This window comes from Daphnia magna, unplaced genomic scaffold (assembly GCF_020631705.1).
Source record: "Daphnia magna isolate NIES unplaced genomic scaffold, ASM2063170v1.1 Dm_contigs066, whole genome shotgun sequence".
Taxonomy (NCBI): domain Eukaryota; kingdom Metazoa; phylum Arthropoda; class Branchiopoda; order Diplostraca; family Daphniidae; genus Daphnia; species Daphnia magna.
Window position 1 is genome coordinate 475,939 of NW_025533119.1, and position 144,179 is coordinate 620,117.

General features: G+C 39.9%; 7 protein-coding genes, 4 long non-coding RNA genes and 1 pseudogene across 28 annotated transcripts; 6 read left to right on the forward strand and 6 right to left on the reverse strand.

Moving 5' to 3' along the window:
* Positions 1-3,843: 3,843 nt before the first annotated feature.
* LOC116930790 lies at positions 3,844-6,012 on the reverse strand. Its single transcript, XM_045180811.1, has 3 exons — positions 5,858-6,012; positions 5,374-5,757; positions 3,844-5,249 (listed from the first exon to the last, which is right to left on the reverse strand). The coding sequence occupies exons 2-3, from the start codon at positions 5,397-5,399 to the stop codon at positions 4,013-4,015; spliced, it is 1,263 nt and encodes a 420-aa protein (XP_045036746.1). The 5' UTR covers positions 5,400-5,757; positions 5,858-6,012; the 3' UTR covers positions 3,844-4,012.
* Positions 6,013-7,823: 1,811 nt separating this feature from the next.
* On the forward strand, positions 7,824-10,058 carry LOC116928519 (protein ARV1). Of its 7 annotated transcripts, XM_045180821.1 has the most exons (8): positions 7,824-7,974; positions 8,044-8,163; positions 8,219-8,369; positions 8,453-8,573; positions 9,449-9,515; positions 9,585-9,685; positions 9,752-9,846; positions 9,918-10,058. In XM_045180821.1, exons 1-8 carry the CDS (start codon positions 7,879-7,881, stop codon positions 9,920-9,922), a joined length of 756 nt encoding a protein of 251 aa, XP_045036756.1. In that variant the 5' UTR covers positions 7,824-7,878; the 3' UTR covers positions 9,923-10,058. The 7 variants fall into 7 exon arrangements, with proteins under 7 accessions (XP_045036756.1, XP_045036753.1, XP_045036757.1 ...); XM_045180818.1 differs by having other exon boundaries at positions 9,752-10,058; XM_045180822.1 differs by lacking the exon at positions 9,449-9,515.
* A 9,838-nt stretch (positions 10,059-19,896) lies between these two features.
* Positions 19,897-20,613, forward strand: LOC123477481. The gene has a single exon (XM_045180845.1). The coding sequence runs from the start codon at positions 19,897-19,899 to the stop codon at positions 20,611-20,613; it is 717 nt and encodes a 238-aa protein (XP_045036780.1).
* Positions 20,614-23,082: 2,469 nt separating this feature from the next.
* LOC123477492 (hemicentin-1-like) lies at positions 23,083-59,726 on the reverse strand. Of its 11 annotated transcripts, none has more exons than XM_045180870.1 (24): positions 58,967-59,726; positions 37,445-37,652; positions 36,703-36,857; positions 35,369-35,545; positions 35,054-35,215; positions 34,719-34,885; positions 34,312-34,341; positions 33,843-33,993; positions 33,451-33,744; positions 32,996-33,078; positions 32,594-32,852; positions 32,196-32,462; positions 31,938-32,128; positions 31,316-31,478; positions 30,998-31,252; positions 30,609-30,860; positions 30,196-30,327; positions 29,740-29,773; positions 27,228-27,712; positions 26,908-26,985; positions 26,514-26,626; positions 25,721-26,224; positions 24,994-25,329; positions 24,696-24,838 (listed from the first exon to the last, which is right to left on the reverse strand). In XM_045180870.1, the coding sequence occupies exons 1-23, from the start codon at positions 59,031-59,033 to the stop codon at positions 25,006-25,008; spliced, it is 4,551 nt and encodes a 1,516-aa protein (XP_045036805.1). In that variant the 5' UTR covers positions 59,034-59,726; the 3' UTR covers positions 24,696-24,838; positions 24,994-25,005. The 11 variants fall into 11 exon arrangements, with proteins under 11 accessions (XP_045036813.1, XP_045036805.1, XP_045036804.1 ...); XM_045180869.1 differs by having other exon boundaries at positions 35,054-35,218; positions 58,967-59,725; XM_045180874.1 differs by lacking the exon at positions 24,696-24,838 and adding an exon at positions 25,550-25,598 and having other exon boundaries at positions 25,145-25,329; positions 35,054-35,218; positions 58,967-59,725.
* Positions 59,727-63,255: 3,529 nt separating this feature from the next.
* Positions 63,256-80,356, forward strand: LOC123477456. Its single transcript, XM_045180810.1, has 7 exons — positions 63,256-63,691; positions 74,891-75,204; positions 75,297-75,348; positions 77,686-77,818; positions 78,354-78,526; positions 78,658-78,897; positions 80,072-80,356. The coding sequence occupies exons 1-7, from the start codon at positions 63,634-63,636 to the stop codon at positions 80,146-80,148; spliced, it is 1,047 nt and encodes a 348-aa protein (XP_045036745.1). The 5' UTR covers positions 63,256-63,633; the 3' UTR covers positions 80,149-80,356.
* A 2,377-nt stretch (positions 80,357-82,733) lies between these two features.
* Positions 82,734-85,307, reverse strand: LOC116918181. Of its 2 annotated transcripts, none has more exons than XR_006652620.1 (7): positions 84,980-85,307; positions 84,814-84,915; positions 84,570-84,698; positions 83,821-84,503; positions 83,507-83,730; positions 83,273-83,432; positions 82,734-83,214 (listed from the first exon to the last, which is right to left on the reverse strand). It is a non-coding gene; the product is annotated as an uncharacterized LOC116918181 (long non-coding RNA). The 2 variants fall into 2 exon arrangements; XR_006652619.1 differs by having other exon boundaries at positions 83,277-83,432; positions 84,980-85,306.
* Positions 85,308-98,392: 13,085 nt separating this feature from the next.
* LOC123477455 lies at positions 98,393-99,899 on the forward strand. Its single transcript, XR_006652610.1, has 5 exons — positions 98,393-98,526; positions 98,588-98,884; positions 98,956-99,264; positions 99,345-99,723; positions 99,787-99,899. It is a non-coding gene; the product is annotated as an uncharacterized LOC123477455 (long non-coding RNA).
* Positions 99,900-107,059: 7,160 nt separating this feature from the next.
* On the forward strand, positions 107,060-108,136 carry LOC123477482. The gene is made up of 2 exons (XM_045180846.1): positions 107,060-107,230; positions 107,390-108,136. Exons 1-2 carry the CDS (start codon positions 107,060-107,062, stop codon positions 108,134-108,136), a joined length of 918 nt encoding a protein of 305 aa, XP_045036781.1.
* Positions 108,137-125,241: 17,105 nt separating this feature from the next.
* LOC123477458 lies at positions 125,242-126,434 on the reverse strand. Its single transcript, XR_006652613.1, has 2 exons — positions 125,823-126,434; positions 125,242-125,767 (listed from the first exon to the last, which is right to left on the reverse strand). It is a non-coding gene; the product is annotated as an uncharacterized LOC123477458 (long non-coding RNA).
* Positions 126,435-136,802: 10,368 nt separating this feature from the next.
* On the reverse strand, positions 136,803-140,229 carry LOC123477468. The gene is made up of 3 exons (XM_045180832.1): positions 139,988-140,229; positions 138,653-139,921; positions 136,803-138,597 (listed from the first exon to the last, which is right to left on the reverse strand). The coding sequence occupies exons 2-3, from the start codon at positions 138,671-138,673 to the stop codon at positions 137,395-137,397; spliced, it is 1,224 nt and encodes a 407-aa protein (XP_045036767.1). The 5' UTR covers positions 138,674-139,921; positions 139,988-140,229; the 3' UTR covers positions 136,803-137,394.
* Positions 140,230-140,711: 482 nt separating this feature from the next.
* LOC123477466 lies at positions 140,712-141,471 on the forward strand. The gene is made up of 3 exons (XR_006652621.1): positions 140,712-141,005; positions 141,073-141,170; positions 141,242-141,471. It is a non-coding gene; the product is annotated as an uncharacterized LOC123477466 (long non-coding RNA).
* Positions 141,472-142,063: 592 nt separating this feature from the next.
* LOC116935963 lies at positions 142,064-143,077 on the reverse strand (annotated as a pseudogene).
* Positions 143,078-144,179: the final 1,102 nt, after the last annotated feature.

Here is a 144,179-nt window from a genome sequence, read left to right on the forward strand (position 1 = left end):
GTCTATCCACTCTCTTTTCGCCAAAACGCCCGCTGGCACTACTGGCCCATTGACCTTTTTGTTCCCTCTGCCCGTCTTCCACCTCACACTCTTTGCCCGTCGACCCACTTACTTACCGCCAAAATGTCCATAATCGTTGGCCGTCGACCCACTTGTTTCCTCCGCCCGTCGACTCACATGTTGTCATCCACCCATCTCAATAAATGCCCGTGGACTGAAAAGTTGCAAATATCCACGATTCCATCCAACCTCTATGCCTCTAGTATTCAGCAGTCCCATCCCGCCAATACTCAACAGACAGTGGCAGATTGAAGCTAATCAGAGCATGCTCTCAGCCATTAAGCTCCTCCTTTTTTCCTTGTTCGATTTTTTACACAGTACTGCTCTGAAATAGTACTGAAAAAGCGAGGGTTTTGGGACGGGGCGTATGGGTGATAAGCCCCCCCCCCCTGTTGGGACTGCCATCTAGCGACAAATGAGTTTCTGTGTGGAGGAAGACAACAGAGCCGCAAGAGCCGCTCCCACCGGGCGGAAAATCACTCTTTTGCCCCGAACGCCACGACCCAAAACCATCGATTTTTTCAATAGTAAACCTCGTAATAGAGTACCCCTTTTCTGAGAGGAAAGATAGCCACAGTGGAGGAACCAGGGGTCTATGATCATGGCTCTATAGAGCAGTAAAACATCCAGTGTTGCGAGATACCGCAAATACGAAAAAATTCATTTGTGTCGAAGTTGGTCTGCTGTGCCTGCAGCGTCTTAGGAAGAAACCAACTTCTTCGCGTTAAAAAATAAGTTTTCAAAAATATAATTTAGATTTCCCCGCTTTTTTCCTAGCTGTGGGTACCCTGTTTATTTCTTCATTTCCAATTTTTTTTCTAGCCCCAATTCTATCTAGTTTATTTTTATTTATTTATTGTTTGTAAGTGGCTCGTCTCTGTTGGCAGAAGAATTTCGTTTGCTGCAATAAATTCGTCTGCTACAAGAAATGAGCAAAAAAGCCACTCACAAATAATAATTTAAAAAATAAAATAGATAGAATTGGAGGTAAAAAAAATTGAGAAATGAAGAAATGAATAGGGTGTCCACTGTTAGGAAGCAATGGGGGGGGGGTCTAGATAATAGTTACGAAAACTTATTGTTTAACGTGAAGAAGTTGGTTTCGCCGTAAGACCCTGGCTTTATCGACAGTTACCCTGCGGCCAACAAGAACAAAGTGTGACCCTAGTCACGTGATTCTTTAGCCCTATGGCTGAAGCGGTGTTATCGGTGCAGCACCGATTATAGCACCATTCCGCACCGAACTTCCCCGATTTATTTTAAATAGGTGAAGGTTAGCGGTGTCCCCGATTACCTGAACCCCAAAAATCGCACTGACCTACCCGATAAATGGCCGATCGGTTGCGACCCGGGTAGGTAGTTTTCAAGCGGTTCGGTTCGGTTCAAAATACCCGGTGAAACTGAAAGACCCCGTGCCATCTTGAAAAAATGGCGGATACGGGGCGCCAAATTACAAAACGATGACAAATACGATGAATTAACCGAATTTTAAGCTTAAATAAAATTTCTAGGTAAAAATCGGGGCAAACGTCAGATAATCGTGTCTGAAAGCAGTGTAATCGTGGTAATAAACTGGGTTTTGGAACCAATTAGCTTCTTCCCGGGAAATAAGGCCCGCCCCCCCAGAAAACCGATAGAACCACACCGAAAACCGAAATGACCTAACCAATCAGCCAAAAAGCTACCTGATAGATAGCACCGCTCAGCCATAAAGGGCCGAGCGCTTCCTACAGACCAACTTCGTAGCGCTCGGCACCGCGCCAACGGGGTAGCTTTTTAGTCGATCCGGTGCTGGGATAATCTTAATCGGGGAAGGGATTTCGGTGATCGGTGTGGTGATATCGGTTATCGTTGCCTTCCCCGATTAATAATGAATAGTGATCTAAATTGGCAGTTGCCCTGTGGCCAACAAGAACAAGATGTGACCCTAGTCACGTAAATCTCGTTGGCCTATCAGAACGCAAGGTCACTGGTAAGACTAACCCCTTATGGCGGGGGTAAGGGTGGCCACCCCACCCCCCCATAATCGGGCCGGGGTGGGGTGGTTAACCCGATTATGGCTAATCAGGGCCGATCCCTAATTGCACCTAGGGCTCGGCCCCGATTTCAAATTAATCGGGGACACCGAAAACCCTCACCGAAAAATGAGGTTCGGGGACGGTGCGGTGCGGTGATTTTTTTTCCGGTGCGGTGCGGTGCAAGCACCGGTAAGCACCGAAAGCACCGAATAGAAATTTGCCTGAGGTGGTGCGAAAAACAATAAATGACGCTATGGTTGACTTAACACCGGATCTGTCTCCTGATAGGTCATCTATAATAAAATTGCTCCTCATAGGTCAATCAGGACCACGTGACTAGTGTGACATTTGTGTTTGTTGTCAGTCAATGATGAGTGGTGTGTTTAAGTTGTTTAGTTTATTGTTACTTATAGTTTGAATCAAATTGGATTCGTGTTTGTTGTTTTTTAAGTGTTTTTTTATCAACCATTTAGTGAATTTCAACAGAAATGCCACCAAAGAATTCACAAGGGCAGAAAAGATCTGTGTCGGCTTTGTCGAATGTTTCAAACGTTAGCTCACCAAGTACAATCAGCATTGAACTCTACGATAGTGGTGAAGAAGGAGCTGAAATGCAATCAACAAATGAAGCATGCATTCTTACAGGTAAGTTTATACCAATTAATGAACAGAAATAAAGTTATTTAACACAAGCTTGTCAATACGCACCAATCCGCCAAGACCGCCTGGGGTAGTCAAGGTCAAAAAGGGGAGACAGGGTAAAAGGATGAGTGAAAATGACCGCCGAAGCCAATATTTTACATCAAAATAGGGAGATTTCAAACAATTAAATCAGCACTATGGAGAATTTAACCCTAGCGAAAAAAATAGAGCATATACTATGATATGTCCTCTTTTTTTTCGTGCAAAAATTACAAATAAATCTCAGAAGCGAATCTGTTCAGGTCTACTTTTGTAAGACACACTCTGAACATTTAAAAGTTAAATAACGTAATTAAATTTAAAAATTTTGAAACAAAAAAATACCATTAAAAAGAGCGTCAAAAACTGAATAAGACGTACTTATTCAAAAATCAATAGAGAAATAGAAACTAGTCTTAAATAAATATAAATGAAAACGCGGAAAAAATCCTAAGTTACGGCAAAATGAAAAAATCTGATTTTCATTTTGCTGTAACTTTTTCCCTAATTGCGCAAAAAAAATCCTTTGGCCAATAAATTTTAAACATATTTATTGATTCACTTACCAAATTTCAACGAAATCCGAGTTTTGGTCGCGCATCGGATTTGTCAAATCCGTGTGGATTGACCCATGGCCGAGTTGGACGATAGCCTAGACCAAGTTCCTTTTAAGTTTTCTGCTTATTCATTAGACCAAACTGCTGATCAAAAGAAAAGTTACGCCTCAAAGCTTCAACGCAATGGCGTGAATGACTGTCCATTAGTCTGTTTCATTCCCGCACTTTTTTTGATTTTCATATGGGCCTTTTTTTATTGAGGTTACTTATAGTTTGAATAACTAACCTATTTTTTTTTTTTTTCTTAAAAAAAAATAAAATCTAGACCCCCCGCCAACTCATAAAGTGTCAAAATGGGTGTTTTTGGACGGTTTTTCGGCACTCTTGGACTGCGTGTTAGTTTTAAAAATCGGGCCTTAACATATTATTATTTAACTAGTGAAACTACATATTTTTACCAATTTTGAAGAAAATCTAATGAAATTTAGACCCCCCGCGATAAGTTTTGATTAAATAAATTAGTAGTATTGATGAGATAAATTTATTTTTCCCTGAGTTAATTTTTGACAAAAAGACTATTCAGTTCATGAATATTCAAATAACACCGCTCGATAATCAATAACATAAAAAACAGAATAAATTCATAAGCGATCAAGATCAGACTTCTTCAGGGACGCCATTGATACTCTATGATTTTCAACAACTTGAAATAAAAAAAGCCTGCTGTTCCTCGGATTGGCAAATGTCTTTAAAATCAGAAATCAATTTTATTCCGCGTTCTGCGCAGTCATTTACGACTTCTAACTGTCGAACGAAATCCCTAATTTCACGATAATCAGTCATCCGCTCCCAATACTTTAATGGAAGCTGCAACCAATCTGTTTGACTAGCATGAAGTCTCATAACATGAAAAAGTAGCCATAAGTTCGGGCCTATGAGTGAATGTAAAAGAGGCATGTCGTCAATGGATTTAATCGGAAATTTTGGTTTTCCCACAATGAACTCCTTTGGTCTGGGTGTTTCCCACAACTTTCGAGCTAGTATTGACCGAGTAAACTCCGATAAATGCTCGTTGAAAATTGCAAACACAACTAAGGCTTCTGTAAAATACCATTGATGGCGGAGACAAGATTCAATCGCTGCATTTGCTATTACTTCGTCATCGTCTCTGAACCATATCATTGACCCCAGGAACAACAAATCGTCCGTTGGGGCAATAAGGGCCAATCTAGATCGAAGGAAAGATTTAGCATAAAAAAGTGCGATGAAATTTTCCATCCGGGTTATTTGATCTAGCTCTTTGTCTGTAAGTTCAAGACGAGTTGACAGCAAACACATTTTTAGGAAATAAATGGCCTTACTCATAAACCGGGCATGATGGAGCGCTCCCGGTTTCCTTAATATAATCGTCACGTCACCGCCAAGAAAAAGAATCGTTAACTCTAGCAGTTCTTCATAATCGGCCCTAGGAAACACACTAGTCGAATAACAATCCTTCGCCCATTTAAGAACTTCTGTTGCAGTTGATGCTATCATTGATGTAATTGGTTTCCCGTTGTCATCCATGGTCCCAGGCCATTGAAATAGAGTTACGTCGTTAAGATAGTGATCGATATTCTCCCAGTCACTCTGAAACCGCTTAAAAAGCAACTCCTCTGGGCCAACTGTGTTACCGGAGACGGCTTTCCAAATATTTTTTATGTGAACCTCGTACATGTGATGACGACAGGCCAGCCAAAGAAGAGGGCGATTCAGATCCTTTTCAATTAAACTGGCGCAACCATTTCGAATGCCAGTATTACTAGAAGTGGTATCAAAAACTAAAGCGGCGACGTCTTGTTTTAGTTGCCAATCATCTAGCATTTCAATTACTGCGTTCTTTTGCGAAATACCGGTTGAATCTGCAACGGATGGAATGCCAATGATTTTCGGTCTATGAAAAAAAATGAAAAAATTAAGATTAAGATAAAAAAAGAAAAGATTACAAAAAGATGCACATATATATCAATAAGCAGATGTAAAAATAATGTAGAGAATAAGGATATAGCAGACCATACTTTGCCCAAAACGATTTCCTTGCCATCCTTCAGTTTATGCAAGGCCTTGTACAGAACATATCCATCTTGAAACTTCTTGTAGCTTAGCATACTCTTCAAATTCTCAGTTCTGTTGCCATCATGTCGACTTTTTGTTACATAAAGGTAATCAATTAGGTCGTATTTGGCTATGTTGGGTAAACTTCTCTGTAGTTGGCGAAGATCTTGATCACCAACAATAAAGTATTTCTCGTCAATGCCCCATGGACAGTCATTCACGCCATTGCGTTGAAGCTTTGAGGCGTAACTTTTCTTTTGATCAGCAGTTTGGTCTAATGAATAAGCAGAAAACTTAAAAGGAACTTGGTCTAGGCTATCGTCCAACTCGGCCATGCCGAGAATCGCCTGCAGAAAACCAAAACAAAGTTTTGTATTTAAATTTTCAGCCCTTAATAATTTTTTAGTCCGAGTAAACTATACATGAAATTAACGACCGATATCTTACCTAGAGCACTGTGGAATTTTTGTGAAGAAATATTGCGAATTGAACGAGTTACGTATATTTTGTTAAAGACACTTAAATTTCTTATGGCCTTTGCCATGTAAACGGAAAACGACTACAAAACGCATGCGTTGCCAGATTTCTGAAAGTCGGATTTTCGCTTTCTAAAAATGCCCTACACAGGCTATTAGCGTTGTCTTATGTATTGAATTTTGTAATTGCTTTCCTTGAAATCGGGTATTGCACCGAGCACCGCAATCACCGCACCGAGCACCGCAATCACCGCACCGAAAAAAAGTTCACCGCACCGAATCGACTAAAAAACTCCCCGATTAGTGCGGGGCCGAGCCCTAATTGCACCGAAACATTTCGTTGCAATAGGGAATAACGCCACTTATTGCAACGACATATTTCGTTCCAATAGTGAAATAGTGCGTTATTGCACCGAAAGATTTCGTTGCAATATCCCCCTAGTGTCGTCGGAGCGAACCCTACCACCTTTCTGTGTACCCATCTACCCATGAAAGACGGTAGGGTTCGCCCCGGCGACCGAGATCAAGTTGTTTTTGTCCCATTCCCAGTGTTGCCAACTAGCCGGGATTTATCCCGGTTTCCGGGATTTTGGAGTGGCACCCGGGAGAAACGCCGGGATTTGACCAAAACCGGGTTTTTCCCGGGAATTTTGCCTAATAAAATATTTTTTGTGTGTGATACTATATAAATCGTAAAATCGATGTTTTTTTACACTTTAAATCCCATTTTTCGTATAGTTTTTTGAAGACCTTATCAATACTCGATAGGTGTCGTTGGTTGCATACCTATGTTATTAACATATCCCTTATCCTAGTCATATCCCTCTCACAATCATTGTGACACAATGTCAATTGAATAATTTTCAATTCCCACATTCTAATCAAAATGCTTTTTAATTTTGTCCTTGTCATTTCAGTAATTAATTGCAAAAATTGTTTTGCGATTCATTTAATGTGATATAATCCAGAGAGATCTCGTTCGTTCAATGCAGTATTTGTCTTCCAATAAACAAGCAAGTGTTTCCGTCGTTCAAAAAACAGCAAAAACAGCATTTAAATTCATTTAAACTGAAAACCGGGATTTTTTCCATCAATTTCCGGGATTTTTTCAAAAAATCAGAAACCGGGATCGTTCCGGGATTTTTTTAACGACAAAACCGGGAAAACGGCCAAAAGTAGTTGGCAACGCTGCACATTCCCATTTTCGCAGTCGACGGCTCTGGGAAGTACGTGTACCGTGTTCCTATAACATGGCTCTATAGACCAAGATCGGATGCTGAGTTGCCAAGGCTGAATTCCGACCTGCGGTATTTGTCCTCTCGGGCCCTATAGGAGGGAAATGAAAAATAATATATTTAATTAAGTTGTAGTTAGTTTTATTACAAAATCTTTTGGAATCGTGTACTATACCTCTGTGCTGATATAATACAAAAAATTTGATCTCCAAAAAAGCTGTTATTTTTCCAGGAAACTTTTTGAAAGGTACTTGTTTACCTTTCCACAACACCCCCTCCCCGTATTACAACTGTAGAACAAGAAGCAGACGTTTTTCTAAGTAAATTTCTGTTTACTTATGAATAAGTCCTTTAGCATAATCAGATAACTTAAAAAGACTAATTGTGTCAAATAACTCATTACCGACATCACAAACTACACTACTCATGACATAAAAAACGAAAACAGTTTGACACTACAGTCACTAGTCACAGTCAATCACTTAACGTCTGCTACGGTACATTGTAAAAATGTAAACAAGTACCTTTCAAAAAGTTTCCTGGAAAAATAACAGCTTTTTTGGAGATAAAAATTTTTGTATTATATCAGCACAGAGGTATAGTACACGATTCCAAAAGATTTTGTAATAAAACTAACTACAACTTAATTAAATATATTATTTTTCATTTCCCTCCTATAGGGCCCGAGAGGACAAATACCGCAGGTCGGAATTCAGCCTTGGCAACTCAGCATCCGATCTTGGTCTATTGTGAAAAAATGAATACAAAATTTTATTCGTGTATTGAATGTGGAGCCAAAAACGTAGCCTTATTTCAAGTATTTAGTGAAAATGCATTAACTTTGCAGACATGTGTAGGTTACTGTTAGTTTAATTTTTATTTAAACTGCAACTATTTTGCTTAACTAATTTGCTTAACACAGGCTAACTGTAGTAAGGTCATTGACAAGTATGTTGAATATGACTTTACGGTTATATTAATTGACATATTATTGCTAAAATTCTCTGCCTACCGGCATGTGTTGTACAACTCAAATACCAAGGTAATCAATATAGTTATAATAATTCAATTAAATATAAAGAATAAAGTGTATTCAGACACACCTGTCCCGTCTTCTGGCACTTACTCTGCTTTCGTCTAGCTATGTTGAGTGGGTATATCAAAAAGGCCAAATTCAACAAAGATCTGAATTCATTCTTTATGAACTAGAATGGAGCTTTTATATCATGATTGGGCAAGAATTAATTAGTAAGTATGTCATTCCTATCTGTAAGTTAGAGTAAATTTAAATGCTTTAAAGCTGTTCAACTTGTTTCTTGTTATGTTATCAGAAGCTGCTTTGTTTTCTTTTACATTCATGTTACTTGGATTCATGTCTTCAATGATGAGTGTCTACCGGGAAACATTTTCTTGGACACACATGCTTTGTGGGATGGCAATGAGCTACTGCTGGTATGGAGAACTAGATTTTAAAGATATCTCAGTAATGGTTTAAAATAGTGCAGTGTATTTATTAACTCCAAATAGGAGTACTGTACATTTGGTGGAACCACACAATTCTGTAATAAGAAGGATAGGTAGAATAGAGTTAGAAGGGAAATGCACGATTACGATTATAAATGAATATCAAGCCCTGTCGCATTGCTGAATGTGTTGAATCAAGCTTGCTACTTGGCCAGTAGGGTCAAGTATATAGCAAGTGTAAACTCAAGATTTTAAAAATTAGAAAATACTATCATAACATTTTGAGTTTCGAAAGAAAACAGTCAGTTTTTGCAACGACAAGTTATTCCGTTAATTGGATGGCCACCGCACGCCGGTATGGATGGAAGATCGTTAAGTGACCTTTTGTTGCACACTTGAGTTGTCTTATAGCCGGTACAGAGCAGCATAGTCATGTAATCCATAACTTTTTACATTTCAATTTTGATTGTACTTTTTACCTACCGTACTGTAATATCCGAAAATACGAGACGAAATACTTAAGCCCATAAGGCATCGAAGAAAAACTAACTTTCTATCACTACTGTATGAGATTCCGTTTTTTAGTAAATCTCGAGCTTGTTGCCTGGAATCGTTATGTTGCTAAATGACAGAGTTAGAACTCCATGTTTTATAGGTAACACATCGTTGCATCTTCATGCTTCTATTTGAAGCCCATTTGAGGGTTTTGGGTTTTTAGCGTTGCCAATATCTTGCTGTTATCAGTTTTAAGCACAAATTAGTGATATGTCGAAATTGCTACTTTTAACACTCTTGTTGCTTATCCAAATACGTTTCAAGTAATAACTGAATTCACCAGCGTATTGTACAGCTTCTCTTTGTAGTGGTAGACAACACCATGGTAGACAATGTTCTAAATGGCAATGTGTAGTGAAAATGGATTTTCACCTGGTAATGCAGTACATGTAGTATGAAAAGCATTTAGAAGTTATGTAGGGTAACAGATTTTTTGTACCGCAGGCACCTTGTTACGGTCCCTTCTTTGGTGTGGAACCATTATTCAACTTATCGTCTCTTAAGCCAAATAGCACTACTGATCAGTTGCAACCACACATTTCATGGTAGTATGCAATGTACTGTGAAGTGATGCATCTCATAGAAACTTAGCATTTTAATTTCTTTTTCAGTCTGTGTTTGTCGAAGCTATGTATTGTCTGCGATCACGGTTTTGGGCGCTTGGGGAGTTCAACAGAGTGTCGCCCAATGGCTTCAACATTTAAACGTGTGATAATTTTAAAAAATCGCCTTTTATTTTCTATTCCAATTGAAATGTCCCCTTTTTTCTTCACCCAGAGTGAATAAACAGCGTAAAGGGTAGCTTACCTCCTGATAAACAACGTTTCAGGAAGTCGGAATTGTCTATATGAACATCTGTGATTGCGACAAAACATTCTACACACTCATTTGACACATAAATACAGAACATTTAAAGGACACAGATGTATAAAAGATCTTTAACATCGACAGCTTCTATTATAACTGGCATGGACAGGAAAACATTTCCCAGTGCTTTTTCAGAAAGCATGATAATCGTTTTCATTTCTCGAAAACATCCGTCAGCGTTTTTTGTTCGCTTGAGTCCTAGCATGAACTACTATAAAGACGGGATTCTCGCCGTGTTAAAGCTTGTCGGGTGGCTCTTTCCACGAAAAAAATATATGATTAAATACAGATTTAAAAGGCGATTCTAACTACATAAGTTTTTCGTGATGAAACTATAACTTAAGAAGATATTTTGATTTAAATCTTAGAATGAGGGGGGAAAGGGCGCTCCGCCGGTGTCATCTATCACCAAAAAATCGCAATTTCTGGCTGATTGACCATTGAACTCGGAAATAGTACGTACAGTATCCTGCACAAAAATCCGAACACCGATTTAATTTTTTAAAGCCACCTATTGGCGGGGTAAAGGGTTTTTGTTTGTTTTTCTTTAAGAGGGAGGGTAGACGGGGTGATGGACACATAGGGCAGGGTTGGATTAGTCTAGAAATTTTGTTTTTATGCCGTAAGGTATTACGCTTTAAGGCAAGTAACAGGTCGGGACATTTTTGCAACCCCCAGGGTGATGTGTTTTTTAAAAACGACAGTTGGAAATGTTGGATTTTGGCTGTGTAATATTCCTTACCCAAAATAATTTAGAGAGCTGCCTGTGCACAATTATATCGATACCGATGGCATATGCGTAGAGCATCTGATTGCGACGCCATAGATCAGTGTTTGATTCCCGATAAGGAATTGCGAAACATTTCGTATCTTGATAATATTTTCATTCGAATATGCTGGGAATATTAATTTTTTTAGAACGAAGTGAATTATTATTTTTTTAATTATTTAATAAACAAAAAAAGCACATATTGCTCGATGAAAACTTGTTTTATATATGAACGTGTTGGTCATCGCGCTAGCTAACTGCCATATGATTAGTAAAGACATTTCTATATACATGGAAGTCGGAATCGCAAGCAAGAACTCCCTCCGTTTTATTGATGTTAGTTCCCTGTACGGAAAACTTGGACCTCGATTTGCAAGATCTCTCGCTGGATTTCATTCTTTCACCGGTTGTGATCAAAATCCTGCATTCTCACGTAAAGGAAAAGTCAGGCCACTTGCGATTCTCGAAAAATCATTACTATATCAAGATGCTTTCTCATCCCTTGGTGCATCAGAAACAATTGACGAGAACACAATCTCTACAATTGGGTTGTACGTGTGCGAAATGTATGGTTTCAAGAAACATACTGGAAATGCAGATAAACTTGATGTCGATGACGCCAGGCTTCAAATTTTTTCAAAAGTCTACCAGTCTGGTTCAAGCAATCCAATGTCGAAAGTTAAAGGGTTGGATGGAAGCTCACTTCCAATACAGTTCTTTTTCAGCAAATTCTCAGGGCAAATTCGATTTGCTCGGGATGGAATTTTGCTACGGATCCTAAGCCTCATATTTTCCCACCAGACAAAAACGGTTGGAGGAAAGAAAAAAACAACTCCGGTGTCGAATCATATAATCTACATTGGTTCGATGGAGAAATGGTTCCAAAAAATCTGGATGGCGTTTTGGATACTGATCCGCAAGAGGAAGACAAAGGAGAAGACGAAGAAGAAGAGGAAGAAGAAGAAGAAGAAAAAGAAGGTCACGAAGAAGGAAACGATGATTCGGAATCAGCTGACAGCGATGCAGATTAGTCAAAACAATAAGTTTAAAATAAAATTATTGTTTTTACTTTGTAATAATTTACAGTTTATTGATCCAGTTTAATAATCCAGAATAAACTACCTGTTTTTATCATTTGAAAGAGTTATTTAATCAATTATTAATGAAACTGGCGAATTGTTATTAGACTGGTATACGAATTAGGCGGGTGAGATGCGGTGTTGCCATTGTTAAATAAATACGTCTGACAGGACAAATCTAGCAGTTTAACTGATTCTGTTTCCTATAAAACGGCCAATAATTACGTCTGTTCTTATACCATAATTATCAGGAGGAACTGGGCTATTTTATGGTGTTTTTGGTTTATTTGCCGCCAAGTTTGACAAAAACAGTCAAATTGGCCCAATTTCAAAACCTCTGTTTGTCCCTAAAACGGCCCAAAAAAACGTCTGTTCGTACAACCTAAGAATCAGCGTAATTTCCCCAATCTAATGGTATAAGTTTTATCCTTGCCGCTTGGTTTGACAAAAACCGTTATTCACGCCGACTTTGACGACGTGTCACGGGTGAACGCGGCCGATGTCAGCCGACAGAGATTGGTTTTATTATTGGTGAGAACCCCATCTATCGATAAGAATCGTCAAACCTTTTGCCCTTAGGTTTGACATCGCTTGATAGCTGTCTCTTAGTCTATAAGCTAAATTGTTTCGGTAAGCAACATTACCAAGCCCAAGCCCTAAATTTCCAACTGTCGTAAAAAAAAAACACACCACCCTGGGGGTTGCAAAAATGTCCTGACCTGTAACTTGCCTTAAAGCGTAATAACTTAAGGCATTTTTTTAGGTCTAGACTTACCCAACCCTGCCCTGTCGTGTCCATCACCCCCGTCTACCCTTCCTCTTTACAAAAAAACAAAAAACCCGCTACCCCGCCAATAGGTGGCTTTAAAAAATTAAATCGGTGTTCGGATTTTTGTGCAGGATACTGTACAACATGGTCAGCCCCTGTGATTGGCTCTCTCTCCCTACCCTCAACCCTCCATCCCTCTCTCCTTCCCGCTCCCATATTTTTCAAGTGGTCAGCTGATCGTCTGCTTGACGATTAGGGATCCGCTCCAACCCTAATCGGGGCATTTTTTGCCCATCGGGTTTCGCATTTCAGGGCTCAGGGAAGGGTGTTTGGGGCTCATGGTGAAAATTTTGCGCCCCGAACCAAATCGGGGTTAAATCGGGGTGCGTAATCGGGGATGCAACCTCGATTGCAGTCAATCGATTTACGTAAAAACATAATCGATCAAGTCAAAACTGATTATTATGATGAAAATCTGTGAGTTCGCCCCGGTTGCCCCGATCACAAACCTGACCCAACTTCGAAGTTTGAACTCAGAAGAGAACTACACTGGTACTGTTAGGCCAACCATGTCGCTTTTTTAATGTTGCACCTTACTCCGCCATTTTTGCAAAGGGCAATCGGGGTAACCTCATTCTTTGCCCCACCCTGCCCCGGCTGACGAAATGGCACCCCGATTCCGGGAAATTCCCTTTTCCGTGCAGGGCGGGGTGGTTCCCGATTTGAGCTAATCGGGGCCGATCGCTATTGACGATGTTGATGCTGTTTGATGCCGTGAAATCTATAGGGCTTTTCGACGTCTTTTTGTTACCCTTTCCAGATCGTGCAACGCAGCAAATCGATGGAACATTTCGTCTGCTACTACCGGTTATTTTCCATTCGAACTTGTGTTGCCAGGCAACACAACACAGTCTTCATCAGAGAACGGCTACAGATCCGATTGCGTGTTGGTCGAAAACGGATCCCCAAGTGGTGAAAAACGGATTCATTTCCTTTTCTGATGAATGATGGCAATAACGACAGACGGTCATTTTTCATCTTTTGAAGCGAACTATCAAAAACTTCTCATAAAAAGTTCCGATAGTTTTGCTCGCCGGCTCTTGAACTATTACTGTGTTTCATTTCTAAAGAACTACGACATCAATTTGACAGTAGAAGTAATGATATTTTGTTAGTTTTTAGGTAATTTAAGGAAATTTTTTATCTTTTGACAAATTAAATTTAGATTTAACTAATGACATTAGCGTCTTACAGTGCTAATTCCGGAAGAAATATTGGGTAGGTCGATGCGGTTTAGCGGTTCTTAGGTAATCCTTATCTCCCCAGTAATACGTAAAATTTAAGTAATTTTTCATGAAAAAAGCCGTGTTCTGTCGAATAAGGAAAAACTTGATTCGTTTTGTAAACGAATACGAATAAGCAGTACAAACGAATACGAATAACGAATAACAGATAAAAAGGACATATTATTCGCGAATACGAATAATATTCGAATAACGAATAACGAATAAATTTTCAATTAAAATATCCAGAGTCATAGACCCCTGGTTGCTCCACTATGGCTATTTTCCCTGTCAGAAAAGGGGTATCCTCTTGCGGGAACACTATACGAAAAAACAAGGATTTTAGGGCGGAGCGTAAGAGTAATTTTCCGCCTGGTGCGAGCGCCACCTGGCTATTAATGAGCCTGTGCGTGGAGTGAACACCAACACACCCGCAAGAGGCGCTCTCCTCTGGTGGAAAACGTCTAGTGTTCCCCACAAAAGGGTACCCCTTTTTCTGAGAGGGAAAATAGCCATAATGGAGCAACCAGGGGTCTATGGCTCTGGAATATCGAATAAAAATGGAATTTAGGCCATTAAAAAGAGAAAATTCTTTGTACTAAACAGCAATAAAAATTAGATTTTTTGCCGAAAAAAATAAAATTACTTATTGGAAATTGTATTCGAAATGATAAAATTCGGAGTTACAACGAATAAGAATAACGAATACGAATAAGTAAAATTTTTATTCGACGAATAACGAATAAATATTTGAATTTTTGTGTTATTCCATTCGAAATTTTATTCGAATGTTTTATTCGACAGAACACTGAAAAAAAGGAACAGGACATCGAAGAACGTGCAAAGTGTCAAACTGCATCTGCAGGAATAGAAAATTTTTAATATAAAATTATTCTGTTTACCAAAGGAGGGTAGGAGCCGTATGGTTGCAGAAAATGGAAATAACTTTTAATAATTTTACTAGACATTTTTCAGCTTGAAACATCGACTAGTCCACTAAACAAACTAAAGAGAAGTGATGATTATTATTTTGTTTTAGGTGCCTCCCGTGTGGCGTTGCCATAACAAAACAAGTTCTAATAAAAAAAAACGGTTATAGCAAACGAAATTTTCCTTCGAAAGCTATGTTGCATGGTCTGGAAAGGGTAAAAAAAAATATGTCGAAAAGCTCTATAATATAGCCGGTATAAGTCAATAATTATATTTTAATGGTTAATGTAATATGGATAGGACAAAAATTACATGGCCGACATAGGAATTGTCCATGAATCCCGTACTTAAGTTAGATGAGTAGTCCATGGCCCTAGCAGCCTTCTGCCGCCACAAGGATATCCCAGCCAGGTCTTTCATTTAGGGTGAGCGGGATATCCCGTGCCATGTCTTTTGTAGATCGCTAGGACAAACTGATATCTGGTAATTTGAACGTCGTTTATAATCATCCATTAGACGTCCTAAAATGGATGTTCATATTAAAGGCCATACCATATCAAGGCCTACTTAATAGTTAAAGCCTGTAAACATAAATACCTCCTATGGCGGGTAGGCGTTACCTAGCGAGAACCAATTAGAATTAAAAACATGAGTTACTTAATGTTTAACTTGTTGTACAAAATATCTGACCTCTAATACGCGTACTCAGACCTGTTGGTCCGGTAGGCATGTTGTTTTCGCCACACATTTTGTCGTTAATCATCCGCCAGCACTCCAGAAGGGTGATGAGTTTTATTTCTTGAGAATACACGGTACCGAATGATACTGTTTGGTTATTTTCTTTGTTTTTGTCAATTGCCTGCACGTCCAACCTTTCCACGTTGGTGGTTTTTGCTTGGTTATCAAAGTGTAGGCGATTGGTATTCTTGGTAAGTGTTGTGTTTATATTTTTAATTGTTGCAGTAGTAGAGTGATTGTATGTCTAGGATTCCTCTCATTTTTAAGTTGCTACAGTCCCAGACGGATGTGTAAGTGAGGTATGTAGATGTAAGAATGTTTAGTAGACAAATAAAAAGAAGCAATAGCTCCATCTCTTTAAAAAAATAGTAAAGGTTTAGAATCTTGTTACTCTGTGACGTTTTCGTAAATCATATCGTTTGTTTGTCATTCTATTGTTTTGGGTTTCTAGAATTTTGTCATAGTGTGTTCTTGCGTTGGGAAATGATTTCATTGATTCTCTCTCTACCTCATTTTTCTTTGCAGTTTCAATTTTCCTGCTCGGTATCCTGCGTTAAATTTTCTCGAGTTGATATCAGAATGTTTCCTTAGTCTTCCTGGTCATCGTCGCACTGGAGTATTTTACTATTTTTAGTTTTCTTGACTTGATTAGCCATGATTATTAATGGAAAATATACGCGTTTTACTTTATTACCATTTAGTGTTGTTTTGAATTTTCTTGTTTACATTTGGATAGCCCTATACACGACATAAAAAGGTCACCATTTATTTTCAGTTTGCGACAATATAATTAAGCTTAATCTTTTACCCAGATGATGGTGCTAGTTATCCAATGCACTGAAACACAAAAATTTGCAGAATTTCTTAATATAGTGATTAGTGTGGAGTAGCGTAAAACGTCAACATGAAAAATTTGTAACAATAAAATGCAGATGACACAATTTCTTCAATGTCTATTCAGTAGTTATTTACTTATCTCTAATCTCAAATTTCTGGAATGGTAATAAATGTCAATGTAGGAATTAATTCAAAGCTTAATATATTTTTATTTAAGATTTTTTTATTTTATATATTTAGATTTTTTTATTTAATATTTTACCTCAGTATTTATATTCAACCACAGTCTGGACTGTGGTTGAACTTTTGTGGTTGAGCTCGCAAAATTTGGTCAAGCACAACCTTGGTTGAACTTTGTTAACCATAAAACGGAAATCGAGCTCAACTGTGACGAATTGGTTAACGAAAAATACTGATTGAGCTCAATCTAAGTTCGGGTTGAGCTAAACCGTTGACGATAAAACGCACCCTAAGTTGATTGGACCATCTGTTGTTGATATAACTTTAGAGCAACCCAAGAAAGGAAAGAGATCAAGTGGAAATGTTTCAGAAAACTCAGGTAATTAGTTTGTTCGAATTTTTTATATTTAATCATTAAAAATTACTTTTTTAAATCTTAGAGCAAGTTCGTTTGCATAAAAATAAAAAGAGATCTCAGACTACCGCTAGGACTGAAAAGGGTGCTACCTCAAATGCAGGTGATAACAATATTTATTTATAATGTAATCTTATTATTAATAGCTTTTTCCATTATAAGATCCGATAGTGATGCCTGTTTCATCCTTAAGCTCCGATGATAGCAACAACGACAGGAATCAACATGAGAACAACCTAAGAGACAACAAAGGGCATCCAGTCAGTTTCAGCAACGACGAGTCAACAGTTGTGAACTTACTAGTTGAAGGATTTGCCCAGGAAGAAGAGACGGGTGAGAAGACGAGCTATGAGAAGTACAATGAAATAAAAAGCAGTCATTCTTTGAAGCGTTACTCAGTGAAGGGAAATAAAACTCTCAAACAGTGCTCGTCTTCTGTCGCACCTAATTTAAAAGCTATCATGAAGACAACCTCAATTAAACGAAATAAAACAAGATCCGAGAAGCAACGATCTGCCATGACACGAGCCAGTGCTTACGACCTTTATCAATCTCTAATCTCAAATCTTAAGGAAATTTGAAACTGCTGACGTGGGCGTCAACTGTACTTGGTACCGCTTTGACGGTCAAGCAAAAAAATCGAAGACTATTTGTGAATCGGGATCCAAACTTGCCGTTTTTCTCATGGGTTCCACCCATGTGATACCTATATTTTCAGCCTTCCTCCTCCTGACATCCCCTCTGGGGTAAATGTGCTCGTTTCTTCACAAGATTTTCAAAAATGTAAAACCGTTTCTGTCGAAAGTTTAAAATAAATGTTGCTTGACATCATAAATAAAATAAAATGAAATAATTATCTTTAATTTGATTCCGTTTTCTCGGGGTTTATCCGGTGGGTAAAGGTAGGAAAAGCTAAAAATACCGTAGGAAAATTGAAAAATCGCAGAAAAATAGGGAAATCCCGGAAAAATAGGGAAATCTCGGAAATTTACGGAATTTTGAGAAATACTAGAAATTACAGAAATTTACGGAAATCACGGAAATAAATAATAGGCAATGACGGAAAAATTTACCGAGGTTCACCCTGGAAAAGAGTCGGCGACCCCTAGATCACGAGAAATCGATTGAGGAAGCCTGTCAGAAAATCGAATAATTTAGCCTGATAGAGGATTTAGTTTCTCTAGCCATATCTCTCCTAAAATAAATGTTTCACGTATTGTTAAACTTTTCGAAATTTCTCAAGTCGACCCATTTCACACTTCGTAATATTGCAAAACTATTGGGGAATTTTGCCTGCGCAATTCAAACCGGTCTTCCACACCCCCTACTGTCGAACGGTGGTCTACTTCTAATCGTTTGGCCGTTTTAGGAGTAGGTACCAGGCAAGATGCACCCGCAATTTATTTCCGTGTTGCGCTTCAGCGTAACAGATTAGCATGACTTTCTTCCGTCTTATAAGTTTTTTACAAATTGCTGTCGCCTCGCACAAATGCTAATCCAATAAAAATTATGGCAACAGGTGAAACACGTACCGTTCATCGAATCTGGTGCAAGGCGTCCAAAATCCTGCGGATCTCGCCTCGCGGGGAGCGCCAAAAGTAACGCTGGTAAACTCCGAGCTATGGTGGAACGGACCATCATGGCTGAAAGAAGACGAAACCAAATGGCCGGATTCAACGCTCGTCACCATGTCGGTAGCTTCCGTGGAACCAGCCACTCCAGTGGAATGGCATCTGGATCGAATTCCGTCTTGGAATCGACTACTCAGAAGAACTGCTTGGATACTGAGATTCGCCTCCAAAAACCGTCCCACAAACGCCACACAAGTGAAGACTCCAATCAAGACAGGAGACGGAAAACAGTAGAACATCTAAAAGTAAAGGAACTGACGATGGCGGAGCTACTTATTTATAGGCAGCTCCAAAAAGAAGCCTTTACCAAGACGTTTCAGGATCTGCAAGAAGAGCGGCAACCGCACCATAAGGAGAAAATTGCCGCACTCCGACCCGTGTGGGACGCAAGAGACAAGTTGATTAGAATAACAGGAAGAGTAGAGCTAGCGCTAAGAGACAGGGACATTGAACCCGACATCTTGCTTCCCGCTCAACATCCAGTGGTCAAAATAGTCATCCAAGATCAACACGTCTCGCTAAAACACGCTGGAGTTAAAACCACCCTATTGGATCTAAGAGAACGTTTTTGGATCATCAAAGGACGTCAACAGACCAAATCAGTCTGGCACGCCTGTGTCAAGTGCCAACGGTTATCTTCACCACCATTCAGAGAAATAGCTGCACCTCTACCGATTAACAGACTGACACAAGCGAAAGCCTTCGAAATCACGGGTGTTGATTTCGCAGGGCCGCTGTATTACAAACACCCAATATTGCGTAAGAAACGCAAGCAAACGGATCCTAAATCCTCCACGGATCCCTTGTCAATGGATGGTTCGGCTTTGGAGCCAACGGTAGAGCCTCCAGCGATGGAGCCCATTGAAGAACCTCCAACCACAGAACCAACGGAGGAAAACGAAGAAAACCTCCAATTGGGCGAATCCTCAGCCAAAAAGAAAGGCACAATTAAACAGCCGAAGAGCTATGCCTGCCTATTTACTTGCGCTGTAACGAGGGCCGTCCATCTGGAGTTAACAAAAACGATGTCCGCGCGTGACTTCCTCCTCGCATTTCGAAGATTTTCCGCCAGGAGGGGTAGCGTCTCCACATGTATTCGGACAATGCCCAAACATTTAGATGCGTCTCCAATCATTTGAAAGTCCTAAGATCCGATCCATCGATCCACGACCTTCTGGCAATGCGAAAAACCGAATGTATTTTTTCGGCCAGCCTAGCCCCTTGGTGAGGAGGGTTTTGGGAGCGCATGGTGCGGAAAATGAAGGACTTATTAAGGCGCTCCAATGGTCGTGCATGTTTGGAATACGACGAGCTAGAGGTTAGCCTTATTGAGACCAAGAGAGTGGTGAACGCACGGCCACTTACCTACGTGGCGGAGGGGAGCGACGACCCGCTCCCCATCACCCCGAACCAGTTTCTCAATAATAGGCGTTCGAACTGCACTCCGCCGGAGCCAGTCGTAAACCTCATGGCTCCCGATGCAACCAATTTGAAACTGCTGGAAATGGATCGTCAACGTAGGGAGTATGTCAGTGACATCTGCGAGCGTTTCGTCACGGACTACCTACTCCAAATCGACAAATTCCACTGCAAGGGTGCACCCGGCCGCAAGATCCGGGTTGGAGAAGTTGTCATCATTCACGATGACAACACCAAGCGCCTTATGCGGACGGTAAGAGTAGTGAAGGAGTTAATCACTAGCAAGGACGGATTAATCCGCTCGGTTATGGTCAAGACGCCGAACGGAAACCTTATAAACCGCGCCATCCAATCGCTACACCCCTTGGAGCTACGTGAGGACCAGCCAGAAGACGTCGAGGTTCCACCTGCACCGGAGCCGGAACCAGAAAGGGCACCTCCATCCGTGTCCGCCGCGGATCCCGTCGAGCAAGAAGAGCCGTGGACCACGGGGTCTGGTGGGGAGTGTGTTAGGAATACGGTGTATTCCCAACAGCCGACGACGCGAGCTGGGTGAAGGACGAGACTCCCTCAACGTTTTTTTTCCTTTGATTTGGGTGGCCCTCGCTAGGGGGCCACCATCTTGTAATTTTATTTGTGTAGCCCCGCCCCTCGGCCTACCGGCCGGCAAATGTAGAGGGCAAGGGGCAGTCAGTTACTGAATACACCTCACAGTCGACAGGTCTAACCAGTGTTCCCGTGTGTCAACTTTATATTTTCATCTTTACTAAGGTAAGTTCAGTCACGGGCTGAACTAATCTTACATACAGTGCCGGTCCAGTTATAGAACCGACCTGTGCGCGGTTCTATAACTGAATGGTTCTATAGCCAAGCACTCGATCTTAATGCCACCTATCGTCGATTCTTTCATCCCTCAAACTTTGGCGTTCCTTGAATGTAAGGGTATATAGCGCAGTGGTAATAATGTTCGCTATGGATCTAGAGTCCCGTGTTCGAATCGGTGCGATGATTATCTGAAAAACATTTTAAATCTATGTTTAAGATAGTCTATGGATATAAATGGTGAGATACAAGTGTATCTTCACTGCTGTGGGACCATCCACAGTCAAAGCTTTCCCATTTCATAACAGACACAGAGAAAAGTAACACAGTAACTAATTTATTTTCTATTGTTTCCGGTATGAATTACTTTGCCGCCTATTATAATTAGTTGGGTCATTGAACTTACTTACAACATTGCCTAAAAAGATAAAACCCATTGCAATAATATTTTGTGCATGTTTTAAAAGGCAAAACCCGTTGATTCGCGCCATGGAAAAATAGGTCTAGTTCATAATACGGCCAACGGTGGCGCTGAAACACGGCAAAGAAAAATCGGTTCGATAACCGAGCCGGTTCCACAGCTAGGCGGTTCTATAAGTGGACCGGTACTGTATTGTTTTGTTTTTCCGACGAACAGTTGCCAGCCGGCAACTGAAAATCCTCGTTCCGACGCGCCTGATGATGCTGGAATAGCCAATAAACTTAGAGCAAGTCTTTGTAAAAACGGGAATCTATGTTTCTGCTCTGCTTTTGTCCAAAAGAAAATTGAGTCAATCTGAAGATGATCACTGTCACTCGTTGATGCGATTTCACGATGTTAGGAAAGTTTATGAAATCAATTTTCAAAAAATTGCTTAAAGAAGCAGAACTCCAGAACACGAAATAAGACTTCAGAGAACTCTAGCAGAAGACTAAATAACGTATTGTCTTATGCGGCCTTGCCAAGTTTTTTTGTAGTCGTCTGATCGAATGAAGATTTCTGGCAATTTCTAATTTTCCTTTTTGCTCAGTATTTATTTTGTAAATAACGTAAACAATTAACGGTAATTTTCATTTTGCATCGTTACGTTATTCGTTAGTTAACGGGACCAAAAAAGGCTTCGTTAACGGAGGTTTTCGTTAATCGTTAAAGTTTACGGCCCATCACTAACAAACAGGTTATTATTAAGTGACTTTGACAAATCACAAAAGGGATATTTTAAAAATAAAAATCTTACCTGGAGTTTCCAACATTGGTATTCTGAGATGGATCAAAATTCTCGTCGGTAAAAGAATCGTCTTCTGACATTTTAGATGAGATCAGTTTTTACTAGACTTAGACTAGAATGACAGAACTATTTATTGGGAAAATAAAAAAGTATTTGTATTGATAATTGTTACTGTTTTTATTGCTAGATGTCTTCTGAATAGCACTAATGATCGGAAAAATGATCGCGATCGTGATTACGATCCCAATCATCTTCAATGATCGCGATCGCCGATCAAAAAATTGATCGGGATCGCGATCGCGATCACGGCAAGTCTGTCTGCCCTCCAGAAAGAGATATATACAGTACCGGTCCACTTATAGAACCGCCTAGCTGTGGAACCGGCTCGGTTATCGAACCGATTTTTCTTTGCCGTGTTTCAGCGCCACCGTTGGCCGTATTATGAACTAGACCTATTTTTCCATGGCGCGAATCAACGGGTTTTGCCTTTTAAAACATGCACAAAATATTATTGCAATGGGTTTTATCTTTTTAGGCAATGTTGTAAGTAGGTTCAATGACCCAACTAATTATAATAGGCGGCAAAGTAATTCATACCGGAAACAATAGAAAATAAATTAGTTACTGTGTTACTTTTCTCTGTGTCTGTTATGAAATGGGAAAGCTTTGACTGTGGATGGTCCCACAGCAGTGAAGATACACTTGTATCTCACCATTTATATCCATAGACTATCTTAAACATAGATTTAAAATGTTTTTCAGATAATCATCGCACCGATTCGAACACGGGACTCTAGATCCATAGCGAACATTATTACCACTGCGCTATATACCCTTACATTCAAGGAACGCCAAAGTTTGAGGGATGAAAGAATCGACGATAGGTGGCATTAAGATCGAGTGCTTGGCTATAGAACCATTCAGTTATAGAACCGCGCACAGGTCGGTTCTATAACTGGACCGGCACTGTATTTAATATGTATACAATTGACCGAAATGTTTGACCCTTTGTATTTTTTTTTACTGCTTACAATGAACGATGGCAAAAAAGAAATATTGTGAACATTTTAACGAAATTGCACTATCGTATATTAACATGCACACAGAAGTCGGGTGAGCTCAAATATTCAAACCAAAATCGTTTTGAAAGCTATGGCTCAAAAGATTCACTTAAAAGCTCAATCGTCAGGGACAAAATAGCAGCGGTGCAACAGTAGTTCCTGGTATACCAAAGGATGGTACGAACGGAAAAGAGGGCCATTTTCAGCTGTAAAACTAAATACCTGGACAATTGGCGTGTCGCGGACCATGTCAGCGACGAAGGAAAATCGTCTTAGACATTACTGAGCCTTCCCATACAAAAATTAATGTTGGCCATCCGCTGGTCACGACAAGCCGGATATTTTATATTAGCCCATATTTTACTTTTGCCTATGTTATGGCAATTGCACAAGAAAATCTGGTGGTTCAATCAACCTGGGTAGAAGATTCTTCTGATTTTTTTAAACAGCTAATTTACAGAACTTGAGGATAGGTCATACGAACTTGTAAGATAAAATTGCCATACAATGCTTTTTTTAGTGTTAGAATTGGAAGCAGTATTTGAGATTTTATTTACGTCCGTTTTATGTAGAACAGATTCTGCCACACCAATGCCCTGTTATTATGGGTCAATTTTTTCTCGATTTCCGCTCGTGTGGTACTTTGCCTTCCAGCACAGATATTGAGAGAGCTCTAGAAAGTTAGTATGCCATCCCTAAGTATGCCTGGCGATTGCCCCAACTTAAAAATAAACACTGCGTCTGAATGAATTGCAAAACTCCCAAAATGAAAGTGAACGTTTAAATTTACTACTGTACTATAAACTCAAGTATTACAGTAAGGTATACGAATAAGACGATGCTGAAAGTCAGCTTGCGGATCTTCATAGTATCGCACTCCAGACCTATACTGGAATTTCTTTGGCAAAAAAGACGACCTACGCTGTACAGTAACATCTCGTCAAGCTGCTCCCGGAAACGAGCAGTTTGCGTTAAATGTTTTTCATGACAGAAAACATATAACTATTTGCAGGATATCTTTCATATTATCAGGTTAGCGGTACCTAGATGCCTAAAAGCTGAAACAGAGTGTGCTATTGTGCACAGAACAACAACTGCTGTACAAGAAAGGAGGAGCATTTCCATTTCCGAGCAAACCCACGACAAACATCACAGCAAATATTGTTGCTTGAAAACACTTGAGTATACACTTATGCGACGATTTCAAGATCTTAATAGCAACGGTGGTTGCTACCTTATCATTAGCAACCACTGCAATCCTCGACCAAAGCCAAAGACGAGCGGAAAGGACTTCAAACTGATTTTGTTTTAACGTTTAGCGGATTAGTTCAGAGGGGAAAACAGATTGCAATCGATTTTTAAATTATATAGTACGCATTTCTATCAAACATGCTTCTCAGGTAAAACATATTACTTTGAATATTTTGAACCAGAATTTCGTAGTAGTTAGAAAACTTTCATGTTTTACAGCCAATTATTAGTTTTATGACTAAGGAGACATCCAAGTTGATTCGATTCGGTCGTCATAACTCTAGAGCCTTGTCTCACGAGTTGGTCGAACTGGCAGTCCTTGCGCCTGAGCTTTTTTTTCCGACGCTTGGAGGATACTAGCCTTTTTATAGTAGGTTGGTCCATAATCTTTGTCATCGATGTCGGCATAGACTAGATCGGACAGGATCGGCTTGAAGGGCTGCATAATATTAGAAGAAATTCAGATGTCAACATAATTTCGTTTCGTTTCTTTACATCTAGCCAAGGATTGACTCTTTCATATAAAACAATTTCAAATCATTGCATAGTCTGGGTGGAATCAAGAAATGAATGAAGGCAGTTACAGCACGGTACCTCACATCTTGTTTAAACCTGGACTTCTTGGCCTCCATTCATAAACTGCAGTACTGCGTATTCCGTTGGAGATATTTCATTCTGGTGGGGTTTCAATTCGGCAGTACAAGAAATAGACAAGTCGGCGTAAACAGTGCTACCGGCTTGCTTGTAGGATGCGTGGTTAGTGTTAGCGGGAAAACGGGACGATGGAGCATGATGTGACTGAGCTTGCTGTTTAGGAGGATCGTATGCCGAGGTATGAACGGGAGCCAGCGACCGAGGTGTCCAGGCTCGTTGTTGCAGCTGTGGATCATTCATGCTTGTGCTCTTGGTTGAGCTCATCAACGGGTTCATCTATGACGTCACATTATTATCAAACACACAATACAAAAAAACCAGTTTTAAAAACTTGGCATGCAATTTTCGGGTTTCAAATTTCAATAAACCTTGAGAAGCATAGCACAGTGGAAAAGGGTGAAGGAAAAAAAACTATACTACTGCAAGCTGCCATGCAACAATCCCGTTGGGAGCGGCAGAAATGTTTCAAAGACTGCTGACATATCGAACCACTCACTTTTAAAAAAGACTACTGCATCGGCAAAATAAATGACACCTGGCTCCAGCTGAATCCGCACACGATGCATGTATAAGACCGTTGACAAGTGTCAGACGAAAGATGTATCATTTTACATGCCCATAACCAGAAGAGCAACAACCAAAAAGAACAAGAAATAAATTATTTTACCTGCATGAACTGATCTGAATTATCATGGTGCTCTTGATTTTGTATCTGCACATTCTTCAACGGAATGGGAATGTTCTGGTATGGGTGACGTTTAAGCGTGTGAAAGCGGGGGGCAGGCACGGGAATGGATAGTTGCTGATCATGCTCCGGTTGCCAATTTTGTTCGTGGGTCGCGACCATTTCGAGTGGTTGGGAAACAGTTCCCACAGGCTTGGGTGTTTGGCATGCAAAATCAGCCGAGTCATATCCAACAGACGTAGGGGGCGGACCGGCACGCGGCACCCGGAGAGAACGAAAACGGGAGCTAACATCAGCTACTTTAGGTTTCCGAAGCGAGTTTAGATGACAGTTACGACTACGTCCCAGCTGATCAGGGACAGTAGCCGCCGTTTGGTTGTCTTTGGTGTTTATGGCTTCGGACATGGTTCGATTAGTGCTCCGTGCCGATCCATAACCGGAAGAAGGAGTATGACTCATTTGACTGGAAGGGCGGCTGACAAAGTCCTGGATGCGTTGTCATATTGACACAAACAATAACACAAACAGAAAAAGAGACAATCCAATAAATTCAGGCAGTCATGCAAAACGATTAACAACACCGTGCATCCAACATTGTCAGTGCCAATGCATCCATGTTCAATGGGAAAACAAAGACAAACAAATGTTTGAAGTTTGTCACGACGAACTTCAACTTACAGTCTGACATTAGTAGTCTCCTTTCAAGTACTTAACACAATAGACATGCAAGTTCTGGATAGGAAGATAATTACACAAATCTAATTCACGCATCTACCTTATTTGGGGCGGTTTGAAGCCCGTGGAAGGGGAGGTTCTCGTAGAAAGCTTTACTATTTTCTGAGAGATTGTCATTGCCGTTTTTGGTAGAGGGTCCCGTTGCTGAAACAGCTGAAAACAGAAATCCGTTTAATATAATCACAGATAATAGCAATCGAAATAAGACGCTAGTTCTTTTGATCTATATGACATTTAAATTGAAATCGTTTGGTAAATAAAGAGACCCGAGGCGATTTTCTGTATGAAGTGCATGAATATCAGGATGCAAATAAATCGTGCATACAGTATGCAGTAGGTCACCACAATTACACAGAAATAAAGAGTAGCATCCGGAGACGAATACGAAACCTATCGGGTTGTCATGCTTTTGTACGGACTGCTATGAAACATACCTGTAATGGACGAAGATAGTGAATTGGCTTCCGGCTTTTTCCTCTTTCTAGTAGAGGTCCCGCTCTCTGACTTGGAGACTGCATGGCGAGCGAAACGAGATAGCAGGTGCGAACCCAAAGCAAAAGGCAAAACATGTGCGTCGCAACAAATACAGGGACGAAACAAAAACGGATGCCAGGATTAGGAATAGGCCAGACCAAACAGTAAGGGCATAGGGTAAAAAATGCAGTGTCAATGCAATGTCAATCATTTTTTGTTTTTCTTTAATTACGAGATGTAACCAGTTGGGACGTCGGCATAAGCGAAGGAGGTAACCTACCTGCTGAATTCTCCCGACATGCTTCAGTGTTACTCAGATGATGAGATGTGACGGGGATTAGAGTTTTAGGACGACAAGGTCCTTTGATACAGATGACAGAACGAGTACTCTCACTGCCGGAATCCGTTGCCTGGGACTCGCCTACTGAATCGCGGTTTCCACCCAAAGGTGGTTTTTGATCCCGCAGCGTCTCGTAATATGGAATGTTGGACTCTACCACTTGGCGATCAACTGCTTTGTCCGCTTCAAATTGGTCTGCTTGCGAACCAGAGGAATCGGAACGCGGTCGTTTCGAATTGGAATTTGGCGCTTCGTCTTGTGTTTGGTCAACAGGCGAAAGAAGGACAGAGCCGGAAGCGGCCAATGTAAGGCTGTTTGTATCATTGACGTGCACCTGGACACCGGGTCGTAGTGGCCATTTATGTTGATGAACTTGTTGGATTGTTGTTCCTGATTGTAGAGTCATAAGGGATCCTCCCTCCGGACTGGTTGATTTCGTTGATCCATTTCGTTTTATATTATTTTATTTTATTTCATCATTTCATTAAGTTTTTGTTTTGTTTTTGGTGTTGTTTAGGTGCAGGTTTCATGCAGGTTCATAAGATGAGCATCAGCGAGGAAAGGTGGTGAATCCATGCGAAAATATACGAGAAAAAAAGAAACAAATGGCAGAAATGAACAAAAGACTATAACTTCGTGCATTTAGGATAATGAGGTGATAACAATTAAGAATGGCAAAGGATTGTTGGCTCTAGATGTCTGAAGAAGTAAAATTCATGAAAACGTAAAAGGGTCATCAACATCAGAGTGGCATCCTTGATCTTGGAACAAGGTGGCGAAGCGCGTAGTGGCATAATTTAAAGGCAAAAGAAAAAAAAACTGTTTTTTTGTTGTTGTTTTTTTTTTCTGTTTTGTTTTTGTTTTTGTTTTTTTTTTTTTGCTTTTTTTTTTAGTTTGTGCAAACGATAAACTTGGAAAAATAATACATATTTTTTTTTTAGTTCAGGCTCACTCGTTTTACGCGCCGCAAATTGAATTTGAAATCGGTTTGCAGCGACGGGTTGGCAACTGATTTGAATCTGATAAACCTATGTCAAGAATCATTTTGAATCTAAGCCTCAACCTGTGTGAATCCTAAATCAAATTAAGAATCTTAGTCCAGAATCTAATGTGAATCTAAGCCAAAATTGAGAATCCCGTACACTTTTCCTGAAAGTTGCCAACCCCTCGGATTGCAGGGCAAATATCAAGTCAAGACGAATTTACGTTGTTCAGCTAAGAAATCATTTGTATCATAAACGTAAACATAGTTGGAAAGGGAAAATAAAGATGGCGCTACTTGTGACGAATGGAATTCAAACAATCGTATCTATTGCTCTTTTCTTCAACATAATCTTTTAAAAGTGTTCTAGAATTTTTCAAACATTATCATTACTATCATACTATGAATAAATGCCAAGAAACGAGAAACAAGCTCCTGCGCGAATAGGAAATTCATGTGAAAAAAGAAGATAATTTTAACGCGATTTATAAATATAAACAAGATTAGTAAACGGTTATCTTGATGTGCGGTAGGGACACACTTTCAAGTTAAAGGTGCCAAATCCTAAAATGCAATAATGATCCTCCATCGGTGAACCAATTCAATCGTGAGAGGCACATAACTACAAACGAAGAACCTATTCTTAGCCGAGCAGGGGCTATTTGCCTGCTAGGAGCGGATGAACTGAATCACTTTATGAATAGGAAAAAATAAAAGAAAAAAATAAATAAATGAATAAAAAGAAAAGAAAAGAAAAGAAAAGTAATAGGCGGCATTTGTTTCGCTTCGCTTGTTTCTAAAACTTCAACGTTTTCGAATTTTTCTTTGTAGTATTAAAATATTTCATTGAAAAAGTTGCTGTTGATACGCAGATTGCTCACGGTCCCGGTTTGGCGTACACATTGATTACAAAACGGGCAGAGTGACTGGAAATACAAAGAGACAGGGTGCCAATACATTAATATTATCAAAATACGTATTTTACAAATAGAACTGAGTTATATCCTCAATCTTATTTGGCTTAATAGACCATCGTTCGTGACTAAAGTGTTCACTAACTGAGCTGCGTTTGCATCTATCACGCAAATCAGTACTCGACCTTAAGTTTCAGAAAAGGAAATGAAAACAACGGAAAACGAAAAGAGGTCATGAAAGACAGTGCGTCGCAACCATTCACCATTAGCAAAAGAATATTTTACTGTCGGAACACTAATTGCTGTGTACCTTTTCTTGCAATCAATTTTAGAAATTCTTCAAAACTTTTGTCTGATATTTGATTGCTTTTTAATGTTTAAAAATACTATAAGATCCCGCGAAATGAAAAAGAAAAAATCATTTTATGTCCTCGAAAGTGGGTGATAGATTGCACTGGAATGAAAGCGATAAATAGGAAAAGCGAATAGCCTCGTCATGGTCGTACGTAGACAGGGTATGAAAAAAATGCGTAAAGGAAAAAAAGTGGTAACTTACTTTTCACGTTGTTCCATGGTAGCGGCAGGGTTATCTGAACAATGATAAGTGTGCGACGTTCGTGAAATGTTGGGCATTTTGGTATTGTTTGTTTAATAATGGGGAAAAATGCAACAACAAAAAAAAAAAAAACGAAACAAGAAAATACAAACTGTTAGTGACAAATCGACGCAAGCAAACGAATCGACAAAAAGCTGGAAATGCATTCCGTACGTAAATCAAAACATAAATACCAAAACGCATTGATCTATTACATGGCAAACACTGGTTTATAGTTTCGTATTCTGTCTTTACGATTACGTCCAGATTACGTCATTCGAAATGACTGACATTGAAAAGTGCCCCACCATCTTTGCAATACCACATTGTCTTTTTAAGATACCAATTACTTACCATGATCGATATTCGAACTAGTCATGAAACGCCAAAATAAAACAAGTTAAAAGAAGGACTTACATTTATCATCAGTTCGCTGCCTTCGGCAAATGACGAGTAACACAATACAGACGACGAGGATGACGACTATGGCGGCAGCTATAATGGCGATTATAATGATGTTCTCGTCACCCAGCTTCGCCAACAACCCACCTGAATTTAAAAAAAAAAGAGATACTACATGACTAACGGAAACGTACTGTAAATCTTTATCGAGCATGGTGCGTTAAACCCGTTTTTCTACACAAGGTTTCCGCCGGCCAACACGCAATGGTGTTTTCTAATGGTCTGGCAGGTCATGCCGTTCATCGTTAAGAAAAAATATTCTTGTACATCACTTTCCTATCATGGAACTTCCCGTGTTCCTCTTATTTGTTGAAACGCAGGTATACTTGAACAAACATGAAAAAAAAATGCAATAAAACAATCTATACCTTCAACGCTAATCTCGCAGGGCGTCCCGAATCCGACCGAGTTGTTGGCATGGCAATAGTAAATTCCGCTGGTGGGAGCCGGTCCGTCGATTGTCAGAACACTTTGCAAACCCATGTGCACAATGTCAGTAGTCAACGTGGCATTGTTCAGCATCCACATGAAGTCGACCAGCTTAGGATTGGCGTGGACTTCGCAAATTAACCGCGTTTTCCCTTCCATCTCACGCAGAGTGATGGAACACTCGGGTTTAACTGTACGTGAGTGACACAATGTACCCAAAAATTAACTCGATACTTATTGGAAAGCTGATATTTGACCAATTATTTTACATAAACTAAAATAATGTCACGAATTTGGATATCCGAAACCAAATGCACGCAAAACTTACAAACGACATTGATGAAGGCCTTAGCGCTGGTATTGCCGTGCTGATTATGAGCTATGCAAGAGTATTCGCCCGTCTTGTCACGGCTAAGTCCGTAGTCGAGTGTAAGACGTGGTCCGTTGCCTATGATCTGATGGTTGTGTTGCCAGTAGTAATTGGCTAACGGATAGGAAGAAGCTGAACACTCCAACTGGCCCACGATCGAACCTTCCTCCACTTCGATTGTAGGGTTATCAATAATCGCAGTGGTGGGTGCATCTGTCATAACAAATGAATAACTCAACCTGCTAAACATTGTGAAATTGCAATAGTTTTGCTTACATTCAACCGTGAAGAAGGTCGTGCTCGAGACACCATCACCGACCACGTTGTCTGTCGTAATGCAAGTATAATTCGCCGTGTCGGCAATCGGATCTAACTTTGCCTGGCTCCACATACGCATGTTGAAAGACAAACTTGATTTGACCGATTGGTGTTGATTAAACTAGCAACAGAAACAAGAAAAAGGAATATGTGTTAATCATTGAGGACCTGCTGAAAAGAAAACAGGTCAATGCACAGATAGAAGACCATTTGTAGAAATAGTTGTTTATATGTGTGCTTTTGTTTGTTTTTTTTTCGTCCAGACTATGCGGAACATTTTGTAGTTCTGTAATAAAGTCGTTTCAATAAATAAGAAAAAAACTAATACAAAAAACAAATCGCATGACGAACAGAATCATGCCAGCTAGTTACCATAAATATTTAAGCCGTTATTATATTCAATTATTGAAAATTATATTATTCGTATTTCTATACTATAACGTTCTCTTTGAAGATAACCACACAGGAATTAGCATAACTACTTATTATACCTTTCATGTCTAACATTATACAGCGGATACATATATACTGTATATATATAAATACATATATCATTTCTTTCTTTCTTTTTTCTTTTTACCTTGATGTTTTCTGGCACAAAACTATCAACAACCGTATACATGGGTGATTCTCTGATGGGTATTCCATTGCGGAACCAATCGATCTGACAGAGCGGATAACACTCAGCACGACATGATAATTTGGTGGCGTCGGCGGCGTCAGAGAGAGCACCGGAAGTCAGCGGCAGTCGTTCAATGAAAGTAGGTTCAGCTGAGATACAAAGAATAAAACAAGGTTCACGAAGTAAAAATGTGAAACTACTAGATGCAACACTCACCGAAGACCTCAATTTCAATGGTAGCCGTTTCGCCTTCACCGGCCTCATTGACTGGCGTGCACGAGTAGTTAGCTTGATAGTTAAGCGTCACTTGGCTGACATTCCATTGAGCATCACTAATCTCTGGAATGACGTGGCCATTGCGTGTCCATCTGTATTGTGTAACAGCAGGCTGGCCGACATCCGAAACCCCACAAGTCAAAGTCAGAGGACCATCTTTCACTACCACTTCCGGCTCGTAGGTCAGTGTGGTATTGCCCGGTGGATCTATAAAAAAATAAAATTAAAGATTTTCAAAAGGGTTTAATTCTGCAACACGGTTGGTTTTCTTTTTCCACCACCAAAATGTGTAAGCCGTCAATCAAAATGGTGGTTGTAATTTGTTCTATTTTCCTTACAGTAAATGACAAGAGTTTCGACTTCGGAAGGTGGTCCCCATCCGGCGGCGTTCATGCCTTCGCAAGAGTAATTCCCTTGGAATGAGCGACCAACGTATTCGAGAAGTAATTTGCTGGGGTCTACGTCACACAAATCTTCGTCGTACATCGAAAATGAGGTAATGGTTTCATTGAGCGGACAATCAGGCAACTCTTTGAGGAGCTCGCCATCTAAATACCAGCGGACTCCCAAGAGCACGGGTGGGTAACCGCTGCTCATCTGGTTAACGACATTTAATTAGTCATTATTCCAATATTCCCATTACGTATTTGACGACATATTAGACGGTAAAAGCGAAAAATCCATTCATACAGTATTGCGTTTAATAGTAAAGAATTGCAAGCTCTAAACGAACAAATTACCTGGCAATTGAGGGTGATATTGGGACGTTCCAGTTCGTTGACTGGCAGCTCGGGTTCCATGACCAAACGCACTTCCGCTGGATCTAAAACGAATTTCAAGTTGCGTGTTAAGAAGTTTTGTTCAAAAGTCTACCGGAAAATAAGAGTTTTTTTGTAGATGGTTTTAGCTAAAAGACAAGACGCAAATTAAAAAAAAAAACGTCTGTTTAAGGTCAAAAGCTAATGGCTTGAGTGAGATAGTGCCAAATTCTGACAATGATCGATCAAGTTTCCAAATAAAAATATCAGTAGATTACCTACGCAAATAGAATAAAACTGATTCTGCAATACATGGAGAGACAGGTATAAATCAATCGTATAACAGCCAAAGAGAATAGCAAATGGGAGCTTTTAGGACACACAGAATACGCGTGAGTTGCAGTAGACTATAGATGTATGTAACTTGATGTACGTACATTGAACGGAAATGAAGGCAACATTTTCGGAGTGGCCAGTGCCAACGGCATTGGTAAGGCGACAGGAATAAGCCCCAGCGTCATCTCTTGTTGCCTTTTTGAGGAGAAGAGCCGGTTGGTCGATGGTGGCACCTTCGTATTTGTGGGGACCGTTGATAATGATCTCGACATCATCTTTAAACCACTGGACAGACGTCAAGGTGACCGGATTGGCGTCGTAAGTGCAAAAAATGAGCACGTCCATCGTTTCGTTGACGGTGACGTTTTCCGGAGAAACGGCTACCGTAGGGGCATCTAAAAACGTATTTTACATCGCGCGGGGATGCGAGAAGAAACAAATCAAACAGTGACGTGTGTTCACATTGCAAAAAAAGAAATCAAAGTGTATTTACATTCAACTCTGAGGAGCTGTGACGCTTGGACTGGTTTATGCTGTAAATCGTCAGTGACCGTGTTACCGGCACGACACGTGATATAACGTCGATGGTCGTGTCGATTAAGCGTGAAAATGAGTCGGCTCCGCGTGCTGAAAGTGCCGTCCGACTGTAATTGAATAATTGGTTGGAATTAAAGCACTTTTCTGATCAAAAGCGTTATACGTGCTGTCCTGGAACACAAGCCATTTTTTAAAGCAGGCGGCAAGCACAAATTGGACACTAGTTTTTACTAGGAAGCAGTCATCAGAAAACGTTGACGCTTTAGGAAAATGTAACAGAGTTCAGTATCACCTGACACGCTAGTGACGGAAGTGCTAATCACAAGAGTATTTGGTTAGAAAAAACAAATAACTGTCGTTAACATGCTATCATCACTCTTTGTTCACTTTGTTTTCCCTCTAAAAGGACATTCATTATAACATACTTGCTCTTCGACTTCCGCTTCGTCTTCCGGCTGACGGTGATCGCCCAGACGAGATCAACCACACCAAAGATAGGAATTAAAATAAAGAAATCAAAAGAGGGAAGCGTCAACAATAGAAACGATGGATGAGTGCCTCGCTGTCATCTCTGGCACGTTTGGCAGTCCCCATACTTAATGAAGCAGAATCTATTACACATTCCATCTTTCGTGACACATTTCACGAGCATATTTGCTACCACTTCGACTCACGGCTCTGGCCATTCCCTCCTACGAAATTTCCCTTTTTCCCTGAAATATCTTTCTCCACCTTTTCAGAGCAAACTATTTTCAAAGATTTGACTCGTTTTTAGGCAATCAAAATATGGCGTAAATTATTAGAGTGAATTGCGAAGGATGTTGGCACTGACCTGTAGTTGCGTTGTCTCAACGGCGCTCTTCTGCAGTGGCGATGAATCGTTGTACCAGGTGATGGCAGCAGCTGGCCGTGCGCCATCGGCCACGCAATAAACGACAACGGCAGTTCCTTCCGTCACTGCCGTATCCAGTCCGGTGAGTGTCACGTTGGTGGGTTTCACTGAATCACAAATCCAATTATAAAAGTGCCGTCATGTTCCTTCCAATTTGTTTACTCTTATTTCGAGATTACGATTCCTCGTCACCAATGCTACTATCATCCGGAAATCTCCCACTGTCAGAGTGTCACGCAAAACAAACAACAACAAAAAATGCAAAGGCAACTTACCATGTACATCGATGCGCAAATTGGCCACCAACGGTGAACTTAGGGCTGGACTACGGACACGACACTGCCACTGTGCATCCAGGTCTTGACGCGATAGGGCTACCTGAAGCCGATTGATACCAGTCACTGCGCCATTGTCTTCCTGCGTGGCCACCACTTCATCTGCTACACACACACACACAAAAAGATTGTTAAACGCCAACTGTTGTGTCAACACCAATAGATTTCATATGGGGTCCATTTAAATGGCTTTGAAGATAAAACGAGGAATGCGTGAAGAGCAAAACATTGAAAGAACGACTAGAAAGACTTTACCTTCCATGATGTGTGATCCGTTCCACCATTCTATGCGAGGTACGGGTCTGCCGCCTCCAGATCGGCATAATAAGGTGACGATTGTACCTTCGTTGAACGGGCCGATGCGTGATACATTTCTAATTGCTGCTGACGTTTTCCCGTCCTCCAGCAAAATCTCGACGTAATCAGGGGCCGCTATGACAAACATGAATTTTTACAACAGAATGTTCCAGCCAAAGATAGGGCCCATATCACTATTAAAATCAAAAAATTTTAAATGCTTCCAACGATACTCGAAGCCATCAGCATCTGTTCGGCTATCATTTGAATCATCCCAAATCTAAATTCTACATTTCCGGTTTTCTCTGCATGCATCCTGATGTACAGGAGTCAAACAGAATGTAGAAAAATCAGACAGCATCCCAGTGCCTAGAAAACGGACGACCGCAAATAACACTTAAGTTCTCCAGGGATCAATTTGTTCTGTATGTTCCGAATATTTAGTACAAAAAGAAATGCTGGCACCGGTGACAAACAAAGTTTTGCATTCGACTCTTTTGGGGAAGCGACTTCTCCTCAAAGTTGTCTGACCGTTTTACGTCTATTCACCATTTGGCGACTTCCCCCCAGCCGGCCAAAGAATGACATACTATCGACCATCAATGCAATTCACCTTTCAATCATAGTTGCTTTCCAGCATTTGCCTAAACGGACTTATCTCAACAGTCGAGAGATTGCGCTTGACGCGCCGTGCCTGTTTTCCAATCATTTTTAAAATATAGATCTCTCGTGAGGACGTTCGTAGAATCGATTGCTTCATCGCTATTTTAAATTCTGCGTCTTCTTCTTAAGGTTGTGATGCGCGGCTGAACTCATATGAAAACGGCTGACTGCTAGGCAGAACTGTAACTTGCTCCCTCTAAAACCCGATGAGAAATATAACTAGCCTTAGGACACATTAAGCGAGGCGATATGACGAGCCTGCGTTTTCGATCGATTATTGATGAATTGTTGGAGGACTACGGCTTTTCATAGGTACTCTGACATTTCTCTATCATTCTTTTTCTTATAAGACGATCGATGATACTGGTGCTGACTAATGCAGCTGCTTCGCTAGAAGAGCGATGCTAGAAGCACGACGAACCATATAGAATACACACAAAAAAATATGAAACGTGAAAACTCCTAAAGGAGATAAGTGGAAACATACAGAATATAATCGATAGATGGCGACGTCGGTATGATGTTGAAACAAATGACCAAAATCGAATTTTAAAAATTCCGATTGGGTTGCTTTGAACACGGCAAGAGATGTAACAACACAGGTTCGTACAAGACTATAGAATACGTACCGAGAACGGTGAGGTTAACATATTGAACGACAGGACAGCCTTCGTTGATCTCCAAATAGGTGATCTCGCATCGATAAAGACCTTCGTCGGACAACTGCAAGCTGCTGATCTTCAACCCGGCTTGGGTTTCATTCGACGACAGGACGAACCGAGCTCTTCAGACGCGTTAGAGGACAAGCCAGCAAAGATCATTAAAAAAAAAAAAAAAGAGCAGAAACAAAAAACCAACATCAATAATCATCAGGTGACAGGCAAGTACGGAGAACGACAACGTTGTTTCTCAACATAATGTATCAATTTTATAAATATGTATGTCGAAGAAATATAAACACGTCTGTGACGATATCCAAAACATTGATCACAAACACCGATCCGTCTCACAACAGGTGGTGGTGATTCCATGCAGTGACTCACCCTCTAACAACTAGCAGGTTGGAGACGGCTGACAAAAAAATAACTGATGAATTACGCTCCCAACCAATGTGACTTCTTTCCATTGTTGTAGCGCTCTGTGTACGATGCATGTCTATAGTTACTTACTGCAACAAAATCAAAGCTCTAAAAATTCTTTCGAGTGTTCGTTCGTCTCGTTTTATTCCTTTTGAGGTCGTTCATGTTTGATAGACTAAACCACCGCTGAAGGGTCAAGAGCGCATATACTCTGCAGACAGTACTGATGCACGCTTACATGTTGAACGCAATGCGCTCCACCGGTTAAACCATAGGAGAAGAATGGACATACCTGTTGGTCAATGATCCTTCCGACCGTTCTAGATTAGCCAGTTCACTGTAGACAAAGACTCGTTGCGATTCGCGGTACCATTTGACGCTGTGGAAATCTCCGCAGGTGGCCACGTCCACACTGCACGGTACCGAGACTTCCTGGCCGGCAAGACCTGATAGATCTTCTAATACAGTCGGTACGTTGCCTGCCAATGCCAGCTCAGCACCTGTTTAACATATGAACATTTAAAAGAGGAAACAAGATTAAGTTGAGGTAAATCCAATTTGTGTTTGCTAAGAAAAAATTGCAAAGCTATACTGTAATTGCGCTTTGAATTCTTTTATCACGTTGTGGACAAAAAGTCGTGCCATTTGGCGCCATGTTAAACGTTTTTTGTTTTGTTTTTCGTATTTGTACTGTGTGAAATTCATAAACATTCTAACGTTTTTCACCAAAGGGAGAGAAGAGGTAGACCTGGAATAGAGTAGGTGTTGGGAAAATCCGGGGGACATGGTATTTGTTAATTGTCTGTCTGCAATGCGGGGCAGTTTTTATAGTTTGCGTGGGTATTCGGTCATTGTCACTTGAATTGTTTTCCATTTGCTTTTGAAACTCTGCTTATTCATTATGACACTCGGAGCTTTTTCGCATCAACGATATTGCTGTTACAATTTCCAGGGAAGAACAACCGCAAATTCCAAGTCGATGGAAAAAAGTGGGATGTTGTTACATCTTGGGTAATAATATCTTGCTAATTCCTTTATTTCTTGGCGTAAAAGCACAGGGCACTGCGAACGTTGTCCGCATAATCATCAATTGAATGAAGACTGGCTTCCGCGAAACCTACTGTTGCCTAAGGATTTGCCTCGAAAGTCGTAATCTACATTTGCTGCGGCCAATGAAATTCGACGTCACACCCGTTTGTTTGAGGGCTCTTTGTTTGTTTTGTTTTAGCTTTATGCAAATATTGAATTTTAAATCCTTTCGAATTAAAAAGCCAAGACACTACTCTGACGCTATCTTACTAGCAAATAAACATATTTGAACCCCAACAGTCTCATCAAAAGTATAGTTCTCGTGAGACGACGAAACATTTCTTTTTGTTTCACTCGACGATTAGACGAGCCTCAACAGTTTGCTCGTATATATTTTATAACATCACTATATTTCACATTTCGTGACTATTCAAAAAATGGTGTCTATCCAATAATAAATCACAACATCTCTCATCTAGGAGTTTAACTGTTCATGACATATGCACTGTTCAGTCCTTGAAGTTATTGATTTTGAACTCAAACTTATCGGACGAAAGCTTAAAGGAAACGTCATAGCCCGTTATTAGACTCGTTCTTGCCCCTCACAGGGCAGCAGCTGGATGCTATTTTCACTGCGAGACATTTGAATTGAAGCCAACTTTCTTTTTCCTGTCGAACTAAACTGTAGGTTCTCCATCCATCCATCGCCTTTCTCCCCCGAAATATCGATGCGGTATATACGGTACGGTGAAACATTGGTATGTTGGTGGAGTGAGAACTTATTCCTTCATGTGTTTTTTTATCGGTTTGTTTAAATCATGTGTTGTTTTCTATGATTTTCTTTATTGTTACCATTCAAGTTTTAACCTTTCCCCTCTTCTGATTACGTCATGTGTAATTTTATACTGATTTATGTTTTACAGGTTTATTGTGCGTGAAAACAGAAGCCGCCATTGAATGACAAGATTCACGCCAGGGGTAGAGGGAGAAGCTTCGAGAGTGGGTCTAGAAGCCGAGTTTTATGGCCATGTGAATCATCAGCCTCCCAACTTATCCTAGCAGCTGCTTCATGTTGTAGATCAAATGGTTTGGGTTGCTTGTGCATCCCTTAAAAATAGCGTGGGCCAACCCACCCCCAAGTTTGATTAACTAAAAATAAACTTAAAAACTTGTTCTGCATAGCTCCAGTTCTCGAAAGACGTAGCCGTGTCGCGTGTGGTCTGGAGAGGCAATTCGCCAGTCGTACACCTCTGACGTCAAACGCCCCAATACGCTTCCGCTTGTCACTGTGTCACGAATGGGTTGCGAATTGATCAGTTCAGTAAAACAATGTTTGGCTAGTCTTTCAAGAGAATCGGGAGCCCAAATTGGCTTAGAATGTTGTAAAAATTTTTTCTCCCCTTGACACCATTTACTGTCGAGACACAGTATATCCTCTGACACGATCATTTGTATATGTGCATGATAAAAATTGATGACAGCACGTCCAATTCGAAACGCTTTTGAAAGTTTGCCAAACTTTAGTGAATCGATGTAACTAAAAGATGTCTATGCAAATCCGATTAATGCCGAAAAGTTCTCCACAACAAGAAAATATTTCAATCGTCCAAGACAAAAACATTGAAAACGAACGCAAAAAAAGAATCAAATACTTCAAAATTCAACATATTCACATAAGACATAACGGTAATTCCCAACTCTGTACAACTATTGCATTTTTCAGCTGCTATGGTAGATAGGCTATATCCGTGTATGGTAGATCATCGTGCTTTATGGGCGGTGACGTAACCTATTTGCCCTCTTTTCCTAGTGTTAGGAGAGTGAGTTGATTTTGTATAGAGCGGGCTAAATATAGCGTCCACTCAACCTTTGTCATCCTTACGTAACCTACTGCAGTGGGTATATCGACAGCGCAATTAGTTTACGAGTTCTGAGTGCGCCATTTTGGCTTTAGTCAAAACCCGAAAACAAGGGAAACAATTTATTATTAACAATAAATACTGGACAATATACGAACATTGGGTAGCGACCATGTAGGTTTAATCGAGATGATAAATGTGTTACTGTCATCGAACTGACTCCAGTTATTTGAGTCTTTTATATTCTAAAATGTGGGATGGGTAATACCACAAAACCCCATCCATACATCTCACGATGACATATTCATTCATGTTCAAATTACGCCTTACACAAATATTTTCTTATTTCATTTTATTGATTTATTTTTATTATTATTATTTTTTATTTTACACATTTGATTTAGTATCAGTTAGATCCATTGCTTTTACATGGCTTTAACAATGATAGTCAGTACTTCACAATGCCGGAAAGACATCGACTGGTTAGCACCAATACAAAAAACTTGAAGACACGATGACAATCTTCTATTTTTGCCCTTTTCACCTCACAAGGGTTTCAATCTTCTTTGGACAATCAATTACCTACGGTACGTGACCTATGGCGTTTTCGATTCATTCCCTTCTTTTAGGGTGTTACGATTCGACATTGAGGCCGCGCAGTACCATAGTAAAACGCACGTGAAAATGGGCCTATGAGAACGACAAGGTCGCTATCTAGCATCAAAAAACTTTTTCAGTTGTGAAGCGATTCGATAGGGCCCAGCCATTTACGCGTTTCTCTTGATTGCTGTCTACTACGGCCAACTCTACAATACTTTGTTACAGGAAGGCTGTGCGAGCGGTTTCGCTCTGGTTGACCAGCCATTTTACCTCTTCCTGCACCAAAAGATGCTTTCATCGTTCCGTCCCAGTGCACAAGACACAACCAAATTCAAAGCGAAGTGTCAAACTTTTACCCTTGAAATTCACGTATTACATAGCAGCAGTGTGATGTATTACTGAATGTCCCAGATTTTGAAATGTGACTGGTTCTGACCGGCTGCTAGTTTCGTTTTCCGGTCAGACCTCGACCAGTAATTCCGTTTTGTAACTCGAAACTCGGCCGCCTTTACACACGACATTGGCCTTTTAAAATTTTACGTCGGGCTATTGCTGATGAGAGTACGTACGGCTTTGGCTGGCTCCGGCTAGTGGAAAACAATGAAAGTGATATAGGCTACGCCGGTTAGTGTCATGGCCAACGCTGTCTTAATTGCTTTTGAGAAATTGCATGACGTCACATGGGGGATTCCACGGCAAGCTAGAAAAGTTGCAATCATCAAGCAAGGAGGAAAAGCGGGGAGATACTAAGCAAATCAAGATAATGAAAAAAATAATAATAATATTAAATAGATGTGGACCCAGCTGCTTACAGCAGAGCACTTCTCGGCCATATAGTGCCAGTCGAGAACGGCCATTGTATGTGGCGTCCTACGAATGGCATGTCGTAAAGGCAAACTGAAACGAAGCAATAGAGAGAAAATAAGAAATATCGAGAGCAAAAGGCGGGACAAAAAAAGGAAGCCAGCATCACTGGGTGGTGAAGCAGAGTGATAAGCCTCAACGAATGGGCCAGTCATTCCTCTTTTTGACATCAGCTTTCTCGCGATATCTCGTTCATTTATCATACGAAGCCCTCAACTCAAGTTAAGACGTCAAGTCAAATCTGCTACGCGCACATTGCTGTTCCTACTATTACTTTGATATTACACGCCGGGTGGGGACCTCTCTGCTCGGCCGCGTGTCAATGGGCTCTCTCATGACGCGATATAATATGATGGCGTCGAGCAAAAAAAGACACAAGCACAAACAAAAAATAATAATAATAACAAATAATAAAATAAACTCGACAAGAAGACAGAGAGCGAGCTGCACTGCATCGCTCAAGTCCAGCCGAAATTGCCCAGCCAGATTCCCCCACATCACCATTTCAATGCCAAGGAAGAGATGTGAAAACAATTCGAGAACAATACTACTGAGCCAGCCGTCGATAGCTCTTGACAGATCAATTGCATTACATGTAAGAGCGATTGAGAATGCGCCGTTCTGTCGATGCGAACTAGGATTTCGATTTATCCGGTGGCCGCGGTACATTTCGGACATCATCTGATCGCTACTACATAGCCAATTTACTTACTTTCTGTCGTTCTCAATTTTCTAAATAGAACTAATATGGAAGGATGGATTTCAGCTTACGAATCGAGATCGTAGTTTTGAAGACGAACAATCATACGCGGTTATAAACTAGAAAAGATGCGGTTGAGCCCAGCATTTTCGCAGCAGTATTCGAACTTACAGATAAATGAACGTTATCTTTTCATATACTATTTGGCGCAAACCAAACTGTTATACTCCATATATTAGGAATGCACTAGCCGTTTTTCAATGACACCGTTAAGTTAACTGATGACACTCGCATTTCAATCTTTATTACTTCAATAACCGTGTTTTTTTTCCGATTAGCTCTTGAAACGTTTTTATTTGATTGATTCGACTAACTGAGTTTGTCTCGGTATAATTCCGAATAAGGTGCAAACTCTTTTGAGGGCACTTTGTGTCGTGAAACTCTGTCAGCATACCGCACCATCCGATGATGTTTTAGGACAGTTGAGGTGAATCAATATCACCCCTTGATTATGCACGCAATAGAGGTTCGCTCGTTTGACAGCGCTCGTTTCTAATAGGTAGCGTTTCAATCAGTTTGTGAGTATGAAGCGCCTTAGAACAGATCAACAATAAGGCGGCGGCAGAGCTGATACTTCCATTCCACCACTAACGTATGCGCCCTAAAATAATGGGAACGTCATAGATGATGAGATGACGTCGTGCCGTGTAACGACAATCTATTTCCTTCTCTCAAAGCGCCTACCAATAAATAAAGCCGCCATTGCTCTGGTGACTGTCGCGAATCCATCCGGTGACGATGTGACTTTGAATCGAAATGAAGCTTTGGCTAAATAAAGGCATGCTCGATGATTCGTTATGATGCGCTAGAAGATTCGTGAGACGAAAGGGGTCAACATTAATGACGGCCAACTAATGAAAAGCTCTGGGCGTGCGCGTTTCTAGTTAACGCCTTAGCTTAAGTACCTACCGGCCTACATCTGAATTGCGGTTAAAATGGTGGCAACAGTAGGGTGGATTAATGTTCACGAACACTATCTTGCAAGAGGTCATCCACCATTACCGCTTACCAGTCGTGCTGCCTCACAAAAGAGTATCGTTCCAGAAACAGAACGCGGACTGGGAAGACTATTGTCGTATTACGCTTAAAGCGGTCGGGTGTAACGATGTGATCCTATCATTTCCCTTGACGAGTATCATATTAAATCGGTACGCGGGTTTTCCGCTGGGATGGTAGAACACCACCCAGAGTTACCGAAAGCAATTTTGTGTGATATGTAATCAGGCGTCAACTCTGCCTGTTATAAGTAAACCTGTCTCTAATTAAAAACCTGCAAATAAAGATGGCGAGTTTTTTTTTTTTTTTCTCTCTTTTATTATTATTTTTATTATTATTATTATTATTATTTATTTTTTCCTATTTTTCTTTTCGCTCTTGACTGAATGCAGAGCATGCAATCATATACTATTGCTTTTCATAAAAGGTTGGATCGAGGCCATCAAGATGTGGGCGGCCACATGCCATCACAGGCGGTTACTGGGACTCATTAAGTCGCCAAGGGAAAGACTTTAATATAAAAAAAAAAGCTGGAGAGGTAAACTGTATTAATGAGCTGTTGTAATAAACACGCAACAATATATTAACAGTGGCGGCTACGTCGAAGATATAGAGGTCATTTAGGCAGCATTTTGCAGCTGCCTAAAGAAGGAAATCAATTTCGTGAAAAACTTCGATGCCAATATATTAAATGAAAGCGAAAAAATGTGAGCTAGAACATTTCATTGGCAACGCTGTCATACATAAATAATTTGCGGCAGTGAGATGGAAAACTGAAATACGCAATCTTGTGCCACAACTACAGACGGAAGATAGTATAAAATGAATAAAATAGCAGACAAAAGCTTATATGTACGTCACACAAAGTAAAAAATAAATAAAATAAAAATAATTTTTTTTTTTTATCTTATTTTTTTTTTCATTAGTTTTATAACATATCTGATGTCTACTCGAGGCAGAGGAAATCCTTTGATATAAGAAATCTTCTATTAGATTAAAGTATTCGTGTAGCGCTGTGTTATGTGTAAACAACATCGTATAACTGAAACTTCTAAAAATTCGCCTCCGACAGAAATCCCCTCATAAAAAAAATTAATAATAATCGAGTTTTTAATTTTCTATTAGAGAAATTTTCCTGGTATTCAATATAAAGCAGTGCTTCTTTTACGTGACATTTTATGACGTTGTGTTCAGAAATAGAGAAGCTATCACACGAACGAGCATTGTAGCATTGTAAAAAAGCCTGAGCTGTGAGGGCTGCATTGTGTATTGTATCAGCTAAATAAAGGGCTGTATATATATATGTATACATATGAAGTCATGGAAACAGAAAGCAGCAACAAGAAGATCTTCAATGCCTTCTATCCGACTATCAAGAATATTGCATGGTGACACACATAGTGAGGCTCATTAAACATGATCCACTGTCACACTTCGTACGTCTTCTTTTCTAATTTCTCTTCGACTGCCTTATGGGGATCACAAAGAAACGGATCATATGGGATCAGGCGGACCTAAGAAACCCTGCCTCATCCTCGAAAATAGTCTTGCTGTTATTACTTCGCAAATTATGTAAGTTATAGTTGCCTTCAATGAAAGGACGAATAGAAAAGAGAATGGAAAACAACGCAAGCTTACTCTCTCTATAGTTTTATGTGCCAGAAATGCCATCGGCAGAAGCTTCTTCTAACTATGTTTTCATGTTTGATATGTAACGTTCTCGACGTGCTGCTGCCTTTGCGTTCTATATGGTTATTGCAAACACTATAAGGAGATCATAATTTTGCTGTTCGTTTAATGCCTTCGCTCCGCCGAATCGGGTCAGACTTAGGGACATACCCCAATAAGAAAAATCCCAGCCGAAGTAAGAGCCCACTAGGGAGGCTCTTGCCGTTTAGCAGCAGACGGTGGAGACGAAGAAACGAAACAACCCAGATATAATGGAGTGATTTAAATGTCATGTGTCACTACATGAAATCCAGGCTAGACCTACTGGAGGAGGCACTGGAGAGAGCTGTGATGGTGTTACACCAACTCAAAACTATTCAATCAAAATTTTGACAAATCCGAATAGTCTGACAAAGTAGAACGTGAGATTCTTTCTGATATCATGTAGAGTCCATTTTCGTATAGGACTTTGATTTGCATAAATGGTTTGACATGACTGGCGTCTACCGGAAGTTGCACTTCCTTGCTTTATCTGACTGACGCATCTCGATGCCTATTATTCTACTGACAAGAGACCCTTATCTTTTCCACACCTACCTCAAAATTGACTCCCGCTTATATCTGATTTCGTTTTGTTTGAAGTACCGGACCGATGTAGTTATGTTCCAACTGTCATTCTCCTACATCAACTAAAATTGTACGGCAAATCGTACGTTGCGTTTTTCTTACGTGCTTGCTAGTTTGTGGGTTTTTGTGTTTCATCGGTTTAGTGAAATACGTTTGAAGTCATACTCAGATTAAATTGCCGAAAATGATATTTCGCAACGGTTCAAGCCACACAATGGCAAAGGAAACAGATGACAATCATTTTTCTTTATTAAAAAAAAAAAAAAAAAACAAGTTTCACAAAGTATAAAAGGAAAACCTAAAAAAAGGGGAAAAATAAGAAGTTGATGTAGTTTCCGGCTCAACAACTGTTGAAGCCCTTTTATTTTTGTTTGCCTTTTCGAACGTCATATTTTTTTTTATTCTTATTTTTTTCGATCCATCTCCCTCTTCCTCCCTTTGCCGTGATGCAGGTTTGGCGTTATTATTTTTCTTTTTTGTTCCACCTATTTTCTCATTGAAACTAACAAGTCGGTAGAGGGGCGGGGGAGCTGGACGAAGAAAAAGGGGGTGAGGGAGCAAGCAGTTAGAGGAAGGGAAAGACCTGTCGGTTTCTCTTTTTTCCCACACTGCGCTCTCCACCTGCTCGCTTCCTGACCTCGCTGTTTTGTATGTATATAGTACAATACGTCTATTGCCGGGGCGCCCTCGACCTTCCATGTACTATTTTTTTATTTATTTATTTTTTTTGTCTCTTCCCAGCGACTGTGGTTTACACAGCTATATCAAGTTTATCATGCATGCTATTTGTAGCCACAGTATTTGACAAGGACAGCAGGTAGAGTATAAAACAGTTTCCCTCTCTGTATTGTTGGGTGTGCAAGCGTACACACAGGCGTTCGGATACTTGAAGTCTTGAACGTCAAACAAGTACCAAAAGCAAAAATTTGACAACGTTTCGCGGAAAACAGCAGGTGATAGACTTTCACCGTCAGATGTAGAACGAAATAAATGGGGAAAAATCCCTGTCTAATCCAGGTGTCTTTGAAAAGGGAAAAAATAAAATACAATAAAAGCTCGACGAAGACGTTTGGGCTGCTCCCCCAGCGCTTGGCTGATGGGGACCACCTGTATGATACTAGATACTAGCTATAGTTGCGACATATACGCAGAGCCGTTCGAGAGAAGATTGACTTGCTTATCATTTTCATGCTATTCGCATGGGATGATGAAACAATGTAGAAACAAAAAATTGCTTTTCCCGTAACAAAAGAAATAATTAATAACGCCATTCTGGCTGATTGCTGATGAAATTTGTGCGTTAGTATGAAAGAAGGCAATCACGACCATTGCACATTGTTTTCGGTTTCATCAGTCACGGTCGCTGATGATGCGTGGCAGTTGAACCAATCCCTAGCTACCAAGAAAAGTAACCTTGGTTTCATGGGCCAACAAGCACTATTGACGTTAGTCACGCTGAGCTGCAACGCCGATGGGACCTCATACCGGATGAGAGGGATCACACTAATCTTTTCTCATCGAAACATTTACGTCTGAACAATGGCCGTTATGAGAAATTGTTAATGAAGACGACTAAAAACTGAAGTTTCAAAAAAGCGAAAAATAAAAAAGGAAATTCATTCATCAAAAACAAAAAACCAAGGAAAGAGCGTAGGCTACTCCTCTTATTACACGAAGAAAAGATGGTGAAAACATGGCAGGGTTATACCTTTTCAAACACGGGACAAATTAAGAATGAGAAAAAATGTCCGTATTCCGCTGCGCTAGCTACGCAAAGGGTCTATAGTTTGCTTCTTTTTTTCTTTTTAATGGTTTTTCCCTTTCGTCATAATGTTTTGGCCTCCATTTCACAAAAGGTAATAGACGAGGAAAAATCCGTGCGACAGAAAGCATATTTACGGGGCTTCTAGCCCCGTGAAAGTTTCCCATCTCAAGTTTTTCGGCAGAATAACAACGTGGGGAACTGGGAATCTCGAATTGGATCTGAACCCCGTAGCCGTCTCCAGTCAGGCATAATCTTTTACATCAACGAAACACGCTGCGTGGCTGATGAACGATCGGCTGACTAAGCGCTAAAATACGTACGCACGACTAGAAATCTCGTGTGATGAGTTCAGGCTTCACCATTTCCGTTTAACGCCAAGTGGTCGGATATTCATTTTTATCTCCCCCTTTCCCCATTAGTAGATATGCCTAAATGCCAAGACGTTCCAAACGCTTTGCTAAACAGACTTGTTACGTGATTTTCATGCACTTCCAGGTCGCTGAAACAGCGGCTCAGTATTTCTTTTTTTTTTCATGTAATGATAAAACATGAAAGGAGACACGGACAGCATCTGAAAAAGTAAAGGGAAAGGAGAAAAAGTTTATCAATGCATGCATGCGGGTGGAACCCGCAGCAGGGAGCTGATGGTTGTACGTCGTTTGTCAATAACTCCGTATTTTGAAAATGACGTGGGTTCCTCTGAATTTCGAAGTCCCTTATAAAAGGCAATCGGGGTAAATAAATAGCAGATGATGTAAGCTCTTCAGAAAGGGGGCCAAAATATCACAATACTTCAAAATTCAGTTATCGAATACAGGTATGCTACTTATTTCGAAAAGAAAAAAAAAAACTCCAGAAAAAAAGTTGATCCAGCGATTTTGAAATTCATGGTGGCGCAACAAACAAAAAATTATTGTTCTTGGCTGAACATTAACTATTATGCCACGTAATATAATCTTGAAAAAAAAATCTGCTAAATTTCTTTTACTCTTAATCAGCGGACATCACGTGCTGTTCATTCTCTGATAGTAAATATCATAGGGCAACATCATCCAGCCTTAACACAGTCTCGCTCAAAAGGAGTGAATAAAATAAAAACGCAATGAGGATTTGCATACTTGCTCAACAGTATGCGAAGAAACAAAAACTCATTCCAGCATGTTTAGAAACTTTTTGTAACCACGTACTACACCCATTTCAATAAATGAGGCGAGCAAAAATTGATATTTTCTGGTAACTGCCAACCAAGCTTTTCGTGATTGAGTAGTTTTCTAGAGGCCTTATTCGTTGGTGGACGAGAGTGCTCAGGAGACTGGCTGAGACAATGAGAAGAGTCGGAAGAAAGAAATGTGAATCTAAATGAGACGAAAAGTGATCAAAAAGGAAAAGTAGAAACTTGAGAAACACTGGCCTCAGCTAGAAAACTGCCGACTTGAAATCCACACCGCACGCATTCACAGTCCACGCACGGGGCACGGAGACAGCCGTATAGAGAAACAGAACAGACACAGACGCCGAGGTTACCGAAAACATGATCTATTTGGATGGATTTACTAATGCACAAACACACAGCGCAAATATACACTGTAATAGAGAGAAAGGAGCCAAACTGACGGAAAGCGAACGTTCTTTTACGTTAGGCCCGACGTAGAAGAACGTCATCATCTGTGTGTCTACCTCCGTCTACCAGTCTGCCTCCCCTCATATAAACAGCAAGTCAACACACCTAATGCAAACAAAGCTGTGGAAGCTAAAGTACGTGTCGGTTGAAGACGCGGGGTAATCAAGACAATTAAACAAAGAAATACTTCTAGTTCTGTCGCTCAGTTTCCTTCACTGGCAATACTTGGACATAATACACTGGCACTACCTTTTACTTTGTTGCCCGTATCGACACAATACACAGGATGAAAAGTTTACATGGGTCCCCAAAGCTTCAATCTTCCAGGAAAATCACAAAAATCGCGTGATTCACGTAGCTTTTGCTGTATTCAATTTTGTAGTAGGGCTTCAAGCAAGGCCAAGGATTTCGTTCGCGCTCTTTCTAAACAAATGTTTAGTATTTTTTTTTTTTTTTTTAACTATAACAAGGTAGAAAACGTATTTATTATGTTGGCTGTATTGCCGTGGGCCATAAGCATCGACCCGTCCAACTCTGACCCATGCTGAAAAAAGAATATGTGCCTTTTAATAACCAAAGTCAAGTTTTCCCTTTTAATCATTTTTTTTTTTCTTTTTTGTTTTCTTCATTTTTGTGTGTGTTAAAAGACGGGGAAATAAATGGGACGACGTCGACGTCAATAAATCACCTGAGGATTATTTGTGAAACAAGTGGTCAAATATTCAAGAAGGCACAGCATAAAATTAGCATGCCGAGCCTTGACTCTGGTCACAGTATAGTATTGTCTATTGTGGTACCCCATTCCGTAGCTAGCTGCACGATTGACACACGTCACGCTAGGGATAATGAAAACAGGCTAGGTGCAACAAAGTCACCAGCTTACCAAAGATGGTAAGTTGGTAACCACCAAAACATAGAACTTCGCCTCTTGTTTGGGTGCTCTACGACAAAAAGACTCGGTAGATCATAGGGGAGGCGCGCACACACACACACACACACATACAAAAAAGGCTAAAGAACCAGCAAATAGCCTCTGCTGTCTACGGTTATTACCATGGCTCTAACTTCTAGTACTGCCGAGTGCTATCCGATGCAAGCTTGCACAAAAGAATAACATGTTGGAAGTATGGGCTGAAGGGAAAGGCCCCGTCTGTCTGTGCGTGATGCCTTGCTCCCCTGCTAAGGTTTTTCCTTCACGATCAAGTTTTGGACGCCTGCTGAGTGTAGGTGTAGACGCCAAAGACTATGGAGGGGAGAAAAAAAGAGGCAAGGAGCGAAGAGAGAAACAGAGAGCAAAAAGAGACGGGAGAGCAAATCGGTATACTGAGCCTCCGTCCTCCGACAATTGCGTGTATCGGCACTCCAACAACTGGGTTCCACTGACCATTTAAAATCGATTGCATCGACGATCAATAACTCGCCATTTTCGGGCTTCATCTATGACTATAACAGGAGGAGAACTTCTCTAAAACAGCACTTTTTCTTCTTCTTCTTTCAAGCAACGGCACGTTCCTTCCTTTTCCTCAGAGGCCGAACCTTGAATTCCCAATACGCATTTATTGTTTTTATAGAGCAGTTATACCAGCTTTCTTTTTCTCTTTTTCTCATTTTTTCTTTTCTTTATTTCTTTTTGTTTTTCCTCTGTTCGTCATTTTCGATGTGGAGAGCAGAGAGCTATCTACTCAACGATGCCCGAAACACACCCTTTTTGTTTGGGATTTCAGTCACGCCGGTCGAAGAACCACAAAAGTTTCGTTAGCATACATCTCCTTCGGCATGGTAGGTGGGCGCTCTAGTTTTCATACCGACCGTTATAGGCTATCGAGCATTTGCGACAGTTCGCCTTTTTCTTTCCGTGAACACTATGTCACCGCAATCACATGAATGCCAACCCTCCGTTGAAATAACACGGACAAACGGAAGTGAATAGCCCAACGTTGTTGATGTGAAAGTTTATAGCTCGCATTCTCATTCATAGCTCCCGCGCGTGCTGGTCAATGAGGTCAATCGTGCCACCGTCACCGCCAAATACTGATATAGCGCGTTATCATAATCAAACTGCATATAGCCTTCCATTTAAAAGAATAAAGAAAAAAAAAAAAAAAAAAGCTCAGGCTCAACACATTTGGCTGACCAATGATAATACCTATAATCATTGGTCGTTTTCCCCTAGGGGAAAAACGAAACGATATATGCAGTCAAAAGCAGTGCGGGTCAATCCCCGTTTAATTTGCATCTGGGCAAAGAAGTCTAGCTCGCGCAACTTGCTTGCGATTTTTATCCTCTACCGCAAAGGTTGTGGACGTGGATAACATTTATACAGCGCACAGTCGGCTGAACTGGCGGATATCCTGAACCTCCACGGAAATCTGCTGCTGCATCATTTACATATTGCTGCATTCAAAAAAGAAAATGCTTTTGCGAATGTATTTAGGCCGGAGGAAGACGCAGAGTAGCTAATAGAAGAAATGCGATGGAATGAGACGACAAAAGGTGAATGTGAAATGAAAACTGGCATTTAATGCAAAATATTATGTAAATACACAGGGAGAAAACTTCCTACGGCTCCTACGGTTTCGTCTAAAATAGCAAAACGGTTGAATAAAACTCTGCGAGGTTGCGTAATTTCAACGATCCAAGTAAAAATCGAACACAAAACTGTAGATGCTAATTCAACGTCATCGCACTCATCAATGATTTACTAGATCATTACCATCTGGGTTGTAACTGCACTGAATACAGACAGACAGACCCAGTGCCAAATGCAAAACCAATTGTCCAACCAAAGTCCTTGGCCTTACGTTTTCATGCACAAATGCGGATGTGGCCAGTGGAAGACTACCACCAACGCCCTAGTGAAATCGGGATTTTCTGATAAAATATTTGTTGGAAACTGTATACAATACTTTCTATTGGAGTTAAAAAGAAAAAAAAAAAAGAGTTGGGGAAAAGAAAGTACGGCAGCGAATCGCGAAGAAAATCTCGATCAAATGTAGCCCACACAAATAATCAAATAACTGCTTGTAAAGCACTGCAACCGAAATCGATTCGCAATGAAACGATGGTGAAAAATCTTTCCTTTGTTCTTCCTTTCCTTTTTCTACAGTGACTGTGTCGGAGCCCAAGCAACTTTTAAACCTCCACCTCTCAATGATCTTCAAAGATGCCAGTGTAGGGAATTTATTTATTTTTTTTATTTTATTTTTTTTTCATTCCTGTTTCTTTTGTTGGATGATGAAAACTAAGTAAACGCAAGCGAAAATTGGGGGAAACTCTGTATTTATATATGCAAGAAAAAAGGCGAAATAAAAATAAAAAATAAAAAAAGGTTCAATTTGACCGGTTGAGCAATTATTGAAAACTTTCCGTCTTTCTTCTGTGCGTGAGCATTCTGTTAGCTGCCATCTCGAAATCTTATCTGTGAAGTCATTTTACGTCCTTTTTTTTCTCGAGTATCATAAACAAATCGAAATTGACGCAACCACTTCCACTGTTGTAAAAAAAAAAAAAAAAGAGAGAGTAGGGGAAAAAAAAACTAAAAGTGCTGCGTATAGACTGTCAAAGAGGGAAAACTTGGATGTAGCGTAGAAGCGCGTGCTCGCTCGCTTGTCTCACTTCCACAGGCTTTCAACTGAATGGGGTAAGAATTATAAAAAAAGAAAAAGGCGAATGACCAAAAAGGAGGCATATGTTAGTGGAGATGGCGTCAGTACTTCATTCTCGGCGGGTGTCGCGGTTGCGACACTGATACCATCCGCTCGGTTCAAGATCATTTCGATAGGATAGCAGCATTTTCTTTTTGTATGCCCCTTCCAAACCAATATTCCTCTCCATTTCTTTACTGCCCTTATGGGGTTATCGTCTTCTACCAGCAACTTGTCCAACAATGTAGTAAAGACAACATTACGTCTTCGTTACTTTTCGCCCTCCCCATACCCGTTCCATCCTTTAGCTCCGGAATGGATGGACAACTTTGATGTCCCTATTCGTGTCGCTTCCATCACCCCCGGCCCATTTTCCGTCTCATCTCACCTGCGATGCTATTCGGTCAGAGTAAGAATCTAAGCATTCTGGACAGGTAAAAACGGCCCATCGCTTCAGCGGCAACAGCACATTTTTAACTCTTTTCCAAAATGTTTTATTTTATTTTGTTTTGTTTTGTTTTTTGTTGTCTTTCTTTTCGTTTTCTAATTTATTGGTAGGCTGAGTCTTTTCAAGATAGGGGAACCTTTTATTTTAAGCTTTCGGAAAAATACATAGAGATCGTAAGATGCTATTCTCAGATGGCACCCCCATCTGTCGTGTTAGAAAAATTGCTGCTTGAAAAGCAGGATGGACAAGAAAGTTTCTCCCCTCCAGGATGTGACGATGATGTAGTTGTTTTGCCGCAAGTAGCTAGTATTACTTCCTCTTCTTATTGGCGTCTACGCCTCTAATCTGCGCGGGAAGATTCACGCTTCAGGTGACTCAATCGTCGCACATACGTACTTAAAAAAAAACGATTGCTATGATTGCTACACTATGGCGGTGCCAGTGCTTCAAATTTGGAGGCTGTTTCTCATTCTCGTGTCGCAATTTAACTTCCGGTGGGAACGTGCACTTACGACTGCATGGCCTACTGGTTTTTTCTTCTCCTTCTCATTCCCATGTGTTATACATGTTGATGGCTTACATACAAGTACAAGATAAACAATTGTAATTACCGCTCCGATAGGTAGAGACCGTGGGAATTGTCGACTCTCTGGGAACAAATTCTCTTCCAGTGACTTCGACAACAAGAAAGAGCAAAACGACGAGGTGGCCGTGAGCGGATGTAACATTTTGATCTATTCCGAAATATTTTACGGATGCCTTGAATCGAACTGCTACTGAGCTAACCCATCTTTCCTGCGTTTCGTAGCTTCAATGCTGGCAATCTTCTTTGATGTCTCCAGGATTCTTATTCCACCCCATTTCTCGTCGACTTTCCTGTTGATGAGCTTGTCTTTCTTTTTATGCTTCACGAATATACATTTTTCGCATTTCTGCTAATAACGATAAAACTCACTTCTTCACTGCCGATTCAACTCTCTCTTACTTAATTAATTAGCGGTTATGCCGTGCGAACGTTGATATGTGCTTAGTAATGCACTTTGTTCCCACAAACATTAAAAACTTTGCTCTACGTGTGACCTGATGTAACCTTCATTGCTGTAACTGGAAACGAGGGCGTATACTCCTTCCAGGCGAATGAAAAATATATATTAATAATGTGAATCTATTTCAAGCTAATTCGTGCCGACTTTGTTACTTTTTTTTTATTCGTTCTGGTTGGTTAACTAATTTCTTTGCGATCAATCGCCCATGTCGTTCCCATTCTAACAACCCATTCAAACAAAAGCTCGTTCTCCAGAAACAATTGGAATTCGCACGAGCAATGCAATGCCTCCAACGAAAGTCCACAGTAAATATTTTTGTGTTATTCAATCGTTGGCTGTACGACATGTCTTTTAAATTTTCACGTGCGGGCAGTTAATGTAGTTTATCAAACTGATTTTTGTAAAGACAAAATGACAGAAAAACGCAAGAAAAAATAAAAAAATAAAAAAAATAATGATAATATTAAGAATAATAATAATAAATAAAATACACGGTGTGTCCTGGGCTTAAGAAAAAACAGTTCTACGCCATCACTCTGAGTAGCTCGAAGAAGTAGAAGCCTGGAAGATTCCGTATTAACTGGATGCTCTCCCTCTATTTATATCCCTTTTAAAGCTGCTAGAGAATCCCCGTGAACATAGACGTGTTCAGAGCTGGGCAGGCTTCAATTACTCCCGCGTGAAGCGTCCTTCAAATCGGATTCGTTTGAAGCCGATAGTCAGCAGTGCAAATAACTACACAAATAAAAAGGGTACACTAAGAAAGAAATGTATGCCGGTATTTGTTGTCAGGTAAAACACAACGCCAAGGCGTCCTATCTACCGGGATTTATAAGATATCCTAGAATGACAAGCTCTAATATATGCATTGTATTCTTTCTTCTGTACAACGGAGGTCGAGGAAAAAAAGAAGGAAAAAAAAAAAAAAAAACAAGAAAGAAAAAGAAAACCGTCAAAATAAACGATAATAAAAAAGATCGAGATCGGGTAGTTGTGGAGGAAGTAGGGGGAGAAGCAAGAGATGGGGTGGGCAACAGGAAGCGACTCTGCAAGTCTTGTCCCCTTCTTTCCGCCCTCTGCTCCGAACGTTACGCTTGCGTGAGGCGGATAATATGCACTCTCTTTTCTATTCTCTCGCTCTCTCTCTCTCTATCTCTCTCTTTGCTTCTCGTCTACTCCGTCTCATTCTTCATCTTTTCTGTTTCATTATTTTAATAACCATCGCGTTACAGTACAGCAGTTTACTGATAGAAAAAAAAAAAAAAAAATCCCATTTTTATCGTCCGTTCATGCTCCAGAAGTTACTTGTCTGCTTCCCAGCTACATTTTAAGGCGCGCCATCCCATCAGCTACCCACTGGGCACGAGATTTCCTTTCTCATCTTTCACAATCAAATCTCGCTTTTGGTGCGGCTTCCATTCTTAACTAATGAATTTTGTAATTAGAGGCGCAAATGTCAAGCTTGAGCCCCCGTCGTAAAAGGTAGATCGAAATATCGACAAAGGTATTTGACTGTTTTTATAGGCAACCGGTTAGTCTATTACGCTCTCCTTTGGGCGTGCAGACTTTCTCTCTGCCGTGCCCGCAAGTTGTGGGTTGGATCGGTCCCATTCACGAAAGCGTAGCAGGTTAGGACGCACGAAAGTAAGCCGTTCCGCGAAACAGGCTATTTATTAGCGACGAACAAAGAGATCTTCCTTGCCAACTGCGTATACTTAGGGGGAAAACGATAACGAAACATCCTACGAGCCATGGCATGTCAAATTATGAAGACCGTACACTGTAAATGAGACAGGTGGTGGATGGAAGCCATTTGTGTACCCTCTCCCCAATCTTCTCACATATCGTATGCTCATAAAGTACGTCTTCTTATTCTTCCTTCATTTTTTTTTTTTTTTTTTATTTTTTTTATTTTTTTGTGGATAATTATTATTCCGTGCCCCCAGAACAAAAGAGGGGGACGAAAATGACGAACAATGAGGGGGGAGGGGGGGGGGGCAAAAGGGAGTGAGCTTTTTCATCTTTTAATTCATTTTCGTGTGTCCGTTCATTGTGGGTGAGAGGTCATGAGGAGCGACCAGAAGAGAAAATTTGGTCAGCTCGGTATTATAATTCAATCGAGAAGAACATACCCGCAGAAGCACTTGACCCGCTTCATTGCGTTGCCAGCGAGAAACCCAAGAGCTTTTAGCGTCACGACGTAAATAAATTCGATATGGCATACGATGCAGTTGCAAAAGCAAGTCCCGAGAAGAAGAAAAACGTAAGGCGACACGGCTGCTATTCATCGCCTTTGAATTCCGCTCTTCCTCGCTCACTGTAAGCGCGCACCACTCTTTGCTAAATGTTTTCATCAGAAAACAGTCAAATATGACATTAACTGATCCTAGTGGACGTCTATCGCTGCCCCCAGCAGCCAAAGCAACACCACGTCTCGCCATCGACGGATTCAATTAGACGGAGAGTCGCAATTCGCTCAAAGTGCTACAGCTGTGCTCTAGTTATTTTACCACTGTCACTATACCCACTGGCATACATATATAGCCATTGTCTGGCTCGCCAACGCCGGCCGCGCACAAAATGATTAGAACGAAAGAGTGATGATGAAACCTGTCACGGCTAATGTTCATCAGTGCTGGCGATGAAGGAATAGCCATTAATGATCGGCCGTACGACTCCAATTGATCCGATTGGATTACACGTGGTATAGCCAGGTCGGGTCGGCGAGTGCTTCTCGTGCTATTTCCCGTCTATATACTCCCATTCTTTTTTTCTTTTTTCTTTTTTTTTTCTTTTTCCTACGGTGACTTTTAATCACCGCACGGGCAAGTTAATTAGCGGGTGGCCGCGCCGTGCGGTCAGCCAACATCAGGCGAGCCAAGAGGCTATGTTGGCTTCTTTTCTCGTGCCAATGACATTCGAAGACGTTGACGGCAGAGACCAACAGCCACCGTTTCGGATTTGGGCCTCCTCCCTCCCCCAAACGTCCTCACTAATGCCTTTCTTTAACCTCCTGTTTCTATCTGTCTGTCTCTCTTTCAGCCTGTTTTTTTTTTTTTGTTTTTTTTTTCTTTTTGTCGAGTCTTTTGTGTCGTTGGCTGGCCAGCAGGCAGCTCGACCCCATGTTACTCTGTACAGGTCATGCCATTTTCATTTTCTCCGTGTCCTCCGTGATGCTGCCATAGACTTTGGAGGATCGCCAACATGCCGTGCTGTGCGCCTTCTGCTATTACCCCGTCAACACGGTCTGTTACCCTGTCTCCTCCCAATTCCATCTGATCAGCGATCACCCGAATACAATTTTATTTCGCTTCTTTTCTTCTCCTACCTCTTGTCCAGTTGCCCCCTGATGATGTCGGAAATTCTATTTACCGTCGTCTATATCCTCCACAGTCCGTTAGCCCTCGTACCGTCGGTCTATTTGTGTCACGAATTGCAAACCAAGGCCCACTGTCCCTATTTCATTTTATTTTTTCATTCCTTGTCTTGTTTTGTCTGATCTTTTTGCCCGTTCTTTACTTATCAGTACTCTCCATTTTTTTTTCTTTTTCTTTCTCCTTTTATTCTGGCTGGTTTACCCTCTTTTTTCATAATTTTCTCGGTGCCGTGTACGAAAGAATTTTCGGACGAAATCGATAACATGAAGCCAATCGATAGGTAAAGCCCTTTACTTGCATTGTTATTTTTCTTTCTTTTGCCCATTCGCTAACCTTTAGGATTTACAAAACCAATTTTCGTCGACTAGCCTACAATGGCTGTTCAACTTTCGATACCTGATCACAAGCTTTTGTCTATTTAGTCTCCAGTTTTAAGTGACATGAAATCTCATCATATTAAGGCAATGTCTGGGATTCTTGCCGTGTTCTTTACCATTTTTTTGACAGTGACTGAGGATCGGATGACTGTTTCACTGCCTCACCCGCCTTCGAATAATGTTAAATAAGAAACCAAATGACGTGGAAGACATCGCTGTGTGTGATCTATTGGATTATACGGAACTTTAACAGAGAATGTATACCAATAGATGTCGACCCCCATGTTGAAAAGAGAAAAAGAGAGAAAAAAAAAGCAAAAAAAAAAAGGGGCAAAATAAGGCAAAAAAAAAAGGAATTCTATTTATATCGCGCCTTACTAGTGACCTAGTAGGTCGTCTCTTTAGTCAGCATTAGTCAGAAAACGTATTTTGGCTGCTTTCTCAGAGAGAAAAATTCCGGCGACCTGTCTATTGGATTTCACGTCTGGGATCCAGATCACGCATTCAAAACGCAGCTCAATCTTGTGCAGAAGTAGTAAAAACGATGTAGATTGTAGAAGCAAATTGCTTATGCGATCACTATTTTCAAACGTGACGAATAAAACCAATATTGGATATCGATAAGAATGGCAAGATGTTTTCTACTATGAATTTTCAGAAGAGTTTCGTCTCAAAGTCCGAAATTATATCTGAATGAAAGGCATAACTTACAGTCTCAATCTTCTTTTACGTTTTTGCCTTCGGAAGCCAAAACACAGTGAACGAAAAGCCATCTCATAATATTGAGATCACGCTTCGTATCGATATCGTGAGCGACCCAAAATCATGTTGCTATTCTTTACTGCAGCGAAAGCACAAACCCAATCAAACCGTATGTTTATGTCAGATATCGCTCGTTTCACTAGATTCACTAGGTTCACTAGATTCACCATACTACCGATGATCTACGTACGCTGCAGTATTATTTTACTGCAGGAGCTAATTCATTTAACTCGCCTGATGGAAAGTAACAGCTTTGGCACCTTCTAGGTTACCTCGGCCAAAGAATATACCCCTTGCTTACTGTAACTGTATGATTGTAACATACTAGCCCCTCGACGGCAAAATCTGTTAGGGTGTCGAGCAAGACTTACCGTGACAGATAATGGTCTGAATGGATAGGACGACGAGAAGCTGGCCGATAGAAGCGCCTGATGCCATTGTCCTTTTCAGTTCTTTTTACTTTCGCCGTTCTTCTTCGATTTCTTTTCCCGATTTGTCCTATTCTCTCTTCCGGCTTCTACAGCATGCGTGATATTTCTTCTAGGAATTTTCTGCTGCCGTCCTTTGCTGTCTCCTTCTCTCTTCCCCTTTTCCCTGTATTCGTTTCCTCTTAGTAATTGCACTGACGACTCAAAGTTGAACACGGTTCATTACGAATTTATCGATGATGAATCCGATGCCAATCACTAACGACACTAGTCGACACGGCTGGCGTTGTGCGAAAATTCTTGACACGCTCGGCCATTCAAAGGTTGCAGTTGTCAATGCAACTAAAGCGCCGATCGTCAAACCGCACTATTTCGTTGTGCGCAAGATGTGCTTATGAATAATAGTCCAATCACGTCCCTTTGCGATGTCGGTGACCAACGTGTTTTAGATGTTCAATGTAGGCAACAAGTTCTCTATTATCCCGGAGCACAAAAACAAAAACAAACCAAAAACCAAAAAACTAGTCACCAAAATGTAAATAGTCTTTCGAGATTGTTTCGGTTTGACGGGTTGGTTTATTTACGAATAGGTTGCACAATTGGAGTAAGGCCACAGGGAACCTCGAATGCGTACGTCCAGCTACGACCAAAGAACCAAGACAACTGCCTGGCTTCAGGTAAAAGGACCGTACTGTAAGATAGTAGCTCATGTTGTCGCTGATGTTGGCGGAAGGAGGGCAAGGGCGCTGCCGTCCGCTCGTCGTGGAGAAAAAGGGCGAAGCAGGCGAAGGCGAAGGAAGACAGAAGGGGAGGGGCCTTCCATTCCCTCAAAACCAAGCGGATATATGAGAACACGCAAAAAGAGTTACCGGTCTAGCCTGAGACAACCAATGGTACTAATTCACTAGCATGTAGTCGGAAGCATGAAATAGCATATCTTTCTACCTTTTGAAGAAGAAAAGTGCAAGAATAGGGACATCATTTAAATTCAAATAAATGATAAATGGAAATAGTTGTCAGGCCTACTGAACGCTTTCTCGTCTATTTGCTTCATCTTGGGGTCACTAGATGGCCACTTGGATCACTTCTTTTGCTCATTCCGTTTGAAAATATCTAGACGGTACGGTAGCTCCTCAGTATTCTCTCCGTTATTGCTAATCTAACATCGAATATCTAATAATAACACATAGTCCAACTTTCAAAGTTTAGTTTAGCGTTCGGTTTTCTTTCTTATGGCACAAGGAAAAAAAACATCTCGAAGTTCACCGCATTACAAATTTCGCGCTAACAGCGGTGGTAAAATTAGACAGGCAGCTCCTCTATCATGAACGGCTACATTAGCCTATTTTCTTAATTTCAGCCTCTTTTCTTTTATTTATTAGGGTATTTCTTTATCTTTACTCCAGAAATTGGTACGAAAAGAAATGTGCAAGAACATTGCTTAACGACGGAAACGGCTGACGTGCCATCCTTTTTAACTTTCCGTTTATTTTCTTGACTTAAGATTGTGCGGTTGCCAAACGACTACAGTCGCCATGAAGACGATATCGATGTTGTGTCGGCTGTTGTTATTGCAGGATTTATCCAAGCAAACGAAACCGGCGGCCTTAAACGATGATGTCTATATGCGGCCGCACCCGGAAGATAGCAACTACGTCGTGTGCAGAGTAGTCTGAACATTTCGGGAATCCACATAAGATAGTTTATTTTTAAATTATGTAGGATTTGAACATTTTTTGTAGCAGTTATACTATTCCAGTTCGGCTCTGGCTGACCTGCCGTCCCTGTTGCGGCAACTGCTGCAAGAAAACTCAATTTTCATTTGTTTTCTATCCTATCTTATTGTTTTTTTTTTGTTGTTTTTTTTTAGTTCCTTTTAATCTCTCCTTTCATTTTCAGCCTTACATGTGGAAAATAACCTCGCAGCTAGAAAAGGAACTTTGTTTCCAACTTGTCTTACCGATTGCCAGGATTGCCAGCTAGCGAAGAAGAAGTAACGGACGACTGCCGCGACCAATCCATGTCGAGAAAATCTGTTATGACAACTGATGAAGTATTCCAAAATGGCTGTTCGTTCAGCGTTAGACTTTTTTGGTATCTGGATCATGCTAATTCAAAGCAAATAAACTGATTTATGGCCGCTGGGTAGGGCTACGTGGGGTAACATTATGCTAGAAATAAAAGAAAGGTTCTGTCATTCCTACCCCATCCCGTAGCTTGTCTAATAGGTTGCCTTTCCCTAATTATAAGGTTAAATTTTCGTTGTTTCTAGACAACGAAACGGAAATCACAACGCTGCACCGCCTGACGAAACTCTTTGTTTCTCTCAAAAACTGCCCGTTTCCTATAATTTGATAGGACTATGCGGGGGTTGCTGCGTGATGGCCGCTTTCTTATAACAAGACGGAAGTTGCCCGAATGAAACCTAGATGAGAAAAAAAAAAAAAAAAAAAAGTCGAATCTCTCCTCCTGTTCTCATATCGCCGAATAGATGGCGTTGGCGAAAAGCGGTGTTCATTCTTTTTGACGTATTTATTTCTTGCCTAAAAAATGAAGACACCCGTTTCGACATCGTGTACATTGGTTTTTAAACTTAATATATATATGAAAAAGTACAACGTTTTTACGTATAAACGGCATTGTTAACATTGTGACGTCTTTGCGGCAGATATACACAAGCCAAGCATCCGTCGTACCTTTTCAGAAGGAACTGGCGCATATGCTGAAAAAATCTAACCAAAAATACGAATGAAAACACATATACGTGTGTCACGCCAGTATCTTCCGGTAGTAAGCCGAATCGTAGGTAATCGGGGCAGAGCCCTATTTGTCGATTTGACTAACTCTTTGTTGTAACTGTTGAGAACGCTAGATGGTGGTAGGGTTCGTCATGCAGGTTATTTTGATTTAGAATCGAATCGGATATAGGACAAGTTATTTCAATCACGTCAGTAATGGATGGCATTAGGTCATGGGATTGCATAAGGCTAAAATTCTCAATTAATTAGAGATCCCCTTTCATGCTCCATTTACTGGCATAACGATGAGCTGGTATGATTTTATCTATATTTGCTATGCGGAATTAATAACGTCAGATTTTACGTTAAAAATGTTTTGATTTTTTTGTTGTTATTGGTAGGTATTTGTTCTATTTCATTCGCTGATCATGTCCTTTGAAAGAATCTAAAACATTTGTGTACGTCTGAATTTTTGTTATGGAACGACTGATTATTTATTATTTTGATATGTGATTCACTCGTCACATTTCGCCTGTATTAGGCAAACAGCCAAAAGCCCATTTGCATACCAACAGGTCGTAAAATCCCGCTAGCTTGTGTTCGCTCTTTGCCTGCGTACGGTTTGAATAAAATGTGGTCTATGATGTCACCATGTCTTCGATTCGTCTACGGCGTGCAACCGCTCCCCTTCGCGGATATAGACGCACAGAAGCTAGAGAAGCATCGGTGAAAAACGAATATTTAAAAAATTTATAATATTTAGACCCTTCTCCATTTATTCCATCTAATTACAATTGCTAATCGTTGAGCAGGAGTCTGTTTGAATGATCAGAACCTGTCCACAGGTCCATGAAATTTTAATCATCTAAAAACGAAGATTACCATCATTTAAAAAATGCTTTGACAATTTGTACCTCTTTGGCAAGGAAAAAGAATTTTTTTTTATACTTTCTAGTTTTCAAAATAAAAAACTATGAGCCATACAGCCATTTAATCGCACAATTACACATCGAAATGAATAAATAAAAAAAAGTGAAACTTTGACGACTGATTGCACGTCCATGATACGTTCCCTGAATTTTTGCTTTTAATGAGTATTTCCCTGTCACAAGAAGAAAATGTGGTAGAAAAACGGAAAAAAAAAAATTAGTTGCCATGGAGTAATCCCAAAGCAATTATAGTCTAACAGCAATACCTAATGTTGCAAATCTGCGCGGTTTGTGTTAGAATAAAGTTTTCCGTGCGGTAAGATAAAACAGATTCGACAGTGAGGTGAATGAAATGGAGGTATGAAGGAGGAGCTCTGTTCGCTTTCCCCGCTTGTCGTCAGCGGAGCCAAACGAAAGCTAGAATGCATGGAAGAACGGTGGTGGGAAATGGGGCGGGACTTGGCCCGCTTGTTTAGTATAGGAACAAGAAAAAGAAAAAGAAAAAAAAAAAGAAAAAAGAAAATAACAGAGGAGGGAAGTTGACCGGCCGAGGGTCTGTCTGAGTCACAAGTAGTCCATCCAGGCATCAGAAAGGACGTTCAAGTTACCTACAGACCACCTCTTTTAATAGATAGCTCGCAGTTTGTTTTTGTTTTTTTCAACTAGGGTAGAAATAAACTCCCGTTTTCCGGTTCAAAACGCAACAGTTATCTCCATCAGCTTCACTTAATAATCTACATCCATTGTCAAGCCGTGCTTGCGCAACTTGTTGTGTTACTTATTGGCAAACTCTTTTTCAAAAACAATAGTTCGGAAAAAAAAAAAAAGAAAGAAAACAAACAAACAAAACACATCGGAAGCACACAAAACAGTGTGCATTTGAGCGCTTCACGTTCAGTTGTTTTTACGGAACCGACAAACAGCTTTGTGAGTTGGCAACAGAATGGAAAATCCACTGCTATTCGTCACGCTCAGCGTTTTTCTATTGCATTTCAATTTGGGTAAGTGTCCGCATTATATTTTATTTAATTTACCACTCGTTTGTTGAAAAAGGGGCTTTTCCCTCCATATTCGGTGTGGTCCAATTCCAATCTGTTGTGCCCCGATGTGTTGGGACTGTTAATACTTGCGGTGATGATCTCACTGATTACACACTCTCGTTTTGTTTGCCTCTCATCGAAGATGACGGCCTGTCACGGCATCCGTGTCGTAAGATCAGAGAGCGTTGCAAGGGTCTCTGCGCCTCTCCGCTGGATGCGGGCTATTTATGTTTCACCGCTCGTTTGGTAAAATCCGCGTCGACGCTTCAGTTCAAACGGGGAGTGCACACCGACCTCCGCGATGGGTAGACAAGCAGGAAAGAAGGGAGTGTAAGATAAGCAATAGGAAGTTTTCATCTTGATTTCATACGTGACACGAAAGCGTTCGATTGTCATCCATCAAGTCAATATCGCCTTGTAACCATCTATCCGGCGGATTAAACATCATAACACGACCGCATTGCTCAACGACCCCATGGGCCGGCAGGCTCAACTTTCCCATTGTTTTTGTTTTGTTTTTTTGGTAAACTCCGTAGGCTGTGGTATTATTAACATGCGGCAATCGCTGTCGGCGGCCATTTTCACTGGTCGGATTTATTGCCTAGAAATCACACCGTGCATTATGTTATGGAAATCTTTCCTCGTGTTACCCCAAAAGCAGAGGTGGAGTTGACTATTTGTTGAATTAAGTAACAACGCAATTGTCAGCGTTTTTTCACGTTTCAGTGAAAGGGGGGCAGCGGATGTTTAATTACTTCTTCTGAGAATAACATGAAAATAAAACAATCCATTCCGTGGTGATAAAACCATACGTGTGGCACACATGTAACAGGCAGTTGCAGCTATTTCTCGCCATTCTTTCTCGCCAGTAATAGACTTACATGGCGTCTGCTTTGTCGAAGACGACATAGCGGTATGCGTGAAAAATTGAATGGCCGTGAGTGTATGGCGCCGTACAATTGATGGGACGTGCGGCAGACTAGCAGCCACATGCAGTTTCCATTTTCGCTTGCTTTTCTTTCGTTTGTGTATGTTGTGTGTGTGAGTGTGCGTACGTTGCTGACTTCATTACCAGTCCCAGGCCATGTAGGTAACATTCTATAAATGGAAGAGGGAGCCCAAGTGGAGCGGTCAGATTTCGGGAAACCAATGACACGGTCAGCTCTTGTGAACTGATTCAGCAATTCGGTCGTCATCGTGTGGGTGGTGAGAACGGGATTGCCTTTTTTCCCATGACTCTCGCACACGCTCGGCATTCGACGCCCAGTTTACACAACGACGCCAGCTCTCAACAGCCTGTCTCCAGCGAAATTCGACTTTGCGCCGTGTATTCCAGAACGTATTGTTACGAGAACGGAGCCCATTTTTATAGCTCGGAATTCGACAACGGCAATGTATTTCATTGTCTAGCGCGTGTCTTTCTCGGCGGTGTTACTTTTACAACCCACGTGAAAAGGAGCAGCAAAATGTACACACGTTCACTGTAATATATTAGCGTCGGACAGATTGCTGCCGTTGCTAAAGCAGACGCAGCGGCATAATACTCTTGCCAAACTGCCTCGCGTAACGGACAGACAAAAAGATAAAATTAGAGGAAACGAAAAAGAAAAAGAAAAACGGAAAGGAAAAGGAAAAGGAAAAAGAAAAGAAGTAAAAAAATCTCCATATTCCGGCAGCAAGGGGAGTCACAGTTCTAATTGTAGCGTCATTCCGTTTCCACAACCCTAACCATCATCGGACAGCGCATTGCAAACGTGGGGTCAAAAAGCTTCCAGGACCACTCCAAACAGGCCTGACAGCCCAATGCCGCTGTCCAACGGAACGGTCAATCATATGATATATCCGGAGGACGGAAGCAGGTGTCCGGAAATCCACGCTTAACATCCGGTCGCCATTGAATTTTCTGATCTGGATCATCCTGACGCCATTGTGTTTAGCCTGACTGTGCATACAGTGCGTGACATCCTCCTGGGTGACGCCCGATACACGACGCTTTGACGCAACACACTTGTTATCCTTTTTTCGTATTTTACGCGAGGGAGTAGAAAAAGCCAGGGAGCAGTTGCCTCTGTTTTTGTCTACATCATACAACTGTAAATTGCTATACGCTATGGAGCCATATCATGGCCACATCTGTCATCTCGTAAAAACAAAACAGTTGCTGGAATCCTTCAGGGCAAAAAAAAAAGAAAAAAAAAAAAAAAGAAATATGAAAATAAAATGAAAATAACACAAGTAAGAAATAAAAAAGAAACGGGTGGCAACGGGTATGCGCGCGTGTCGTAGTTTTGTTATAGGAATATGGGCCCGGTGGCCACACTGCTGATGTGAGCGCGTGCACCTGCCCCCACGCGTTGACCAAAAATCGCACCACTAACCAACCGTAAACCGGAAATTTGTCTACCTATTTTACACTCTCGTGTTTTCCTTTTTTTCTTTTCTGTCACGTTGAATGAAATGTCTATACAACGTCACTAAACGAGCAACAAAACAACGAAAAATAGAAGCCCACCATTCAATCAAATATACGATCAAGGTCGAAGCTGGTATATCGTCATAGGCAATGCGCATGTCCAGATTACACTCCAGCATGTGTTTTATGCAAACTGCCTTGCTCAAGCAGAGAGCAACAAGCGAATGATCACAATAATTTTTATTGTGGGCCCGTGCGCGGCCAGCTGCCGACCGTGGCTGCTGAACGAGTTGGGTTTCAGCTGCCGCTTCTGCGGTTGGATGAGACCTCGGTGAGGTTCCTTCAGCTGGCTAGTCCGATCCTTGGTCATGGGGCAATGGCACCACCGTACACCACTGCACACCACACACATACCACTCTACATACGCACACTGCGTTCTATTTTTCACCGGCTTCTTTTGTTCGTCACCTGCTGGCTGCTGCCGTTCGTTCACATCCCCCTGAAAAATAGCTACCCCTTCCAATTTCCCCTTTTCCCATCTTCTTTTCTTTTCACCTATTTTTTTCCCCTACTGCTTTCATACCCTATTGTTCCTAATTTTCCAAAAAGCCTCTCTTCGCGTTTTGCATCTTTCAGTTCGTTGGCATCTTTATTTTTCTTCTCTCTTTGGCTTTCTTGCTCTACATTTACAACGGTCTGGTCAACCATTCTGTACGCATTAGTAACGGTTGCTGTCGGTGATGCCCCCTTCGACCTGACGTCACAGTCTTTGATACCTGCGCTGCTGGTTTTCAACCAGAAAAAAAAAAAAATATATATAGTATATATATATATATTCTTGTATATAGATTTCCTTTATTTAACCTCGAGAGACGTCCGGGAATGCCATCCCTTTTTAGTTGGTGATGTCCGATTCATCCAAAGATCCGTATCAAGACGAGGGTGCGTGGAAAACGTGACGGCAAATTATCTCCAGCTCTTAGGCGTTATTTGCTTAGCTGCTTTCCCCCATCTTTTCCTTTCCTTTTCCTTTTCTTTTTTTAAATTCCTATTTGAAATAAGAAAGAGATACAAAAGAGTGCTGGTTTAGCTCTCTGTTTCCTGGGCTCATATTGAAAGCAATGCATTGAAAATGAATACTAATACCACAACAATAAATTCTGCGTATCACAACAGTCAATCGAATATCAGTGCAACGAATTAACAAGCTACAAGAATAATGTAATTAGAGAGAAAACACTCTCCGTTCGTCACGGCTTGAACAAGCGTCATCTTCAATCACAGCTAACGAAATGTACGTTCCGATTCACCCACGGAAATCTGACCAAAAATGACCAACCGGAAATGAGGAAGCCCCTAGTATTCCCCCATCTGCTCTGCCTGTTGGATCTTGCATGTATCCTTTTTCTTGCCTTTCCTGTTTTGCGCTCCATCTCGATGTACACAGGGCTTCCGGTAGGCTCTCATCTGCTCTTTCCCTTCTCCCCCCCAGTCTGGCCAAATTTTTCTAAAAATTCAATCAAGTAACAGCATGCAAGTCTTTTTGTACAGGCATATAGGCTAACGAAACGTATAGCTGTGTGCAGTATATCTGTTGGGTTGCAGGACTGCTGCGTACGGATACATACATTAGCATACAAAAAAAAAGAGAGAGAGAGAAAGAGAAAAACCAACACTGCCTTCCTGCTTTGCTGCATGATTGATTCTTTTCTTAATCGTACATTTTTTTATTGTTGGCTACGTTTGAGATATACCCGCATCTCCTTGTTTACATCTTCTGATCGTTTCTCTGTGAGAAAGACGAAAAATGGGTTCACCGCCTTAGATCGTAACTGTCCGGTCGGCCCCTACACGGGTCTCTCACAAGCATTTTAAGAGCTGGCAGAAAAAACAAAACAAACAAAACAAAAACAAGGGATGATAAAGGGGAAAAGACTTTCAATGGCCTCCTTCTCCGCAGGTTCTAGCAATCCATTATGTTTCTAATAGGGCTTGAAGGGTTCAAATTTGGAGATTGAATTACGAATGAAACTGTCCGGCAACAAAATCAAACCTTTTTATGCTTGCAGCGCCAACCACGTCTCAACTGTTGCTCCATCTATTTACTTGATCGTGATAATGTTATAAAACATCACAGTTGAGTGGTGATGCGCTCCAGGCAAGGCAAGTGGCCGTAAACAACTAGACATACTAACACATCCCTACGCTTTCAAAGATACACGTCAATGAGCGTGTATCCACCATTTTCTTCAACTTGATTGGCGTTAGATGTGTATCTTTTGAAAATCGCAAAAAAAATAAAAAAAATAAAAAAATGAAAAAGAAAGAAAGAAAGAAAGAAAGATTCGAAAAGATGTGGAAACAGAGAGAGAAAAATGTTCAACGTTTATGGACATTGGTTAGGTTTCATTCTCATGGCGCGTGGCACAGGGGTTAGGTTAAACGATGAACCCTTTTCCGGATGCCAATGGAAACAAAACCAAAGAAAGTAAATGGATATGGTCGTACGGTAGCCATTTCACACGAATTCCAGCGAGAGGCTTGTCACCTGCTGAAATATCGCCATACAACCGCCGTCCTGTACGTGCCACCGAAACAAAAACGAAGAAGTTTGCTAGGGCCTTTAGCAATTTTTGAAGACCAACTTAAGACCAGCGAGAAAAGCGGGGTGGGCCACGTGTAAGACAAACACAACTTCTTGCTCACCCCACCTCCCGTGTCACGCACAATAACCAAGAAAGAACGCAGAGACGAAAACAAGTGCAGCTTCTCTGTAACGCCCTAAGACTCGACTAGAGCAATTTACGACGAACAACTGGGAAACAATGACACCCTGAAAACCATCAACTTAATAAAAGAGAGAAAGAGAAAAAACACTGAAGTAGAAGATGTTGCCAGACAGTTTTTTTAAATTTATTTTTATATTTATTTATTTATTTTTTTGCATTGCAGAAACTATTTAGCTGGAAAAGATTCAGATTCAGTGGAACGTTGCGTGTGAAGCTCTGGGACAATAGTGTCATTTGATTCACTATTAGCTGCGAGTAATTTGCTGAAAACACTGGAAATGATGATAAGCATCACATATCCCCATAGGTCCAGTTACTCGACCAGTAAACCTGTTTATAGAAATACCGGTATAGCCATTCGTGGTGGTTGTTACGCCACGGCAACAAAGCACCGCTCATCGAGAACACACCCAAATTGATTGGTTACACGTACTAATCCGTCCCATTTTGAATTGTCCTCTTCCCCTCCTCCGATTGGTTCACCTCTACAGTCGATGTTCTGAATTAACTGCGGATGTGAACTTTTCTAGTCCTCCAACATGCCATGGAACCCGGAGTTGGATTGACCATTAAATAAACTAACGCCTGTTGTACGCATAAATAATTCAACCCTGATCTATCGTTCTATAAAGAAAAGAAAAAACGATAGGGATCAACAAAAGGCTTTGCTCATGGGTAAGCTTCCCAGCATCGTACGCCGGAAGATCAAATATTCATGGAAGTCCTTTCTTTCGCCTATTGATGTCGAACGTTCTTATCTGAAGCAGCTGAGGGGAGGGTGTTGCGTTGATCATTATACTGTACGTGTAGACTTTGAAAGTCAGGTCATATTATTTTGCCGTATGCCGAGACTATGTTGCTTTAATCAAATGAATCAAAAAATTACTCAGCCTAGACGTCTAACCAATAGACTGAATATATTATCCATTCCCCTTTCCCTCAAAAGGTCTGAAACGAATTGAGAATCGAAAACAAAAACAAAAACTTTATCCGATTTTGCGATTTTTTACGATATGAATCACGGACATTTATGATGGAGTACATGCCGATGCAGTAATTGAGCCGATTCGAGCCAAGGCTTCTCCCGAGTCTCTTCCATCCTCTCTCTTCCAAATTCCGATTTTCGTTATGAGGCGTGTTACGGCCTCGAAGTAACGTGACCTTACTTAATACTGTTTCACCCATGTCGTTCCAAATCGAACTTGTGATTAATCAAGTGATGCTAAGCGGCTCGCTTCAACCTTTCCAAACAGGATACACCTAACCCTTTGTTACGATAATATTTAATCAAAACCATACCGCATTATGCCTCGAGTGCCTTATACGGAATTGCCACGAATGATACACGAAGAACGAGGCATTGTTTAGTGCTGAGAAACAATCTGGGAAACTCTAGACTTTTTCATTAGCCAGAGATACCTAATAATATATCCCATATGTCCAGCTTTGAAACCATAAAAAAGCTGTTGAGCCGGACGTTAACCGACGCCGTACCGGATCTAAACTGGTGCAGGTTAAACTGTAGCATCAAGTATAAATGACGCGCTCATACAACATATGTCAACCAGGTCACTGCCCATTGGCATGTGTGGTAATCTACGCTACGCTTCAGAAAAAAGTGCTCTGCAGCAATCGGCTCGAATTTTCGTCGGCTTGAACGGTTTTATTCCTTTATCAATCATAACCGGAAGCGAGTTTAAGAGCATTTTAACGGATTCTTTCGGCTGTCAGCGTTTGTGCTGCCGTGTCAAGCGCAAATTCAGCTCGTGCTTGCCAGGACAGGAACGAACAGCTGCATCTGCAATGTGGACTACCAGACCCGGTGTTGTCGTTGAATACCAGCCAGTGATTGCACGCCGACAAAAGATGGTGCAAAACAACTACAGAAAAAATTAAATAAATAATAAAAATGAAAATCAACACTTTTTAAGGGGGAAGCGAATTTTAGAAAGTGACGAGCGTTCGTTCAACCTAGTAGATTACACAGTAGCTCGATTCTATTTAGGGATTTGGCAACCGTTGAATGTCTTCATTTCTAAAATTGCCAACGGAACTTACCCGTGTGTTACACAACGAGATGAAGGCTTTGGAAGTCATCTGAACACAGAAAGAAACTCTACAGTTTGGGCTACCCCTCCATCTATCTTTTGATCTCTCCTCTAAACAAATATGCATGAAAAAAGAACACAAATTCTTCATCGAGTCATCAGTCCTAGCTTCTATCGGTTTTAGCGAACCCCATTCGCGAATAAAGACTGGCAAAGACCTTGCTGCTCTCCTTGGTAAATTGTCACATTTTTAAACAAGCGTCAGTCCGCAGCGGATTTGTGTCCTACAAGATCAATCAATACTCTTCCGGCACCGCATGATTAAAAGCCATTTTTTCGTTATATGATTTTCCACGGTGCGTGCAGACTTATCGAAGTACCTTTTGCTCATCCTCGCTTTTACGGTTGACAAACAAAAGTTTTTGTTTCGGAACTGTAACTCTTACTCGATAGATGAGAAATTTGGCGATTAAAGATGTAAGCAATCAGAGTTAAACAACGAAAAAAAAAAAAAAATTCAAAAACCAAAACCAAAACCAAAAAATCAAAATAAAAAACAAACCAAAAAAAACAAAACAACTCTAGAACCACATGAGGCTATTTGGATCGGGTGCCATAAAGATTTCGGCAAATCGTAATCGACTAAAATGTTTTATTTGTTTTGTTTGTTTTATTTGCTTTGCCTGAAAACATGCGAGCCCAAATCTAGTCGTTAAAAGCGCTGAAGGAGGTACGGTAAAGAGAAGACGAGAAAAAAAAAACCAAAAAAAAAAAAACAAACAAAAATAAATAAAATAAAGTAAAACACAAATAAGAAAAGGGCATAAAAATGAGAAATCTAGAAAAAGGGTAAGGCCACCAACGGTGAAACCCATCCATGTGCTGGCTGAGCGCGAGAGCCCGAGCATTTCCAGAGCGAATCAGTGCTTGATCTGCAGCGTGGCCGGTAACCGGTGAGGGTGATCGGCTAGAAATAGTCCTCTATGCGATATGTCCTTGCTTTCTTTTCGGCGGGTGGAGATGGGAGAGGGGGAGACACTTCAGCGTTAACGTGAGCATATCAGTATAATCAGCCGACCCTGGGAGAGCGCGTCGAACATTCGACCTCGTCCCACGTAAAAATCGGAGTCAGCTTGATTTACTACCGGACTGGGCGCGGACACCCCACCAAAAATAATCATCGAGAGAGTGGTTGAAAGAAAAGAAAAGAAAAGAAAAAAAAAAACAAAAAAACAAAACAAAACAAAAACCAAAAAAATTCAGAAAGGAAACTACGTGGAGGTCACCGCCTTTTTGACTGGTCGCGCTTCTATAAATTAACCACCCTTTTTTTCTTATTGCCGTGCCACTGTAATGACCCCAGATAAGAGGGGGAAAAGGTAAAAAGGAAAGGGTGATAGGACACAGCGATTCGAGAACGGAAAGCAGAGTGCGACAAGCGCTCAACGGCGCTAAAAAGAAACAAAATACTCGGGACGTAGGGCCTGCCGCAAGACAAATAAAAAAGCAAAGGGATCGAGGCCTTTGGCTCCATAACGCACGCCAACACGACACGGCTGCGTCAGACAAGACCAAGGGAATTTTTCTTGCATGGCGCCTCGACCTGCCTCTCCCTCTTTCTTTGCCTCTGTCTCGCTCTCTTTCTCTCTTTCCTTCCCTCTGACTCTGCCCCGTTTTAGCGTTACTGGCGGCCTCTCGCTTCCTATTTATTCTGTAGATTCTTCCCTATTTCTACCGCCTTACCAAACAGGGAAGCAACGGATAGCGAAGACTACCCGCAGTGCAGCCATATCTGTATGTCTCGCAACTCGGTGTCGATCCTCGAAGCCCAACGATCTTAGCTATTGCTATCTTGCGCAACGCTTTCGACGACGAAACAAAAAAAAAACAACAACAAAAAATGTCCAAAACTCCGACGACGTTAAACAGTCTCCAAGATGACAAGGAATAAAAGCAAGAAAATAAAGAGAAAGACGACAGTGACAGGAGTCCCCGGAAAGCTTTTTCACGTCTCCCTTCCTGAATTCCTCAGGTATCCCAATAACATGACGTGCCACCAGCGGTTCAACCCCAAGCGGGTGGTGCTGCGCTCACGACCGCGTGTGGCCCTTCGTGTACTAGACTATATATCCTTTCCAAAAAGGCGAAAGGTCATACCAGTCTAGCATCCCTTATCGACAACTTCTATGCGCGCAACTCGTACCACGTATCACAGTAATGGCCTTGAGTGCTGCGCGCTTTCCTTCCAAATGTTCACCCATAGTTTCTGTTAAATCAGTTAATCGTTTTTGTGTTGTCCAAGTAGCACGGTAATCAGACCGACAACTATCGTGCCCTAACGCTTTGGGTTGTATAGAAGTTTTTCCCTTTTACAAAGGACTTCACTTTGGGTCCAGCAAATTTTCCATCACAAGTGTAAATCTTTATCACCGATTACAAGTTTGAATAAAAATGAGAGAATATCGATAAGTTTCCTCTTGTCCTCTCGTTCCAAAAATAGAAGAAAAAAAAAATAAATAAAAAAGGAGATTAAAATGAGATATATGATCAGATGGAACCATATCGATAGTGACCTATATACATAAGCAAAATACTCAATACATGTACAAAAAGTCGCTTTCATGGCGTGATCTCATATTCGGGATTAGAAAGTTTTTCAACGCTTGGGCGCAGTGGGTGATATTCGAGGGAAAGCAGAAGGGGGAAAGGGTTTGAATGTTCGGTTTGTGTTCTTCTCTCTTGTAGATGTTACGATAGTCAGGAACGTACGTACGTAGTCTACTTCAACGTTACCATTTTCCACATTGGTTTCCCAAATCGCGAAATGTTTGCCTTTATTTTTTATCGAATTTGATTCTTCAGTGTATGAAGACATTTTTGTCGTTTCTTAATAAACGTCACCATAGCTAAAAGCATTTCCCTAATGCCTATACAATTCCTTAAGAAGTTGCTGATCTAAATGTTTGCAAACCTCTTGTTGAACAACAATTATAGCCTCGTGCTTTCGGGTTGTTTGAGGAACCCAAATATTACATGAAGTTGATGCCACCAGCTTTATACAGGTTTTTTCAATCAGTCCGGCAGCGAATCACAATCCACTGCCTACAACAAACAAAGTCATGATAAACGCGAAAAACTCGAATTGAGATTTTCCTTATGTTACATCAAATAGTGGAAGACACGACTATTATTTTGCAGTTTCAAATCCAAAATGATTATATTTCGCATGGGGCGGATTTCACGTGCCTGCTATACAACCAATTGATGAAGTCTTCACTGGCAATCTTAACATTTAGAATCACTTGCCAACGAGCCACGTATGAACCATAATCGATCATGTATTGAGTGCGCCAGGAAAAGAAAAGCGATTTATGATTCTCAATTTTCCAATGCACAATGAGGGGCTTTGATTTGTAAAAACAGTGACGAAACACTGATAATTTTTTTTGGTACCGATCATTGATGGCAACCTAATCTATCGACATCCTAAAAAAGACTTGTTTCTAAAGAAACCCGACCGTCACATTAAATTTTCCCCTTGACGTGCAGGTTTTATAGTTGATATCTGATCGTAACGAATTGGCTGCTTAGAAGCTAATGAATCAGTTGTGACCTCGATTAGATCCTTTTAATAGCTAGCATCGATTTCCAAGCAAGGCAGTCAAAAGAAAATTTCTAAAAAAAATTCGAACGCATTCGTGTGTTTCTTTAACGTGCTCCGAATTTCATTGCTCGTGTCATTAGAAGGCCTGATTGGCCCATGACGCTTACCATTGGTGGCTCTGTTTATCTAAAACATGTACAGCTGTTCTGTAGCAGAAACGCAGTTTTGCGTTCGTTTTCGTTATTTTTAAAATGATCAAGCTGACTAACATTGTGACTCATCTGATTGGAACTTTGCGCAAACAGGAGGCGTCCGAGGAGTAAGCATCACGTCAATTCAAGTGCCACCAGCCGTGGAAAATGGAAGCGCGTCTGTGGTACTAGACTGCGACTACTCGTTGGCTTCCCACGAGAAGCAGGGGCTCGTCGTTCAGTGGTTCTTTCGCGACCACCCTCTTCCTGTATATCAATGGATTCCGGGCAAGAGGCCTCAAGATAATGGACCGCTTAAAGGTCGCCTGAACTTGGAATACCGTGCTTCAGAAGATCCCTATCACCGGCATAGGGCACTAGAAATCTTGAACCCCTCTACCGATCTCGGAGGCGATTACCGCTGCAAAGTATGAAATACTTTAGTCACTTACGCGACGATATGTCATTTTACAAATTCCCTTGTCCACGCGTGTCTCACTTTTCGACTTCCATTTCATAGGTAGCCACATTTGACAACGAAGACAGTCAGAACGCTCACATGGTGGTATATGGTAAGCACATGCTCAAATCTCTACTCTCCCTTTTTCTTTCTTCTCAAGGCGGTTACCCATACAATTATTTAAATAGTTTGAAGTGCGTCCTTTTTTTTTTTTTTTTCCTTTTTTTTATTTTATTTATTTATTTATTTTTATTTTATTTTACTGATTCATTTGCCACCGCACTGCTGTTTGGTAAGGATTTGTCTCATCCTTCCTTGCCATATAACCAAACTCCTTGGGTAAGGAAAATAAAGAACAGATTAGAACAAAAAATTTAATGTACTCTCTAAGAAATATCTCGGGGTTTTTACCGAGAAATAACTCGGTAATCAACGTCCAGACTTTTTTGTCGGCATTTTTTTACCGACAATTTAAATCGGGAAAACAGTGGTAATCCGAATACTATTGTCGATTTACCTTTATTTTCCCAAAATTTGGGGGTGTATTCACCCCTTCATTCTCAAGGTCCAGACGTCTGGTTTCCCCCTTCTACCCCTACTGTATTCTTGTATTTTCAAGGTCTGTCTGTCTAAATGTGTGCAGACGTCCTTCATCATCATGCAGTACTTTGTAATATCATAAACGGTTAAGACATTATTTTAATTGTTATTGAATAACATTAACTTAAAAATTTTTATTTCTAAAATATTTCTAATAATTTTATTTAAAGCCAACTATTTAATTTTTTCTCGATAGTTTAAAACTATTATCTCTCTCCGACCTACTACTATTCGTTTAGCTCCGAGCTGGTGGTTTTCGGGGGATTCGAACCATAGCACCAGTACGTCTTTTTCATAGAAGTCTGATATTTTACCACTGTGCCACATTGACTGTTATATGTGCATTATAGAATGCACTATATTGTGAGACATGTGTAGGGTGATAGAAAAATTTTCGGGAAAATTTTCATAGAATTGAAAATCTTATATGTTATGTATATGAATTAGACTTTTGGCCATTAACGCTCCATATAAATTGATTTTACGATTGTCGAATTGTCGAAAAAAGAATTGCAAATTAACAACTGCAATCATTCTCTTCATCTTGAGGCCAAAATGGAAAAAATGTGCCTCCCCGTTAAAAAATCCTTATTTGTTAGGTTAACCAATTTGCCAAACCTAAGGGAAAACTACAGTTTTTTTTGTAATCCTTCATTCTTACAAAAACAATACAAACAAAAATGTCCCCCACACCTAGGATAAAAATCAGTTAGGTAATTAGGCAAGGCCTCTGGCAATGCTTTTGTTTACTTTTCTTTGTTACGATCGCCAACCCGCCCTAATATGTTTGTCCTTCAATCGGAATACCGTGATTGATTGTCGGATATTTTTCTTAGCCTTTAAAAAATCATATTGTAGGGATTTTGGCGTAAAATCAGTGAAAAACCGACAAGTATATCGGTAAAAATGTACCGAAATGTAATCTTGGAATTTTTTCCCGACATATTTCTTAGAGAGTATGTATTTAAAAAAAGGTAGCATAAATAAATAAAAACAGCATGTGAAAAAAAAAAAATAATAAAAAATAACATTCCAGAAACCATAATACTGTAGCCCTTCATACTAAGGTAGTTTAACATTAGTTATAACGACAAATCAATGTACCAAAGAGTGCGAAAGAAGACATGACACCAAAATTGGTGCAAACGCATTGCCAATTCTGGCCGTGAGGGTCGATTGAAGATCCGTTTATTTTTAATGTCTACCATAAATGATTTTACACAAAATGGAGGACAAAAGCCGACTGATACGCGCTGACACGCAGGATAGTAGTGCCACTATACCACCCAATCTTTTCCCGAAGGAATCGCGACTTGGATAGGTGAAAGCGTAATGAGTCAGTTGAATGTAGTAAGGGGCACTCTAGGAAAATTGACGATGACGTTTTTTAATTAAGTATTATTGCTACTTTCTAAACTATGCTGTAACTGAACAAAGCTTAAATGCTCTTAATACGGTGTACAAATAGGAGCATTTCTGAAAGCAAAATGTTCTAAGGCCAAACGTGTTTCACTGTTCGTCGCCTGCTTCGCGGCTACGACCAGACAATTTGCACTCGAATCAAGAAAACAAAAAGCAGCATAAAGCTATCCCCCCTCCTATCTAGAAAAAAAAAAAAAGTGAGAAAATTACGAACTATTCAATTCAGCCTCATTTGCCTGGCCTCCATTATCGCGCTAGCCAACATACGTACGAGTAGCTGGTATATTAAATCTGAAATCTACTGATTCGTTTCTTTCCTATTTTTACTACGATTTTTTTTTTCATGCCCAGCCGGGCAACGTAATTCAATAGTCTGACAAACTGTATACCATTATATTTTGATTGGTGGTTCTGTATCTGATTGCAGTGCCAGCAGCTTCGTTCACAGTAGAAAAGACCAAACCAACGACATCCACAGTGAATGTGACCTGTAAGGTCGAAGGCGTTTACCCGCTTCCCCAACTTGAGTTGATCCAGGAGGACGGACCCCATGGAAATAGGTATTGGAAATTTCGCCTATTGTTTGCCTTTCTAGCAATAACTTATTCAGCTCCAACACGTACCACGAAAATCTAAAAATCTTTGCTTGCTGTTTGTCTGTACGTTGTATGTGCTGTGTGTGCGTGCGTGCGTGTATATTGTGCAGTCTGTAAGCTCTCTGGGCCTGTACGCGTGCCGAGAAAATGTATAAAGTTCGAAGTAGAAAATAGAAGAAAAGAGGGAAAAAAATTATAATATGTAGGTAAAGACACAAGAGGGCAAGACTAAGAAAGAGAAGAACCGAGAAACCGAGAACAAGGGAAATAAAGGGTTCGTGACCTCTCCGTGCCAAAAGCCACTCACGTTCTTATCATTAAAATGGTAGATCGACCGGCTGCCGTCAATGGCGCATTATACATGGCTGATCATAAAATAGATCCACTGTTAGAGCGGTCCACCAGCCACGCAGTTCATCTGACTTTATTTTTTATGTTATTCCCATGGTTAATCTTGAATTTACTTTCATTTTCTTGGGATATTGTGGCTGTTAAACAGGATGGTTGTGAAAGAGACAACACTTTACATCTCGTCACGAGGCGGGCGCTACGATGCTACCTTGCACCGAGTTTTAGAAGACAAACAACTACCGTCTGATGCCGCTTTCGAGTGCCTCCTGTCTTTGCCAGCGACCGAGTATCAAACTGCCCAGAAGATAACTTATCAACCAGGTACACATGTCTTCAATTATCTAGGAATGCAAATTTTTGTCACACGGATATTTGCATTTATATTCACTGGCCGGGTGACTGGGCACGCACTTCACCAATTCAATCTGATGCTGACGATGGCTTATTATCAGGTGCGCCTTTGGATGGCGGTATCATCCCCCAAGCGGCTAATGATATAAATGAGGATCACTCACACATCGGGATGGGTTCTGGTGGTGGAATAAGCATTCCTTCCGTTTCTGCACCACATCGTTCTCTGGATGCTATTGCATCTCCAGCAGGGGACACAACCATTGAAGATGATTCCGAGAACGCTAGTGTATGGCAAAGCGGCACAGGGCGAGGCATTCGAGCTCATGAAACCACTACTGGTATTTATAAAGCTTTTCCAAGATCACTAATCGGTTTCGTTTTCTCTGAATGATCTACATAGAATTAGATGTAAATTTTATTGGAAAATGATTTTACGGTAGAGGTAAAGAGCACATTCCAATCTAAAAGGATGTTATATACGTTAACAACTTTGATGAAATCATCATGTTTGATGATGCAATTCTTAGACGAGAATGGCTATTATTCTATATCCTATTTTACGAGCAAATTTTAGGCTTGTTTTCTTTTTTTTTCCATTCCTGGCTTGTTGGATCCTGCCCTAGTTGGATCAGCACCTTTCCGAGTAAAAAAAAAAAAAAAGAAATCGTGTGGGTGACCACCTGCACAAGAGAAAGGAAAACATGGCATGAGTAATCTTCATATATATATTTGCTTGAGCACACTGGGGCAATTAGCTGAGCGAGATCCCAGAATCACTCGTCTCCCTCGTACCAGCCGGACAGCTTGGTGTTCGTATGATTGTAAACTCGAGGGTTCTTCGGTTCTTGTTTGTGTTTTTCTATCTTTTTTCGCTGATGTTCCAATATTATTCTAAGAAGTCCTGTTCTCAAAGGCGGAAAGCGTTCGAAAGCCACCCAAAAGCGAATGTATGGGTGCATTGTTTAAGCTGAACCTACTTAAACATATACGGAGAAGTAACAGGGTTTTTCAATAACACATGTCGCAATGCTTGTTGTGTATGGTTGCATATATAAATTATTTGCTCTAGTTCTCAACACCATTTTCTATGTGACCACAGCGCGAATCAACGCTAAGGGAATGTGGAATTTTAAAACAACGTAGTATGCCGTCTCTTGGTTAGAACACCAATCTTCAAAATGTATGTTCACTAATTTTGGACTTTTGAGTATGTCGCTTTAAACGGCTAGCGCGGATTCAAGAGTAACAGAACATGAATGGGAGTATTGGATGGCAAATTCAGAATCGAAAATTTAGTTCTCAATACTAAACGGCTCTCGTTTTCGTTCTGGGTAAAAAAACATGTGTGGCAAACTAGCTAATTAAAATCCATCTTATTTCCTTTCATAATTGAGACTTGCATTGTCCTCTGTTTCTGCATTCAGACTACTAGGAATATGGATTCTTGATGGGTTTCACTTGTAGGCAAATTTAATAATTTTTTGTTTGTTTTTCTTATCGATTCATTTTTAGATAATGGAGCAAATGTGCATAAACGACCCCAAATCCTCGCTCTTTTGTTGGCGTTTTTCGTCATGGTCAGCCTTTGATTTAATTTGCTGCTCATCTCCGCGTCCGCCTAGTTTCCCTCTTATCCTTGTATACATTTATTCTTGTAAAATTAATTATCTTCCTTGCTTCGACGGGGATAGAGACGATGAAGCTTCACTTTGCTCTAACCAAACAGTCAATCTAAACAGTTGATCTTCGTCGCTCACAAAATGTCAAGCACTCAAAAAAATATTTCTTTAAATACTATAAATATTTGCAGTTGTAAGCCAGAGTAGGATTAATATGGTAGAAGCTACATACTGCATATGCATTGTGACCTTAATGCTTATACATGATTTTAAAACATGTTCCTGACAGGCATTCACAGTGGCTTTAGCTTTGCCGTTTGCGTCTACCCCCCATTTTATTATAACTACGTGCCCCACATGGAACTTTCTCCGCCTTGTCAGTATGTGGCATATTTCATCTTGTCATCAAATGAAGTTGCTAAAGGACATGAATTCGCTTCATTTGTGTATTTTTCTATAAAAAATCTTCTTTGCGTTTGTAGCTACACAGTTAGTCGTGCTAAATGTCTAGTCATCAATGACCAACAATGGCAGTGGCCTTGATTTTCTCGCAATGTTTAATAATTTCGGGAATGTGTTATGCAATCAACGCCTATAGATGTATTACCAATATCGACTAACCCCTTTTTTTCAATCCTTTCTCGTTGATTCTTCAATGGAACATGGGTGGTATGCAGTGGAAAGTTAGGTAACAAGTTCAACAGCCTTGTGAAGAAAAACGTATTCCATGGACAAATTCTAGCTGATCTTTCCGAAGTTTTCCTAATGTAGAATCATGTATGCCCTTCATATTGTAATCCGCTGGTGGAACCAACAAGTTCTTTGCCAATATAAATATTTAAGAAAAATATAAGAAATAAAACCAAAGAAAAAACATACAAGCAGACAAAACGACAATGTGTTATTTGTACAGATATTTCTGAGAACATGTAGTCTGTTCTACGCAAATGTTCGAAATCAGTTCTTAAATACAGAGGAAATTCAGTTTATTTATCTCGCTAACCCCCGTTTCACTACGGAAAAATTCTTCAGAATTGCATTTTGTCATTCAAAAGATCTGAATGTTACTTTTACGTTTGCATGAAAACGAAATCCAGATTACACAAGATGCAACCTTGCTCAGGCAAACGTAGCTTATCACTTACTAACTAGAAGACGACGCTCAGACCAACATCAGTCAGACTTGCATTCAGCACTTGTGGAAACTTACAAGAGATAAGTAGTTTCATATCCATGGAACTGCTAAGCATGTACCATGTATATTGTCGCGGGTGAAAAGGAAGATTGGTTATCTCTTCGCAGAGATGAGTCATCCGCTCCTTGGACAACGCTGCGATCGTGGTGAAGAAATTATCGGGAGAAGTCCGCTCTAAGAAAGATACGCAGATACGCAGTCCGGAAGGGGAGTAATTCGCGCGACGGTATAAAACGCTGCTACGAATCTGCGTTAGATGAGTCTCCATCGGGTGAGCTCCCAGAGCTGGGCTCCGTTAGAGGAGTTCCCTGGTTTCTTCAGAGGTCTTCAGACGCTTCTCCAACTTTTTGTAATGGTTATCCCCTTTTTGTTTGAGAAAACCATTGTTTAGATTTAAGTCATCACTTGTTGTATTCATTTGTGCTTGTTTAAATACAACCCGAGTGACAATATCTTGTATGCCTTTGCAGCCATGCTCTTGATGGCACGTGTCATATGAAAAGGCGAGGCTATCGCCAGTTCACATAGACTTAGAGAAATAATTACACCTCATACAAATTGCGGGGATGTCAACACAAAAAAATATTCGCAAACCCCAATATTTGTAAGTAAAAAAAAAAAGCAATAGTGTCACGGGGTCAATGACCAGCTGTGTGATCCGACTGGTATTTAGTACAACCGGACGTATGACGTCAGATACACTCATATATAGTCGCCATGTAATCTTGTATCGCTCTCAGTCTTACTCTTACTGCCCTTGAATACAACGTAGTGTTACATGGTGGAGATCAGGGTTGGGTCGAGCGCGAGTTCATGTGCGCTCCAAAGAAAATTTTGTGATTTCGAGCGCGAGGGCAACCATTGAAGTTCGCGCTTTTTTTTCCGCTCATTAGCACCCTCTACCAAAACCAAAAATAACTATTGTTTTTGGTAGGCGTTTTCCGCCGTGAAATCTATTGCCATGCCGGTTCGACTGTCAGTGCTAAAACCCCCATCTGGCGACGGCTATTGGTAGCCTTTTTGAATATGAATACATACCAACCTTTTTGAATAACCTTGATTGTAACTCGTTGTAAGCTACCACCAGGAACCTGACTCACTTTTAACCGACTTTTAGATTTTTGCATTTGAAGTCCCAACTTTATTCCGATTCCGTTTTTTTCCAATGATGCAATAGCCAACGAAGTGAAAAGATGTTTAAAATACAAAATCTAAAAGTCGGTTAAAAATGAATCACGGTGCTGGTCGTAGCTTACAACGGGTTACAATCAAGGTTATTCAAAAAGGTTAACCAAACCAAGTTCTCGGAAAAGCCATTTGTCTAACCTAAAACAACCGGCACACCTCTCACTTGGATAAGTTTGATTTTAAATATCATTTCAGTATTTCACTTTGTTACAAATTGCGTGAAAAGAGATATTTAAGGCTGGGCTTTCATCGGATTTTAACATTGGATATTCCGGCTCGATGAAAAAATTCTAGGAAAGTCACCTCAGAATCGAGTTTCGAAAGTTGTATAAGATCTCGACCGTTCGCGAACCTATATTCCCTTTGGGACTGCTTGTAGATAAAAATTTGCGGCGGTCGCAAAAGAGGACTGAAATGTTGAATCATGAATCAGGAAGAGCGAGATGCTGGAGATGGAAAACATTTCCCGAGTTAATCCAGGTATTGCTTGACATTAGTCAATTGAGGGAGTTCGACCGAAACAAGAAGGGGAATGAAATACAGATCCGATTTCCTGTTCAAAAATTGAATCCTGTTCTCGAAAGATTGCGTAAAGTGTACACACCATACGCGGTGGATCGTGTAGTTGACCAACTTGCGGCAACAACTACATCCTACAACATAATTAAGGTAAATTCATTATGAAAGATTTAGCCACTCAGACTTAATTACCTACCCTTGCAGGACAAGAACACATATATTGTAGCAAGTCACACAGAGCTCTACACTGCAAAAACGGATCTGACCGAATGCTCTTGCACGTTTTTCCAGAACTTTGGTCTTCCCTGCAGACACCTACTATTTCTGTCCGAAAAGGAGTAAATCCTGGTACCTGTAGAAGAATACAAAAGGAGATGGCATTTGAACGAGGACGAGGTAAAGATAAATAAAAAGTTTCCAAATAACCCTTAACAACTCGTTCATTATTTAAATCAGGAATCGATACAAGACGAATCTCAGGAAGCTTGGTCTCCAATAGTCCTTGAACAGCAACGAAATAGAGTTAGAACAACCCGTGACGACATGTTCAATAGAGCTCTTCAATCGACCAAAAGCCTGACGAATGAACTCCAAAATGTCCCCCTGCTAGCCTTCGAAGGATACCTTCAAGTATTGGAGGAATTTAAAACCTGTATTCGCCGGAACCGACCGTTTCAAATAATAATTGGGGTTATTAAGAATTGAAAACTCGATCTAACAATTGATTCTAATTCTATTACCGATTAAAACTCCATCAGCAGTAGCTGATCCGGTCGTTCCAGCAGTGGTTGATCTGGTCGTTCCAACAGTGGCTGATCCGGTCGATCCAGCAGTGGCTGATCCGGTCGATCCAGCAGTGGCTGATCCGGTCAATCCAGCAGTGGCTGATCCGGTCGTTCCAGCTTCGGGCGATCCAGTCTTTCCAATTACGGATGAAATCGAAAATGCTGCTGTAGTGGTTCATTTGGACCATTCATATGGAACGAATGGGGTACCGACTACTGTAGAAGTTGAGGAGGATCAACTAAGACAAAAAGGAGCAAGAGTGGATGAAAATCTGATGCTCTTAATGCTCCCCAACACCAAAAATCGCGCTGGACGCCCACGAGGAACGAGAAAGCTGGACCACCCAAAGAATGCTCCTAAGCCATTCGATAAGAAAAAGAAATCAGACCAGAAACATAGTAAGATAAAATTTTCACATCAAAACACATTCAAAACATTAATCAACTATGTTAATTCAGTTTTCTTGACTTGGTTCATCGGGAGCAAGAAGGCAGAGGAAGTTCTTCTATCAAAGCGGTTAATCGCCGAAGAGATGCGACACCAAATGCCGGAGCAAGTGTCAAGTGCAGTCTAGAATCCTAAGATCGAATTCGACAACTTCAGAAAGTTGTTTGATGAAGATGCATGGATGTCGGAACTACCAATGGGTAACATAAATTTGTCAGATAAAAGATATCTTAAAACTTTTCCAATTCAAATTTACTTTAAATTTAGTTGTAACAAAGAAGCGAATTAACACACATTTGTGTTACTACAACAAGCCTGTGGATGGGGGGGATATTGTGTGATTCTTTCCTCGTTCCATGTCACAGAAAATGTGAAAAATTGACACCTGGAGAGGTGATAAAAAGTAGATACTACACGTGTACTTTATCTTTTAAACTTGTAAAATAAATATCAATAATTACAGTTTGAAGACATAAGTTAATCAATTAAAAAATACTTACTCGTAACACCAATGGCAATGACTAAAAGTGAGATTCCAGCATGCTATAGCCTACATGACTTGCTAGACGAAAGATTTATGATGTCAGAATATCTACCAGGGACTAAATTCAAAAATTGAGTTGAACTATTAATCAGTGATGAGTGAATCAATTAAGAAAAACTTACTGAAACATCAATAGACTACCAATGAGTGAAAGTGACATTCTAGCATGCCCATTGCTATATATCACTTAGACAAAAGTGTCCAATGAGGTCATCTACCAGGGACTAAATTCAAACATTCAAACTTTCTTTTTGAAATTTTAATTTTTGGACTTAAGCGTTTTTAGTGCCTAACCCTGAGGCAAGAGTTGCGGAGAAGATTTACCGGGTTTTTCTCATTGCAAGAAAGTTGTGGACGTCTGTGTTAGATCTATGAAATAACCAGAACCTACCCTTCTCAAGGGGTCTTTATTTCTCTTCTTTTTACCAAACACACCCTTACTCTATAACCAGGGAATCCGGGCAATCGCGTACACCGAAGCCCTGTCAAGCCAGGCATGGATGCCACAGTCTGGATCTGTTTATAGAGTCTTTAAATGTTGGTTTTTGCTCGTAAAGGTTTGCGCATTAACCAAGTACACGACGGACAGCGGACCTTAGCCTAGTGGTATATCTTCTAAAGGCGGCATGAAATGAGCGTGATGACATGTTTTTCGTTAGTTCCAGGTAGACAGTTCGGGTGACCACGCACGTGAATAGACAAGCATAGCTTTTAGGGTGTTTTGATTTGTTTCCCATCTTTGGGTGTAGAATCCAGTTGTCCAACATATGCTTCTATTGGAGTTTCCATTTCCACAATTGGCTCCTGAATTGGATCCTTCTATGTTGTGGACGGAACCGGGTTTGTTGATGGACCCGAGTTGACTGGCGGGCTCTTGTCCTTTTTCTTTATTCCTCTTAGCTAGTCGGCTATCAGCAGGGATACGACAATATGACTTGCAGGTAACAGAATAGGGGTTCGATATTCCGATACCTTGGAGAGAGTGTGCCTTTGACTCGGATAAGTCTCTCTCTTTCGTCTCAGGATGGTAGTTGTGATGTATTCTTTTTCTTTGGTTGAATCTCGTGGCAGAGTTGTAGTAATTCACAGGGTTTTGGGTATCTTTCCATTTGGAGCTGTCCATGTATGAGCAGCTCCGCTTCCTCTAACTCTCCTCTGAACAGTCTAGCGATTTTTATTTCCTTTTACTTAACCTTGAGGCTCTCTTCCAGTGTTTAAAGAGCAGTAAAACATCCTACGTTGCACGTTCTCCACAAATGTGAAAACCTCATTTGTGTCGAAGTTGGTCTGCTGCGGTTGCAGCGTCTTATGGAGAAACCAACTTCTTCATGTTAAAAAATAAGTTTTCATAAAAATCATTAAGATTTTCCCCCTTTTCTTCCTAGCAGTGGGTACCCTATTCATTTTTTCATTTCTTAATTATTTTTCTAGCCCTAGTTCTATCTGGTTTATTTTTATTTAGCTATTGTTTGTGAATGGTTTGTTGTTCATCCCCTGGTAGCAGACGAATTTCTGGCAGCAAACGAAATTCTTCGGCTAAAAGAGACGAGCAACTTATAAACAAAAATAAAATAAAAATAAAGTAGCCTACAAACGCTTCACCATCATTTCCGAGATCAACTAACGATACCAACAATAGGCCTACACAGCCGTTGATAATTTGCAATTTTTGTGGATATCGCGGTCATATTCAGTCTAATTATCGTAGTTATCAACGTCAACAACTAGAACAAGCTCAGCCCTCTGTGTGTTATTCTTGCCGGGACATCGGCCTAAATCTAATAATTGCCCTAAGTTCAGAAGCACCAATTGGCCTAACTTACCAGGTTTCCCTCAAAACCAGGGAAACCAGTAGGGATCAACTGTAGCTTCTGGTCAGTTGAAGACAAGTCGCAAAATTAACAACCATTACGAATGAATCAACTCCAATAATTCCCTAAAAAAATTTTCAGGTCCCGTTACAAGCATTATTTGATACAGGCGCGTCTAAAAGTATTATTCATGAGAGATTATTTAATAAGTTGTCCCCTAGAGGTCAGATGATCTGAAGTCAGCTTGATTTCGATTTATATGATGTAGGGGAGAAAAAGTTACATACGTTGGGAAAAGTGACTTTGCCCGTTGGATACGAAGAGTCAATTTTACAGCAAGAATTTATTATTACAAATGGTATTTCTGAAGATTGTATCCTTGGATGGGAATCAATTCAGAAACACGCATTTAGGCTTGAGGGAGAAGCCAAAAGCATTTATTTAGCAAGAGATGAGCAATGTCCAGCAGCTACCTCTAGGGTACCGGAAATGGCAGTTACGACGGTAAAAAAAACGACGCTATCTCGTCAGACGTCGCTTGTAATTGTAGGCCAATTAAAAGGTTCATTTCCGTATGTTTCCCCTAACACAGCATTTATATTTACACCAGTAGAAAATTTTCCGGAAGGAGTTTATATTGAAGAATTTATCGGAAAATTATCGGGAGATGAAACGTATAATATTGTAGTTGAAAACCATTCGTTAAATCAAGTCAAAATCCCAAGAAACACCAAATGAGGCGTAATTGAAATTATTCATCATGTCATAGGAAAAATAGCTTTAGACCAACGAGAAGCTAAGCCTAACGAAATAACTGAGCATATTGTAATTTCATAAGTCGACACTGAATTTCAAGCACCACTCTCTAAATTATTAAATGACTTTCACGACTTGTTTGCTTCAATACCCAAGGACGAGGCCCCATTCGACAACGCCCATATAGAATAACAAATAACCAAAGGAAATTACTAGAAGACAAAGTACAAGAAATGCTTCAAGCAAATGTAATTCGATATTCGCAGTCCCCATGGGCTTCACCCGTGGTATTAGTAGAGAAAAAGAATGGAGAAATAAGATTTTGCGTCGATTTTAGGAAATTAAATGGTATTACAAAGAAAGATTCTTTTCCCAAGCCAAGAATTGACAAAAGTTTTGATAAATTATATGAAAAAAAAATCTTCATGACTCTTGATTTAGCTTCCGGCTATTGGCAAATTCAAGTTAATGATCCAGATATCGAAAAAACCGCTTTTGTTGTAGAAAATAACCTTTACGAATTTAAAAGAATGGCATTCGGTTTGTGTAATGCACCAGCTACTTTCCAACGACTAATGAATTATGTACTAAAAGACGTCTTAGGAAGTAAAGCATGAGTATATTTGGATGATGTCATCCTTTTTTCAGACACTTTTGAAAATCACTTATATTACATCACATCATATTACACTTATGATATCAGAGAAATTTTTACCCTATTAAAAGAAGCAAATTTAAAATTGAAACTTAACTCTGGAAGACTGAAGATTGTCCATCTATTGAAAACCCATTGGATTTTGAAAATCGATTCCGCAAATCGATTGCTACTCAAACTACCGATATTTCCGAAAATGAAATCGGCCACGACATTGAAGATAACGGTGACGCAGCATCAGCCGATAACACAGATACCAACGTTCCGAGGGAAAACTATTTTCCGACGGAGGAAATTGAGAATGTTACCAACCCAACCCGACTTTCACTGGAAGATTATGTTTCCTTCACTGAAATGTGTGACGACGCCACAGATCAGCGTCATCACCCTCCAATTACCGAGGACAACGCTGCAAGCGCCAAAAATGACTCGGACGAAATCCCATCAACAGAGTCCACGAAAAATGTGTCGACAGAGACATCGGAACAATTTAATGTCACCGGACGCCCGCAGCGCAATCGAAGAAAGCCTCTTCGCTACAGAGACGGGCACCAATAGCGCGAATTGCGAAAAGAAAAAAAATATTTACTTCACGACGTCAATGTCATCAGAAGTCGCTCGACTATATAAAATGAGGAAAAATACCAAGTGTCTTACAGATCCTCTCAGCACCGCTCATCTGTTCGTCTCAGCTAAGACACGTCTTTCAACTGCAATCATGGAGCAGAACCACCAAAACGGACAAGAGGACGCTCAACAACAGCCCCCGACGCAGATCTGGGAAACCGCCGCTTACGACGACTGGGGCTTGAGTGCTGCTCAACAGTACAGCCTACAGGTACCGGCCAACACACCTGAGGCGCAACCGGTCGACCACAGCTGGGTGCAGGCGCAGCAGCCGGGTGTGCAGTCCACTGCTTAAATGTCACGTTCTCCGGACTCCGACGGCAGACATTCCTGGGACAGGGAGCGACGCCGTTACGACAGAAGCCTAGAGGTCCAAACCGCTCTCTTATCGAACCGACTGACCGACCAAATCAGCAATGATAACTGGAACGGAGCCATCGTTACATTAAAAAGGATCCTGGATCTCGATCCCGCACGCCGTCATCCCCATCTCTATGGCTGGTCTACATATTGGGACGCTCCGTTCAAGCACTCACGCCGATAATTCGACGACGACGAGTAAGAACTTCACCGATAATAAGGAATCGACGACGACAACGGACTTCCATCATCTTTACTAGCTTTTGAAATTCCACTTTCATAAAAGAAAAAAAAGACAAATTGCATTATAAAAAGTAGTAATTTTCATGGAAAAAAAGAATGGGGTTAAAAAATAGATAAACAAATCAATAAACTAAAAATAAAAAAATATATATATTGAAGTTGAAGCGGCAATAATGGATTAACGGTTCGAAGAATAAGGCGTATCGTCAGCATACGAAGTGTGCTGTATTACCCGAGGTAATACTTATCCTAAACCGGTTCGCACCGACAATCTGAACTGGCAGCGAACCGTTGAAACATTCTGCTGCCTTATTTTAAAAATTGCTCTCGTTTTCCGACCAAGAAAAAATCTGTAATGAAGCAGACAAGTTCTTTTCGGTACAATTTGTAATTATTCCAATTTATAGCATAACTACATACAGTTTCGACAAAAGAAATTGTTTTTTTTCTTCTCCATGGTAGATCCCATACGTTTCATTTCTTCTATATTCTTCTTTCCGAGTATCTTCCTTTTCTCCTTCTTTCTCTATCCGATTCGTTAAAGAAGAATACGACACTCGTTGGGAAGACAAAGTTTCTCGCCGACGAAACACGACGCTCACCAATGCCATCGCCAACTTCCACCAACCCTGCAGGAGTATTTTGCTTACGTCAAGAAATAGTATAAGCGAAATTCAGCCGCTTACCGAATCCACTATTGAAAACACAACACGTTGCTCGTCAACTTAACAACCAGCGTTCAAACAGAACACACGCTCTCCTCCTACACTAAAAAAAAAAAAAAAAAAAAAGAAGAAGGAAAAATTGGCAGACCAATCCAACGCAAACCGGGTAGTCACAATCGTCCGGAATCTAAGTGGACAGGCAATCCTCTTAATCACCGTCCCCGGCGCAAAGACCAGAATGCCGGCGCCACCACCTGCCGCACCAACAACGTTCGAACTCCAACTCCACCCAGACGTCAGTCGCGATCCGCCATCTCCTAACCGTAATCCCCGGGAGTTTCTCCATTGGTGGCATAGGAGGATACACCAGCTGATCCGCAGACTGCAATCGGAGAAACAACCACAAGGACGGAATGACGGGTCGAGTCAACCCGCAAATGAACGGCCGCACCAGTGAAGTCTCCATCAGGATTTCAACCAGTGTGTACCCATTGTAGTTCCTATAATAGTCGTGTAGAAAAAAATAAATGTGTGTTTCATTTCACTTGGTCTTGAACAAACCAAAAACATATGAAGAGAGAGAGAAGTAAATCTCTCCAATATTAATAATAAATCACATAAAAGAAAAATATGTACCAAAAGAAGCAGAAAAACTCTGAGAACAACAATCTCTTGAAAAAAAAAACAGAAAAAAAAACAAAAAAAAAAACAAACAAACAAACACAAAAGTACATGAGTTCTCTCTCAAGCGAAAAAAAAAATTTATTGCTATCGCTTTCCATACTTAGGTCGGGTTATATGTTGAGATACCATAAAACAATGTTTCGTGTCCAACAAGTATAAAATAGTTCATTATTTCTTCTTGCCTTTGTATCCTTTTAAAATATTTGTATTTCATTTGTTCCCTCTCTTAAGCCATAAATAGCATAACTTCCCATATTTCTGTCTTTTACAATAGAAGTAACAGACATTTATCGAAAACAAATTGGAAAATAGTAGATTTTATTAGAAGTCCATCTGTTATAATTAATCAGTAGCAATACAACATTGGAAATAGTAAAAAGTAAAGTCTTGAAAAAAAATAGGTAAATTTTTTATAGTAATGTACTCCATTTGAATTTAACAACTCTCTTTCCAACGACATAAATTTGTTCCAAAAATATTGTATCCCTCTACTATAAAAAACAGTTATATTACGACACCCCCTATTTTTCTATTATTTTGCCGTGGCGTAGCCGATGAAAAGCCAACGGGAAATCGTTGACCTTTCAAAAGCCATCAGAATTTTATTTTTATTTTTTTCTCTCTTTTACTTTTATTTTTTCCTTCCATTATTTCTTTTTCATATTTGATTATCTTAGCCTAGTAAACCCACATGATGACTTAGAATAGTTGGTTAGGATACGAATTTCGTCTGAAATCACAAATTTTGGCCCTACTGCTGTTGAAATGGCTTACAGGGCTAACAAGTTGTTGGAAGGCTTTGAAAAAGCCAATAGTGAAAACCTTCCTGAAGTAAATATTATTTATTAAATAAATTTATCATTTCGAAACTTGAACATTTAATTTTAAAAAATATAAATAGTTAAGGTAAACACATATAGGAAGGAGAGCCTACCAAATTTGTGATTTCAGACGAAATTCGTCTGCACTTTGATCACAAATGAAGGACCGCCCACCAAACATGTTGGAAGGTCCGTTTTGATAGGGGAGGGGCTTATCTCAACTTTAAATAATAATTTAAATTACTTAGAAGCTACAAAAAAAAAATTACCACGCGACTCAGCATGAAAAACTGTGTATACGAAATTACCAGCTTTCGGACAAACTGCTGTTGTGATTAAGGGTAACTCCATGAATGTCACATTTGAGACCTTAATTACGTCATGCAGACCACAGCCAAAATTCAAAAATTATACCATTAATCTCGATGGCTGGGAATTAGTTAAATATTCCCCATGCTATTGGACCACCGGATTCGTTAACTTCAACGATAAGCCTTACGCTTTTCGCAACTACACATGGAAAAAGAGTTGACGCTAACATGTTATTGCCGGAACAAACGCTGGCACATTCCTTCCGTTACGACGACGTAAAATTCTTCGATTATGAACATCGTACTAACTCTGCTTACAACGACAACTTACTTAACCACATGAATGTCATGGTTGATATAGTAGCCGCCGTGAATGAACATCCACCGACCGAATTTTCATTAAATCACCAGGCCAGTGCTTTTCTCCTCTTGAAAATTCGGAAGGAGCTTGGAACTTGATCTGTTTCGCCATAGCGACAGTCGGGCATAGGAAATGTGTTAAACTTAATGGATTCGACCTCCAAGCTGGCTGACGGCCTCGCGTTGTCCGGGGGTCTCGACCTAACGATCTTCCACTCGATACTCGTTGCTTCCCAGTTCTACCACTTTTTCTGACCATAATCTTTTTTCTTATTTTATCCTTTTTCGGTCTTGATGGGGTCACCATACTAGAATAGTCGTTTACGCACTGATCTATCGAGTAATTTTAATCTTTTATTTTGACAACCAAAAAACGAATAACGTTTACATCGCTTTCATCTGGTTCAGTGATTTCTTCCCATCTATCCCATTCTGACGGATCGAGGCTCAGGAGTAGTAGTAGGGGATACCGATCATATATTGGACACTGTCCCATGTTAGACAGTGTCCTAAAAAATAGATGAAATCGTGATAAAAATTTCTTTCTTATTAAATTGTGATTCTTGTCGTTTGAGACATTTATCGACTTGTTTGAATCATGTTAACATTTTACGGGAATATACCATCGAACGAAGTCTGCAGCTTCGTTCGATGGTATATTCCCGTAAAGTTCTTTTTAAACCCAAGGATAAGGAAGTTTTAATACAATTGTTCCTTTTTTTCACTATTGAACGACCCGTTCGCTCCTCCGTCATCGCACGACTTTGGCTTTAAAAGAGTCTGGGTGATAGGGTGAACGACTATTACTGCCAGTGACTTTGTAAAAAATTTGTCTTTTTCAATTGTTTTAAAGAAATTTAATGTTATTAATCCTCATCCTAGGTATGCGAAATACCGAGATGTTTATGCCCAGCACCTTGCCAGACTCCTACGGTGGCTGGAGTCAGAAGAGGATATTTTTTATCCTACTCCGAATTCAGTCGTCTTCCTGCTTAAACAATTGCAGGAGTTCGAGTACGGCTATTCTATCGTGATGATGATAGAAATGATGATGGTGGTAATCCTTTAAGCTTACGGTCCGGTGGCTAGGGTTTTATCCGTCGAGTTTAGTTGTTTGTGTGGTGCAATTTGTTGTTTGCAGTATTATTAGTGAGATTGTCATACATTTTGGTTTAAATTTTTTTAATTTGTTGCCTTTTTTTATTACTAGCTTTTAGGTCAGTTTGAATATTCCTCGCTGTCAGAACTCCTTCTGTTTCTGTTTCGTTTGTAGTAATCGTATAATCAGATGTTAACTTTCCTCAGATGTCCGTTTCTCCTGTAGCGGCTCCTTATTGTATGAGAATACTCATTACGCCTTGTCGAAATATAGTCACTACATGTAACGCCGTGTAGTTTTCTGGTTGTGATGGTTGATTAATGTCGATGTAATTTTTTGGTTTATATGCACTCGTGGTAAGACTTTCGTTTCCATATTTCACTGCATAGTGAAGGAGGGAGCTATTGTCACTCACTAGTTTTGCCATATTTGATTTTAGCCACAAGTAATCGGTGACATCCTTGTTTCCATGGGCGATTACTACCTTTAATGGTGTTTTTCCTAAACTTTTGTAGGCTGAAAGTTTGCATGAGTGGTATCTCAAAATTTGCAAGAAGAGTTTGTTATTTTCAGCTGCTGCTTTGTGTGCGATAGTTTCTCCATTTCTCTCTATATCTGGGCACATCTCGTAGGTTAAAAATAGATCCGTGATGTCTGAATTCTCCACTTTGACACCACTTCCATCTAAGAGTTTGTATTTATAGTTCAGAAATTCAGCTTTTTTGCGGAAGTTCCATGCGGTGATCCCCATCTTTTCGATTATACATTTTCTTATTTCCTCTTTGGGTGCGTCAAACATCTCTAGGAATATTTCTTTATTTTGGAACCGTGTAACGGCTTGAACTCTTATCCCTATGGCGTTTGCATTGGCTACGGAAAACGTTAAATGTGTTTTCATCACAGAGTGGCTACATTTTGGTTTTGTTGTGACAGGACTATGTCTGAAAATGGGTGTAGTCCGGGGAGCCCAGGAGGTTTTCGTTTTGAACTATTCCTACTATAATTTAAGGACATTTTACGACGAGTACAAAAAACCAGCTCTTGTCCGTCGCAAATGGTGCAATCACGTCGGCCGATGCTCCCGAAGTCGGCTTGAAATGCAACGAAAATCTGAATCGTTCCTACTGCCTAATATTTTATTTTTATTTTGTGAGGATTGATATGAGGAGTAAGAATGTCAAAGACCAGAGCATTTTCTCTGATGCAAAATACAAACCAGAACAGTGCGTGTAACACCTTTTATTGCATGAAATCCGGAATCGTATCTACTAAAAACACTACTGCACTATTAGAACTCTTTAGTTTGAGCCAAATAGCAACCAGAATTGGGTGTGAACAAGAATCTTGACACCTAACCACAGTTCAGGTTTATAGTTTTGGTTTTTATTCTTAACTGCTATCGCCAGATCTTTTCCCATGTATACGAATTTGAATGCATCCATTGTGTTTGTTTAAGACTTGTTCGTCCGATTGCTTTCTTAACACCAATGGTATGATGGGGTTACCTGGAGTTTAATTTGGATTAGCTGCTTTATTCTACTTTTATTCACCTATTTGTTTTAATTTGTTATCTAGGTTATTTGTTTTTGTTTTGTATAGTCTCCACTTCTCACGAACATTTTGATAGATTGCACGTTGTTTTTTTTCTGTGCAAGTGCGTTGTTGTTCCGATTTCCAATTTCCTTCCACCGTAGGGTAGATGCTACGTTGTTTTAGGGCACTTGATTGGACTTGTCGCATTTGTTGATGTCTTTCCGCAGTTAGGGGTGCAGGTGCAGACATTCTTTTGATTAGCTGTTCTACAACTTCTTCAGGACTATTGACAGTGTCCGTGATCATGGATGTTAATTCGTGGAATTCTTCTACGTTATTTGAGTTTCTTCTTGTTTTTCTTTTCTCGCGGCTTTTTGTGTAATTCTTGGGAAAGCGTTACACACGATGAAGATTCGGAGGCATACGAGAAAAAGGATAAATCCAATAACAAATAGACCCATGATTGTAGTTTATCGAACCATAGTCCGTATTTGGTTGTGAGGTTTTTCTGATATAACTATGTCAGATACTGAATTTGAATCGGATTTCTGCATCTGGCCTACCAGGTAGTTTTAGATGCTTAACTGCTCCATTTCCATGGTTTCGTGCACTGAATGGCTTTTCAATGTGTAGTCGAAGTGATTTAGGCACAATTCTTCGAATTCCGTAATAATGTCCAGATTTGGCATGTGGATATTTGCTTTTTATTTTACCCAGTCTTCATCGTCATTTCAAATTTGATTTTGTCGTTAAATTCTTCAATACTTTCGGGCAAGCCATTTTCATGGTTTTTGTCATTTATGGATTCGTCAGGCATCAAGTCCTATTTTTGTGTTAAGGCTGCCACCTTATGCAGTTCTTGTTTAATATTGTAGATCGTGTTTTTCGGAGTAATTGGCAATTTTTATCGCTTTACCCTTTTTGTAATTTTGGAGTGACGTTGTTGATCTTCAATGGTGGGGGCTTTTTTTGTGTTGTCATTATCTCTGGTGTCTTTTCTGTTGTTGCTTTATTTATCGATTTCATTGTGGAAGTTACGTGATCTTTCAGCGTCGTGATATGTTGTGTTGTGGATGATTAACTCATTGTGTTTTTTGTTGCCGTCGTGGTTAGTTTTGTTGTTATTGATGCGGGCGTTGTTGTTGTGGTGGCTCTAGTTGATGTTGATATAGTCGTTTTAGTTATGATTGTATGTATTGTAGGTTTTGTGGTTGCTCTAGTTGTTGTCGTAGGTCTATTTCTAGTTGTGGTTTTTACGGTTGTTTTTCTTGTTGTCGTCGAAGTCGCTTTTGTCTGTGGCTGATTATGCTTTTGCAGTTGGCTTTGTCGTCGTTGTTGTGCTTGCAGTTAGAGTAGTGTATTTTTGCGTGGTGGGCGTAGTTACTCCATTATTAGATTTTTTTCTCTTTTGATTATTAACGGCAACGATGGAAGTGTTTTCCCGTCTAGTGCTTGCAGTCTGCAACGCTGTGATGGCTGCTGCAGATAGTGTTCGTACTTGGTGTGGGTTTCTGTATTCTAAACTGAAATGTTGTGTTTTACTTGAGCCATGGCAATGCCCCAGACCAAGAAGTCATACTCTCAGTGTGAGATATTTTCTTTCAGACGCCGGTGAATGTAGGCCAGTTCTGTCTGTTGGCATGAGCTGTCCTGTGTGTTCGAAAGTGTCCCAGATAGAGCTAGTGTTGGCTCACTCTTGAAGAACTAGCATTGTTGTGTTGAATTTAATGCAAGCGTTAGTGTTGAATGGTCTAATGGTGAAATCTTACGTGTGTTCGAGGGTTTGTCCTCATTTTACTGCTTTGCTGCAATTTCCTTTTAAGTTTGTGATTGCACTAAAGGGTCATTATTTTTATCAGTGTTTTCAATTCTTCTTGACATCTTGTTTAATCGATGTCGCAGTCTTACACAGTTAGTTCTTCATTTAATTAATCCGTGGTGTGTTACACATTTTTCGTATGTCCCAGGTAATATTCCTCCGGCCGTGATTTGTTTTAAGAATAGCTTCAAATAAAGGTGAGTTGATTTTAGTTGTAACTACTTCGGTTGTTCTAGGGGAATTTCTTGTATTTCTGGAAACGGCGTTTCCCGAAATTTTTCAATTTTTCCAGGATTGGTGTTATTTGTCTAGAAGATCCACTTTTGGTTATCACTGATGTTTTCTTTTCGGTGCATTCCTTTAGCTTCAAAGTTGGTCCGATTGCTAATGTGATATACATGTCAGATTCTTGTGAACTTAGCTGATACTTTTCCTGATCGAGTATCCACCGTGATGAATATTTCGAACAAAAGCTTGCTATGAAAAGATCGGCCTCGGCTTCTGTAGTGCAGATATTAGTTTTTTAGGGCGTATTGCCTAGGTTGACTATATATTCAAATTCTGATCCTGATGGAAGTGGGTCATGGTTTGTGAACCTAAACTAGGCAGTTACTGGATTGATGCTTCCAGGATTATAAGTGATGTAAATTGTAGCGCTGTTTCTTGTTATTTAATTGTTGTTTACTTCTTCTTCGACTGTTATAAATTTAATATGTCCTTATATTATTGCTTACCAAGCTTATGAAATGCTATAGAGTCGTTAACCGAGATCTTGATCTTCTAATGGGCTGTTCTGCAAGAATTAGACTTTTTGTAGAATTAACCATTTTGGCATGATATAATAGGAAAGGTACGCGATCGTCCTATCCCTGTCGCTGGGGGGAACGGCGGGTGTGTAGCAAGGGATTCCAAGACTTCTCGCCAGGTTCGCTAGTGAGTTAGGCTGTTTGCATCTCAGGAAGATTTTGTATTTTTAGTTATTCGAAAATGTGTAAGGAAAGTGAATGAATTGAAGCGTCATTTCAGACCTAAGTTTTAGGTACTACAAGATTGAAAATAGGGCCAACTGGGAATTTTTAATTAATTTTAGAAAAACCTTAATTTTTGAAAATTGCGCCTTTTGCAACATTCCCAATTTATTAATTTTCTCATCCGAACATATCCGATATCAGTTAGAAACGATTTTTTTCTGTTTTTTCTGTCTTTTGACTTCAACCAAAAGCTAAACACAACTAAAACTTCGACACTCCACACTCCTCACAACTCATCATCACAACAATCATCCGACACCATTCCAGAGGGATTACTAGTCGTGTTCAGTGTTTCGGATTTTTTTTTTTCAAATCCAATCCAAATCAAATCAATTAATTCCGATCGTTAATAAAGATTTGTTTCGGATTTTTGTTTCAAATTTTGAATTTATTTCTATACCACCCACCACTGTTTAGTATTCACCCTTGCCTGTAGTCTGCACTTGATCCTCGTACCTGGTGTGACATTTCTTGCTGAAAAAGACCTGACACATCTTGAACATTTTTCTACTTTTTTCTGTTTTGTTACATTAAACATTTTCGTCCTCGTGTGTTAAAAAAAAACTCTTGAAAGGTAAGGAATACTATCAGTTAGTCGTTGTCTACACTATGCAGCCATATCTTTACTTTATCGCAACTAAAAAACTTATATTTTTATGTTATTGTGATTCATGTGCTAATATTTTGAATCTGCTTGGTATATTTTTTTGTTTTATCTAAATGACACGACAATCCTGCGCCCGTGGAGGGCTCTAGCCGTGAAACAGGGCTAGCTCGAGTTCAAAGCCAGAACCTAGAGCTGATCATGGGGAAGATGATAGTAAAACAGTCGATGAAGCTGGACCAGAGTCTGAAATTGTACCTGAAGCTGCACCTGAGACACCAAAAGACTCGGTGGGCATGCCACGCAGCTAATTCTTGAAGTGACCAGCTTATCTCTGTCACTTCTTTTTAGACTGAAGAAAGACTAAGGAGCGATTCTATGCAAAGTGCAACCTCTGCCTTGGAAACAAGTACCACATGGGAATCCAGAGTTCATTTTCCAACTTCATTCGACACCTCCAAATATTCCACAAAGAAGAGTGGGATTATTTTGAGTCCTCTACGGAGTCAAAGCAACCATCAGTTACGTCATTTATCTCACCTCGAGTTGCGAGCCGCGAAAGCAGGGGCAGCTGGATAGGCTTCTCTGCCAGATGATCATCACAGACAATCTTCCGCTCAATATTGTCAGGAGGCAAGGCTTCCGATAGTAAAACTAGACCTCATACTCAAAATTACTTCTCTATGAGCTCTGTTTACACATGGTTTCTTTTATTTTAGGCTTTGTACCCTGGTTACAAAATACCATCCCTAGAAAACCTCCGAAAGCTTATCGATTAGCTTTTTGAACGACCGAAGGCTGCATTAAGGGACAAGCTGAAACGTGTCAATTCAACCTCTATTATAATGGACTTGTGGTCTTCCAAAACTACGCGGGAGTACCTAGGCATATCCTGCACGGGCGTGACGGAGGATAACGAGCCGTTCAACGCTTTCTTAACTCTACGGCATACGCAAGGAAGGCATACTGGTGCAGCAACTTTTGCCGAGTACAAGTCGGTTGTGAAGGACTGGAATATCATCAACAAGGTAAATACATATTCCCCTATTTAAGGATAAAACCGACACGATGACATTTTTATTAAATAATTTCCTTTTTTAAACTTAAGTCATTCGTGTTATGACTGATATTGCATCGAATATGAAGTCTGCTTTCTCTTCAAGTCTACCCAGCTGGGAGGCTGTGCCATCTTGCGGTGGAATGCCTTCAACGGACGACACTGACGAGTGTGACGACGATGACGACGATGACGACGATGGCGACGGATGGGTTGACTTGGAGTTGGAGATCGACGAGGAAATCGAGTTGTTGGTGTCGGCCGATGGCGAGGATCAGGAATACATGCAATTAAAGTTGAATCTTGAAGAAATCTTTGACGAATACTTTACGACTTCAAAAATAGACCTTCCCTCGTTTCGTGATTCCGTTCGTCAAGTGTTGCACACACTATTCAACTCACTGTTAAAGACGGTTTAAAAGCCTCAAATGTAAGAGCAATCAGTTATATATTTTTCTGGAAAATCTGTTGCCAACTTTTTTATTTATTTCAGGTAACATCAATTTCTTCAGCCTTAAAACTGGCCTCTAAGACTGCAAAACACTCGACAAGCATGTTTACTTTCGGCCAGTGTTCTGTCGAATAAGCTTCTTCGAATAAAATTTTTATTTTATAATTGGAATTTTTAATCAATTGAATATTATCGAATACTTGTTCCTTGATCTTTCGAATAAATGATGTTTTATTCGTATTCGTGATTCTCGATCTTTTTGATAAAAAATTATTCGTTATTTTTATTCAATTGTGAGCGAATAAATTTTCGAATAATTATCGAATCTAGTTTTTACTTTTTCACGTGGTCTTTTGGCTTGTTTTGTGATTTTTGTGATTTTTTTAAGGTATTGTATAATTATTTATAGACGACGAAAGACGAAGTTTTATCTTAATTTTTTTAAGACAATACTTTGAAGAGTTGTTTAGATGAGTGTGATCGTTCAGATGCAGACTTATCTACGCAGATGAAGTTTGGCTTGGGATTCCTGTTGGATTTAACGTTCTCCATTTTTCTTACTTCACATTTTCAAAGGAAGTTATGGTATCTAAACCCAAAAAGAAGAAGTTTTATCTAATATCAGAGGTTTTTTAAGAAAATGCAAAAAGTATGTAAGGCGTCATCGTTCTGGCCAACTTCAATCTACTAGCAATTGGCATTATGAAGTGGGATATCCTTTGGAAACGTATCCAATCTTGTTTAATTCAAATAAATAACTTAAATAACTAGGAAGTTACAGTAGTATCTAAACCATGCTTTTATTTGTTATATATTTCAGAAAGTGTGCGTCAAAGATTTTCATGGATGACTTGACAAAGAAAGAAAGGCAGCAAAGATATTGTATTGTTCAATAAAAATAAATAAACCTGAAAAAGTTTCTTCAAAGACATAAGCCGTTATTTGTTATATATTTCAGAAACGAAAGTAAGACAGGTAGAACGATTAGACTTCCCTCTTCTAAGGCTCCTAAAAAGGCTGAAAATATTGTACGCAAAAAACTAGAGCAAAAACGAGTTGATCAGTTGATTACTGATTACGTAAGCCGCAAGAAATAAAAGGCGACCTTAAGCACGGTTGAAATTTGACCTTTTATTGCTCTGGTCTATGGCTACTAAATTGACGCAAATAGGCAAAAAAGAGTTGATGTGACGGGTGCGAGAAAATTACTGATCCACGTAATCAGAAGAAGAACGTCTTAAGCACGGTTGATACCTAGATAAAGTAATTAATGACTTGAGTTGGCTGGACCAAATAACGTTTGTCTGAAAGTGCAGACATTTGGATCCGAATCACATGGGGTGGATCGGCAAAAATTACTGATCAAGTAATTAATGACTTGAGTCAAAAGATTTAAGAAATTCAAAATTTTGTTGAAAAGGTTTGCTGCATTGTTACGGAATCACAGGGAGCAAACATTAAGAAAGCTGTTCAATCATTGCAACAAAATTTTCAAAAAGGGAAAATGCACGTCGGGTCTCTCAAAAAGGAGCTTTAAAATCTAAAAGAGAACAACATTCCGCTGACAAAGCTATGGCAGCTGTCCAATAGAAAGGGAATCCCGCAAAAAAAGCAAAGAGATTATCCAAGGCAAAGCCAGCGTCTCTTGGTATTATACATTTTTCTTTTATGTTAGCTTTCCAGATTGATTCATTCAAAAATTTCTTTCATTAAGATAAAATCCAGGAAGAACCAGACCCGGTTTCTGATAGCAATGACACGGAAAATGAACTGGAAATTATCTATGTCGACTTGGGCATTGAATTGGACGAGGGCGAAATCGGTGACGAGGTTTCCGTATCAGGAATTCTTCAAACATCAATCACTAAAGACACCGACGAACATGATATAGAATTCGACTTCAACAGAAGTACTCTTTGCGAAGACTTTCCTTGTTGCTCTCATTGTTTGAACTTGATTGCAACAACCGATTTCAAAAAATTCTCGAATCCGTACGTGCCTCCTCTTTTAAGTTGGCTCATGAGAAAGCCTTTGGAAAACTGCAGAGGTTATGGAATCTCAGCAACCAAAGCGTCCGAGCATCGAAAATCATATATGATACCATTGGTATGTATGATATTTTTTTTTAATTTGAATAAAATGAATTTAAAAGATTAAATGTTTATATTACAGTACCTACCAAAACTCTTTGGAAGCCTGAGAGAACCTTACGTTAAAACGTCATTTTTGCGGTTCTCTCAGTGCTACAATTTTAACCAAATGATACTATTTTTTGTGTGTACGTTCTCATAAATAGTGAGAACGCCCCTAATTTTTTCAAGAATTTTATTTTAATGGGAAGGGTGGGTGAAAATTCGACGAAAAAGTCTTTAGAAAGCCGAGAGGACCTTATGCAAATGAGGCCACTTTGGCTTACTTTATTGAACAAACAGCTAGGGTTACGAAGATGCAAGAAGGCTTAAAAAAAAGAACTTCGTTAGCTCTACCTGTACCCTAATTTTCAGATTTTTCTCTGTTTATTCTACGATTTTAGAGTAGTTTAAAAAACGAAATTATGAAAATCCCTTTTTTGCGGCATCAACCAGAGTTGCCGAATCCTTAGAAACCCTTTGTTTTTTTTTCCTACAGTTTTACAGCTTATATTTTTAATTTTTCAAAAAACCTCACTAGGGGCGCTCATAGCTCAATTCGTTTGGGGTAGGGAGAGAAAAATGCGCAAAGTTCGAATCTTAGGTTTTTCTCTTAATTTAAATAATTTGGTCTTTCGCTACAGAAATGACTCATAGGGCTTACAATATTGGCAGTATGTAAGATACAAACTTTTAGGACACATTTAAAAGATGGCTGGTGGTTTAAGAAGCCAATTGTGTATTGAAAAACGAAGTGAAATTATCACCTTTTTTAAGTTAAAATATTCAGTGAAAAAATTTGCGAATTAACTGGGTGCAAAATGTAAACAGTTTATTATACTATTAATCGATTTAAAAAAACAGGTAGTTGTGCAGATTTACCACGAAGTGGTCGTCCCTCCAAACTAAATTACTCTGATCACCGTTACTTAAAGTTGTGTGCGTTACGTGATCGTCGCAAAACTTTGGCCGTCCTAACAGAGGATTTTAATCATGGGCGCAAAGTGCCCGTATCGCATTCATGTGTCAATCGCGCTTTGCATTCATGGAGTCTGATTGGCAGAGTAGCTGCCAGAAAACCTCTACTATCCCAACGCAATGTTAAAAAAAGATTGGCATTTGCAAAAGAACATGTAAAATGGTCCCGAAAAAATGGACAAAAGTCCTTTTTACTGACGAATCTAAGTTCGAACTCTTTGGCAGTAAGCGCCGCATGTTCGTCCGCAGACGTTCTTGTGAGAGATTCAATGAAGAATGCCTTTTGCCCACGGTAAAGCACGGTGGTGGGAGCATCATGGTATGGGGTGGTATATCGGCTAATGGTGTAACACGACTAAAAAGAATTGTTGGAATAATGGACCAAAAAGGCTATCATTCCATATTAGTGCACACAGCCATTCCAGAAGGAAAACGACTCATTGGAAAGAGATTTGTTTTCCAGGAGGATAATGACCCCAAACATTCATCAAAATTTTGCAGAAACTATCTCGAAAAAAAAAGAGAAATTGGGTACCTAGTTTTATAATTTTATTGTTTAAAAGCATTATTTTCAATTTCCATTTTAGGGAACATCGTAAGAATGGTTTGGCCATCTTAGAGTCCCGATCTCAATCCTATTGAAGCAATCTGGGACTTTATCGATTCCCGTTTGAAGAAAAGTATGAGGACGTCTAAAGAAAAAATGTGGGAAATGGTGCAAGCGGTATGGAAAGATATTCCCCTGGACATTCTACAAAAATACATTTTTTCGATGAGAAAGAGGTGTATAGCAGTCATACACGCAAAAGGCGGTAACACTCGCTACTAAACAATAAATGAAACGAGAAAAGCATTTCGTTTTCCAAAAAATTTATTTTATTTGAAAACACGTTGTACTATTACAAATAACTGGCGTTAACCCAGTCTCCATCGTTTTCTATTACTTTTCGTAATTTCTGAGGAAAGTCAATGATTACATCACTGAAATAGCCTTCCCCATTCAAGTCGTTAAAAACTTGACAAATTGCAATCCATAGTTCATTTATATTGCTTGCTAATGTCCCTGCAGTTTCAAATCGATGGATTATTTCTCTCCATACATTTTCAAGAGGCATCAGGTCCCCTGATTTCCTTTGCCAGTCTGACAAAATTTTGAGGTCATTCGACTTGATATACTCCTTTACTGATAACGAGTAGTGGACTGGGAAGTAATCATGAACGATTTTCTGTCCAGCACAGTAAGGAAGTACATGAGTATTCAGCAACTCTTTGTACTGTTTTGTATCGAGTCTGCAGGAAAGTTTTTTAATGACATTGGGCACGATATTCAAACCAATGCAACTCCATACAGGGACTGTGTTTGGAATGTTATTACCATGACTGCCAGAGTATAAATTTATATGACCATCAAGGTCAAATCTATAAAAGAAAAGTTTGAGGAATTAGTTGATGTTATCACAAAAAAAACTTGAAAAAATATCATACGAAAAACGTTGTTCGTCAACGAACACAGCCTTTGTCCAAAAATGTTCTTGAGAACACAAATATTTTTGCGCAAATTGCCTCCTCTGCAACTTTGTCTCATGATCAAGGATTGGAATGAAGAATGCCATTATTAAGTTTACTAAAAAAACACACAAAAATAGGTGTTTGAAACTTCACTTTTGAAATTGTTTGTTTGGCTATTTTCTGAAGCTGCACTAGACAAGGTAAATATCAAGCGTCATGAGCGTCCCTAGTGAGGTTTTTTGAAAAATTAAAAATATAAGCTGTAAAACTGTAGAAAAAAAAACAAAGGGTTTCTAAGGATTCGGCAACTCTGGTTGATGCCGCAAAAAAAGGATTTTCATAATTTCGTTTTTTAAACTACTCTAAAATCGTAGAATAAATAGAGAAAAATCTGAAAATTAAAGTACAGGTAGAACTAACGAAGTTCTTTTTTTTAAGCCTTCTTGCATCTTCGTAACCCTAGCTGTTTGTTCAATAAAGTAAGCCAAAGTGGCCTCATTTGCATAAGGTCCTCTCGGCTTTCTAAAGACTTTATCATCAAATTTTCCCCCACCCTTCCCATTAAAATATTATTCTTTAAAAAATTAGGGGCGTTCTCACTATTTATGAGAACGTACACACAAAAAATAGTATCATTTGGGTAAAAATTGTAGCACTGAGAGAACCACAAAAATGGCGTTTTAACGTAAGGTTCTCTCAGGCTTCCATAGAGTTTTGGTAGGTACTGTAAGTGTTGGGAATATTATCGCCCAACAGACGACGACAACCCGACCCGGCCGCCGGACGACTGCACCCGCGCATTTGCGCGACTATTGTCTCAGGGGCCCACGATAGGTTGCCCCAAACCCCCATTGTTTCCCCTCCTTTAATTGTTACACCCCCACTAAGTGACTGTAAATCTAACAGTGTAAAACGAATAGACGGTTGGAACAGACACAGTTCTTAGTGTCAATTTAATTACTCAACCTAAAGTGTAAGTACGGTACGACACGCCGTCAAAAGTATTTACAAAGTTAACATGGTCCTTCGAAACCTAAAAGTGAATTTAAGCCAGTGAAGTACTGTGTCCTTCCCATCCATCACATTCAAATATTGTAATTGTTAGGCTGTTTGGGGCCATTGCTAAGAAAGGCCTCTCAAACGAGGGAAGTAACAATCCTTGAAAAAAAAAAATCTCTTTGAACAATTAAGTAAAGAGGGGCGGCCATTAACCACGCTAAAGTCGCGTGTAAGCCTAAGGCTTCCACTACCGCACACAGTTAATAGCCACCGTTCCTTCTCTCTTTCTTTATTTTCTGGGAATGTAATCGCCTCTCACACAGCAGCAAAAAAAAAAAAAAAAAAAAAAACACAATCGCGTCTCTCTAACTTTCCCCTTCTGATTGTTGGCTATCTCGCCCTATTGTTATTTGAAATTGGTAATAAGAAGCTCTATCTGTATCTCACCTGAATTATAGAGGAGTACCGTAAGGTCTCCAAACAAGAAGCAAAATAGGCAGAAAAAGTCAGAGAATCAAGAGGGCGCAGTTGCGCCGAGACGGGCTTTTGCCCGCTTGGGTGGAACCGCCCCGTCCTCCCCCGGCACGAGAGCGTATTCCGGACGAACAGTTGCCAGCAGGAGCTCACGCTCCTAGTCTACAACCATTCTTGGAAATTGCCCGTAGACTCCTCACCGTCGAACAAAACAGAACCGTGACCCGCGCCCCAGGATCCAGCAGCTATAGCTGCTGATCCAACCAAGCCGTTAGTTTGTAGGCCAGTTGAGGAGGAAGACGAACTACAACTTTGCTGGGTAAGCTCGTGTGACTCGTCGGAAGAAGACGATACCTCTACGGAAGAGGACCAAAGCGGATACAACCGGTCAGTGGGAAGAGCAGCTTATATCAGAGCAGACCAGACAAGACAATTGCGTGGCAACTTCACCGGGCGACAGGGTCCGGGCTGGACTAGAAGAAACACCAGAGGAAGGGAACAAAGGCGATAATACCAGCATTGTATTCATTGGAGAGGGCAGCGAATGAAGACTGCTAAATACATCTGGTAAAATAAAAATTGCAAACGCCGTCCATTCTTCTTAAAAAAAAAAAAAATTTCTAGTGTAAGGAGCCCAGGTAATCGGTGACTTAAAAAAAAAAAAAAGTCTTCTCTCTCTCTTGTTGTAGTGACCACCACATGTGGCGCTACTACAAGTAAAAAAAAAAAAGTCTTCTCTCTCTCTTGTTGTAGTGACCACCGCATGTGGCGCTACTACAAGTAAAAAAAAAAAGAGTCTTTTTCTCTCTCTTGTTGTAGTGACCACCGCAGGTGCTGCTACTACTAGTAAAAAAAAAAGTCTTTCTCTCTCTTGTTGTAGTGACCACCGCATGTGGCACTACTACTAGTAAAAAAAAAAGTCTTCTCTCTCTCTCTTGTTGTAGTGACCACCGCATGTGGCGCTACTAGTAAAAAAAAAACACCACTTTCTCTCTTTTCACACTAGTGTTACCGCAACAAGCAGTACCATCTAGCAAAAAAAAAAAAGAAAGTTTTCTTGGTTAAAACTAAATTAAATTTTCTCCTTCTTTCTCAAAGCTCAATCTCAAAAGCTCCTTAGGAGCCACCCTCTTAGGAAAAGGGCTCCGACAACAAAAGGCTCGAGAACGGTCGTTAAGGGCCACATAACAAAAACAATCAACCTAATCAATGGGTTGAAAACTGTGATGACGCAAGAAGAGCTCAGAAACCTAGAAATCTGGGAAACTAAGCTTAAAGGATGCTACGAAACCTACAAAAGGTACTCAACAGCAATCCAAGACGAACTCAATGACGCGGATGCAGACCAGGCGGAATACGACGCCGAAACTGACATCACGTACCAAACACAAGATGAGGTATTAAATGCCAACGCAGTCATCAAGTTAAAACGCCAGGAATGGCTAAATATGTTAAAGAAAAAAGAAAAAGAGGAAGAAAAAAGAAATCAAGAACAAAAAGAAGAAGAAAGAGACAAACGAATTCTAGCCCTCATCCAACAACAAGTGATGAATCAGGCAACCATAACCCGCGACATAATCACACAAGGGATTGCAGCCATACCTACGCCTCAAGCGCCAGTGGATAACGTAACCGCAGCAGCTCCACCACAATCAACACATTCGATGAGACTGCCACAAAGGCAAATTAAACATTTCAAAGGGGACATTTTAGAATGGACTCAATTCTGGGAATCGTTTAATGCGGCGATTCATTCCTCAACCCTTACCAACGTTCAAAAGTTTGATTATCTTAAAGAGTATTTGAAAGGCGAAGCTAACTTAATTGTTAATAATCTTGAATTAACAGATGCTAACTACCAGGTAGCCATCGACGAGTTAACAAGAAGATATGGCAAAAAACAGGTTATGATCGACGCTCACTTCAACAAACTGCATACCTTGCAGCCAGTGAAAGACGGAAATGATGAGCCAGCCCTTAGGAGTTTTCAGCTGAATCTTCAATCGCACATCAGTGCCTTGGAGACATTAGGAGTCCCAACGACTTCTTTCGGGGGACTCCTCGGTACTCAACTAATCAAATTAATTCCTTCAAGTTTACAGCTAGAATGGGCAAAATCAGAGTCCAACAAATCAACGGACATTGAAGGAGTAATAAAATTCATCGGCGACCAAATCGACGCAGCCGAAAGATTCAACAGGATTAGAGGAGTAGAAAAGGAAAAACCATCTCCAGCTCCTAAACAACCAAAGCCTTTCAGCCCACCTCTAGCAACAGCGTCCCCAACTGGCCGTTGGCGCTAAATCAAATCCAGCTCTACAGGTCAAACCCACTTTAAAATCTAAAAGGATTAAATTTAGCCCTAGTTGGATAGAATGTGAAAGGCCTTGTATATTTTGCGGGCAAATTCATTGGCCGACAAGATGTCCAAAAGACTTGGCGGAGAGAAAATCAATCATTAACAATTTAAAAAGATGCGTGAATTGTTTCGGAGGAAAGCACGAACTCAAGGATTGCACATCCCCCCGGAACTACAACAAATGTGGAGGGAGACACCATTCCGCCCTCTGCGACAAAGGAGACATAAGAGTCTCCAAACCATCAAGATCGGCAAGCATCGTGGCCAGCAACTCCATCTCGGCCACTACAGCCAGTGCAAATACGTTCGGGCAGTTAATGTAAAAAACCGCAACAGTGATTGTCAATGGACCAGACGGCAGCGAAACTAGAGCAATTTTATTTGCTGACGACGGAAGTCATCGATCATGGGTGCTAAAATCGCTCTCATCGCCGCTCAAATTGAAAACAGTAGCGGTAGAAAATATCAGCACGAGAGTGTTTAAGAAAAAGGAAGCTAGCCAAACCGAAAATGACAAAAACCGTTGAAATGCAAGTAAGGGGCACCTGGAAAGGCGCCCCAAAAATTACATTAATCGCTTTAGAATCAGACCACATTGCAGATTCTGGCCCTTACATAGGATCCGAATTTGCAAGGAGCCTCTGGATCCAAAACGAAAAAATGGCTGACGACAGATTTGAAATGGCATATGGGGAGAAGAGCCAATTGAGATTCTGCTTGGAATGGACCAAATGTTCCAGATCATGTCAAATGAAGCAGCAATTCAGAGTCCGTGCGGACTACGCGCATTCAAAACGAAGCTGGGAAGAATGATAGCCGGTCCCTCACAAGAAACTAATTCTAAGACAGGCAATCAATTAATCCAGCACCTAATTTTAACATCTAATTATCCAGTGCCGCAGATAACGTCATCGTTCGCAACAAGCAGTCGAATCGAAAGGAAAGAAAGTCCAACCCAGTCAATCAGAACTCCAACGGGAAAGGAGACTGGAAAAGCCAGCCTCCAAAATCCACAACCAGGAACATCATTTTCAGATGCACCAACCGGATCCTGCGGAGAAACAGACACTAAATGGGTTGAACACGACGAAATAACGGCTACCAATTTCGACCTCTCCCTCTTTTGGAGAATAGAAAATTTTGCGAACCTAGAAGGCGCTGAAGCAGTGGAGTCAGAGGATCGTTTCGACTCCTTTGACGAGAAAATAACAAGATGGCCAGACGGAAGATACTGTACACCAATACCTTGGTCGACAGATAAATGGAGACTCCAGAAAAACCTACCGTTGGCCACTGGAAGAGTAGAAAGCACGATAAGCAGATTGAGAAAAAATCCAGGAGACTTGGTGAATTATCACCAAGAGATCCAAAAACTGATCGATAGCAAATTCGTAAAAGAAGCAAATATGGACTACGAAGAGCCCCATACTTATCTGCCACATCATCCGGTCTTCAGAATCGACAAAACAACAACGAAAATCAGACCCGTTTTCGATGGAGCGGCAAAGACAAAATTTGGTCCTAGTCTAAACGACGTGCTGGAGACCGGACCGAACCTTAATCCCGATCTCCTATCGGTATTAATGCGATTTCGAAAGTATAAGATCGCCTGGATTGCGGACATTGAAAAAGCCTTTCTCAACATCGCCCTACAGCCTGAAGACGCAGAGGCAATCAGGTTTTTTTATGGCCCAAGGATCCAGCAGTAGCTGGATCCCCGCTCAAAGCTTATAAGTGGAAAAGGGGTGCCCTTCGGCCTTAGTCCTAGCCCCTTCCTGCTACGTGTAACCATAAACAAACATCTTAAATCACTAAAATCTCGTTTTCCAGAAACAATAGAGCAGCTGGAAAAGAATCTATACGTAGACGACTACCTTGGCGGAGCGAACAACGTGACAATCGCCAAACAAAGAGTCGATGAAACCGACGAGAGTTTCAGCGACGCCCAACTCAACATGAGAAGCTGGGCAACGAACAGTGACGAGCTAAGACAACACTTGAAGGAGAAAGGGCTGTCGAACCAAGTCGTCGGCCTACTCTCCCCAGCGTTGGACGGACAACAAAGGTGCTAGGAATCCGGTGGGACACCGGATCCGACTCCTTTCAATTCGACCCAACAGCTATAATTCAAGCAGTAGAGGAAGTAGAAACCGAGATCACAAAAAGGGAAAATTCTTAGCATCTCGGCAAGGATTTTCGATCCAATCGGATTTTTAGCACCTACTGTCCTTCTATTAAAAATTATTTACCAGAAACTTTGGGAAAAGGAGATAGGTTGGGACCAAACTGCTCCAGCCAAAATTCAGAAATCGTGGAAGCTGGTGACGACAAGCCTAATCGATTTCACCCAATTAAAAATTCCACGCTGGATCGGATTGTCAGAAATGATCATCTCCCATGAACTTCACGTTTTCGGAGACGCATCAGAAGCAGCGTACGGAGCCGTAGCATACGCACGACTCCAAAGGAGACACGAAGAACCGTACGTCGTCCTACTAACAAGCAAGACCAGAGTTGCACCTCTACCCAAGAAAAAGTAACTTTACCTCGGTTAGAATTACTAAGCTCGCTTTTAGCCGTACGCCTAGGTGAAGTCGTCAAAACAGCAATGCAAATCCAGCATTGGAGGACAATTTACTGGTCGGACTTTTTAGTCTCACTAGGATGGATCAGAGGCGAACCAAACAAATGGAAGCCATTCGTTCGGAACCAAGTAGAAACGATAAGAAAATTCTCTCAGCCCGAGTGGTGGAGGCACTGTCCAGGTCTCCAAAATCCGGCCGATCTTGCCTCGCGGGGAGCGCCAGCGCCAACGCTGGTAGCTTCAACTCTATGGTGGAACGGCCCGATTTGGCTTAAAGAAGATGAATCGGAATGGCCAGATTCCCCCCACACCCAAATTCCACAAACAATTCAATTCGAAAATGAATCGGAAGCAAGGTGTACGACGGTCAGCACGACAGCAGCCATCACAGCTCCAACAACCACCATCGAATGGAATTTGGACAGAATATCTACTTGGAATCGACTAGTAAGAAGAACGGCATGGATCGCACGATTCCTAAGAAGGATGGGATGTTAAGACCCCCTGGACAAGAATTTTTGGAATCAATAAAGGTATTCGAAAAGGTGATCCAAATTAACCGACTATCTAGAGAAGAATTGGATGAAGCGGAGCTGACTATTTATCGGCAGCTCCAACGGGAGCGATACCCCAAGGCATTTGAATCTCTGCAGCAGGACAACACAATCCAACCCAAGGAGAAAATCGCATCTCTTCTCCCAATCTGGGACCAAAGAGACAGACTCATCCGTGTACAAGGAAGAGTGTCACTTGCTTTAATGGATCGAAATATCAAACCCCCAATTCTGCTTCCTGCAAAACATTTAGTAATCTCCTTTCTAATTACAGACAAACACGAGTCTTTACTACATGCATGAGTAAAAGGAACACTATCGGAACTAAAGGAAAAGTTCTGGATAGTGAAGGGACGGCAGCAAGTAAAAACCGCTTGGTTCGCTTGTGTTGAATGCCAAAAACTAATGTCATCACCGTTCCAAGAACTAGCAGCCCCAGTTCCGTTAAATCGACTCCGCCAGGCGCAAGCATTCCATATTACAGGAGTGGATTTCGCTGGACATTTGTTTTACAAACCAGCCCCATCCAGAAGGAAAGCGAAAGCCCTGACATCAGTCCAGGATCCGACTTCAACAGACGATCCAAATAAAGAGCCAGCTGAGGAGCTTCACGCAGAAGAAGGCGCTCGAAATGAAGCTCCGCTCGCAGGCGAAGAAACGCCAACAGAAGAGGATATCGAAATCCAAGATATTCCACCGACAACGACTAAAGCTAAGAAAACTAATCAGCTCAAAAGTTATGCTTGTCTTTTCACATGTGCTGTAACTCGTGCGATTCATCTGGAACTGATGCCGGACATGACCGCACGCTCCTTTCTATTTTCCCTCCGCAAATTTGCGGCTAGACGAGGACCTATATCGGCGATGTATTCCGACAACGCACAAACTTTCCGATGTGTCGACCGACATTTAAAACTACTCATTTCCGATCCGACTGTCCAGGATTATCTTTCCGCCAGGAAGACTCTCTGGATATATTCCGCCAGCCTAGCCCCCTGGTGGGGCGGGTTCTGGGAACGAATGGTGAGGAGCGTCAAGGATCTGCTTCAACGCTTCAACGGTCGAGCTTGTCTGGACTACTTGGAATTGGAAGCAAGCTTAATTGAGATAGAAAGCGTGATTAACGCACGCCCGCTCAGCTATATCGGAGAAGGAGCCGATGATCCGCTTCCAATCACTCCTAACCAATTCCTCAACAATCGACGTTCTACTCGCGCGGACCCGGAGCCAGCTACTAATTTAATAGCTCCTACCTCAACTAGCACCAAGTTGTTAGAAATGGATAAGCTTAGAAGAAAATACGTCGCCGATATCTGCTCCAGATTTGTGGACGACTATTTACGTCAACTGGACAACTTTCACTCCAAGGGAAAGTCCGGAAGAAAAATCCGCCTGCGAGAAATCGTCGTAATCCACGACGAAAACTCCAAACATTTAATGTGGTCGATAGGAGTAGTTAAGGAATTAATACCTAGCCGTGACGGACTTATTCGTTCCGTGATGCTTAAAATTCCCAACGGGAACATCATTAATCGAGCCATTCAGTCCCTTCACCCCACAGAACTAAGAGAAGATCGAGATGAGGACATCGAGATTGAAAATCCGGAGCCGACCAGGAGCCGGATGAGGATCCAGCTCCACTCGTCCTAACACCGGAAATTGAGCCAGCGGCCAGAAATGCGGTGCCGGCCGCCGGAGAGACGGACAACGTCGTCGGAGAAGTCGAGCCAGATGCTACGGGTTCTAGTGGGGAGTATGTTAGGAATATTATCGCCCAGACGACGACAACCCGATCCGGCCGCCGGACGACTGCACCCGCGCATTAGCGCGACTATTGTCTCAGGGGCCCCCGATAGGTGGCCCCAAACCCCCATTGTTTCCCCTCCTTTAATTGTTACACCCCCACTAAGTGACTGTAAATCTATCAGTGTAAAACGAATAGACGGTTGGAACAGACACAGTTCTTAGTGTCAATTTAATTACTCAACCTAAACTGTAAGTACGGTACGACACGCCACCAAAAGTATTTACATAGTTAACATTAAGGATGTAAGAAGACCCCTTGCGCTACGCGCTGGAATTCTGAATTTGATTCTGTCAAGTGCGTTATGGACCAACATGAAGATAAACTTCATTCTGCAATGAAGAAGTTGAAACTGGAACTCTTGCATGAAGCGGACCGTGTCCTACTTAAAGAGTATCTTGCGATTATGAGCCCACTTGCCAAATATTTGGATGTCTTGCAGTTGGAGGTGAACTCATACGTATGATATGTAAAACCCTGCATCCAAAAAATCAAAGAAGCGATGCTAGGAGTGAAGAACCTTGCCACGAATGGTTACGCCAATAAAGCCGAGGGCTTCTCACACATATTGATAGAAGGTATTAAAATGGCAAATATTATATCCTTTCGTGTTATAATAAGCTCATTCAAAAAATTTCTTAGATTTAACCCTCTCTTTGAAAGAGAAAGCTTTATGATTGCAGCATCCGTTCGTCCACACTTTAAGCTAAACTGGATACCTAAAGAAGACGATGAATTATAGAGAAATATTCGGAAGTTATTGCAATCAAAATTAGAGGATCTGAACGACATGGTTACTGGAATTAATCGAGAAGCTGAAAATGATCTCTTTGAAATTTTATCGAGATTATCTTCAGTGATGAATGAACTCGATTTGTACTTAGTGGACCCAGACAAATCTCTGCTCTCTCTCAACAAATATCCCCGTATAAAGGAACTTTTTCTCCCTTACAGTAACGGTTTTCTATCCAGCGGGCCAGTCGAAAAAATTTTCAGTGCGGGGCCTCTTGTATTGACAATTCGAAGACACCACCTTACTGACGATTTATTCGAAACGCTGCTCATTTAAACAAGCAATCCACCACTCAAGCCAGTTTCCCACCCAGCCTAGCAGCAATTTTTTCATCCCTCCCTCGCGCTTTTGGCGTATGACTGCAGAAATATGATAGCAATCGATAACTGCGACCGACAGGAGCGCGAGGGAAGAGAGAGTCAAATAAAGATGCTTAAAGAGCTCCTTCTTCTTGGACCAATCAAACAAGTCACTGATGCTTTCCAGAAAGCTAAGGAGACCTTTAGACTTGTCATTCCGGCCAATTTGGATGTGTCAAATAGAGATACTCTTGATCAGAAGCTCAATCCAGATTGCAGTTCCATCACCTCGAAAGAATGCAAGAAGGTTGACGAAGCATTGAAAACTTCTATCGTAGTGTTCTCACTCGACCAAAATCGATTAAAAAATTGCCCAATCGATTGATTAATTATATAAAAAATCCTAATCGATTTCAAATCGACTAGAATTGTTTACATCGATTATAATCGATTGATTAATTTTTCTCAACGATTATAATCGATTAAAATCAATTAAAAGGTAAAAAAATTAAAAAGTTTTACAATCGATTATAATCGATTATAATCGTGTTGATGCTTAAGGAAATTCGTTTATTCCTTAGACTGAATCAGTTCTGGCTCTCGCTGACTTCTTAGAAGGTTGGGCTGATTGCCCAAATTGTTCATCTTGATCTTCTGTATTAGCCTGGGGACCCTGGGTGAATCTTCCTCTGCTTCCTCGAGTGACTGGGCCACCATTAAGACCGCGATTAGTAGAACCACGACGAGGACCCCTTTTTTTTCTAGTTGTAGTTGGACTTCGATCTGAGTCTGATATTATTTTGTCACAATAACTAAGATCACATCGAAACATAAAAATAAAATAAGAATATAAGAATAATAAGTCAAGATTCATTAAACGTACCTCAAGATGTTGGAATAAATACACGCTCATCGATCAACAATCTTTAATTCTTTATCAAGTTTAAACCTAACTGTCGAAGAGACCCACTGTCTACTACAGACGACGTCAGGAGGTAAGAATGAATAATGCTTCTTTTGACAACTGTTTAATGGAATTTAGTGGAACCAATAGCAAAAAAAAAATTAAAAATTTAGGAAATTTTTTTATAGAAAATCGGTCGATTAATCGATTATTTTTTCTTCCAATCGATTGATTAATATTTAAAAAAAGCTAATCGGTTATGCGTCGATTGGATAATTTTGCCGTCGATTATAATCGAATGATTAATTAGTCGATTATAATCCATTGGAATCGATTATTAGCAAATCGACTGAGAACGATATTCTATCGTCGAGTTTATGGATGGTTGTTTCAAGGACTATTTCTTTCTTCTAGGTAAAAAACTTAATTTTCTTATATGGCTTTCTCGCTGACATAATTTTAATCTTTATATGGATAATCTACTCTAGGGGCCATGTTGGACCCAAGATTCAAATTGAAGTGGATTCATTCATCTGGTCACGTCGAGAACGATGCCTTCGGGCTCTATTTTCAACGGTCATCCAGAAAAGAGCTCAATCTGCTAGCGCATCAAAGGTCCCTGATGAATTTGAATCCTACCTCTCAGAACCAGTCTACCAGTCAAATAGTCCAGATTCTTCTGAGAATGATTGTCCATCTGACTTGCGCTGTAGTCCCTTGGGTTATTGGAAAGTAAACGCTTATCAATTCCTGTTGTTGGCTTTGATAGCAAGGGAGTTCTTCGGGTGCCCGCTTCAGGAGGAGAGATCGAACGGGTCTTTATTACCGAAACGGATATTGCATCGGCAAATAAACGATTGATTTGGAATTGGATTTGATTTGGATCGAATTTGGATCGGAATTTTTCTAATTAAAATTACAAAAAAAGATTTGGATTTGGATTTGGATTTCATTTGGATTTCATTTGAATTTGATTTGCATTTTGCTGATTTTTTAGATTCGGATTTGGAATGGATTTCAAAACACGCACAATGATTTGGATTTGAGTCGAATTCGGCAAATTTAGAAAATCCGAAATACTGGTCGTGTTTGTTGTGAGTACGGTGTCGATTGACCGATCCAGAACGACCCTGTTAACTTCTTCTTCTTTGTCCACTGTGTGCATGTCCAACCTTTCTAAGTGTCTGCTGGTTTCTGCTTAGTTACTTAAGTGTAGGCAGTTGGTATCCTTGGTAAGTGTTGTGTTTTGGTTTTTTCATTGTTGCCATAGTAGGGCGATTCCATTTCTAGGATTCCTCTAATCTTCACGTTGTTCACAGTTACATACGGATGCCTTGATGGGGTATGTAGGGGTAAAAGGATGAAGTAAGAAAATAAGCAGTAGTAAGTACGACCGTGATGTGGTCGTCTAATGTTTTGTCATGGCATGGACTGGGATTTGACATTCTTGGATTCGTCTCTTCTTTTATTTGTGCAATTTATCTTTACGACCTCAGTGAGGATTTTTATTGAATCGGTATTAAGTTGTTTCTTTGGCTTCCTGGTCCTCGTCGTTGAACATCGGTATTTTTTAGATTGATTTGCATTACGTTTTTATTTTCTGTTGTTTGCGTGTTCCTCGGATTGTAAAGTTTTAGACAGTTAGCGTGCACCACAGTTTTTTGTTTTTTGTTTGTGGTTTTCTGGATTTCATAAGTAATATCCGAAAAATTCCGATGGATTTGGAATGGTCCACTCTATTTGCTATGTCTCTGTCAGCTATGTTGTACTTTGTTTTTGTTTTTGTGCCTACGTCGTAATAGTTTTTCTGTCTTATTTGTGCAAAGAGGTGGTCTCTTTTCAGTCGTTGAATTTTCTTCCACTGATGTGAGTACATTACACTTAAATTCTCGTAGTTTTGTATCGCCTGTTTATCTTGATTTCGTTTAGCAGTATCGGTTGTCGTCCGGAGGAAAAAATTAATGGATGGTGTTGTGGATTGTTTTGCTATGTTGTAGACAAAAGTGACAAATGGAAGGTATTTGTCCCAATTTTCGGGTTCGTCTGTGACATAGCAAGCTAGCATGTTGCATAGGGTTCTGTTAAATGTTTCTACCAATCCGTCAGTTTGGGGGTATAGGCTGTAGTCCTTATTTGTATAATTCGAAATAGTTAACATATCTCTTGTGTAAGGCTGAATAGAAAGTTAGTGTCTTGATTGCTAAGAACTACTTCTGAGAATCCCTGTTAGGTAAATATCTCATTTACAAAATCTTAAGCAATTCTTTGGGCAGTTTGATCTTTCATCGGAACTGTAAAAACGAAATGACTGGCATAGTAAGATATTACTTATATATACCTGTATACCTTTCTTGATTTGGCCCCGCTGTGTCCATTGCAAGCCTTTCCCATACCTGTTAAGACTTGATGCACAAAGTAGAAAGTCTGTATTAGAAAGAGGCAGAAAACATACATGAGCGAAATACTAGCACACCTTACACACACCTCTACTCAGCTCACTCTCGCGTCCCATGGCTCCTTTCCATCGACTGTTGCTCGCAGCACCACTTGTGGCCGAGTCGTAACATGCCTTTTTTTTTTCCTTTTGATAACGAAAATTGAATACGTCTGCGGTGGAAACAGCGAGTTTCGTGGAAAAAGGAGAAAACATGGGGGTCGTCCTAGACCGAACTACCGGTTCAAAAATACATGAAAAATTAAGCGAGAATATACTGATGAATCGGAACATAAGGCATACGATTGATTAAGAGGTTCGAAAAAATGGGGACCCGAATTCAATACGAGTTCTTTGTCGCGGGAGGAAAATGATGGCCTTATGCGAACGAACAAAAATGGGTATCTATTTGGCCCATGATTTAGCCGGATACATTCTGGATGGGGTGCGGTTTCTGGACGATTGGCGTCGCGGCTGGGCTGGCTGGGCCGGCTGACGACGGTGTCTGGGCGGGTCTTGGGGCTGGACTAGAATAGCTTGTGGCCGGAGCGGGCTGGATGCTTTGGGGAGGTTGGAAATCCTGGCATGACGACCACACGTTGTCGGAGGAAGCGACGATAAAATGCGGCCGGCCGCGGTTTTCACTAAATAGTCGCGCAATGGGCCCACTTCAATAATGGTCCCAGTATTCGCCCCGCGCTTGGTAATTGGGTGTTGAATCAGTACGTGGTCGCCGACGGTGAAGGCTGGGAGGATGTGGGCTGATTTGTTGTAGCGGGCCGTTTGTCGGGCTAGTGCCTGGGTTACCCTTCCTTCTAGGAATTTCGCCGCTTTCTGCCATTGAGGGGCAAACGATCGACGATGGACAGGGAGACCATCGCGGACAGGGCGGTTGAACACGAGCTGCGATGGAGAAGCACCACCGAGCCACGGGGCGTTGCGGAACAGCAGAATGGCTTTGGCTAGTTTATCGGTGTCTAGCTTTCCACCCGTCTTTGCACCAATGATGACTTTCTTCGTGGACTTAATCGCTGCCTCAGCCCGGCAGTTGGATTGGGCGTACTGTGGTTAGGAAGATCCCCAACCGATATCCCAATCCTGAAGGCAGGACTGGAATTCAGCGGCTTTGAACGGGCTGTTGTTAACTTAACTTAATTTAGGCACCTCCAATGTCCATAAAGAATTGCCGGAATGCGTCAATGAGGCGACGGGTAGACGTTTTCTTGTCTGGAAAAACGACGACATGGGGCCAGCTGCTGTATTGGTCGACGATTACGAGGAAATGACGGTTGTCATTCTCGCCCAAGTCGGCGTAAAGATACTCGAACAGGCGTGTGGCAGGCTCGTGTGGTAGAATAGGCTCGGCAGGTAGGGATGGGAGTAGACTGATTCGGTCCTCACAAGTAGCGGCGGCGTGGGCGATATCCACGTCCATGTGTGTCCAATATACCGAGAGTTGAGCACGTTGACGCATCTTCGACGCTCTTTGATACATCGCGCATAAGGTTTGGATGGTCTCTTGGACTAATGCCTTTGGGATCACTACGCGGGCGTCCAATACAATCATGTCGTCGTCCACGTCGATGGCAAGACGATGACGGACGTCCCAAAACGGGTGAAGGGCCATCGGCAAGTTGCACCTATCGTTAGGAAATCCGTTCAAGATGGTGTTCCGTAGTGCTGACATAACTGGATCGGACGCCGCGGCTCTCTTCACTTTTTCGAGTGCCAAGTCGATGGCCGTTGCAGCAGATCCCATGATGATACCGACAACGGCGGTGCGGGCCGTAAAAGTCGATGGGCCTTCCCCGAGTTCGTCTGCGATGCTGCCGTGAGAAACTGGGGAGCGAGAAAGTGCGTCGGCCTCGATGTTAAGTTTACTGGGAATCCATTTGGTGGTGAAGACTTAGCGCGACATCTGAAGGCAGAGGCGCTGCAGGCGCTGGTTATCCAGTTTGTCCAAAGCGTAGTCATTTAGAATGGCCACTAAATATCTATGATCGGCGAAGGGATCATACGACGGGAGCCCTTCCAGAAACTGGTGGCACTGACGCATCGCCCATGAGTCCAGTCCTCTTTCCATGATGGTAGCCGAGATAAACGCATTGTTTCATACACATTGGCAACTGATAAATCACAAAGACTATCATGTTTCTCCTTAAATGATTGAATTTTTGCTTTTATCGCTTTTGTAGGATTTTTGCCATCAGACCTATTTAGTTTTTTCATGGATTTCCATTGTTTATGAAAGTCAACAAGAAGATCCAACCCTTTCCTCTTTTCATTGATAGGAATGCAAGTCTTTGACCACCTGTTTTCAAGTTCACTATACAATATTTTAAAAAGTTTCTCAATGATTCACTTTGATTTTCATTACGTTTAAGTGAAGTGACCATATTAAAATCTCAAAATGATTCCGGCGTTGCATGATTACCTTAAATAATTATTTTTATGAAACAGCGACCCCAACATTATCTTTGAAATGTATCATTTTTGGACCAAATATAGGTTTTGGTATAGGGAATGACGTATCCCAGCCCCATGACTTAAAAATTAATTCATGAGGTCAATAAACATTAAAATAGTTAAAAAATATATCTTTTTTGGGTTTTATTAAAACAGCGACCCCTAAAAGTAAAAAAAAAAAGAAAAAAATTAATGATTTTTGTTGTATATTTTCGAACACTTATACCATAATCCCACTTTCAATATAAAAAATAATGCGGCAATGGGACACCCTGCTGTACCTATATTTGAAATGTACATGAAAGAAACATGGAAGCACACCTAAAATTAGCAACAAGTAGCATTTCGACATCTTAACTCTACAATCATGAATTAAATAACATATGGTTTTTTTAATGTCAAATGCATGTAAATTTCAATAACAGAGTTATCCTTGAACCCTAATGAAGCCATAAAATGAAAGAATCGACGACGATTTGACAATGTCAACAGGTGAATCAAAATACGAAACCAATACTAAGTTCCTTTCGAATTCTCGTATCTTATGAAAATTTCATTAGGGGACTAACCATCCCAGAATGGTAAAAGCAGCCACAGAGCCACACGCACGTTCAGTCAGAAATACGGTAGACGTAGATTGCAGGGTCGCCAGCTCACAGTCGCTGATGAGAAGACTGGGCTCCGGAATTCTTCAATACAGTGCTTTAGACTTGTTTTTATCAGAAATGATGCCACTGTAATCAACTTTAATAATTGTTAAGAATTATTAATAAATTGTTAATAACCTCATAAAATCCCCATAAATAGAGCAAGTGACTGCCGCGTACCGTTTTACGAACTTACCTTACTATTTTAAGAGAGAAATTGCGGCTGGCGGCCATGTTTATCTCGAAACAAACATAGCTTCCAGCCGCAAAAGCTAATCTTATAACACCGAGGTGCGTTCAGTCACTTGCTCTATTGCAAATAAATATGTATAACAACTTACCGTGCCGTATGATATTGCGTGTAAAACAGAAAGTTGGTAGCACCCTCTGGGTTTTGCATGGGTAGTCTCATTCATGTTCTCCTCGTGGGAAGCAATGAATGGTGGTAAAGTACCCAAGTTTACAAAACTAATGCTTCTCCGTCCACTGCCGTCACTGTTTTGAAGAAAATTGGTTTGCTTCGTTCAAGTCCCTTCTAAATAAAAAGCAGATTTTAAAATAGAATTACAATTTTATTGTATTACTTTAATTTATCTATATGTTTGATTGCTGCAAAGAATTCAGCAAAATTTTGCGCATTGGATGGAATAAAAAGTAAGTTTTGCTGACACACGCACGATTTAACGCACTCAAGATACCAACAAATTGGATTACCACCGGACGGTCCAGAAATCTTATTAAAAATAAAAAAAAATGGCAAAATAAATAACATGAACACGATGCCTTTTCAGGCTAGGAATGCATCATAGGAATTAGATATCTAGGCACGAGGATGACTAATGTAAGAGACAATCCTGAATACGGGAAAATAATAATAACAACAACAAACTTGAATAAGATATGGAAAAAGAAAACAGGTAACTTTCTTGAAGCCAACACGTAAATGTTGTGCAGAGGGATATTAGTGTTAGTAGCTTGTTGGTGACACTAACCCTGAACGCAAATATGCTGATAAACACTTGGTCGTCTTAATGGTTGCAAAAGCCATGCGAAGAAAAAATACCTTGCTCATTGCAAATCAGGCTAGCCGTACATCTTCTAGTCAAGTAATGACTACATCGATACCTTTAAAAAATGTTTATTATTGCATGCAAATAGGAGGAATAATGAAGAAATACAGTACAGACAAATATAAAAGATGTATTTCGATTACGTCAGCTGCTGGTCCGCAAAGGAGAAGGTTGAAAGAAGCATGAAAAGTTTTTTAAAACCGCCTCTCTGGCAAATTAGACTCGATTGCCTAATGGGCTATCCGGTGGGTACCGGTTCGTTAACAAGTTCTGCGTATATTAAACCTTAACAATACATAGCTGTACGCCAATAGGTACGCATATGTTTAACACGCCATGTTTCGAAGTTCAGATCTTTGTTACTTTTTGTATAAGAGGCATAAATTCTGTAATTTACCTTCATCCCGGTGATTTCCACATGCGTAATATATAGCAATATATAAAATAAACATATGCTATATATGTTAAAATAAGGTCGATTACACTTTGCAACAGTTCCTTCAGTTTCATAAATACGCTGAAAAGGTGATAAAATAGCATGGCATTGTTGACTGGTATTTGAACAGCTTTATTTTTCCCGCCTAGAGTAAATACATTGATATTGCTATTAGTCTATTACTTAGGTTGTTACTAAAGAACAACTTACCTGTCATAAATGTTACATGTGAGCAAATTGTTATTTGGTTTCTTTATGACATTAATTACGGTTACATTTACTTGCTGAAGGTTTACTAGTTTTACTTATAACTATTTTAATTCGTGGCAGTTTTTATAAATGTTTCATTGTCATATTTTATTTCTGAATCTATATACATATGAACAGCTAAAATTTTATTTCTTTGAATACGTCACTCTGCAAAAATCACGTCTGGACCATAAACCAATACACATTCTTCTCTACATTCAGAGTTTTCTAATTCACTGTAGTGGTTAAATTTATATCAATGTATGCAAAAATGATTAGTAATTCCAAACTTTGTCCCATATTAATCAATAAGTACTTTGCTTCAACCGGTTATGAGTCCAGAAAACGCGCGTGATTTTCAATTATATTTAGCCAACTTTATTCACCTCATAATGGCAGCTACGACCCACATCGTCGTCTACATTGTCAAGTTTAATGTAGAAAATTACAGTGACTACCGATGTGAGTTTCTGATGGTCTATGATGGAACAACTCGGGATGAAGACCATGCTGTATGCTCCTGAAGGGAGAGTTGAAACACTACCTGAAGTGGTAATCAATTGAAGTCACAATTATTCTATTTTATTCTTGCATTCGTTTGCTTGGTGTTAAACATCCAAACCTAATCTCATTGGACCAAGCTTGGTTCGTAGTAATCATTTTCTTGGTGTTACACGCTCAAACGTAGTCACATTGAACCGGGCATACTATTGGTCCATAGTGCATGTTCTCTGTGCGGGACACACTCAAACGAAGGCACTTTAAACGTGATGTATTTTATACATGATTTACCTTGTATTGTTTATTTTTGTTCTTTTTTATTGGTTTATAGGTAAGGTTTATTTGTTTTTTTATGATTTTTTGCAAAATTTTTTATACATTTGAAAAAGGAATAAAATTTTTTAGTGAAAAAAAAACTTGTGTATTTGATTTATAACAAACTACGAAATAAGTTTGACATTACAAGTAAGAATATTTTATTAATTGATATGTAATATAATTGATTTCTTACCATTCCACCAATTTTATTTAGGTTCAATGAATTGGATAAACGTATTACAGTGTTACTGAGGCAAAGCTTTAAATTCACATCCAGTGTATTGGCTGCGTTTCCATCCATGTTGGGAATTACACTATTTCATAAATAAGGTAAACAATTGTGGCATTATAGAAAAATTAACACACTTATAAAACACGTAACTTATTTCAAAAAATTTTAATATTATAGCCCTGACATCACTCTATATTTTCATTATCCAGGTATCGGAATCCCACTGGTTTGAAAACGGGGCAGCAGCCAACAATTGAATAGTCAGTTAGAAGGCAACCTTCCAAGGCCACCATAAACAACTAAGGACACACCTTTTAAATTTTATTTGGTGTTTTTCAATGTACAAATGTATATAAATAATAAAATATTAAAAATAATTTGTTCGTGTCACTTTTTACTCATTTTATTTGTTTTATGTTGTATTTGAATAAGACACTTGTTACTTACTTTTTAAAATACGCTGAGTTTCTCTTTAAAAAGTACTTGTGTTTACATACATTCTTGGTAATTTAAAACGTTAAAAAATAATAATAAGTCAAAGTTAGAATTCAAATTTGAATTACACGCTTCATCAAAATAGCCACCGCAATGGATTCCGAGAAGGGGTTTACATTTTATTGTAATTTGCGGGTCTGAAACCATAAAAACCGAAGTAAATAATCATATCAACACATCATGATAGTAAAGAATCTCAAAAATATATTTCCTTTTTAGTTTGGTGTATATTAGTAACCAAAAAACATACAAAAAATGTCTGTTTTTTACCCTTACCCCCCTTTTCTTCCTAAAATGTCATAAAATAAAATAATTAATTACGGTTTAAGTTTTCAGCGGATTTACATAACTTTTACGGGAGTCGATAGGTATTAATAAAGGTGCAGCCAGCTGCAGGTCCCCACTTATAGTTAAACGCTAAAGTAAGAGAAACGAAATTTTTAACGAAAAAAATTGTCGAAAAATGGAAAAAAGATTTCTAAAGCTTCGATCTCAAAACTAACAAAGAACAAAACCATTTATTAACCAATAAAAATAGTTTTTAACTATAATTTATAATATTTTTAAGATATAAAAAAAAACCATAAAAATATACTTAAATCTTGCTCCACAAATTAAGACCCAAACTTAGCACTAAAAAATTAAGTCCCAAAGATTTAATTCAAAAAATGGGAAAAGATCGATTGCAAACATTATAAACAAATCGATCTTTTGCGTTCAACGATAATTTGGGAAATTTCATTGCGGCAGATGTTAATAATCGTATCGATGAAAACGATTGACGCTTTTCACTCACCGCTCATGAAACACGCCTCTTTTTCGCCTTATTTTCAAAACGCGCATTTATTCCGGGACAAAAATAATGTTGATAAGTTATTTAGATAGAGATTTGACAGGCGGTCATCACCTGGGGAACACGGTCACGGTTTTTTTGAGCCGTTTGGACGGTATCGTCCCGAATACCCAAAAAAGACTTGCCAAGCTCCGCCCCTTTCCCACATAAACTACTCCCGTGAATGCTGTTTAGGGATTTGAAAAATGGCAAAAAAAAATTAACCTTTTAAGAATTTGAACGCCCACCTTTCCCTGTTTACGGCATCAATTTATGTCAAGTATTTCAGACGTAAATTGCAACGAAAAAAAAACGAAAAACGGAAAAGGAGGTTGGGAAATAAAGGGTGTCTAGACCCTCTTGGTAAACCAAGTGGGAATAATTTCTATCTACTCGGTGAATTTCATTTAAAAACTAAAAAAAGGAAAACATTTTAAAAGAAACACATTTATTTGCGTTTTGTCGCTAAAGTCCAATATTGCACTAGATCGAATAAATGCAAAAATAATATGTGTATTATTGGTATTTTTTTGTTCAATATTTTTTTGTGAAATTCACCGGATTTGTGCAAGCACACATCCAGCACTTAGGCTGGCTCTGAAACATATATTCCACATAAACTTTACACCTACTACTTGATGAAATTTCAGTTTTTCTGACCACTTCTGCTGCACCAACACCTGGTCTTCATTGTGAGTTTGACTGTCTATTCAAAATCAGTTGTTTACTCTGAAACAGATAAAATAAAAATAGTTAGTGTTACTAGAATTGAAGTAATTTTATTGATTATGATTAAAAATTGAAACTCCAGCTGTGATTCCGGACATTTGGAATCAGCTGAGCTAGATTGTGGTATCGGCAGTTGGCTTTTATCAGTCGGGTTGATAAATTATTATTTTTTAAATCCTTAAATCTGTCAACTGCCCTGAGTGCATTCAGAACAGGATCTATGTTAGCCTAAATAATAAAGACATTTTATGTCTGGGTTTTTATTGATAGCAGATATACTCACTTGATTTTATAGTTTCGATGCATGCTTCCCCTTTTCCATTGCCACCCTTTGCCCAAACAGACTCCCTTCCATCTAAATAAATAAAAAAAATATAACTAAAATATTACTCAATAAGAACAAGACACTCCTTTTCACGACACACGGGTCGTATCAAGTAGCTGAGATTCTCAGCTTGCATCAGTAATTTCTACTGATCCAAGCGGAGAATTTGGAAAGACAGTAGCAGACGCCTCAATGCAGAACAGCAGACGAATAGTGCCAAATGCTGCATTATTATTATTATTTGTATAGAAAGAGAGGTTGCCAATTGCCATAGATGCCTGTGGAGTAAATAGCTATGATTACAAATTAATAATTAATTTAATAAATGCTACATTAAATTAAAAAATAAAAGATTTTTTAAAATTAATTTCTCACTATTTAGAAACGTTAGTATAATAATGGTTTTTTCTTTTTCAAAATTCGCCGTGCCGCTTTATCTTTCCCTAATTTCTAATCGAATAATTATTTCCACAATGACTCTTTTTAATTGAAACACGACTTTTTGTTTACCTCTAATCGTAGTCAGCTACTCGATACAGTATCAAAACCCTTACTGAAGCTCGATCTTGGTTTTCCCGACCCCCGGCTTACTACCGGAACTGGCGTGGGAAACGTAACATGTGTTACATAAATTTTTTTCTCTATTATCGCGCCCATTCCTTTCGGTAGTAACCGAGTCTCAGGTAATTTTGGGCATAGCCCTAAGCTCTAGCCCTCGGTCCCGGTGCAAATTTGAGTTGACCTTGACCAGCTAACAACGGAACATACTGGCGCAACACAGAATAATTTATATTTTTCAATTTTTTCACTATCGTGCCATTATCTTCTGTTGTTAAACTCGTCAAGGTCAACCCATATTGGCATCGGGGCCGATTCCTAATAATCTCTAGTCTACATAGACTAAGAAAAAATGAGAAGAGGCTTCAAGAATTCGCTGAGACAATGTTATCCAAACCATCTAGTCAAAATTTTCACTGAGACCAGCTGAGACAAGCTGAGGTCTCAGCTACTTGATACGACTAGTTTTGGGGATACCGAAACCGATACAGCGATGTATCTCTAATTTTAGATTGGGGAGACCAGGGCTGAATAATTTTTTTTTAAATCGTCATATCTCGGCTTTTACTAAAGATATCTGAAATATTTCTGTTGTCAGTGATAGACAACTGTGTTTTATAGCTCCTGATTTTTTTTAAATATTTTTTTGTCTAAAATTGGTGGAGATAAAAAAATTATAGTGTAAACCCACATTCTTAGAAAACCCGAAAATAGTGGGGTTGAATGGACCCTCGTTTGTTTTGAATAAAATAATCTGTCTTTTTTTTAATATACAATTTATGAAAATCATTTTTTTGTATTTTAGTACTAAATTCTAAATAAAAATATCACTTTATGTGTAAAAAGTTACATACATCTGCTTTCTTGTTTAATTATCGTAATAGGGCTGATTGGTTGATGGAGGATGGTTCTATTAAATATCGATTACTTAAAAAACAAGATTGATTTCTAAGAACCTCCAATTAAAAAAAAACCCAGGAGCAATCTGCATTCTGAACATGGCCTTCGTGAAAAACCGCATTCCAATTGTTTTGTTTTCCAAGAGGCAAGAGGCAAGAGCGTGAAAAGTTACGTGTAATTCAGACCAGATGAAAAAATCTGGTTCCCTTTACCCACCAGATACAGGTGTGTAACTTTTTCCTTCTGTCCAATTCCTTTACAAGTGGTGGCAACATCGCATTGACGGCGCATAATTCAAATTGTTTATGTTATGTTTTGAGTACGTAATCAGTTATTAATGAAAAATAGAAATACATAATAAAATATTGTTGTTTTTTATAGTCCGGGTTTGTATTTGCTGACTGGAATAAATATTTTACACTTAATTGCACACAACATTAATAACTAATTCATTATTATCAATCTTCGAAAGTTGAGTCACCATCGAAGTCATTTTCTTCGCAGTGACTAGTGGTATCTTCGTCGTCTTCTGAATCAATTTCTTCCTCTGGAGCCAACATGTCCTGTAGCGTAGGTGTCAGCTCACCGATGAACCAATTAGGCGTGAATTTCTTGTCACGAAAAATCCATCCGTTTTTCTCTGGATGGAAAATTACAGGCTTTTTTTCATTTGCGTGGTTCCATATCGAACAAATGCAATTCGCTCTCATTATTTTTTGCATGTGAACGGATGAGCAGGGAGGCAACAGACTGAAATCAATCCTTTTGACATTTTTCATCGGTTTCTTGCCTTTTTTGGGTTTATACACTTTCATAAATCGAAAATTATCTATACCGATATTTCAGAAAACAATTAGATCGAAAGATTCATGTATTTGTGAAGAAAAACTCTATTGTATTATTCAATTACTTTATCAAAAGAACATTTAGTATTTGTATGCTTTCTACTGCGAGACTAGAACACTGGTCTCAGAATGACAGATTCACAGAGGTCAGAAGCGCTAGACCGTACTGCTGAGCTAAACGGGTATTAGTCTGGGGGCTCAGCAACCAAAAGATGCCTTTTGATTAGCAAAAGGTTTAGGGGTAAAATAGGGTTAGGGGGATTGTCAGACGCAAGAAAAGCCACGTCTGTCGACTGTCAGCCGGGGCGTTCAAACGTGACGTGATCACGAAGTCGGCGTTAAGGGTAGAAAATTAAACTTTGTTTAGAAAAAATGAATTATGTCTAAAAAGTAAGCCACTGTCATGCTGATCAATATTCCCGCATGACAGATGTCAAATTTAGGGACAAGATTAACAGATCATCTTAAAAATTAATAAAAGGGTAAAGTTTTCAAAGTTGTTTTGAAAATCCAATCCTTACATTACAAAATAGAGGAAAATCAACTTTATTTAATTTCCGACATACAGACGTCATAATCTGAGGCCTTGAGGGTATCAGACGTCGGTGTGTAACGGAATTTCACGAACTTTCAGTCATTATTTGATACCGGCAACGCTGTATCCAAGGTGCATAATTTAAAATAGCGAGATGGTTTGGTGAGGATATATGACTTTGAAATTAAGTAAATGTGAACAGAAAATCTAACTGTTTATTATAAACTGATGGATTAGTTTAGTTTAGCAGATCACTTTATGATTATTTGGCATTATTGGCTTGTGTTATTGGCAGTTCTTGGTTATTTGGTTCATACATATTAAGAATAATTAACAGTTAGGACAGAAAATACAGTACTGAGAAAAGTTAATTAAGGCAAAACGATAAAATTAATCATCGTCCGAATCCGAATCAATGTCATCGTCACTTGAACTCTGGTGCACTTCTTCGTCTTCTTCGATTTCGGAAACCACGATGTCTTCTAAACAAGCAGGAGACATTTCACCTTCAAACCAGTTTAAAGACAATTGCCCATCGATCAAAATCCAGTCGGAATTCTCGGAACGATAGAGAACTAAGAAATTATGACAATAATAAATTAATGGCCCTATAGGAACTTAAGTCTTTAAACCTTGGGTTTTGATGGGGTTTCTTCTTTAGCTACTTTAGCGAATAAACCGATGTTAAATATGTCTCTGTTATTAGCTGACAAACCGATCCCGCATCCATCTTATATCACCTTGTTATTAGCGGCTCCAACCGCTAATAGTCAATTTTTTTTAGCTGTTGGAGTCGCTAATAACAAGGCGATATCATACAAATATTCTTAGATTCTTGAATCTATTTGCTGTTCCAACCGCTAACAAAGACGGTTTTGACTTGCTTGCCAAGCCAATCAGAGGGCCAGAAAAGGTCCGTTTTTCTTGTTTTTTTCTGTGCTTTCTCGCTTTAGCGTTCACGAGGGAGGGGCGCTTGCGTTTAACGTCGGGGGCCCCCTCCGGGGGCGACGTTAACGCAGCCCCTTCCGAGCACGGTCGAAGCGCCACACGGCGCGAGACACCGTTTACCTGTATGTCATACAAAAAGTTAAATTCATTTCCTTCCTCGTGAACGCTATAGCGTGAAAGCACTGAAAAAAACAAGGAAAACGGCCTTATACGGCCGTTATTAGCTTGTTATTAGCTTGTTATTACCTTATCACCTTGTTATTAGCGACTCCAACAGCTAATAAATACATTTTGTTAGCGGTTGGAACAGCAAATAGGTTCAAGTATCTAAGAATATTTGTATGATATCGCCTTGTTATTAGCGACTCCAACAGCTAATAAAATTTGACTATTAGCGGTTGGAGCCGTTAATAACAAGGTGATATAAGATGGATGCGGGATCGGTTTGTCAGCTAATAACAGAGACATATTTAACATCGGTTTATTCGCTAAAATAGCCAATGAAGACGACCCGTTATGAGTTTCGATCATTGGACTCCCGCATCATAGACAGAGCTTCTTCTTCTTAACCAATCATTACGTATTAAAATAAGCTATTCTAGATTATTATTTGATGTGGTGTACGTAGTTCTTACAGATTTGAACCCCAACGCTACACTGTATATTGTAGCAACGTTGCTTTTAAACAAATGGATCAAAATAAGACGTCTTCTGAGGGACGTGATTTTTTTTTAAAACCACCGTTGCTTAAGCGCATCCTTAGACCGTCCTTTGATGGTGCAGTGCTGCACGTCCTAGTAAGACAGATTTAGGATGATCTACTGAATTAAATTGTTATGTGGAAGAAATAAATTTTTTTTTTGAATGGTCCAATGGTGAAATCTGACGTGTATTCGAAGGTTTGTCCTCCTTCTACTGCTTTGCTGCAATTTCCTTTTAAGTTTGTGATTGCACTAAAGGGTCATTACTTTTTATCAGTTTTTTCAATTCTTCTTGACATCTTGTTTAATCGATGTCGCAGTCTTACACAGTTGGTTGTTCATTTAATTAATCCGTGGTGTGTTGCACATTTTTCGTATGGTTCTTTTTCTTTTTTCAACAGGCAGCAGGCGATCATGTCCCAGGTAATTATCATGTTAAATGTTAATCAAATTTTCGTCAAGTCCCTACTTGTCAAAGACACGGCTATCAGAAAGAAAGACGGGAATGGCTTAACGAAGTCAGTGCTGGAGGTGGTGAGGGTGGCCAAAGAAGATACCATACTAGAAGCAACGGAGGCAACATCCTCTACCCGATTAGTTAAAACTGTTAAGATTAATTCGAGGTCTTTAAAAAAAATTAAATCATCTTCCTCAAAATTGTCAATAAGATGGCGGTGTGGTTTCGGAGTACATATCGGCAGGGATGTGCTGTAGATTCGGGGACCAGGAAGAGAAGATGAATGGGGAGGAAAAGGATACCAAGGAGGAGTCAGTTCCGGTGGACGAACCGAGGGAAACAACGCAGAAAATCCAAGATTGTGGATTTGGAGAAAGAAGCTTATTTGACGGATCAGCGTGGAAAACGCGAACACCAGGAGAAAGGTACCAGAAAGAAGAACGAGAGTCCGTGACATCCACGGGTGGAAGCGGCAACAGAGGAAGTTGTCATCGTGATTGGCGTGGGGCACGGCGATTAATCCCAGCTGCCGTGGGAAGCAAACGGACCTTTAGGCCGTCAGGACACACAATCAGACACCGAACAGGACAAAGTTTTCAATCAACGTGAAATATTTTCCCCGGTGATAAACGTAGCTGGAGCAGGTGGAAAGGAGATATTCGAGCAGTCGGGGCAGAAGGATCTATATACATTAGCGAGACCTTTGTTCAGCAGAAACGTGGTCGGGAACAGCACACCAGAGAGGTGGCGGACGGAAAACACGACAGAAGAAGGATCAGATTCGAAATCGGGGCAACAAGTGTTTGAGAGGCAAGCTGATACTGTACAATTAAGTTACCGTAGCCCGGCGTCCCTAGGCGAAATAGTAAAACAAGGCACGCGAAAATCAGAAAGCGTAAGTGAAGTAAACAGGCTCCAGTGTCCCAGTTCGGCGACTCAGAACAAGGAAGGAAGGCAAGGTGCACAGACGAAAGGCCCAGCTAATAGTCAACCGGAAATTTCTGCGACACCAGCAGCCAAACCAAGGGCAACGGTAGGAATAATTGCAATGGGCCTGCTCAAGTGTAAAGCACCACCAGTGTTTTCAGGAAAAATAGGAGAGGACGCGGCCGACTGGAAGAAGAGTTTTGAAGTACTAAGGGAATACAACACCTGAACGGATGTGGATAAGCGAACAAATTTCGGCAAAGGTTTGGAGGAACCTGCGAGACAATGGTTCCAATGTTGAATGCCCCAGTACTGTGGGGGGACACAGCTGCGGTTGCAGCGACGCATACAACCAGAGCAGTATGGACCATTGATGGAATAAGAACAGTTCATGCAGAGAGGGTACGCCATATACTAGGAGGCGATATTGCGCAAAAAGAAGCAATTAATAAGCAATTAATGAGCCAGGAGCGGATTATTACTACGAAGTTGTGAACCTCTGTCAGGGGGTAAATCAAGAAATAGAAGAAGAGGCAAAAATGGAATACAGTTTCAGTTATAGATCCACCTAGCTAAGGAAACGGCTCGGTTATCGAACTGATTTTTCTTTGCCGGGTTTCAGGGCCGCCATTGGTCGTATTGTGAACTAGACTATGTTTCGGTTGCGGGAATAAATGAGTTATACACTTTAAAACATGCAAAAACTTTACTTCAATTGGTTGTAGCAGTTTTAGGCAATGGTGTAAATTGATTCAATGGCCCAGCTTAAAATAATTGGCTGCAAAGTAATTCGGATGGGAAACAATAGAAAGAAAATATTATTTAACGCTTTAGAACTCATTATTAATACTTTCTGGTTGTTTTCTTTTGTTTTATTTGTAGTTCTAGTTTGTAAAACGAATTGCAATTTTACCAATTGGTGATTTGTCAACCTCTGTGGTAGAATTCTTTTCTTGGTAAAGAAGGGGAAGAATTGTTAAAACATTAAGGTCTAGTATGTAAGCTCCCAACACTCATTCTAAACTTCTAGTATCTTCTTCTATTCCAGTCCTTCTAGCAACTCATATTTCGTCTCTTCTGGTATGCTAAAAGTTCTTCAAACTCATCATTCTACTGCTTTAAAAGATCGCTTCATACCCATGAATATACATAAGTATCTTACCATTAATAACCAGATACTACATTACAAATAGACTTAAAACATTTTTTACTTTTCTATAGCAGCGGTTCGAACGAGGGACTCTAGTTCCATAGTAATCAGAATCAGCATTACGAATGTGCTATACGCTTTTAACACATTGTAAAAGTTTGAGTGGTGAAAGAATCGACAATAGGTGACGCTTAGATCAGGTGCTATGTAAAAAAAGAAAAAAAATCTGAGCACTTGAAATTGATCCCAGTGCCCCTGGTGGCGCAAGCACAAATCTGAATTTTCTCTGTAAAACATTTGAGTGTAACAACTTTGGGGTATAGGGAAGCATTTTTTAGTTCAAATAGTTAAAAAACATGCACTATATTCTAATAGAGTAAAGAAAAACGCGTCGTTCGGCATAAAAAAATTAATTTAAGGATGTTTTGAAGTATTTTATTTACATTTTTGGAAACGCCGGAATTAACATGGCGTTTATGGGGAGAGAAGTGGTGTACCTAATCATGTGAACGATACTTTAGCGCCCTGGGTGTAGCTCCTACAATTTTTTCATGTTAAGATAACTTTTAGAGCGCATTCTCTTCTGATAGAGGAAAAAAGAAAAAACAATTTAGTCCTTACCAGTAAAAAGATATTTAAGTTTTCCTGAGACCCGTAGCGCCATAAGAATGCACTAAAAAAACGGGTGTGTACCTTATGTTTTGGTGGGTACTTTATGTCACAAGGATAGACTAGACACATTGTACTTTTTGTAGACCATACTTTATTTTATTTAACCACTGGACGAGAGTATATCAAGTAAGGCCGAGAAGAGATAGACAGTCCACCAGGTAAAGGTAACATATGATCAAGCAAGCAGACTATTCGCACACAGAGTAAATTGGCTGTAGTGCCACCTAGTGGCTCAATCAGAATACTCAACTTGACCAGGGGCCGTATTCTAGCCTTGGCTTATTTTCTAGTCATGAACTTACGAAAATATCTTATAAAATTTTCTTACTCAAGTTAGAAAATATTCAGGTAATATAATGAGTTCAATATTTCCAAAAAACCAAATTCCAGCATTTTTTTTCAAGATTTATTACTTTAACTTAAGCCAAGTTAAAATTATATGATCAAATTTTTTAAGCATAGAATTTTTTTGTTCTTGGAAAGTGGAACTTATTGTAACCAATAAGAATATTCGTTTGATGACATTTGGTTTGGTAATCAATGCTGTTTAGTTTATTGCTAGAAAAATATACAAGGAATCTACTAGAATTTTTTGTTCAAATTACAAGACTTTTTCAATCTGTACAAGTTATTTTAATTTGAACCTGTATTAGTATTTCATTGTTCTAGTCAACAAGTAACGTGAATATAATAGCCCCAGCAGCAGTTAAAGACAAAGCGTGGTCCGCCTAACAAATAAAACTTAAGATGATTAATATATTGCAAGAAAGGTATTTTTTCATATTTATACAGTCGCGGCTGTAAGTTTCTTTACGTGTAGCTAAAAAACCCGCTCTTTTACTGTGTATTGGCGGATGGTATGTGCCTATGGCAGAGGTTGAGATACCTTATTTGTTCTATTTATTTTGTTTCTTACACCCTACCCCTCCGCCCATATGTAATTTTTTTTTAAGAGAAAAACTGAAGTTAAGAAAAAAAACCGTGCTTAAGCCAAGGCTAGAATACGGCCCCAGGGGTCGAATTCTGACTTTCTTACTTTACTTAGTGTATTTTTCCTTCTTTTACTTTCGACCATCATTTTTCAAAGTCAAAGTAGAATTTTCGATTCCTAACTTTCACCGAAAAAGTAAAGTTTGATTCTGAGTCAGATTGAACTTAAAACAACGTTTACTTTCAAAGTAAGGATCTAGACTTTCCTTGACTTCACGAGAACTTAACTTACGAGAAATTAAATGGTAAGAATCTCAAACAATCAAGCCTATAGACCCTGAGCGGATGCTGAGTTGCAAGTTCTCGCATTGATCGCAATTGCGTATTGTCGGATTTGCCCCATCTTTTCCTCTCGTAAAAACCGGTTTTTTGTTTCCTGTGTTATTATTAGAAGGAATTGAAACTTTATTTTAATTTTAAAGTGTACGTTGATTTTTTGGTGATTTAATAAAATTTTTTTTCAACCAACATCTTCGTTTCTTTTTTTTTAAAGAAATTTTTAAAGATTTGTGTTTACATTGAAATTGTCAGCTGACGGACTGAACACCACAAAGTGAAGTCAATGTGGTATGGCCTCTGCCATGGCAGTGGGGAATATTCCCCTTAGTCATACATTTAATCTTTTCAAACTTTCTCCTTACTCAGAAGGTTTAGTGGAAAAGGAAAAAAAGATTTATTTGGAAAAGTTGTGTACCCTAAATATTGATTTAGGGTATTTATTCTTCCAAACGAAATGTGGCAAAAACAAATTTCTTTGCTAGAAGAGTTCCTGCCTAACATAACTGTTCATGACATTTACGTTTTCTTAATTGCAAGAAGAAGTAGGGACACTGAATTGCAACTTAATGCCCACAAAACTATGTCTGATTCTCTGCAATATGTCAAGTGGGGCTGGGTATCTGCCTTGTCAGGAATCCATTTGCCTAACGACAAAGTTTTAGTAAAGGCTGCTGTTCCTCATTCACAGTCATTGAGGAAAAAGAAGTTACACCGTGGGTTGCAATTCATCCCAACAAATCTATCATTGCAGCTCACTGTCCTTGCACAACTGGGTAAGACAAATTTTAACGTAAAATGGTTTCTAACATGTAACAAACTATTTTAAATAATTTAGGCTAGGTAATGTTTGTTGTCATGTTGGTGCACTTATGTACAGCATCATCTATGCGATGAATGTGCCTTGTACTGCTCAAGAAAACCAGTGGCTTGATACCCACACAAAACATCACATAGTAAGTTGAATATACAAATCAAACTATACATACGCTTATAATTTGACTTTTCTTAGGGGCTCATCCACCAGCTATGTCAACTGAATACTTCACAATAAAAAAAAACACAGATGAAGAAGAATTTAATAAGAATTAAAAGATGAAAATGATATCCACCACAACGATTCCGGAAATTACATTAGAAGAAATTTCTTCTTTTCACAGTAAGCTGGTTTCTCAGCGCGCAGTCCAGTTGTACGTCCTTGATGTATTTGCTGCAAACTTCGTTCCACCAGATCTCCCGACTCCCATCACAGAAATCTTTAACGATGTCTTTTTAAACAAACCATTTGAAACAGTGCTAGCAGAGATCGATAGACTTCTTCAAACTGATCTGTTTACAGTTACAGCAAACCAATCAGAATCTGTGCAAAAGCTAACTAAAGGACAAACCAAAGCTAAGTTGTGGAACATCTATCGATCTGGACTTTGCACTGCATCGAAGTCTCATACCATTTGCCACACGAACATTGTGAAACCATCTACGTCGCTCCTAAAATCAAATCGTTATCCTGCTGACAACATTTTTTCAACTGAGGCAACAAGGTATTTGTAATTCTTTGTGTATTTGGTTCTAGTGTATAAATAAAGAATCTCTATTTATCTAGGTATGGCATTGAAAATGAAACCAAGTGCCTTAAGAAAGGAATATGCTGGTTGCGTGAACGAAATCTCCACCCATCATTTACCGTGACAAAATGTGGATTAATATTGTCGACTAGTTTTCTGGGAATGGCAGCATCCCCTGACAGCTTGTTCGTCTGTGAATGCCACGGTCGTTGTGTGGTAGAAGTAAAGTGTTCATGGAAACATCGTAATGCTGCTTCATTAAGTCAGGTTGCTTTAGATAACAATGATTTTTGTTTGATGTACGACTGTGAGGAGGAAGCATTCTTCTTTAAAAAAAACCATCCGTACTTTTATCAGATACAACAGCAAATGATTGTTTGTGATTGTACTTATGGAATTTTCATGATGTTCATAGAAAAAGACATTTGTGTTATCAGCATTCCTTTTGACAAAGTGGTTGCGGACGAAATAATCTCAAAAAAAAATAAATATATTAGGCAAGTTATGTTATCGCAATTACTTTGTGAGCATTACGTTAAATCAAACAATGTAAGTGAACTAAGTTTAAAAGAAAACGTTATTATTGAACTAGTCATAAGTGATTTAAACGTTGAAGTCCCATCAGTGACAGAAATGGAAGTTGAGCTAGCAAACCAAAGAGCAAACCAAAGTTATCTTATTTGTTGTCAAGATGACAAAAAACGCGATAAAACTGTTACGTGTAGTAATAGTTCCTGCCTGATATATACCTTCCATAAAAGTTGTATAGTCCCACCAAGAAAACGATTTAGTAACAATTGGATGTGTAAAACGTGTACAAATGCTTTAAAAAAGGTAAAAATGAATAGCAAGAACAACGTCCCCAGTACTAAGAAAGCTTTGGGTGGAAAAAGTAAGGTCCTCAGCGCAAAGAATGTGTAATTTGATATGGTTATTCATTACATGTAATTAAATGCAACCGAGAAATGAAAAATATAAACATTTAAATCGTTTACTTTTTCATGAATCACCAGGGCGGTATCATCGATGGCATAGCGTTCATAAGGCAATAGCATACAACAACAATTTTATCAATGAACGCATTTCTATTAAAATCAATATTCATTTCAGGAATCTTTATTGGACCACGAAGGATTGTATACTTTTTCCTTAAGTTACCTATTCCTCTCTCAATGTGTATTCTCTCATTAGAAACGATCCGCGAAAATTCTGTCTCAGACCCTTCTAGCTGCGGTCTAAGTCCCTTAAAAGCAGGAGTTACTAATGTAGCGCCAAGTGCCTCGATTTCTTCACCTATCAAAAATCCATGATTTGCCATTACTTGATCTCCTTCTCTTACATATTTGACAAATCCAGATTGTTTCACAATTTCTACATCTGTGCTGCGGCCAACGAATCCTTTGGAACAAAAGTTAATTGATCCCTGTGGGGTCATGCTCACCATATATTTTGCAGTATGATGAGACTTATATTTGGAATAACATGAAGCCTTATCAATGATATTTGAATGCATCTCGCAGTTAATCTTAAAACAGTCTAGTATAGCGATACAATTCGGATAATGTTTTCTGAAAGACAGTGGCATTGTAAGTTTAGATGCCTTACTATCAGGCAAAAGCAATAAAGCAGGTGGAAGACGAACGTACATTACATCTATAAATTTCTCAATGTAACGTTTTACTGTTGTACGATGAATGTCAAATCTGTAAGCAAAGTCTTTGTTTCCCAAATTTAATCTAAGCTTCATAAGAGTTAAAATGAATTGTTCTTTAAGTGAAATTTTGAATCTGGGATCATGATGTAAAGCAGGATGTAAAGCATAAAAAATATCAGAAAGTAGATCGAAACTACTTAACCCTGTGTAATATAAAATCATTTCCTTATCCTGATTTAGTTGATGTAACATAGATTTACTAAGTTTCAGTTTTTCTAATGCATCAAATGCAGTCAATTCAGCTTGTTGTCTCTTTACCAATAATTCTTCTATTGAAGCACTTAACATCTCTACCTTTCTAAGGGCTGCATCCCTTTCCAATGTACTTTGTTGTAGTTGGTGTTGAAGCGATGTTATTTCTTTTTGGAATGGATCATTTTTCATTTCAGGAATGAAAGTTTGTTCCATGTCATTCAGTGTAGTGTAATTAACTGGCTCAACATTGAAAACTTCAGCAACAGATTCTTCTTTAATGTTTGTTGATGTGTCTGGTTCCTGCATAAAATAGAGTATTATAAAATGTCACGATGAAACTAAAATAATGAGTTACCTGTATTAAGTCCGGTGTCATTTTGTCACCAATACAAGTTTTCAAGAAATCTTTTTGATTGGCGGTGAAATAGGACCGAAACGAAATAGGACTGGAGAAATAGGACTGGAAATTTTCAGTCCTATTTCTCCTCTAGGAATAGGACTGGGTGAAATAGGACTGCTTTTTATACACATTTTGAACAGTCCTATTTCTCCTTTGACCAGTCCTATTTCTCCTTGGATATAAGGCTATTTCGCTTGCCTTTATCTTACATCTTTAAGGGACAATGAGCCTCCAAACCGGTAGGCGAAATGGGGTGGGAAATTGTAGTAGAAGAGCGTTGGCTTTATATGCCTACGCCCTTGAAAATTACCGTTGAAAAAATGGCAACGCTTACTTCGCTTGCATGCTAAGAATTCCTTATCCTATTTAACTTTTATTGCAGAATATTAATCGTCATTTTTGACTGAATACAGTTCATTTAACAAATAATTAAATTAAATAAATCTAAATGTTGTTTAACTTTTTCTATTGTAAATTTTTCGTACATCTTGCAACACAGAGGGGGTTGCGGGGGAATATTCGTACCTTGGAATCTCAGCCCCTTTGGTGAATCATCCCCCTCCCTAGAAGGGTGAGGACCACACCCATCGTAGCCCCTCTATGATGCAAGTCGTAAGAAGAATAAATAATAACCAAAGTAAAATTGCACTCAAATTTATGAAATGATTAATTTTTTGATAAATGAACTATATATTGTAAAAAATTTCGGTTAAAGTACTGAAAAAAAAAATTTTATCATAACGAGTTCTTAAGCTGCAAGTAAATTAAGCGCTGAAATTTTGTCAACGGTAATTTTCAAGGACTGAAGGATATAAGCCAACCCGCTTGTCTTCAACAATTCCCCTCCCATCTTGCCTACCGGTTTGGAGGCTTTTTGTCCTGAAATATGAAAGAGTAGGAATAAAAAAATAGGCCTAACCTTAAGGAGAAATAGGACTGGTCAAAGGAGAAATAGGACTGGTCAAAGGAGAAATAGGACTGTTTCAAATGTATTTAAAAATCAGTCCTAATTCTCCCAGTCCAATTTTTACTAGAGAAATAGGACTGGAAATTTTCAGTCCTATTTCTCCAGTCCTATTTCATTTCGGTCCTATTTCACCGGCTACCATCTTTTTTTTTGCCTCCGTATGTATCTACTACTTGTTTTGGTTGAAGTTTGTCCACCAACATCAATACTGGGTAACCAATCTGGATGAGTCTCGTCTTCATTATTGCTAGGTTTCCCTAAATATAGATATGGGTACAACTAAATGGTGTTGTATATACACGATAAGTTGCTTTTGCAGTTACCATTTATGAAATGCTTCCCACAAACTAAAATCTTCAAATTAGGTGGCAAATCTAAATTCAACTTCAGCACCTTAAGCCAAGCCACTCTTCTTCTTTGTTGTTTCTCTTTATTAGAAGTACAACGTGCATTAACTTTTGGTATTCAGAAATAAGATACCACTGTGGTTTTTTTACATCCTTTTACACAGCAAATATCACCACCCATGATGAAACTGTCAAGGATTTTGAACTTTACGAACTGACGTTTGATCAAACAAAGGGAAAAAATTGCAGAAGCGTCTGCTTTTACATGTAAACACAATTCTTTAAAAATTTATTTAAAAAAAAAGAAACGAAGATATGGGTTGAAAAAAATTGTATTAAATCACCAAAAAATCAAGGTACACTTTAAAATTAAAATGAAGTTTCAATTCCTTCTAATAATAACACAGGAAACAAATAAATGGTTTTTACGAGAGGAAAAGATGGGATGAATCCGACAATACGCAATTGGGATCAATGCGAGAACTTGCAACTCAGCATCCGCTCAGGGTCTATGGGCATGCATAGCAGATGAAAGCGATTGACAACACGCTAACTACAATTGTTATTGTTTTCACTGCCCTATTAAAGTGCATTACATGCGTATTTTCTAAAATGGGTCCAAAAAGTCGACTGGAAAGGAGATAAATGTGATTCCAAGTAGTCGAACGAAAGAGAGAGTGTATTGGACGGATGGTGAAACTGACACCCTTTTGTTTATTGTGTTATCTTTGAGGTTAAAGTGTGCATTTGTCGTTCATAATACTCATTTCTTAATCAATTTATGTTGTATAGGATGCTATTTCTGGTGCTTTTAGTGCCGTAATTACAAAAGAAAGTAGGAAGACTGCATGGATCGAAATCACTGCATTTATTGCCATGAAACATCCTGATTGCCCTGTAAAGACGGAGAGAAGTGTTCGAAAAAAATGGAACAACTTCGAAACCAAAGAAAAGGCAGTCATTCGCCATCACCTTTCAGGATTGAATGAAACAGGTAATATCTATACATACACTGTCAATGTGCAGTGTTAATATCTATCAATTCTTTTAAAAATGTATAGGTTGTGGCCCATCGAATCGACCACTCTGCAACTTGTTCCAAAAATATTGGGAGTAGTATTTGGGAATTTACAATCCTTTTGTGGCTGCTGAAATTGATGTAAATTTATTGGATATAAGTAATTGGTATACTATTGACCATCAATAATGCTATTTTATTTTATTTGATAGATGGGTATAGACACTGAGAAGGATGTTGTCTTCATGAACGAAGTTGAGATGGCCGACCACATTTTGGGAAGGCCAACTAGTAGCACACCAGCAGCAATCAATGAAGTCGGATGATGAAAGTGATTGCAATCTTCAGGATGACGAGAGTGATGGAATCATCGGGTATGTAGCAATGATGATAACATACGTCAATGCAACAGTTAATTAAATTTTTGTTTCAGTTAAAATAATGGTGGAGAGATTACTGCTCGTACCGAAATGACAACTTCTCCTCCGCCGTCAAACAGTTTAGACATTTGGGCTGATCCAGCGGAATTGACGGCCCAATCCGCCGATCTTTCTCACCCAGAAGCAAAAGCAAAAAGCCTGAAACGTGCGAGCTCTACTGTTCTGCCTTTCCAGAGTACCAGAAACAGCAGTAGCCCAAATTCAAACACAGTAGAAACAATCCTAAAGCAGGGCAGGTAAAAAGTGTCAAAAACACTGCAGGGGACTTTAAAAAAAATTCTCTCTACGAGTCCCGTTATACAACAGCTCATGCGCGAATGATGGAACAACGAATGCGTTTGCTTTCGACTACAATAGATATAAGATAAAAGCTGAACGATCCATTGTCACGGGATAAAATACCTGTAGATCTGCAGAATATTATCTTTCACCCATATGATAACATTTTAAAGCACTGTTCCCTAAGTTGTGTATTAAATGTTTTTGTCATTTAATACACCTTTATTAACAGAAAACATTTTCCGTTATACGTCTCCTTTTTGTACCGCCCAACTGCCTCAAATCATTATCAGACTAGTTTTTATTCTCGTTGTTTCATACAATGTTATCTACATTATCGATTTCTAACTCTATGCTGTCCTCGTCTAGCGGCATTTTCCGATCGATTGCAATATTATGTAGAAGACAACAATCTACCGTAATCCTGAGAGATAGATATAAAATTTTAAATACAAAAAATCACTTAAAAGTAAACGAGAGATCGGTATTACCAAGATGCTTTCGTCGGTGACATCTTTATCTCACCATGTAACACGTGACATTTTTTCTTTAGGAGACCGAAAGACCTTTCGATTGTACATCTGGTAGACTTTTGTGAGTTGTTGAATCGTATCTATAAATCAAATAACTAGGAGTAAAAGTATATATATTTTACTCGGAATCTAGTGTTAATAATACTTCAGGCTGTGTCACGGGCTCTACATAAGGAGTGATAAGAAAATTCGTATTTGCATAACCACTGTCACCCATCAAAAATCCCTCCCTAAATTTGCCATTGATATAACGTTTATAAATGAGGCTGCCTTTAAAAATAGATGAAACATAGCAAGATCCTGGTTTATTCGCACACACGCTAAGAAATCGATGATTTGCCTCGCATATAGCCTGAATTCCAATGACAAACGCAATTAGAAAACGATTACAATATGACAGTGCTATTATTAGTTACTTACCTGTACATTTAAAGAATGATAATTTTTACGATTTACATAGGCTTTTTTCGTGGTTCTTAGGTCTGACAATACTAATATGTGTTCCATCAATACACCCAAAGACCTCTGGCATAAGAGCGATTTCTTGAAAATCATTCTTTACCTTATTATTATAGAGCTTAACATTAGAAATGCACTGAATACCGTTAATTATATGTATGAATATTACATGGAAAAGCGTAGCTGGAAATTGTATATGATTGTTAGTAATCATACACAAAGCTAAAGAGACACGAGCAATAGAACGACGTACTGATGACTGGCTGTAGCGCAGAACATTTCCTACAACGGTTTGGAAAGAACCAGCTGCATAAAACTGCAACGAAATCCAAAGCATGTCAATCGGCTCTAGATTTCTTGTGTCCATGATCTTTGACTTGGTCAGGAGATGTTGAATAAGATCTATAGAAGCGTTTCTCAAGTTAAATACATACTATGAATTGTTTGCATTAGTTGAATTACCCATTATAAACTCGATACTTCCCTGTGAAATCTGAATGTCTTCACAATTCTGTCTTCAGAGAAGTAGCCAAAGATGTCATTGCGTGTTTGATAAAACGGTAGCAATTTACTCGTGCGAGTCTTTTTGCAAGCTCTTTTATCTTCTTTATCACTTGATTCAATGTTCTATTCCTTACTAAAATAAGAAAATCTTCCAAAAAAATCATCTATTATGGCGTTTTCACAAGCCATGTTTACGAGTATTTAAAACCGCGTAGTTGACAGCTTTTTCTGCACATACAAAGTGACCTCGCGAGGTCACTTTCAAAAAAAACTTACTTTCGTGAAAGTAAGAGACCAATTTTTGAGTTTTGAAAGTGAAGTAGGCTTCTTAACTTTGATAAATTTGTTTGAGAATACTACTTTGATAAAAAGGTGAAAGAAAAGTAATAAACGGCTACTTTGGCCCGTTTGAAAGTCAAGTAAGTTACTTTGTGAAAGTCAGAATTCGTACCCAGTATTCTCAACACCTCCCCTCAAACTGAGGATTCCCTGACATCAATGATTCCCATTTGATGACGCATATTTTGAAAGTGGGCAGTTTCTAGGGGCAGAATTTCTGCAAGCTGATCCTCTGTTACAACGTACTGTAAATCGATTACACCATTCTTGAATTGGCAATGGCTTTCTGCTAGCTTCCAGTGTCCCCCGATGTCATTCATCCTTGATTGCTTTTTGGCACCTTCTGAAAGGTAGATATCTCCTTCCAGCTCTCACTTATCAATGCTTCCTTATTCCCTTTTAATTCTTTCATCTTTTCTGTTGGTTTCGGCCATAGAACGGCACTTTATCCTCCTCGAAAACCGCTTCACCGCTAGCTGGGATTCCATCCGCTTCTATTAGTTCAGGTTGTTCTTCAGTCTCTTCTCTTCTGGATTTCAAGGGTTGTGGTTCAACTGTTTCTTCCTCCCTGGCCATTTCCATTTCTGACCTAGCTA

Excerpts from the sequence above, each read along its gene's own strand:
- LOC123477492 (XM_045180869.1), bottom strand. The coding sequence starts at position 59,033 with ATGGCATCAGGCGCTTCTATCGGCCAGCTTCTCGTCGTCCTATCCATT. Across the intron at positions 33,079-33,450 it reads TGCCTTCATTTCCGTTCAAT|ATCCAGCGGAAGTGCGTTTG; the intron begins GTACGTACATCA and ends AATTCGTTTTAG. Across the intron at positions 27,713-29,739 it reads ACCATGGAACAACGTGAAAA|TCCGGAGGGAGGATCCCTTA; the intron begins GTAAGTTACCAC and ends GAAATCAACCAG.
- LOC123477481 (XM_045180845.1), top strand. The coding sequence starts at position 19,897 with ATGAAGGACTTATTAAGGCGCTCCAATGGTCGTGCATGTTTGGAATAC.
- LOC116930790 (XM_045180811.1), bottom strand. The coding sequence starts at position 5,399 with ATGGCAAGGAAATCGTTTTGGGCAAA. Across the intron at positions 5,250-5,373 it reads AGGAAATCGTTTTGGGCAAA|ACCGAAAATCATTGGCATTC; the intron begins GTATGGTCTGCT and ends TTTTTTTCATAG.
- LOC123477482 (XM_045180846.1), top strand. The coding sequence starts at position 107,060 with ATGACGCAAGAAGAGCTCAGAAACCTAGAAATCTGGGAAACTAAGCTT. Across the intron at positions 107,231-107,389 it reads CGTACCAAACACAAGATGAG|GCAACCATAACCCGCGACAT; the intron begins GTATTAAATGCC and ends GTGATGAATCAG.
- LOC123477468 (XM_045180832.1), bottom strand. The coding sequence starts at position 138,673 with ATGACACCGGACTTAATACAG. Across the intron at positions 138,598-138,652 it reads TGACACCGGACTTAATACAG|GAACCAGACACATCAACAAA; the intron begins GTAACTCATTAT and ends TATTTTATGCAG.
- LOC123477456 (XM_045180810.1), top strand. The coding sequence starts at position 63,634 with ATGGAAAATCCACTGCTATTCGTCACGCTCAGCGTTTTTCTATTGCAT. Across the intron at positions 63,692-74,890 it reads TCTATTGCATTTCAATTTGG|GAGGCGTCCGAGGAGTAAGC; the intron begins GTAAGTGTCCGC and ends TTGCGCAAACAG. Across the intron at positions 75,205-75,296 it reads GAGGCGATTACCGCTGCAAA|GTAGCCACATTTGACAACGA; the intron begins GTATGAAATACT and ends TCCATTTCATAG.
- LOC116928519 (XM_045180818.1), top strand. The coding sequence starts at position 7,879 with ATGAATACAAAATTTTATTCGTGTATTGAATGTGGAGCCAAAAACGTA. Across the intron at positions 8,164-8,218 it reads TGTACAACTCAAATACCAAG|ACACACCTGTCCCGTCTTCT; the intron begins GTAATCAATATA and ends AAGTGTATTCAG. Across the intron at positions 8,574-9,448 it reads ATGGCAATGAGCTACTGCTG|TGGTAGACAACACCATGGTA; the intron begins GTATGGAGAACT and ends TTCTCTTTGTAG.